The sequence below is a fragment of the Hyperolius riggenbachi genome, chromosome 5 (assembly GCF_040937935.1).
Source record: "Hyperolius riggenbachi isolate aHypRig1 chromosome 5, aHypRig1.pri, whole genome shotgun sequence".
Lineage (NCBI taxonomy): Eukaryota > Metazoa > Chordata > Amphibia > Anura > Hyperoliidae > Hyperolius > Hyperolius riggenbachi.
Genome location: NC_090650.1, coordinates 25,124,588 through 25,256,111, shown reverse-complemented (window position 1 = coordinate 25,256,111; position 131,524 = coordinate 25,124,588). Strand labels below are relative to the sequence as shown.

At 46.3% G+C, this 131,524-nt stretch overlaps 3 protein-coding genes across 4 annotated transcripts in view; all 3 read left to right on the top strand.

Annotated features, from left to right (window-relative positions):
* The first annotated feature begins 11,178 nt into the window (after positions 1 to 11,178).
* On the top strand, positions 11,179 to 33,294 carry LOC137518024 (histone-lysine N-methyltransferase, H3 lysine-79 specific-like). Its single transcript, XM_068235196.1, has 4 exons — positions 11,179 to 11,313; positions 22,342 to 22,538; positions 23,924 to 24,348; positions 30,600 to 33,294. Exons 2-4 carry the CDS (start codon positions 22,355 to 22,357, stop codon positions 32,964 to 32,966), a joined length of 2,976 nt encoding a protein of 991 aa, XP_068091297.1. The 5' UTR covers positions 11,179 to 11,313; positions 22,342 to 22,354; the 3' UTR covers positions 32,967 to 33,294.
* An 11,459-nt stretch (positions 33,295 to 44,753) lies between these two features.
* LOC137518025 (serine-rich adhesin for platelets-like) lies at positions 44,754 to 77,516 on the top strand. The gene is made up of 5 exons (XM_068235198.1): positions 44,754 to 44,815; positions 58,491 to 58,687; positions 63,037 to 63,191; positions 75,147 to 75,246; positions 75,321 to 77,516. Exons 2-5 carry the CDS (start codon positions 58,504 to 58,506, stop codon positions 77,507 to 77,509), a joined length of 2,628 nt encoding a protein of 875 aa, XP_068091299.1. The 5' UTR covers positions 44,754 to 44,815; positions 58,491 to 58,503; the 3' UTR covers positions 77,510 to 77,516.
* A 14,453-nt stretch (positions 77,517 to 91,969) lies between these two features.
* LOC137518023 (unconventional myosin-Ig-like) overlaps positions 91,970 to 131,524 on the top strand; it is a 221,986-nt gene continuing 182,431 nt past the window's right edge. Inside the window, exons 1-6 of one of the 2 annotated variants that reach the window (XM_068235194.1) lie at positions 91,970 to 92,159; positions 118,644 to 118,852; positions 119,908 to 120,001; positions 120,322 to 120,487; positions 123,133 to 123,186; positions 124,534 to 124,623. In XM_068235194.1, the coding sequence (XP_068091295.1) occupies positions 92,065 to 92,159; positions 118,644 to 118,852; positions 119,908 to 120,001; positions 120,322 to 120,487; positions 123,133 to 123,186; positions 124,534 to 124,623 (708 nt within the window). In that variant the 5' untranslated portion in view covers positions 91,970 to 92,064. Of the gene's footprint in view, positions 92,160 to 106,899; positions 106,980 to 118,643; positions 118,853 to 119,907; positions 120,002 to 120,321; positions 120,488 to 123,132; positions 123,187 to 124,533; positions 124,624 to 131,524 lie in introns of those variants that run through there. The other variant, XM_068235195.1, reaches the window with a different exon arrangement.

Below are 131,524 nucleotides of genomic sequence, written 5' to 3'. Positions count from 1 at the left end.
CTCACTAACAGACACCCCCCCCCCATTCACTGCTGACCAAGGCTCCCAGCCCACTGCCTACCACACCACCAGGCATGCCGGAGGCCCCTAGCCAGAGACCCGTTAGGCTGGAGCCCAGCACACACCACTACCATGCCTGAGCCAGATGCCTTCAGCCAGGCCCCACCAGACCTGAGGCTTACTGCCCACTAGGCCTGAGCTCAGAGGAGCTCGCACTCTAATCCTACCATACTCCTAGCCTAAAGTCTTCCCATATTATGTATTTATATAGCACTGAAATCCTCTGCAGCACTTTACAGAGTACATAGTCATGTCTCTGACTGTCCTCAGAGGAGCTCACAATCTAATCTCTGCCATAGTCATATCTCCACCCAAGCCATGCCTGCATTCTGATGCGTGGTAACACCTATTTTTTTTGCACGCCACTGGACTGTCAGAATCAGGGCGCAAAAACTGTCTTTGTCCCCGGGCGCTGAAAACCCTAGCTACGCCTCTGTTGTGCCCCAATTATTTTTCTCTACTTAAATTCTTTCTGTTGTACCCCAAGTCTTTCTCTCTGATAGCTTCTATTGTACCATCTACTGTACCCCCATCACCTCTCTCCTTCTACTGCACCCCAATCACCTCTCTTCCTCTACTGTACCCCAATCACCTCTGCCCCTATACTGTACCCCAATCCCCTCCTTTCATCTATTCTACCCCAATCCCCTCTATTGTACCCCGACCTCCTTCGTCCCTCTACTCTACCCCAATTACCTCTGTTGTCCCCCAATCCCCTTAGGGCCCGTTTCCACTAGAGCAAATCTGCATGTGGTTTCTGCATGCAGATTCGCATACCCAATAATAGTCAATGCACCGGTTTCCATTTGTGAGAAAATCCATGCGGTGGATTGTACAAAAAAAATAAAACTTGCACAGCAGAGCCATCAGAATTGGCACACAGCAAGGCTAGTGTGTGATTCGCCTGTGATGTAATTAACAGGAAAATCGCATGTGTTTTCGCTATGCGTAAAATTAATGTAAAAAGCACACAGACACTAACATTCTTAAATTCGGATACTTACAAAAATACACGAAAATGCATGCGTTTTTGTGTTAGAATTTTCATACAAAAGCAAATGAATTTGCATCTGTATGCAAATTCGTTTATGCGTTTTCTGCAACAGAAACGTAGCCTTAGACAGCCCCTCTATGGTACCCTAGTTCCCTCTGCCCCTCTATTGTACTCCAGTCCCCTCAGCCAGCCCCTCTGTACCCTCATCCCGTTTGTCCCTTGCTCTAAATTTCATTTAGTTCCCCAGGTATTTTTTTCGCCCTGGACACTGGCTCTCCTGTGCAGCGGGCCCCACACCCTCCCTGATTCTGATGTTTTGTTTTCTCCTCTGGAGAAGCTGCTGAACCAGTTTGGTTTTCCCTCCAGTATTAAGGCGCACGTGTATGTAATCATGGCAACAGCCTAACCGCCACTGAAAGCGGTATGTGATACTCAGCAGAGAGGCGGGAGCACTTATCACATGGGAAGCAATCACTATTTGTACAAACAGACTTCCTGACATGTTAGAAAATCTCTACTCATGACTGCCAGACATTATTTCCTCTATGAAGAACGACTTGTGTCTGAGCTGCATCTGTCCGCTGCTACAACTGAGACCAAGAACAGGAAGTCAGAAACCTGATGGTTGTGGAGCATCCATGTATACACTGATACCTATACCTTTCTGCCCCCAAACTATGCAATCCCCCTATCTGATCCCTAAAAGGGCGCCGCAGTATTGCCTAACCTGACCCTCACTGATAACTAACCCTAACTGCCCCCAAGCGATGCTTAACCATAGCTGACCCCCCAGTTGATAACAATCCCTAACTGCCCCCAACCGATGCTTAACCCCAACCAATCCCTAAAAGGGCGTCATGGTATTGCCTAACCTGACCCCATTCTCACTTAAACCCTCCCTCTATTAATACCTAACCGTAACCAACCCTCCCCCAACTGATTTCTAACCCTACCCAACTCCCCCCCCCCTCCCCCCCCCCCAACCGATACCTAACCCTAACCGACCTCCTAACCAATCCCTAAAAGTGTGCAGCGGTATCGCCTAACCTGACACCATTCTTATTTGAACTCTATCAATACCTAACCCTAATCGTACTCCCGAAACAATGACTAACCCTAACCTCCCCTAACAGTAACCTAACCCTAACCGACCCCCCAACCATCCCCTAAAAGGGCGCATCCTTATCAACCTAACCTGACACCATTCTCATTAGAACCCTCTAGCAAAACCTAACCCCCCCCCCCCCCCCCAGCCCCAACCAATGCCTAACCCTAACTGCCGCCAACCGTTGTCTAACCCTGTCTGAACCCCCCCCAACCAATCCTAAAAGGGCGCAGTGGTATCGCCGAACCTGACACCATTCACATTTGAACCCTCCCTCTGTCAATACCTAACCCTTCCCAACCCCCTCAACCAATGCCTAACCCTAACTGCCCCCAACTGTTACTTAACCCTAACCGCTCCCTAAAAGGGTTCAGCTGTATCACCTAACCTGTCACCATTCACATTTGAACTCTCACTCTATCAATACCTGATCCTAACCGACCCCCCTTCCCCACCAATGCCTAACCCTAACCTATACCCCTAACCGATGTCTTACCCTAACTGACCCCTCCCCAACCAATACCTAACCCTAACCTATACCCCCACAGGATGCCTTACCCTAACTGACCCCTCCCCAACCAATACCTAACCATAACCTGTACCCCCAACCGATGCCTTACCCTAACTGACCCCCTCCAATCAATACCTAACCCTAACCTACACCCCCAACCGATACCTAACCTTAAAGGGATACTGTAGGGGGGTCGGGGGAAAATGAGTTGAACTTACCCGGGGCTTCTAATGGTCCCCCGCAGGCATCCTGTGCCCGCGCAGCCGCTTACTGATGCTTCGGCCTCGCCTCCGGTTCACTTCTGTAATTTCTGACTTTAAAGTCAGAAAACCCCTGTGCCTGCGTAGCCGTGTCCTCGTTTTCCCTGATGTCACCAGGAGCGTACTGCGCAGGCACAGACCATACTGGGCTTGTGCTATACACTCCTGGTGACATCAGCGGGAACGAGGACACGGCAACGCAGGCGCAGGGGTTTTCTGACTTTAAAGTCGGAAATTCCAGAAGTGAGCCAGAGGCGGGGCCGGAGTATCGGTGAGTGGCTGCGCCAACACAGGATGTCTGCGGGGGACCATTACAAGCCACGGGTAAGTTCAACTCATTTTCCCCCGACCCCCCTACAGTATTCCTTTAACACCCACCCTAATCCCCACCACTATCCGCCTTCATTGCAGACCACTATTTTATCGACCACTGATGAAGTTTGACCGCCGGCATAGGTGCCCATGTTAATTGCCACATTTAGTGGTTACTAGTAATTTGGGGCACCAGTGTTTGTAAGCGCAGTTTGTATAGCCAAGTGCTTGCTATTTTATCGGGCACCCAAATTTCCCATTATAGCTGCTAACCGCAGCAATTAACATGGGGGACCTATGGCGATGCCAAAACTTCTCAGGCGCTTCTGGGGACCTTCTTTTGTGGTGAATCCACCAGTCTGGATGAACCTGGCTCCCCAGCATTGCTGATCTATATACAGTGCAACACAGAACACCCCTGTACTGCCTGTCTGTATACACTATAAGAACTGAGACCCACTAGGCACGCTTTGGCAGCGCTTGGGGATCGCCAGACTGCTTTCCAAGTGAAGCCCAATGAGGGTTGGTTCCACTAGCAGTGTTCACAAAATGCTGCTCACATCAGAAGCTACAACAGTCAAATTGTGATGGATCCGGGAAACCGTGGCACTTCTGCAATTATGTAAATCAAGAGCCTTAGGGTGCATATATGCCAAATACGATGCAGTGTGGAATAATTCTGCATGTGAAAACCCAAGCCCCCTGCACTACCCATCTGTATACAGAATAACACCCAGATCCTGGCATTGCCATTCTGTATACAGTATAACACCCAGGTCCCTGGCACTGCCAGTCTGTATACAGAATAACACCCAGCTCCCTGGCACTGCCAGTCTGTATACAGAATAACACCCAGTTCCCTGGCACTGCCAGTCTGTATACAGAATAACACCCAGTTCCCTGGCACTGCCAGTCTGTATACAGAATAACACACAGCTCCCTGGCACTGCCAGTCTGTATACAGTATAACACCCAGCTCCCTGGCACTGCCAGTCTGTATACAGAATAACACCCAGCTCCCTGGCACTGCCAGTCTGTATACAGTATAACACCCAGCTCCCTGGCACTGCCAGTCTGTATACAGAATAACACACAGCTCCCTGGCACTGCCAGTCTGTATACAGAATAACACCCAGCTCCCTGGCACTGCCAGTCTGTATACAGAATAACACCTAGCTCCCTGGTACTGCCAGTCTGTATACAGAATAACACCCAGCTCCCTGGCACTGCCAGTCTGTATACAGAATAACACACAGCTCCCTGGCACTGCCAGTCTGTATACAGAATAACACACAGCTCCCTGGCACTGCTAGTCTGTATACAGAATAACACCCAGCTCCCTGGCACTGCCAGTCTATATACAGAATAACACCCAGCTCCCTGGTACTGCCAGTCTATATACAGAATAACACCCAGATCCCTGGTACTGCCAGTCTGTATACAGAATAACACCCAGGTCCCTGGCACTGCCAGTCTGTATACAGAATAACACCCAGATCCCTGGCACTGCCAGTCTGTATACAGTATAACACCCAGATCCCTGGCACTGCCAGTCTATATACAGAATAACACCCAGCTCCCTGGCGCTGCCAGTCTGTATACAGAATAACACCCAGCTCCCTGGTACTGCCAGTCTGTATACAGAATAACACCCAGCTCCCTGGCACTGCCAGTCTGTATACAGTATAACACCTAGCTCCCTGGCACTGCCAGTCTATATACAGAATATCGCCCAGATCCCTGGCACTGCCAGTCTGTATACAGAATAACACCTAGATCCCTGGCACTGCCAGCCTATATACAGAATAACACCCAGCTCCCTGGTACTGCCAGTCTGTATACAGAATAACACCCAGCTCCCTGGCACTGCCAGTCTGTATACAGTATAACACCTAGCTCCCTGGCACTGCCAGTCTATATACAGAATATCGCCCAGATCCCTGGCGCTGCCAGTCTATATACAGAATAACACACAGCTCCCTGGCACTGTCAGTCCGTATACAGAATAACACCCAGATACCTGGTACTGCCAGTCTGTATACAGAATAACACCCAGATACCTGGTACTGCCAGTCTGTATACAGAATAACACCCAGCTCCCTGGTACTGCCAGTCTGTATACAGAATAACACACAGCTCCCTGGCACTGCCAGTCTGTATACAGAATAACACCCAGCTCCCTGGCACTGCCAGTCTGTATACAGAATAACACCTAGCTCCCTGGTACTGCCAGTCTGTATACAGAATAACACCCAGCTCCCTGGCACTGCCAGTCTGTATACAGTATAACACCTAGCTCCCTGGCACTGCCAGTCTATATACCGAATAACACCCAGCTCCCTGGCACTGCCAGTCTGTATACAGTATAACACCTAGCTCCCTGGCACTGCCAGTCTATATACAGAATATCGCCCAGATCCCTGGCACTGCCAGTCTGTATACAGAATAACACCCAGATCCCTGGCACTGCCAGCCTATATACAGAATAACACACAGCTCCCTGGCACTGCCAGTCTGTATACAGAATAACACCCAGATCCCTGTCACTGCCAGTCTATATACAGAATAACACCCAGATCCCTGGCGCTGCCAGTCTGTACACAGAATAACACACAGCTCCCTGGCACTGCCAGTCTGTATACAGAATAACGCACAGCTCCCTGGCACTGCCAGTCTGTATACAGAATAACACCCAGATCCCTGGCACTGCCAGTCTGTATACAGAATAACACCCAGATCCCTGGCACTGCCAGTCTGAATACAGAATAACACCCAGCTCCCTGGCACTGCCAGTCTGTATACAGAATAACACCCAGCTCCCTGGCACTGTCAGTCTGTATACAGAATAACACCCAGCTCCCTGGCACTGCCAGTCTATATACAGAATAACACACAGCTCCCTGGCACTGCCAGTCTGTATACAGAATAACACACAGCTCCCTGGCACTGCCAGTCTATATACAGAATAACACACAGCTCCCTGGCACTGCCAGTCTGTATACAGTATAACACCCAGCTCCCTGGCACTGCCAGTCTGTATACAGAATAACACCCAGCTCCCTGACACTGCCAGTCTGTATACAGAATAACACCCAGATCCCTGGCACTGCCAGTCTGTATACAGAATAACACCCAGATCCCTGGCACTGCCAGTCTGTATACCGAATAACACCCAGATCCCTGGCACTGCCAGTCTGTATACCGAATAGCACCCAGCTCTATGGCATTGCCAGTCTGTATACAGAATAACACCCAGCTCCCTGGCACTGCCAGTCTGTATACAGAATAACACCCAGCTCCCTGGCACTGCCAGTCTGTATACAGTATAACACCCAGCTCCCTGGCACTGCCAGTCTGTATACAGAATAACACCCAGCTCCCTGGCACTGCCAGTCTGTATACAGTATAACACCCAGATCCCTGGCACTGCCAGTCTGTATACAGAATAACACCCAGCTCCGTGGCACTGCCAGTCTGTATACAGAATAACACACAGCTCCCTGGCGCTGCCAGTCTGTATACATTATAACACCCAGATCCCTGGCACTGCCAGTCTGTATACAGAATAACACCCAGCTCCCTGGTACTGCCAGTCTGTATACATTATAACACCCAGATCCCTGGCACTGCCAGTCTGTATAAAGAATAACACCCAGATCCCTGGCACTGCCAGTCTGTATACAGAATAACACCCAGCTCCCTGTCACTGCCAGTCTGTATACAGAATAACACCCAGATCCCTGGCACTGCCAGTCTGTATAAAGAATAAAACCCAGATCCCTGGCGCTGCCAGTACAATAGTATGTGAGCAGTTTATAGAAGTATATAACAAAGGTGGTATAGTGTATATACTGTATGAGGTGAGTATAGAAGTATACGGCACAGGGGGTAGAGGGCATAGTATATAGAAGTATATAGCACAGGAAGTGCAGTGTATAGAAGTATACAGCACAGGGGTAGAGGTCATATAGTATATAGAAATATATAGCACAGGGATCTGGGTGTTATACTGTATACAGACTGGCAGTGCCAGGGATCTGGGTGTTATACTGTATACAGACTGGCAGCACCAGGGATCTGGGTGTTATTCTGTATATAGACTGGCAGCACCAGGGATCTGGGTGTTATACTGTATACAGACTGGCAGTGCCAGGGAGCTGGGTGTTATTCTGTATACAGACTGGCAGTGCCAGGGATCTGGGTGTTATACTGTATACAGACTGGCAGTGCCAGGGAGCTGGGTGTTATTCTGTATACAGACTGGCAGTGCCAGGGATCTGGGTGTTATACTGTATACAGACTGGCAGTGCCAGGGATCTGGGTGTTATTCTTTATACAGACTGGCAGTGCCAGGGATCTGGGTGTTATTCTGTATACAGACTGGCAGTGCCAGGGAGCTGGGTGTTATTCTGTATACAGACTGGCAGTGCCAGGGAGCTGTGTGTTATTCTGTATACAGACTGGCAGTGCCAGGGAGCTGGGTGTTATTCTGTATATAGACTGGCAGTGCCAGGGAGCTGGGTGTTATTCTGTATACAGACTGGCAGTGCCATGGAGCTGGGTGTTATTCTGTATACAGACTGGCAGTGCCAGGGAGCTGGGTGTTATTCTGTATACAGACTGGCAGTGCCAGGGATCTGGGTGTTATTCTGTATACAGACTGGCAGTGCCAGGGATCTGGGTGTTATTCTGTATACAGACTGGCAGTGCCAGGGACCTGGGTGTTATTCTGTATACAGACTGGCAGTGCCAGGGATCTGGGTGTTATTCTGTATACAGACTGGCAGTGCCAGGGATCTGGGTGTTATTCTGTATATAGACTGGCAGTGCCAGGGATCTGGGTGTTATTCTGTATACAGACTGGCAGTGCCAGGGAGCTGCTCATATATTTACCTGTGCTGTATACTTCTCTACACTGTGCAGTGTAGAGAAGTATACAGCACAGGTAAATATATGAGCAGTGTATAGAAGTATACAGCATGGGGGGTTGAGGGCATAGTATATAGGAATATGTAGCACAGGGGGTACAGGGTATATGAGCAGCATATAGAAATATACAGCACGGGGGGGGGGGGGGGGGGAGGTCATAGTATATAGAAGTATATAGCACAGGGGGTGCAGTATATAGAAATATACAGCACAGGTACAGTGTATATGAGCAGTGTATAAAATATACAGCACAGGGGGTAGAGGGCATAGTATATAAAAGTGTACAGCACATGTGCAGTGTATATAAGCAGTGTATTAAAGTATACAGCACATGTACAGTGTATATGAGCAGTGTAGAGAAGTATACAGCACAGGTACAGTGTATATGAGCAGTGTAGAGAAGTATACAGCACAGGTACAGTGTATATGAGCAGTGTAGAGAAGTATACAGCATAGGTACAGTGTATATGAGCAGTGTATTAAAGTATACAGCACATGTACAGTGTATATGAGCAGTGTAGAGAAGTATACAGCATAGGTACAGTGTATATGAGCAGTGTAGAGAAGTATACAGCACAGGTACAGTGTATATGAGCAGTGTAGAGAAGTATACAGCACAGGTACAGTGTATATGAGCAGTGTATAGAAGTATACAGCACAGGTACAGTGTATATGAGCAGTGTAGAGAAGTATACAGCACAGGTACAGTGTATATGAGCAGTGTATAAAAGTATACAGCACAGGTACAGTGTATATGAGCAGTGTATTAAAGTATACAGCACATGTACAGTGTATATGAGCAGTGTATAAAAGTATACAGCACAGGTACAGTGTATATGAGCAGTGTAGAGAAGTATACAGCACAGGTACAGTGTATATGAGCAGTGTAGAGAAGTATACAGCATAGGTACAGTGTATATGAGCAGTGTATTAAAGTATACAGCACATGTACAGTGTATATGAGCAGTGTATAGAAGTATACAGCATAGGTACAGTGTATATGAGCAGTGTAGAGAAGTATACAGCACAGGTACAGTGTATATGAGCAGTGTATTAAAGTATACAGCACATGTACAGTGTATATGAGCAGTGTAGAGAAGTATACAGCATAGGTACAGTGTATATGAGCAGTGTAGAGAAGTATACAGCACAGGTACAGTGTATATGAGCAGTGTAGAGAAGTATACAGCACAGGTACAGTGTATATGAGCAGTGTATAGAAGTATACAGCACAGGTACAGTGTATATGAGCAGTGTAGAGAAGTATACAGCACAGGTACAGTGTATATGAGCAGTGTATAAAAGTATACAGCACAGGTACAGTGTATATGAGCAGTGTATTAAAGTATACAGCACATGTACAGTGTATATGAGCAGTGTATAAAAGTATACAGCACAGGTACAGTGTATATGAGCAGTGTAGAGAAGTATACAGCACAGGTACAGTGTATATGAGCAGTGTAGAGAAGTATACAGCATAGGTACAGTGTATATGAGCAGTGTATTAAAGTATACAGCACATGTACAGTGTATATGAGCAGTGTATAGAAGTATACAGCATAGGTACAGTGTATATGAGCAGTGTAGAGAAGTATACAGCACAGGTACAGTGTATATGAGCAGTGTAGAGAAGTATACAGCACAGGTACAGTGTATATGAGCAGTGTAGAGAAGTATACAGCACAGGTACAGTGTATATGAGCAGTGTATTAAAGTATACAGCACATGTACAGTGTATATGAGCAGTGTATAAAAGTATACAGCACAGGTACAGTGTATATGAGCAGTGTAGAGAAGTATACAGCACAGGTACAGTGTATACGAGCAGTGTAGAGAAGTATACAGCACAGGTACAGTGTATATGAGCAGTGTATAAAAGTATACAGCACAGGGGGTAGAGGGCATAGTCTACAAAAGTATACAGCACATGTACAGTGTATATGAGCAGTGTAGAGAAGTATACAGCATAGGTACAGTGTATATGAGCAGTGTAGAGAAGTATACAGCACAGGTACAGTGTATACGAGCAGTGTAGAGAAGTATACAGCACAGGTACAGTGTATATGAGCAGTGTATAGAAGTATACAGCATAGGTACAGTGTATATGAGCAGTGTAGAGAAGTATACAGCACAGGTACAGTGTATATGAGCAGTGTAGAGAAGTATACAGCACAGGTACAGGGAAGGATACAGCACGGGGGGGGGGGGGGGGGTAGAGGGCATAGTATATAAAATTATACAGCACAGGGGTTACAGTGTATAGAAGTATAAAGCACAGGGGGTAGAGGGCGTAGTCTATACAAGTATACAGCATAGGTACAGTGTATATGAGCAGTGTAGAGCAGTATACAGCACAGGTACAGTGTATATGAGCAGTGTAGAGAAGTATACAGCATAGGTACAGTGTATATGAGCAGTGTAGAGAAGTATACAGCATAGGTACAGTGTATATGAGTAGTGTAGAGAAGTATACAGCATAGGTACAGTGTATATGAGCAGTGTAGAGCAGTATACAGCACAGGTACAGTGTATATGAGCAGTGTAGAGAAGTATACAGCACAGGTACCGTGTATATGAGCAGTGTAGAGAAGTATACAGCACAGGTACAGTGTATATGAGCAGTGTAGAGAAGTATACAGCACAGGTACAGTGTATATGAGCAGTGTAGAGAAGTATACAGCACAGGTACCGTGTATATGAGCAGTGTAGAGAAGTATACAGCACAGGTACCGTGTATATGAGCAGTGTAGAGAAGTATACAGCACAGGTACAGTGTATATGAGCAGTGTAGAGAAGTATACAGCACAGGGGTTACAGTGTATATGAGTAGTGTAGAGAAGTATACAGCACAGAGGGTACAGGGTATATGTGCAGTGTATAGAAGTATACAGGACAGGGGGTAGAGGGCATAGTATATAAAATTATACAGCACAGGGGTTACAGTGTTGCATAGAAGTATATGGGAGGAGCAGCAGTTGGCCGTTTGAATAGAGGAGTGTCTGCTCTTTTTCTTTCTGACTTTCACTTTCACTTTAGAAGAATCGAAGCTGTTTTTGGTCTCCTGCTCGGAATCTGGCCGACCACCGCCTGTCACCCCCCGGACCCCGACGGGCAGGCCAAGGAGGGGATCCAGGCGACCCTGGTGAGAGGGGGGACCCGGGTGTGCAGGGGAGGGGGGACCCGTGGGTGCAGGGTTGGGGGAAGGGTGGACCCGGGGGTGCAGGGTTGGGGGGGGGGGGGGGCAGTTTCAGCTCAGCCAGTGCCTCCGGGACTGTAGATACTGTAATAACAGGAAACACACAAAGCATGCAGAAAGGACGATGTAGTTATTACATCTCCTGTTGGTTGGTAAAAGTTTGTAACCCTCACCTGGGTGAGACAATACTTTTCTTATGTTAAAAAAACAGTAATGTCAGAGTCACCTGATATGCTGCATGCTTGTTCGGGGTCTATGGGTGAAAGTATTAGAGGCAGAGGATTAGCAGGATAGCCAGGCAACTGCTATTGTTTTAAAAAGAAATAAATATGGCAGCCTTCATATCTCTCTTAGGCCCAGTGCACACCGAGCGGTTTTAGGAGCGATCCGCCAACTGCATCCGCCAGTGAAAACGCTTGGGTAATGTATTTCAATGGGATGGTGCACACCAGCGGTTTGAGGTTTTTAGCAAACCACAAACGTGCCTCCTTGCTGCACGTTTGCGGTTTGCAGAAGCGTTTCTGCCTCAATGTAAAGTATAGGAAAAGCTCAAACCGCTCTGGAAAACGCTACATCAGAGCAGTTTTCCAGGCGTTTTGTTACAGAAGCTGTTCAGTAACAGCTTTACTGTAACAGTATTTGTAATCTGCTACACAAACGCTCCCAAAAACGCTAAGCATGTTTAGAAAACGTCTTTAAGGCCTAGTGCACACTGAGCGGTTTTTGGTGCGATCCGCCAGCCGCATCCGCCTGTAAAAACGCTTGGCTAATGTATTGCAATGGGATGGTGCACACCGGCGGTTTGAGGTTTTTGCCCAGCCGCAAACGTGCCTCCTTGCTGCACGTTTGCGGTTTTCTGAAGCGTTTCGTCCTCAATGTAAAGTATAGGAAAAACGCAAACGCTCTGAAAAACGCTACTTCAGAGCGGTTTGCCAGGCGTTTTTGTTACAGTAGCTGTTCAGTAACAGCTTTTACTGTAACAATATGTGTAATCTGCTACACAAAAACGCACGCAAAACCGCTAGGTATGCTTAGAAAACCTCTCTAAACATACCTAGAATCGCTCTGAAATCAGCTCCCAAAACCGCTAGCGTATTGCGGATCTGCTAGCGGTTTTGGTGTGCACTGGGCTTAAATATGCCTAGAATCGCTCTGAAATCAGCTCCAAAAACCGCTAGCGTTTTGACGATCTGCTAGCGGTTTTGGTGTGCACTGGGCCTGTGGCCTGCTGCACACCAGAGGAGTTTTTCTGAGCGATTTGAGTTTTTGAAACCTCCTGCTAATGTTATCCTATGTGTCTATGCACACTGGAGCAATGAGGTTTTGTAAAAAAAACCCATAGCATTAGGCCCAGTGCACACCAAAACCGCTAGCAGATCCGCAATACGCTAGCGGTTTTGGGAGCTGATTTCAGAGCGATTCTAGGTATGTTTAGAGAGGTTTTCTAAACATACCTAGCGGTTTTGCGTACGTTTTTGTGTAGCAGATTACACATATTGTTACAGTAAAAGCTGTTACTGAACAGCTACTGTAACAAAAATGCCTGGCAAACCGCTCTGAACTAGCGTTTTTCAGAGCGGTTTGCGTTTTTCCTATACTTTACATTGAGGACGAAACGCTTCCGAAAACCGCAAACGCGCAGCAGGAGGCGCGTTTGCGGCTTGGCAAAAACCGCAAACCGCCGGTGTGCACCATCCCATTGCAATACATTAGACAAGCATTTTTAGAGGCGGATGCGGCCGGCGGATCGCTCCAAAAACCGCTCGGTGTGCACTGGGCCTTACATTGGGAAGAGCTTTTGAAACCTCTAGCGTTTGGGGAGCTTTTCTGGTGTGTCTCAGCCCTATGTTCTGATATGACACAGGCGGGGGTTGGAAACTTTTGCCTCCTAATAGCAGTAGAATGGATCATCACTTGCTGAGGGCATTGCACTCCCCATTCTGGCCCAGTGCACACCAAAACCGCTATCAGATCTGCAATGCGCTAGCGGTTTTGGGAGCAGGTTTCAGAGCGATTGTAGGCATGTTTAGATTTCTATACATGCCTGGCATGTTCTGGAGCGTTTTTGTGTAGCAGATTTCATATATTGTTACAGTAAAGCTGTTACTGAACAGCTACTGTAACAAAAACGCCCGGAAAACCGCTCTGATCTAGCGTTTTTCAGAGCAGTTTGCGTTTCTCCTATACTTTACATTGAGGCAGAAACGCTTCTGCTAAAAGTGCTGCAGGAGCCACGTTTGCGGTTTGCTAAAAACCTCAAACCGCTGGTGTGCACCATCCCATTGAGATACATTAGCCAAGCGGTTTGACGGGCGGATGCATGACGCATCAAAAACCGCTCGGTGTGCACTGGGCCTCTGTGATGTTTCTCTACTGCTGCTCTTTCAGCCCTCTGTCCTTCCACATTCCAGCAGGTTTGTAGCAAAATACAGTAGAAGCAACAGGGAGGAGCACCCAGTCCAGCAATACAAGAGTCACATTCCTTATTTAAAGTGGACCTGAACTCAGGACTTCCTCTCTGCTGCAAAAAATAAGCAGCAGCAGCAGCATAACCTTTAACTCCCTCCTGACCGCCTAACGCCAGAAAGCATGAAGTCCTGGGGCGGGGTTTTTGCAGGCGTTCGCGCGTGCATCTCCGCTTAGTCATCAGTCTACTAGCGGCGATCGACGCTAGCAGACTGTTACACGGCGAAACCGCCATCTATTTACATTGCATAGCGCTGCGATCTACCACAGCGCTGTATTGGGGACACTGTCCCCTGGAGAGGCTCAGAGAACGAAGAAAATAAACAAACCTGGTGGAAAGCTCTGTTGGTGGGCAGAAAAGGGGGGGCATTCATTTGTGTGCTCAGTAGCGAGCTTTTAAAGATGCAGAGCACAAAATTGTAAAAAATAGCCTGGTCACTAGGGGGGTGTAAGCCTGTGGTCCTGCAGTGGGGCAGCACTGGAATGAGGGGACTGTGAGGCCTCTTTTCCAAGGGCAGTTGAACTGTGTGCTCAGCAAACAGTTACCAGGCAACAGTGAGCAGTTACCAGGCAGCAGGGAGCAGTTACCCGGCAGCAGCAAGCAGTTACCGGGCAGCAGCGAGCAGTTACCGGGCAGCAGCGAGCAGTTACCAGGCAGCAGCGAGCAGTTACCAGGCTGCAGTGAGCAGTTACCAGACAGCAGCGAGCAGTTACCAGGCAGCAGCGAGCAGTTGTGAGAGCTGGATAGTCTTTTCACTGCCTATCAACTGCTTGTGGAAAAGGGTCCTAATTCCGATTTGGCAGTTTCTTTTTCTATACACTGTGCATGAACTCCCCATACAGAACTGGGAATAGGTACAGTGCTAATCAGAAAGGGAAGGTTAATGATTTATATTAATCACCAACCTTCAGAATCTATTATCCCCCATGACAAATTCCAGCTCCGCCCAGGTGAATTCCACTTCCTGCAGGGAAAGAAACGTCTGCAACGTTGGAATCTGAGATCATCTCTGCTTGATTGTTTTGAACTCAGGGAATATGCACTGACAGTGGTTTAAAGAGGAACTGTTAAGGGGCTTACACACGCACTATTGTAACAAAGGATGAGTCCGTCAGACCCTCCCGCGGGGACGGTCGTTCTGCCGACAGTAGTATGTGAGTACAAGCTGACAGCGGACTGATAAGACTGTTTTTGACTGATCCATCTGTCTTATCAGTCTGCCGACAGCTTGTACTCACGTGCAGCTGTCGGCAGAACGACCGCCCCACGGGATGGTCTGCTGGACCCGTCGTTTGTTACAATAGTGCGTGTGTACGCACCTTAATAAAAATGACATAATGAATAAAATTGCTTATTTTTCACAATATTCATTTATAGATTATGTAGTCAGTGTTTGCCCACTGGGAAATCTTTCCTCTCCCTGATTTACGTTCTGAAAATGTACCACTGGTGGAGACATCTTTAGTGCTGCCAGGTGATCTGTACGGAATGTTCGTTACTGAGAGTTCTATGCACAGAGGGAGATACTGCTTGCTTGGCAGTTGTAAAAAGATGTTATCTATGATTAACTGTCAGGACCACGGTCATGACATCACACTGTGGGAGGGGTTTAACCACAATATCAGCCATACAGACCGCCAATGATCCGTTTGTGAAAAGGAAAAGATTTCTTATGGGAAAGGGGGACAGCTACTGATGATTGGGGTGAAGTTCAATTCTTGGTCAAAGTTCCTCTTTGAATACCTAATTCTGGCACAACTGAAATGCCTCTTCAGATGTAAACGTTATGCAATCAGGCGCATGCACATAAATACAAAAGCATAAATGAAAGGCTAATCACAGTGAAGGAACGTGTACATTACAACTTGCATGTCATTTCAGGTAGCCTTGCATGTGAATAGTGTTAGAGCCATTTGGTTTTATGCATGGAATACACTATACAAACTTTAAATAGACCGATAGCCAACCATTTTGTTGATTGGACATTGATCTGTGGTGTGTTCAGTGGTTGGGTGTTGGGTTGCATTGAATCCCTTCTGTCTCTCTACTGTGTCCCAAACTCATCCCTGTATCTACTAAATCCCAAAGCCCTCTGTCCCTCTACTTCTCCCTAATCCCCTTTGTTCCTCTATTGTACCCTAATACCCTCTGTCACTCAATTGCACCCCAGTCCATCTTGTGTTTCTGTTGTACCCCATCTCCTCTGTCCCTCTTCAATACACCATTACCCTCTATTGAACCCCAGTCCACCCTGTTCCTCTGTAGTACTCAAGTCACCTCTATTCCTCTACCGTACCCCAGTCTCCTCTGTCACTGTATTGTACCCCAATCTGTTACTTCCCTCTATTGTACCTCAGTCCCCTCTACCCCTCTATTTTACCCTTATCCTCTCTGTCTCTCTATTGTACTCCAATCCCCTCTATCTCTCAACTGTACCACCATCCCCTCTGACCCTCTACTGTACCCCAATCCCCTCTGTCTTTTTATTGTACCTTAATTCATTCTCTCTCTCTACTATTCCTCCATTTCCTCTGTCCTTCTACTGTCCTCCAATCCCCTCTGTCCCTCTACTTTACCCCAACCCCTCTGTCCCTCTACTGTACCCCATTCCCTCTGTCCCTCTACTGTAGCCCAATCCTTTCTGACCTTTCTACTGTACCCCAGTGATCCCCGCTGTCCCTCTACTGTACCCCAATCCTCTCTGTACCTCTACTGTACCCCAATCCTCTCTGTCCCTCTACTGTACCCCAATATCCTCTGTCCCTCTACTGTACCCCAATCCCCTCTGTCCCTCTACTCTACCCCAATTCCCTCTGTCTCTCTACTGTACCCCAATTCTCTCTGTCCCTCTACTGTACCCCAATCCCCTCTGTACCTCTACTGTACCCCAATCCTCTCTGTCCCTCTACTGTACCCCAATCCTCTCTGTCCCTCTACTGTAGCCCAAACCTTTGTGACCTTTCTACTGTATCGCTATTCCCTCTACTGTACCCCGATCCCCTCTGTCCCTCCCCCCTATTGTACCTCAATTCCCTCTGTGTCCTACTGCAGCAGTATTATGGAAGTTACTGGTGCCATGTTAAATTTATAATAATAGTAATGGTGGAGGTTCTGCCCAGTGGCGTAGAAATGGGAGCTGCAGAGGTCTCGACCGCACTAGGGCCCTTGGGCCAGAGGGGCCCTCCCTCAACCACAGTATTAGCTCTTTATTGATCCTGTGCTGGTGATAATCACTTCTATAGATGCTTTGAATAGCAGTAAATGTATAGAGTGCCTAGGGGTCCAATGTATAACTCACATGCCACCGGTTCTACCTGCATCAAACATTAGCAGCTTCAGGTATAGGATGGGTGGTAGGGGGCAGCTGAATTCTGAGAATAGAAAGTGAAAATAAATCGGATAAATCCAGCACTGCCTGTCTGCCGTCCTCCATGTCGTGGTGCAGTTTATATGTAATATTCAGTATTTAAGGCCACAGTGAGACCAATTGTTGATTACAAGACAGCCAAAAGGTTTTTAAACTGTACTTATAGTCAAGTGTGGTTAACATGTTTTCAAATATAATTCAAAAGGCGTTGCACGTGGAAATTTCCATGCACAACTCCTTTTGAATGATATATTTATATGATTGCTCTGAGTTGTGGAGGGGCTTGTGGATACCCCAGCATTGAAGTCGGCAGCAGGTGAAATACGTATTGCTCTCCAAGCGCCCTCCATTCTTTCTATAATCTTGTCAATGTTTTCAAATATAATATCTACAATACAATACAATAACATTTGTAAAGCACTTTTATCCCACAGGACATTGCATAGCAGTGTTCTCCCCAAAACATTTTTCTAGCCAGGTGGCATGAAAAAGTAGCCGGGTGGGGTGAGATGAGAGAATGTAGGGCCAGCACTTCTCTGCGCAACTCTGCATATAGCATAGGAGGAGGTGATCCAATGTCAGCCGGGTGGTCACCAAAGCTAGCCGGGTGGAGCACCCGGCTAAAAGAGCCTGGGGAGAACACTGCATAGATATGTCTCAGATCCATACAGGGCTGCAGGCTGGACTGTGTTACAGAGGAAATAAGTGTTCATAAATGCCAGACTAAACAGGTGGCTTTTCAGTTTGGACTTAAATACTTCCAGGGATGGAGATGCTCTGATTGGGTGTGGCAAGAAGTTCCAAAGTGTAGGGGCAGCATGACAGAAGGCTGTCTCCAAAGGTTTTGAGGTGCACTCTGGGGGTTGATTAAGTTATTGGATCCTTTAGATCTAAAATTGTGGGGGGTGTGATGCAGTTGCAACAAGTCCTTCAGGTGTCTAGGGCCCAGATTGTAGATTGTGCAATTATTTTAATGTCAATAACAATAAGCCAGTCTTAAACTAGTTAACAGCCTTGCAGCGACATTCTGTACTAATTGCAGGCGGTGCAGGTCTTGGTTTGTAAGGCCTGTATAGAGAACATTGCAGTAGTCCAGCCTTGATGTGATGAAGGCATAAACTAGGGTAGGAAGATCTGCTGGAGTTATGAGGTGTTTAATCCTTGCAATGTTCACAACAGCTGAGATCTGATTCCTGAAGCTTAATTTCCCATCAATCAGTACTCCCAGGCTGCGCACACAGTCTGAGTGGTTCAGGTCTGAGCTCCCTATCCTTAGTGGTGCTGCACACACAGTCTGAGTTGTTCAGGTCTCAGCTTCCTATCCTAAGTGGTGCTGCGCACACAGTTTGAGTTGTTCAGGTCTGAGCTCCCTATCCTCAGTGGTGCTGCGCACACAGTTTGAGTTGTTCAGGTCTCAGCTCCCTATCCTAAGTGGTGCTGCGCACACAGTTTGAGTTGTTCAGGTCTCAGCTCCCTATCCTAAGTGGTGCTGCGCACACAGTTTGAGTTGTTCAGGTCTGAGCTCCCTATCCTTAGTGGTGCTGAGCACACAGTCTGAGTTGTTCAGGTCTGAGCTCCTTATCCTTAGCGGTGTGGCTGAGACTGGAGCTGCTTTGCTGTCGAGCGCTGACCTTCGATAACAAGAACCTCAGTTTTTCTCAGCATTTAGTTTTAGCCAGTTATTATTCATCCGCTCCTGAAGCTCAGCTAAGCATGCGTTTATTTGTGGAGTAGGGTCTGTGACGCCAGGTTTGAATGATAAATATATCTGGGTGTCATCAGCATAGCAATGATATGACAGGCCATGTTTTTGTATGATTTCTCCAAGTGGCAGCATGTATATGGTGAAAAGTAAAGGGGATAATATCATGCTACAGCAAAAGTGGTGAAGAAATGGTTAGCTGACAACAACATTAACGTTTTGGAGTGGCCCATCCGGAGTCCTGACTTGAATCCAATTGAGAATCTGTGGAGGGAGCTAAAGATCAGGATGATGGCAAGAAGCTCGTTGCTAAAATTGAATGGGCAAAATTACCTGTGGAGACAAGCAAAAAAGCTGGTCTGCAATTATAGGAAGCGTTTGATTGCCGTAATAGCCAATAAAGGCTTTTCTATTGATTATAGAGAAGGATATGCATAACTTTGAACTGGACACTCTGCTCAAATGTAAATAGAAGCTGAGAAATGTCTTTTTTCCACAACAATGCCTCTTGTACATTGTTGTATTATCTTTTGGGAGATACCTATATCATTTCCCGTCATAAAAATATTTGCTGGTTGAATAAATGCACTATAAATGATTTTTTTACCTATTTTGCTGTCACTTAGAGTAGATAGTAAAAAGCTGATACATCTGTCAGATTTTGGACTAGTCTATCTCCTCTTGGGGGATTCTCAGCATCTCCTTTATTCTTAACAAAAGCACTCCCGAAAAATTTAGATACATAGATATCAGACTCAGCCAGCTTCCCTAGTCACTTTCGCTCTATTCTGGCAGTTGGACTGAGCAACTGCAGTTCAGTATATCCTATTGTAAATGAAGAAATAACTGAGCAACCCCTTGAGGAGACGGACTAGTCCAAAAACTGACAAATCTGTCTGATTTTCACTACCTACTGTAAGTGACAGCGACATTGGGAAAAGTAATTTACAGTTCATTTTACTCTGGGGAAAAAGCAAATTTATATGAGTGTATTTTGCATTTTTCGTCATAGCTGTCCATTAGGACAAATGCAGAGAAAAGTGGAGCAGCTGGGAAGAACCAATCAAGTTTCAGTAGTTGAATGAAAGGAATCTGACTGGTTGCTCTGGGCAGCTACCATATACACTCGAGTATAAGTCTAGAAATGTAGGTCTGACACGCTCAATAAAAGTATAGGGGTCGGCTTATACACGAGTCACAGGCAGTACTGAGCACACTGAGTAATGTGTGTACTAATAGTGACATTCCCATTTGCAGCAATGTACCCTGCGGTAAGTGACACTTTCTTGGTAAAGGAAATGCCAAGAAAACAGAGGTCTGATAGTCCTGTCCAAAACAAGTAACAAGGAAAGGGGCAGGGGAAGAAAACTGGGCTGCAGGAAGTGAGGTAAGTTATTGCTACAGTTGGGAGCCTGAAGGAGTTACTGGCTGCAAAGAGAGTCTGAAGCAACTAAAAATTGTTATTTTTACCTCATAGTTCGCTTCAGCAGTCTTAAGAGAACCCGAGGTGGGTTTGAAGAATATTATCTGCATACAGAGGCTGGATCTGCCTATACAGCCCAGCCTCTGTTGCTATCCCAAACCCCCCTAAGGTCCCCCTGCACTCTGCAATCCCTCATAAATCACAGCCACGCTGCTGACAAACAGCTTGTCAGAGCTGGCTGTGTTTATCTCTATAGTGTCAGTCTGCTGCTCTCCCCGCCTCCTGCAGAATTCCGGTCCCCGCCTGCATCCCTTCCCTCCCCGCTGATTGGAGGTAAGGGACGGGGGCAGGGACCGGAGCTATGCAGGAGGCGGGGGAGCAGCTGAGACTGACACTACAGATGTAAACACAGCCTCACAGCGTGGCTGTGATTTATGAGGGATTGCAGAGTGCAGGGGGACCTTAGTGGGGTTTGGGATAGCAACAGAGGCTGGGCTGTATAGGCAGATCCAGCCTCTGTATGCAGATGTCATTCTTTAAACACACCTCGGGTTCTCTTTAGGGCCTGTTTCCACTACATGCAGAATGGATGCAGAAAAACTGACTCCAACGAATGCCTATGGGAAAATCTGCATCAGAAAAATTGCGTTTTGTGGAAACAGGACCATAGAAATTCATTGGAGTCAGTTTTTCTCCATCCAATCTGCGTGTAGTGGAAACAGGCCCTTAGTAGAGGTAAACTGCCGCATCCCGACAGCAAAACGAGGGGTATAGACCCCCAAAATCCCCGGGGGAAAATCCAGGGAGTGCTTCCTGAAAGCGGTAGAGCTTTCTGCTGCAGCTCTGCCTCTACTGAAGTCAATCGCCGCGGATCTCCGCCTCTCCCCGCCCCTCTCGCTGTTCCTTCACAGAGAGAGGTGGAGATCTGCACGGCAGTTGACATCAGTAGAGGCAGAGCTACAGCACTAAGCTCTGCCTCCCCGGGCAGCAAAATCCACGGCCAAGAAAGTAGTGGATGTTTGCCCCGGGATTTAGGGGGTTTAAACACCTTGTTTTGCCACAGGGATGCGGCAGTTTACATCTACTGAGACTCCTGAAGCGAACTACCAGGTAAAAATAGCAATTTTTTGTCGCTTCAGAGTCTCTTTAAAGTGACCCAGAGATGGTTAAAATGTTTTTTACTTGCCCAGGGCTTCCTCCAGCCCCATCAGCACGGATGCGTCCCTTGCTGTCCTCCTCAGACGCACTCTGCTCCTGTAAGCGGCTGTGTGACGTCACTCAGTCAGACTGAGCCCAACTGAGCCGTCTACCAGGGTTGGATTGCGGCTGAACGGAGCATTCCAGCCGGACCGCGGGAGGCATGCGTGAGGACAGTGAGACACGCATCCATGCTTATGGGGCTGGAGGAAGCCCCGGGTAAGTAAAAAAAACTGGCTTTTTATTAATCTCTGGTTTTCTTTAAGGGGCAGAAGGGGTTAATGGCTGGAATAGTTTATGCAGTGCGGGGATTAACCCCTCCTGGTCCCGAAGTGCAGCCATTAACTTTGCTGCGTAGACTTATACTTGAGTCAATAAAAAATCCAGCTTTACCTCCCAGGCTGTATGATTATTGGATTTAAGGGATTTTTCAGCATGTTTCAGACCCTAAAATCAGGAAACTTCACTTACTCACCTCCCTGGAATACAGCGCTGCAATTTTTCCTCTGTTCTCCATGTGGCGCTGTAACCCTGTCGTGAGATAGCGATCTCAGCAGAGAAGGAGAATGGCTGCTGGTGCCTGGATCCCCTGGGAGGTGAGTAAAAACACCCACTGCGCACCATTGCTGTGCATTGCGCTCACGGAAGGTAGCCCGATGGTGGTTTCGGGTTACCGCCAGGGAGGTTAAAAGGGTGAAATATTGGGGTCGACTTATTTTTTACTCTCAAGCTTTTGATGAACTGTTCTTATAAAGACTTAAAATTTGATCTACCGTATTTTATGGTGATACATTTTCACAAGAGTTTCCTCTTTTTAGGAGCGGGGTCACCATGGCGGATAATCTTGTCCTACACGTTTCCAACATCCCCTCTGCTCTGTATGAAGAGGACTTGGTGAAAGATAAGCTTCTTATACACTTCCTACGGAGGAGTAATGGCGGTAATGGAGAAATCAGTATTTGGTACCCCACAGAAGAGGACGGAGTGGCCTTACTGACCTTTGACCAGCAGGAAGGTATGGCTGAGGCTCATCATAGAGTTTTACATCTATTGTTTTATAGGTGTGCTAAAACAGAAGCCCAGGCAAGGGAATAAGTTAGCCTAATACTTTCCTCTTAAGGTGGCCATACACTGGTCGATTTGCCATCAGATTCGACCAACAGACAGATCCCTATCTGATCGAATCTGATCAGAGAGGGATCGTATGGCCACCTTTACTGCAAACAGATTGTGAACTGATTTCAGCCTGAAACTGTTCACAATCTGTGGTGGTGGTGCTGCCGCCGCTCCCCCCCCCCTCCCCCGCATACATCACCTGCTCCGCCGGCACAACTCCCGCGTCTCCGCTCTTCTTCTCCGTCTCCGCTCTGGTCTCCAGCATGCTTCCCTTCTTCCTGTCTGGGGGAAATTTAAACAGTAGAGCGCCCTCTACTGTTTAAACTTCCTGCCGGGACAGGAAGAAGGGAAGCATGCCGGAGACCAGAGCAGAGACAGAGAAGAAGAGCGGAGACCCGGGAGTCGCGCCGGCGGAGGAGGTAATGTATGCGGCTCTTTTGCGTCGGTCGTCGGGCACTCGAACGCCACTAGCGATGCGCTCTTTACCCGCGGGTGATCGACGGTTATTTTCCGCACGGCGCGATCGGACGGAATGGATCAAAATTCGGCGTGTAGCGTGAACGATTGGCAGCAGATTCGATCCCAGTGATCGAATCTGCTGTCGAAACGGCGGCAAATCGGGCCAGTGTATGGACAGCTTTACCGGTAAGGTCCCTGCTGCTCCCAGTTCTCTTCTTCTCAGCAGGTATCTTTTTCCCCAGCCATGATAGTCCTGAAAGTCCTCCAGGCAAGTCCTCCAAGATGGACACTGGTTGTGATTGACAAAGCTGCTACCCTCTTTCCTTTCCCATGATGGTAGCGGGGTGGACAGACATCAGCAGAAAGAAACTCTGCAAATACTGCAGCACAGGGGGAGAAGAACCAATGGAGGAAAGAGGAGGAGAACCTAGAGACCAGCAGGGGGGGTCTCAATGAGGCGGGGAGCATCTTTTTTTTGCTCCCTAAATGTGAGAATCTATCACCAAGCATATACCTAAGTATACTGCTAAATAGGTTTAGAAAACAAAGTGGGCGAATAATTTTTTTGTGCAAGATGGGGATTTTGCAGCTAAAAAGAAGAAGGCAAATCATAATACCCTCAGGAGGGTCAGTGTCTATAAGCCGCGTACAGAAGCAAAGTGGACAGAGCACCTCTGTGTGCCGCTTCTGACCTGTGCCTTTTATGCTTTGCACTGTTGCTACATGATTGGCTGAAAAGATAATTTCATGAGTACGCAGGTGTACAGCTGAATGTATATTGCTTTTATGTATATAGTATAAAAGTTCTTATATTTATGATTACAGTGGCACTGAGGGTCCTGAGAAGGAGTCATGTGCTGGAGATAAAGCAACAGTCCTACCCCCTGGAGGTGAAACTGCTGGAGGTGAAACAGAAGGAGGCAGAGCGGCGTAAGGCAGAATGGCTGGAGGTGGAGCGGCAGAAGGCAGAACGGCTGGAGGCAAAACGACAGAAGGCAGAACGGCTGAAGGCGCAACGGCTGGAGGCGAAACGCCTGGAGGCCGAATGGCTGGAGGCGGAACAACAGAAGGCAAAACTGCTGGAGGCAGAACGGCTGAGGACGGAACGGATGGAGGCAGAACAAATGAAGGCAGAACGGCAGAGGGCAAAACAGCTGGAGGCAGAACAAATGAAGGCAAAGCAGCTGGAGGCAGAACGGTTGGAGGCGAAACAGCTGGAGATGAACCAGCTGAAGGTTGGGTTATCACAGGTAAGTGACGGAGCATCATATAGTCCCATTATCCATGCATAGTAACCTTATTGCCACTTGTGAATGATTCACCAGGTGATGTACTCTTAGGCCTGGGACCCAGTACGGTTGTTTTGCATAGTCGCAAAACGCCCGTGTTTTTCTTAATCGCATGTCATTCATTTCTTAATGACATTTTAATTTTTTTTTTTTTTACTTGTAAAATGTTTTGTTTGCCTAACTTTATTACTTCATTGAATGAAGTGTCATGCATGTGCATAAGCGGGCACACACGGGAGTGCGCACATGCGCCAATGGGTGGCAGTTTTTAATTTTGGACACAGTTCTACGCCCTGGAACGTACAGCAGCACTTTTAAGGATGTAGAATCTACCCTCAAAAACGGGAACTAGTAAAATGCGAAATTTAAAAAAAAGCACACAATTTAATCTGCTCATAGATTAACCTCCTGAGCATTACGGCGCTCAGGAGGTTTTGCTAGCCTGAGTCCCCCGTTATAAAACGATTTGTTTCTATAAATAAATAAGCGCAGCCTCCCCGGACAGCTTCAGTCTTCTCTATGGGGAGAATCGTACGCGACGTCATGCGCAGACCCTATCCTCCCCATAGAGAAGAGCGGCGCTATGCGGGGAGGCTGCGCGATCGCTGGAACCAGGCTGGGTAATGTATAAGCGAATGTATAAGCGGCGGGATTGGGGGATTCTGGGCAATCGTGGGTTGTGGCCACATGTACTAGCTAGCCTAGTGCTAGCTAACATCTTATTTATCCATAGAAACAAAAAGTTTGATAGCGGGGGACTCCTGAGGCTGGGAAAACCTCTGAAGCAGCACGCCCGACGCAGTGTCCGGCTTACCGCTCAGGAAGATCTGTCTGTGCAAGTGTGTTCCATCATTGCATAGGAATGTGGTAAGTGCGATTCTCGCACTGCATGCATTGAGCATTCAATACATCCCCACAGTGATGTGACAGCCACCATGTTGTGTTCTGTTTAAAGAGAACCTGAACTGAAAATAAAAAGTCAGAATAACCATATGCAGGTCATACTTACCTCCTGTGTAGTCTAATCATCAATCACTTTCTCCTCTCCTGCGTCCCATTTGTCCCCTGTGATCAATCTAATTCTCTGTCCTCCATTTTAAAAATGGCCATTACCCATAACAGCTTCCTGGTCAGCACACTGTTAAACTGTAATATCACCCACTTGAGCCATAGGAAAGTATGGACATTACCTTGCACATTCATTTGTAACTGACAGCTGTTGATATATAACTGACAGCAACTGGTATATTTCAGTTCTGACAAAATATTGTCAGAACTGGAAGCGATCACTGTAAGAAGAAAATGGTGAGCTTCTGAGAGGAACTGATGGCGAGGTGAGTATGTAATATTCATTTGCAGCTACATCATGTGTCTATTTTAAATACTTTTCCTCGCTTCAGGTTCCCTTTAAGTGTGAGTATTTTACCCATTGATTTAGTAAGCAGGTAGAATTAAAGGGGGAACAAAAAAAAAACACGAAAGAGACGTAAACGTGCAGAAAAAAATAATATATAAGTGCATAAAAATGTGTACATTTCACAGGTTATCCCTGCCTTAACCCCCTTGGCGGTATGAAAAATTCCGCCAGGGGGGAGCGCAGCAGTTTTTTTTTTAATTTTTTTTTTTTAATCATGTAGCGAGCCGAGGGCTCGCTACATGATAGCCGCTGCTCAGCGGCATCCCCCCGCCCGCTTCGATCGCCTTCGGCGATCACCGATCAGGAAATCCCGTTCAAAGAACGGGATTTCCTGGAGGGCTTCCCCCGTCGCCATGGCGACGGGGCGGGATGACGTCACCGACGTCAGCGACGTCGGGACGTCATTGGGAGACCCGATCCACCCCTCGGCACTGCCTGGCACTGATTGGCCAGGCAGCGCTCGGGGTCTGGGGGGGGGGCGCGCCGCACCGGATAGCTGCGATCGGGCGCGCGGCGGTGGCGATCGGGGTGCTGGCGCAGCTAGCAAAGTGCTAGCTGCATCCAGCAAAAAAAAAATTATGTAAATCGGCCCAGCAGGGCCTGAGCGGCACCCTCCGGCGGCTTACCCCGTGTCACACACGGGGTTACCGCCAAGGAGGTTAAAGTATCACTATCACGAAAAATTGTAAAATTTAAAATACATAAAAATGCATAAATACGAAGTATGTTTCTTCCAGAGTAAAATGTGCTATAATTTATTTTTCTCCTATGTTGACGTCACTTACAGTAGGCAGTAGAAATCTGACTGAACTGACAGGTTCTGGACTAGTCCAAATCCTCATGGGAGAGTCTGAGGGTGCTATTACACTGGGCTGGTGCAGTGCGGTATTTTACCGTATCCCACCACTGGGCAATGAAAGTCTATGGGGACTTTCCTAGTGACACGGTACAGCACAATGCGACGAAAGTGACTTTGTGTTGCATCCCCGACGCAAGGACAGATCTACATTACTGCGCGCTTGACCGGCAGTCCGTGTGTGCGGTGGAGGGGAAGTCATGCAAGTCTATGGTGACGCAGGGTTTCTTAAAAATGTATGCGGCAATGTTGCGGCACACATACACGGAAGCGTATTTTTACAATACACTTCTGTGCACTTCTGTATTTCCAAAACAGGATGTGAACGCAAGCGAGCATCACTTCCTGTCAGCCAGAAGGGGATTACTTTTTAGTAACCTGGTAATCACAGAAGGCCATTTTTGGGGGTGCAGTGTGGCCCCCGGTCTGAAACCGGCCTCAGTTTTCTTTATTTTCAAAAGCACTTAACGAACAGCAGTTGCTCAGTCCAGCTGCCAGAAAAGTGTGAAACAGGTAGGGAGACTAACCAGCTCCTTGGTATAGAGCCCTTCCAGGGAGTGCTTTTCTAAAGAATAAATGAAATACTGAGAATCCCCCATGAGGAGATGGACTTAAAAACCTGTTAGTTCTGTGACATTTTTACTTACTTGTATGTGTTTACATGTATTTTAAATTTTACATTTTTTTTTCACGATAGTGGTCCTTTAATGGAAACTTGGAGCAAGGTTTAAACAGATCCCCTCGTTACACTGCGGTGCCCCATGTAAATTTGGTGCCTTCGGTACTCTTCATCAGCCCTTGGAAGCATTCGTGTCCCCAAGTGTTTCCAAAGACGGGCGGCTCCGTATGTGCGAGCCTGCACTCGTGTGTACGCAGTATGAAGCCGCTCGTCTTCAGCAATATTTGTTGACAAGAGTAATTATGAAGCCTTGAAGAAGAGCCCCAAAGAGCTATTCAACCTATTGGTCAAACCGCTTCAACAGGGGGACATCGGTGGTCCAAGGTGGTGGAGAGAGGACGGGGGAGACTCTATGAGATCCAGAACCTTCCCTATACATACGTGAGTGTCTGGATAGTGTAATGCAGGGGTCCCCAAACGTTTTTGGTCGAGGGCCGGGTCAACATACTTCAGACTGCTGGGGGCCGGAGTATACATAAGTTGATGTAGAAGTCTTTGCGGGCCGGACAGTGAAGCATACCCAGCTGTCAATCTGCAGTTCAATTGGACAGCAGTGTCACCTGATGTGGAATTTGATTGGAAACCAGCAAATTACTGCTTACTGGCTTCCATGTGGATGGGTGATGCCAGCATTGCTATTCCATATGCGAACCACCAATATTGAAAGATGGAGATGACCTCATTTATAAGTAATACATTTTCTGTGTGGGGGGCCAGTAAAAAAGCCTCAGGGGGCCACATTCGGCCCGCGAGCCTTAGTTTGAGGACCAGTGGTGTAATGGTTAAGGGCTCTGCCTCTGACACAGGAGACCAGGGTTCGAATCTCGGCTCTGCCTGTTCAGTAAGCCAGCACCTATTCAGTAGGAGACCTTGGGCAAGTCTCCCTAACACTGCTACTGCCTATAGAGCGCATCCTAGTGGATGCAGTTCTGGCGCTTTGAGCGCGATAAGCCAGCACCTATTCAGTAGGAGACCCTGGGCAAGTCTCCCTAACACTGCTACTGCCTATAGAGCGCATCCTAGTGGATGCAGTTCTGGCGCTTTGAGCGCGATATAAATGTTCTGTGTTTGTTTGTAATTATCAGCTAAGGCTTCTGGTTGGAGTCACCTTTGTCGAGAATCTGGCATGTGGATGGCAATTGTGAGAGATGATGGTAGCAACGATGGTGAGAGTGAGAAAAATAACAGCCTAGAATCAAATGAAGGCCTGAGACTACATACCATGTTTATTTCATCATGTCACATGTTAGTTAGTTCGGGTATCCTTAAAGTGAGACAAACGGAAAAAAACCTGATATAATGAATTGTAGGTGTAGTACGGATAATTACATTAGTAACAAAGAGAAGAGCCTCATGTTTTGATTTTCAGTTATATAGCTTTTTTTTTATTACATTGCATCATTCTCTAATATTTTCAGTTTTCAAACTACACTCTGCATTTTAAACTATGAAACAGAGCAGAGCTAATAACCCTTTGAACTTCCCTGTAGTAAAATCTTATCTGAAGTTGTCTTTCACTGTTTCTTTGATGTACTGTAGAAGTGTTTCATAAAATAGCACTGCTCTAACTAGTCAGTCAGGCCTGCTGCACACCAAAAACCGCTAGCAGATCCGCAAAATGCTAGCAGATTTTGAAACGCTTTTTCTTATTTTTCTGCAGCGTTTCAGCTAGCATTTTGCGGTTTTGTGAAGCGTTTTTGGTGTAGTAGATTTCATGTATTGTTACAGTAAAGCTGTTACTGAACAGCTACTGTAACAAAAAACGCCTGCAAAACCGCTCTGAAGTGCCGTTTTTCAGAGCGGTTTGCGGTTTTCCTATACTTAACATTGAGGTAGAAACGCACCCGCAATCCAAAATCTGCAGCAGCCCGGGAGTATGCTTTTCTGCAAAACGCCTCCCGCTCTGGTGTGCACCAGCCCATTGAAATACATTACCCAAGCGGATCCGCACCCGCAAGCGGATCGCAAATCGCAGCGGAAACGCTCTGGTGTGCACTAGGCCTCAGAGAGCTCAGAGAAGCTCTTTTGCATAGATAACAACTGAAGTTTCTTTACTCTTCCTGTACTGGAAACAATATGAGACTCATATATTTGCTACTAATGTTCTATGTCTTAGCTGTACTACACATATAATTCATTATATCATACATTTACAGTATTTTCACTGTATTCACTGTTCTATTTAAAGCTACGTTAAATACTTCAAACTGTCTTTGTCCAAAAATGATTGTTCTGTATTGTCTTGGCTGGAAATCTCAAGCATAAATACCTGTTCCCCATCCTTACTGGCCTTCTCTTCCATGGTCCACCAGGATGTATCTCTCTCATCAATGTTTTGTTCCTGTGAGAACATCAAAGCAAGTTCCCGCACGAGGGTGCCACTCCCTCCTCCTCCCTCCTCTCCTCAAAGTGAATGCTGCGTAGCTGGTGGCCATGCAGTGTGTCTGTAGAGCCCTTGTTCCAAAACTGTCACCCAACACTATCTCCAACAATTATTTTAGGCAACAACTTCTAATGTGTACTTCATGCTGTAGTGCTAAACAGATAGTAGTCTTAAAGAGAACCCGAGGCAGGGTTCTTACAAGCAATCCCCATACAGAGGCTAGGTCTGCACATAGAGCCCAGCCTCTGTTGCTATGTAGCTTCCTCCAAAGCCCCCCCTGTGCACTGTCAGACCCCATTAATCACAGCCGCGCCGTGCGGCTGTGTTTATCTCACTAATGTCCGTCTCAGCTGCTCCCCCGCCTCCTGAATCGCTCCGGTCCCCGCCCGCGTCCCTTCCCTCCAATCAGCGGGGAGGGAAGGACGTGGGCGGGGACCGGAGCTATGCAGGAGGCGGGGGAGCGGAGACTGGCATTAAAGAGATAAACACAGCCCGCTGTGACATGCTGCATGTCGACAGCGCAGCTGTGTTTTATGGGGTCTCGCAGCGCGCAGGGGGGGGGGGCTTTGGAGGAAGCTACATAGCAACAGAGGCTGGGCTCTATGTGCAGACCTAGCCTCTGTATGGGGATTGCGTTGTAAGAACACGGCCTCGGGTTCTCTTTAAGGACAGACAGGAGGTGCAACTCTAAGGTAGGCTCTAAAGAATATTAGGCTCTGCAAAGTGTTTTTCTACTCTTTATTGTCTTTTGCCATACATGAATAGAGGTGAAGGATGAGTTGCCTTGGTAGAGAAGATGTTTTCTGTCTATTTGTCCATCTGTACATTTAGACATCTGGCTAAAGCAGTCTGTTAAGTACAATATTTTGTTTTGCAGTTTTCCATGCCCATCAGGACCAAGCTGAGCCTTCAACATTTCAGTGACACCTCAGAAGTCCAGAAAGTCATTGAGAGACACAACCTAAAATGCAAGAAGCGAAACTTAGAACTTTTAATTGAAGGGAATTTTCATGATCTGAGCCGATGCCGTGATGAACTTTATGAAAAACTGAGGACCTCCATGTCTTTTGCAGATGTGGACAACCACATGACCCTTGTGGACCAGCAAAACTCAGAACACAATCTGAAAAAAGAAGATCACAGACAAAAGGCACACCTAAAGGACAGGTCTTCATCGACCAGTAACCAAAATACATCAGTTAGGATGGCAGACCAATCATCTGAGTGTACGTCAGATGACAGTTACAGTTCAGATATTGGTAGGAAGGGAAGATCTGGCAGAAGGTCACCTAAGACTGGTAATGCAAGATCAGCTTCAGGAAGCAGAAACCTAGCATTTACCATCACAAAGCCAGCTGAAGGATTACCCATTCAATCAATACAACAGAGGGACACAGTGACTAAGTCAAGTTCCAGTCAAAGAAACCTGAAGGACATGCACGATGCAAACGCCTGTAAAAGAAAACCCAAAGAAACAATTGTAGATAACTTACCTTCCAGCCCAAAACACCCCAAGAACGTTTGTGCAGATTTAACTTCTGACCAGAGGGAATACAAGAAGTCAGCCACAAGTTCATCTAATCCTGCATCTTTTGCTGAGGCCAGTCCATCATCTTCAAGATCAACCGCAGATAATTCTTCAAGACCAACTCACTCCAGAAATAACCCTGGTCAGAAAATACTTGTTGAGGAACTTTTTGTGAACCCAGCAGTTCTTACCTACATAATTTCATTTAAAAAAGAAATTATTGATGCCATTCTTAGTCAAGCTAATGCACAAATGAATACAGAAAATTATGATCAGGTTAACAAGGTTATATTGACTGCAAAATCTGCAGATCTTCCAGAGGAATTTCACAAAGTTGTGCTTGAAATATCTGTCATATTTCAAGAGTACCAACATTGTCTCCGGACTGAAAGAATTAATCTGTCATATAATTTGGAACCAATCAAGAAAGAAGAAATCAGAATCTTACAGTTATATCTCCATTATCGGGAGATCTGGTCATTACCAGATAAGAACATTCTGCACCTTACTGGTCCTTTTAGAGATGTCCTTGATTTTATGGTGAAATGGAGAGCTGTAAAAGGTAACATAAGAAATTTGATACGGCTGGTTAGCCAAGAGAATGCTCCTAATCCTTGTCATCGCCAAGAAATAAGGATGGACAATTTACAATTCTCCACAAATTCTATTGTAAATGAGGACAAAACACTAGACATTGATTCACCATCGGAAAATAATAGAATACCAGCCTACAACTCAGGGCTGTCCAGTGATCCAGCAGTTACCAGGACAAATGATAGAGATGACTTTAATTCTAATTCGAGGAATGCCAAGGACACATTTACAGTCAATGCAAGTACAAATAAAAATACACCCAGAAACCAGGATGCAGTTGATAGAAACTCCATTCCAAAACATTCTAAGGACACCACTGCAGATTACTTTACTTCTAAGCCCCAAAAAGATGTGGACCTATTGACAAAGCAAACTTCCAGCTCATCATCTATGGGAGCCAGACAGTCATCCTCACAATCATACACTGCTAATTTATCTGCACCAGAACATTCAAGAAATAATCTGGACCACATTCCACTCTCTACAGCATTCTTTGTTGACCCTTTGGTTTTTTCCTACTTAACACTTTTTAAAAAACACGAGATTGATCAAATTCTTAGCCAGGCTTATGTTGAAATGCGAACAGAGCCTGGAGATGAGTTCACCAACATTGTGTTGACAGCAGAATCTCCAAATTATCCCGAGCGTTTTTACAAAGCTGCTCGTGAGATTTCACGCATCTTTTCTGTCTATGAGCGTTCACTTAAACATGAAAAGATCACACTGTCAAATACATCAGAGCGACAAAAAGAGCATATAATCGGAATGTTGCAGTCACATCTCTCTCGTCATCACATCTGGTCATCTGTGGAGGAAAACATTCTACATCTTATTGGTCCTTCCGTAAACATCCTTGAATTTAAGGAGAAGTGGAGAGCGAATAAAGAGGACATGTTGACATTCCTACGTTTTGTAACAGAAAGAGAATCTCGGGATCCTCATCTGGTGGAAGGGATAAACAGCTTGCATCTGTCCACTCCCAGAAATGACTTGACACATGATGGCCAAGGCCATATGGCAAGACCTGCGAGTTCCAGTCAAAAGCCTGGCACCGGGACAAGAGGTGCGAGTCCACGACCCAATGTCACTCGTAACAAGACATTGCCCAATCATTCAAAATAATCTTATTGAAGATTAATTTATTGATGCTGACTTAGGGTACCCATTGACGCTGCAATTTTTAGTGATCGATCACATTTTTTATCAGATTGTTCAGATCAAAAGAAAAGATCAATTCACAGCATTAAAGCATCCCAGCTATTCCCATTACCAAAAACTATTACGACTGCATGTATGAAAAAATCCATCATGCCAATCGACAAGATTGATTTGGGCTCATCCAGCTTTTCTGTTTTCATACCGCATGATCTGAATAATCTGGCCGAAAATATTATTGTTCACTGAAAAATGTTTTGTCAATTGGCACCTTTACTGTTAAAGGGAACCAGAGGGCCCAGAAAAAAGATTCTATACATACTTGGGGCTTCCTCCAGCCCCATACGCACGGATCGCTCCCACGCCGCCGTCCTCCGCTTCCTGGATCCGCCGGTACCGGGTCCCGTCACTTCCGGCGGACGCGGCCAATTGTCCACATCACAGGGGCTCCCTCCATACCCTTACGTGTGCGGCTGCGCAGTATGCAGCTGCACGGGTATGCCGGGAGCCCCTGTGATGCGGACAATTGTCCGCGTGCTGCCGCCGACTGGCCGAAACTACGGGACCCGGTACCGCCGGATACAAAAAGCGGAGGACGGCGGCGTGGGAGCGATCCGTGCGTATGGGGCTGGAGGAAGCCCCAGGTATGTATAGAATCCTTTTTTCTGGGCCCTCTGGTTCCCTTTAAAGTGAAGCCAAAATTAAACAACCAAAAAATAGATACTTACCTCAGTAGTGGGAAGCCCAATCTCTGGATAGTCTAGAGGCTTCCTGGACCCTCCTGCAGTCCACCGTTCCAGCTCTGCAAGCCACTCAGGCATAGCTTTTTTACTTTTTGGGCTTAATTTCTACTGGGCTTGCGTGGACCTTACTCATGCATGCCCAATAGGGATGTACACAGACGTGGCCAGACGTAGAAGATGGTGCCATGGAATAACCGTGGGCTCGAAGAGTATCTGGGAAGCCTCTGGACCATTCATAGACTACTGAGGTAAGTATCCAGCTATTAGCTTTCAGGCAGAAATCTATCAGCTTACAGCTGTTTCACTGATTAATGGAATTAAAGGGACACTGTAGGGGGTCGAGGGAGAATGAGTTGAAGTTACCCGGGGCTTCTAATGGTCGGTTACAGACATCCTTTGCCTGCGCAGCCACTCCCCATTGCTCTGGCCCGCCTCTGGTTCACTTTTGGAATTTCAGACTTTAAAGTCTGAAAACCACTGCGCCTGCATTGCCGTGTCCTCACTCCTGCTGATGTCACCAGGAGTGTATAGCACAAGCCCAGTATGGTCTGTGTCTGCGCAGTACGCTCCTGGTGACATCAGTGGGAGCGAGGACACGGCAACGCAGGTGCAGTGGTTTTCAGACTTTAAAGTTTGAAATTCCAGAAGTGAACCGGAGGCGGGGCCGGAGCATCGGTGAGTGGCTGCGCAGGCACAGGATGCCTGCGGGGGACCATTAGAAGCCCCGGGTAACTTTAACTCATTTTCCCCCCGACCCCCTACAGTATCCCTTTAACTGTTCACCTATATTATCCGGCCCACAAAAAATATCATCTCTGTGAGCTCCTTGAAGTAAACTTGAGACATTTCTTCTACCAGCTGCAGCCCCATGCAGGCCGCGTGCCCCATCACCTTCCTCCCAGGTTGTTGCATTCCTCCGCAGTCAATTGGCTACAGGGGCGTGCATGTGCAGTGAAGCACAGCTGGCCATGACTGGGAAATATACCGGGGGAGACAACGGAGGAACGGAGCTGCCCGGGAGGATGGTGATGGAGCCCACGGTCTGCATGGGGCTGGAGGCCCAGGTAAGTATAAAAGCTGGTAGATGAAATGTCTCGGGTACACTTTAAAGCATATCTGTGAGGAAAGAAAATTAAAAAAAAAAACAGATACTTACCTAAGTATCTCCAGAGGCTCTCCAGATCTCCACTGCTACTGGTTGGAATTCTCTTCATGTCCATGGCTGTGCTCAACCCCACGCACTAGAGCAGGCATACACATGTGCAAGTATAGTCTGCACATGCCCAGTAGCAGAGCGCCGCTTGTGCATGGAGGAGAAAGTCGTGCACCGGTGGCTTTGCTACTGGGTATGCTCTAATTGCATTCATGCGTCTCATACACGGAGGGGGTGGGGCCATAAGAACATACTCGACAAGCTCTAAATATGTTCAGAAGGTCCCAGCACTAGAATGGTGGGCACCAAGAGGTTCCGGGAAGCCTGTGGACTATCCAGAGACTGCCCTCTACTGAGGCATCCGTAGAATTTTTATTGCCACTTGAGGTACACTTTAAGAGAAAACTCTGGCTAATCCAGCTGGCTCCACAGAGCCCCATAACTCTAATTGTAATTTACACCTTATTAAACCACATGCAGCTTTAAAGTAAATTTTTCATTTGAAAGCTGCTGGTGCATTCTAAATCTCTGTCGGCATATCTTGTTTGGTTGCCTACTGCAGGGAGCAGTTATGGTTACCTCTACCGGATGGCTTCTTCTCTTCTTCCACCGGTGGCTCTGAACTTCCGAGAGGTCTTCTGGGTCCCGATCACATCCAATCACATGATATGACATGTGATCGGAATCCAGGAGACTGTCAGTGTTACAGCGCCACACGGTGGCGGAATAGAGGTGATGCAATAGAGGGAAGAGATTCTTCCATCACTTCTTTTCCACCACCAGTTGGCGCTGTAATGCTGAAACAGTCTCCTGGATCCCGATCATGTCTTATCATGTGATCAGAACCGAGAAGACATGTCGGGATTACATCACCGCCGCGGTGGAGGAAGAAGAAGCCGATTCAGCTGTCCGGACAGGTAAGTATGAAAACTCCCTGCCCCCCACTTTGCATACCCTGCCGAGCCTGCCAGGCTGGGGAAAGCACACTTCCCCAGCGGCAGGAAAAATTTATCCCTGCAGCCAAGGGTTAAAAGTGATGGCTTTCAAAGAAAAACTCGCCCAAAGCCTTTCAGTGCTGTGTGCAGAGGAGGCTCTCCAACAGCTGTAGTGATTGATTAATCAATCAGCTACTGCTTAATTTAAACTTACAATGTGGAAGATTACAGATAGGTTGTACCTATCATTATTTAGGGCTTGTTCACACTAGAAATCGCAAAACGCTAGTGATTACCGCTAGCGGTTTGCAGGCGTGATTTTTCAGTGAGAATCGCGGAAAAATAACTAGACAAATTAGCGATCGTGATTAGCGGTTCTATGCATGCTAATCACGATCGCTCCAGAATCGCTGGCAAACCACTGCAGGTAACGAGTTTGCGATTAGCGATTATTAGCGATTATTGTAAAACGCCCGCGATCGTGGCAGTGAGAACACTGCCATAAGCTAGAATAGGACTAGCGTTTTTAAAAAAACGCTAGCTAGCGGTTTGAGGTTAGCGGGAATTGCGCGATCTGATTGAGAAATCCGGTGCTAACCTACTTAGCAACCTGGTTAGCTCGTCTAAAGACTTTAGACGTGCTAAGTAGGTTAGCACCGTTTTGTGAATCAAGCCCATGGTGTGTTTGTGTTATAACTACACTTTGCTTTTGTTCACAATAACTGTATGTTAATGGAGGTAACAAACAGGGGGACCAATGGTAGCACAGGGTGGCAAAGGGGGGCCAAGTCTGGCATAAGGAGACCAATTGGTGGAAAAGGGGGATCCATTGGTGGCACAGGGGAACTACTGGTGGCCAAGGGGGACCAATCGGTGGTACAGGGGGGCATAATGGTGGCACAGGGGTACAAGTGGGGCATAGGATGCACAGAGGGGGCAACAGAGGGTGACACTGGAGGCACAGGGGACAGGTGGCACTGTGTTCCGACTTAAAGTGAACCTAAAGTCAGTAAAAAAAAATGAGATGAACTCACCTGGGGCTTCCCTCAGCCCCCTGCAGACGATCGGTGCCCTCGCAGCTCCGCTCCGATGTCCCAGGACCCGCCGGCGACCACTTCCGGTTTGGCCGTCATCGGCCGACAGGCATGGGAACGCGAGTGATTCTTCGCGTTCCCAGCCTGTATATCACCCCCTATGCTGCTATTGCGACCTCCTGGCCGCAATAGCAGCATAGGGGGCGATATACAGGCTGGGAACGCGAACAATCACTCGCGTTCCCATGCCTGTCGGCCGGTGACGGCCAAACCGGAAGTGCTTGCCGGCGGGTGCAGAAGTATCGGAGCGGAGCTACGAGGGCACCGATCGTCTGCAGGGGGCTGAGGGAAGCCCCAGGTGAGTTCATCTCGTTTTTTTTTACTGACTTTAGGTTCACTTTAAAGTGTACCTGAGATGAAGCTCGGGTACAAAATGGGAAACTTACTTAAAGGGGAACTGAAGAGAGAGGTATATGGAGGCTGTCATGTTTATTTCCTTTTAGACAATACCAGTTGCCTGGCAGCCCTGCTGATCCTCTGCCTCTAATACTATTAGCCATAGCCCCTAAACAAGCATGCAGCAGATCAGGTGTTTCAGTGGTTCAGACTTATAAGTCTGATTTGACAAGATTAGCTGCATGCTTGTTTCTGGTTTTAATCAGATACTACTTCAGAGAAATAGACCAGCAGGGCTGCCAGGCAACTGGTATTGATTAAAAGGAAATAAACATGACAGCCTCCATATAATTCTCTCTTCAGTTCCCCTTTAAAGATAGGTAAGCTTTAGGATCCTATTGAGGCTTCCCTCCCTGCTCATGCCCAGCAATAGGGGAACAGTGAGAGAGAGGAGAGGTCTTTGATCACCACTGGAGCAGATGAATCAGGTGAGCCTTGATGCCGCGGCTTTCATCTACTCAGGCAAGGAGGAGGAGGACAGTGGGGGACAGAAGGGGAGAGAAAGGGACAGGAAGACACATGAGGTACAAGGAGGACACAAAAATTGGGGGAGAACATCTGCAATCTACAAGACGCTCCTGGAACATGGACGCACCAGGTTTAGTATTTTTTTCCCCTGTTTTTTGCCCTCTAAACCTAGGTGCGTCTTCTGTTCCAGAGCATCTTATAGTCTGAAAAATAGGGTTGTATATATAGGTTAATAATGAAGGAATTACTGAATCCCCACAAGTTACCTGGAAAAGGCCGATGACTCCTGTCTTTGGGGAAGAGGCTGACAGACGGACGAGCAAAGTGCTTTCTACATCTGTAGGATTACCACTAGCTGGACCTGCAGTGAGTCACAGGGAATGCTGGGAGATTCCATTGCTCACGCTTTTATAAACGTTCACCATTGTGCAATTTAATCATATTTGTTATTAATAATCACTAATGTTATGAAATCTTATTCTGATGTAAATATATCTTTTTCTGAGCTGTGTAGTTTTTACTGTTTTCTATTAAACAGCACCTGATTGTATGATAACGTTTTTTCGCAACGTTATTTCAAGTCTAAACGTTTTGAGTAAAGTAGCAAAAAGACACTCAATTTCTGTCACCCTGCGCAATCGTTAAAGGACAACTGAAGTGAGAGGTACAGTATATAGAGGCTGCCATATTTATTTCCTTTTAAACAATTCCAGTTGCCTGGCTGTCCTGCTGATCTATTTGGCTGCAGTAGTGTCTGAATAACACCAGAAACAAGCATGCAGCTAATCTTGTCAGATCTGACAATAATGTCAGAAACAGCTCATCTGCTGCATGCTTGCTCAGGGTCTACGGCTGAAAGTATTAGAAGCAGAGGATCAGCAGGACAGCCAGGCAACTGGTATTGCTTAAAAGGAAATAAGTATGGCAGCCTCCTTGTACCTCCCACTTCAGTTGCCCTTTGGGTGATGCCCCTTTTAGACTTAAATCAGTTGCTCTCAGTTATAACTGAAAGGAAACAGATTTTCAAAGTAATGCCCATGCTTTCCTATGGCACAGTTCCCACTTAAAGAACCACTATGGCGAAAAAAGTAGGCAATTAAAATCTGATAGAACCGACAGGTTTTGGGTCAGTCCATCTCCTCATGGGGGATTCTCAGGGTTTTCTTTGTTTTCAACAGCATTTCCTGAACAGCAGCTGAACTGCCAAAATAGTAAGATACCAGCCAGCCACCCTACTCACTTGCACACTATTTTGTCTGTTAGACTTAGCAACTGCTGTTCAGGAAATGCTTTTGAAAACCCTGAGAATCCCTCATGAGGAAATGGACTCGCCCAAAAACCTGTCAGATTTTAACTGCCTACTTTTTTCACGATAGCGGTCCTTTAACGCGTTTTACCTGAAATATTTTTCACAATGCACTGCTATGGAAAAAACGCGTACTAACGCATACCAACGCATTAAGTGTAAAAGGGTCCGTAGGGTGATACATTTCAGAGTGAGTGCTGTACAGACACACCCGTTCTGTTTTATTCAAAGTGTAGGGGGAAAAAAAAGCAAGAGGCATCCTGCAGCAGTAAGAACAATATAAAACAATAGTGCTTGTTTGTAATTCAGTGATACGCCGTCATGGAGGTGGCCATACTTCAGGTGATGATGGGCAGATTGGACCAAGAGACAAATCTCTCTCTGATCGAATCCGATTCCCGATCAATGTCATGCTGAAATTGAGCAATCAGCCTTGTGTTGCCAGCCTGACGCTGCCCCCCCCCCCCATGTCAAATGTACCCTCTCCCCCCCCCCCCGACCCCCCCCCCGACCCCCCCCCCCCCCCCCCCCCCCCGGGTGGCCATGCACTATACTTGCTCCGCCCACGGGGGGTGCGTGTATGCAGATTGTGTTGGGGCCCGGAGCAAGTGGCCGACACAAGTAAAGTGCATCGGGCACCAGGGAGACAGCGCCGGAGGTTTCGTCGTAATATCACAGTTACCGCCACGCACAAGATCGACCACTACGGCCCGACATCTTGCAGCATGTCCGATCGACATGGTCAGCCCGAAATTGGTCGCATCATCAATCAGGCATGCACTTGTCGGCACCGATTTTCATCCGTTTCGATAATAATTATCGAATTGGACGGTTGATCGACCGCCAATTTGCTAGATACTGTATATGGATACCTTAACCTCCTAAGCGGTATGCCTGACACTGTGTTGGACATGCCGCTCTAGAGGATTTAATAGCCTCAGGAATCCCCCGCTGTAAAACTAGTAGTTGAAATGCGATCAATCCATATTAGCTAGCACTAGGCTAGCTAGAATAGGCCCCCCCCCCCCCCCCGATTGCCCAGAATCCCCCCGATCAGCCCACTTATACATTACCCAGCCTGGCTCCAGCGATTACGCAGCCTCCCCGCCCACAGTTCCGGTCTTCTCTATGGGGAGGATCAGGTTTGCGCATGACGTCATGTGTGACATAACCATAGAGAGACCGGAGCTGTCCGGGAGGCTGCGGCGATCGCTGGATCCTGGCTGAGTAATGTATAAGCGGGCTGATCGGGGGGATTCTGGGCAATTGGGGGGGGGGTGCACCTATTCTAGCTAGCCTAGTGCTAGCTAATATATATTGATCGCATTTAATCTAATCGTTTTATAACTGGGGACTATGAGGCTACAAACCTGAGCGGCGTAACGCTCAGGAGGTTAAAGGAGTACTGTACCACCCGTAGAAACACGCGGCTCTCACCTCTCATCATTACTACAGACCGGAGCATCCGTGCAGGAAGACGTCTGCAAGCTGTTTCTGTTTATTGACCTGAGGAAGCGAGCTGCGTCCCGTGAAACGCGTTGTCTACAGCTTAACTCTTTAATTTTAATAAAGGCTCCTTTTTCCACCTATGTGAGTCTTCCGATGAGGTAAGATACCTCTTTTTATTTATTTTTTATCATTCCAATATTGGCTCATTGACAAGTTCTAAGGGGGCCTCCACCATTTTGCTTCTGTACCCGTACACCTGCGCACTCGCGTCCTTGCTCCTGCTGATATCACCAGTAGTGTATTGTGCAGGCCCAGTATGGTCTGCACCTGCGCAGTATGCTCCTGGGGACGTCAGCGGGAGTGAGGACACCGCCGTGCAGGCGCAGTGGTTTTCCAACTTTAACCATTTCTGCCGCCCACGTCCGAGCGGTTGCTCTGCTGCGGTGCCGTGCTTCGGCGCGCCCCCATGCCCCTGTGGTGTCCCCCGGTAGCCCTGGGATCAGTGAACGGGAACATGGTTCCCGATCACCGATCCGTGTCCCCAGCAGAAAAACCGAAGCGCTCTTACAAGAGGCTTCAGTCTTTCTGCACGTAAAATTTTCTGCGTCATCCTTGTGCTTCCGCTTAGCGAGAAGCACAAGGAGGGAAAAAAAATGCAAGGTAATAGTAAAACTACATCGACATTTTTTACATTGCAATTAACACATATAATAACATTAAAAATTAACTGTTTATTTCCCACACCACAATATTACCCAAATAGAATTTTTAATGGAAAAAAAAAAATTACAATTAAAAAAAAAAAAAAAAAGACATAAATAATTACCTAAGGGTCTGAACTTTTAAAATATGCATTTGAAGGGGTTATACTACAAACATTTTTTAAATTATAAGCTTGTAAATAGTGATGGACGCAAAATGGAAAAAGTGCACCTTTATTTCCAAATAAAATATTGGCGCCATACATTGTGATAGGGACAAAATTTAAATGGTGTCATAACCGAGACAAACGGGCAAATAAAATACATAGGTTTTATGGTAGCGTGGATTATTTTAAAGCTATAATGGCCAAAAACTGAGAAATAATGATTTTTTTTCCATTTTTTTCTTATTACTCCTGTTAAAATGCATTTATAAAAAAAACGAATTCTTAGGAAAATGTACCACCCAAAGAAAGCCTAATTAGTGGCAGAAAAAACAAGATATAGATCCATAAATTGTGATAAGTTATTAGCGAATGAATGGGAGGTGAAAATTGCTCTGATGCATAAGGTGAAAAATCCCCGCGGGCTGAAATGGTTAAAGTCACAAATTCCGGAAGTGAACCAGAGGCGGAACCGGAGCATCGGTGAGTGGCTGAGCGGGCACAGGACGTCTGCAGGGGACCATTAGAAACCCCGGGTAAGTTCAACTTCTTCCCCCTACCCCCCAAAATACTCCTTTAAGGGCCCAATTTGTGTCTGCCTTTCAGCATCCATAATACTGATGTGCTGCTGAAAAGCTGACACAAATGCATTAGTGGGCTCAGGCCCTCAATTACATTGTGTGACCCCTGTACTGATGCCAGTTGTATGCACGGGGCACACAAAACATCATCACTAGCTGCTCTCCAGCAATGAAAATCTAGTGTCTGTACGTAACTCCAGTAGCAGCTGATTTTCAGTTGGAAAATAAAATATGTGCAAGCTCGCCACCTGCTGGAAGCATAGCAGCATTTCTAAAATAAGTAATGGAAAAAAAATAAATAAATGGCTACAAATGAAATATTTAATCTATAAAAAAAACAAATAATAATATGCCGCTCATTTTTAACGGAAAATGACCCGCTTTACTGAAATAATTGTCCCCTTTCCCACTTACTGAGCTGCAGGCTCAGTCCGAGCTTCACTTGGACAACCCTATGTCCACTTGGATAGTGGAAATTGCACACCAGGGCCCCTATGCAATTAACTTTTTCTCCTGAGTTATTTCCTAGGAAATCATTTTCATCTTATCTTTAAAATAACCTTTCAGCATTTTACAATTGAAAAAGTACCCAAAAGTTGGTGAAAAAATCGTAGCAAAATTATTTTGAGTATTTTCTTGTTTTCTGGTTTTTAACCTCCCTGTCGGTAAGCCTGACACAGTGTTGGGCTAACCACCGCAGGGGATCGCATGGCCCCGGGAGGATTTTTGAAAATAAAAATTGTGCAATAGTCTTCAGCTAGCACTTGGCTAGCTTACCTGTGCCCCCCAAGTGCCTCCGCTCTCTCCCCCCAATCAGCTCCAGGCTTCGCTATGGGGAGGATCGGGACTGCGCATGACGTCATGTCCGATCGTCGACGACTGAAGCTAAACGGGAAGCTGCGGCTCTCTTTGGATCGCGGCTGGGTAAATATAATCGGGGGGGATCAGATAGGTGCCGGAGGACTTGGGGGCCACAGGTAGCTAACCTAGTGCTAGCTACAACTATTACAACAAGTTTTATTCTAAGAATCTCTCCCACGGACGCAGCCTCATAAACTGCGTACCGCCAGGGAGGTTAAAAGGCTTTTTATGAAGAGGTGGGAAAAGGAAAATATCACCTAGGGGAAGACTCAGGAAGAAAAGTGAAATAAAATCTTGCTCCTCCAATCACTCGTTCCCCGCCGCCCGCATCGGGCAATTATTTGTCTAACAAGACGAATAATGCACACTCCCGTCCGTGTCATCAGGATCTTACTGTGCAGTACAACGTTTTCTTGTACTGTGCCTGTGCAGTAAGCTTCCAATGTCTGGCGCGGGAGCGAGCATGCGCCCGGCCATGTCTGCGCAGCCGCAGTTGGATGAGATGCCGCGTTGGTCCGGGGCCGGCGGCGGGAAATGGTGGATCGGAGGAGGACAGTGTGGGACATTACTGCTACAGGGGGCCGGTAGAAGCCCCAGGTAAGTGTCTGTTTTTATTTTCAACACCCCCCCCCCCCAGAGAACCCCTTTAAGGTTAGATGTGGCGGGGGTGGCTAAGGCCAGGCTTGGAGGAGAGAAGGTTAAGGTTAGGTGTGGGTGGTTAAGGTTAGGTGTGGTGGGTGGTTAAGGTTAGGTGTGGGAGTTGGCGGGTCAAGGTTAGGCGTGAGGGGTTAAAGTTAAGCGTGGGGGGTTAAGGTTAGGCGTGGGAGGTTAAGGTTAGGTGTGAGGGTTGGGGGTTAAGGTTAGGCGTGGGAAGTGAGTGGTTAAGGATAGGTAAGGGGGTGGGTGGTTAAGGTTAGGCGTGGTGGTTGGGGTGTTAAGGTTAGGCGGATGGTTAAGGTTAGTTGTGGGGGTTAAGATTAGGCATTGGGGGTGGGTGGTTAAGGTTAGGCGTGGGGGGTTAAGGTTAGGCGTGGGGGTGGGTGGTTAAGGTTAGGTGTGGAGGTTTGCAGGGGTTAAGGTTAGGTGTGGGGGATAGGTGGTTAAGGTTAGGCGTGGGGGTGGGTGGTTAAGGTTAGGTGTGGAGGGGAGGATAGTTAAGGTTAGGCATCGGTAATGAAAACGTTCAGTATGAGAATAGGCTTAGGTTTAACTATAGTAAAATGTCTGTATTTAATACCAATATTTTACTATCGGAATTACCGAGCGCCTTTTTTGTTGTGCCGAAGGCCCACTGATCCAGCCCCTGATCAACAGCATCTCTACCAACAACCCCCGACACACTTTTCCCCCAGCCAATGTATAGTCTTAAAGGACAACTGTAACGAGAGGGATGTGGTGAAGGCTACCATATTTATTTCCTTTTAAGCAATACCAGTTGCCTGGCTGTCCTGCTGATCCTCTGCCACTAATACTTTCAGCCACAGACCCTGAACAAGCATGCTGCAGATCGGGTGTTTGTGACATTATTGTCAGATCTGACAAGATTAGCTGCATGTTTGTTTCTGGTGTTATTCAGACACGACTGCAGCCAAAGAGATCAGAAGTGCAGCCAGGCAACCAATATTGTTTAAAAGGAAATAAATATGGCAGCCTCCAGTTGTCCTTTGAAGTGAACTTTTGAAGCAAAATAAAAAAAATACCTTGGCAGATTCTCCTGGTACCCCCTGTTCCAACCCTGGGACCCTCTGACCATATAGGGCGTACAGAGGATACAGCACAGGCAGCACAAGGTATATAGAGGGCACAGCACAGGGGACCCTGGTAACAGCACCTTTTGTTTAAGCAACAGTTGCCGGTTTAAACAAGGAAGTGTCTTTCATTTACTGCTGACTTTCACTTCAGAAGAATTGTAGCTGTTTCTGTCACCCCCGGGACCCAGAGGAGGAGGGGATCCAGGGGACCCTGGTAAGAGGGCGACTCTAGGTGGGGGGAGGAGTTGCTGCATGATGAGTCTCTTTGTGATATAGGGAAGGAGGCTGGCACGGGATAGGACATTACATACCAACACTGATTAACGGTGAAAAATATGGTAGGGAGAAATCTGCTGTTGATACATTTTTACAGCATTACAGAGGCTTCCTTATATTGAGGTAAGCAACTTTTAGCATATTTCTCCTTACAAGTTCACTTTAAAGTGAGCCTGAACTGACTAAAATTATTTTAAATAAACATGACGTACCTGCAAATCAATATTACTTGCTTACCTCCAGGGGCGTAACTAGAAATCACTGGGCCCCCCTGCGAAACTTTGGATGGGGCCCCCTCTTTCCCATCCCCCCTTGCTGCACAGGTAAACTGAGAACCAATTATTCAGTTGACTAGTGCACACTTGAATGTGTTTACTTCATTCAGATAAAAACAGACAGCAGTGAAGTTGGGGGCTGGGCGCTGTACACAAGAGCCTGCTGCAAACTGGATAGTGACTGTCTACAACTATATGTCTGCAAAATTTTGCATGATTACTTATCAGTGGCTGAGCAAAAGTCATTAGAACAATTGTGCACAAAGCAGAAAGCTTTTTCTCTCTCCGTTCCCAGACTCCTCATGTATCACTACAGCACACAACACTTGGAGAGGGGTAGAGAGACTAGGGTAGAGCAGCACTGTAATCAGGACCCTGCTGAACACTGAATAGGGACTGTCTACAAATATTTGTCTGCAAAACTTTGTATGATTCCTTATCAGTGGCTGAGCACGTGCAGTCATTAGAACAATTGTACAGAAAGCAGAAAGCTTTTTCTCTCTGTGCCCTTAGATGTCAGTCTCTCAGGACAGGGAAAAGAAACTTTTCCCCCCACGGGGCCCCTGCAGCTTCTGGACCCCCTGCGGCTGCTTCCCTTGCAGGGTCTATTGTTACGCCCCTGCTTACCTCACCGTCAGCTCCTCTCAGAAGCTCACCATATTCTTCTAACAATGATTCCTTCCAGTTCTGACTAGATCTAGTAATTTTTGTCTCTCTGGAAGCTGAAAGCCTTATGCTACGTACACACATGCGACAACGATCGTTCGTTGTTAACGACGAACGATCTTTTAATTGACGGAAAAACGACCTAAGTAAAGTTAGTTGTAAAAATTGTGTAACGATCACATCGTTAGAACGAACGTTACACCACGTAAAAGCACTTAATGCGCCTGCGCATAAAATTGTAAAGTTCCATGGAGAAGAAGTGAAATGCGCATGTCCAGCCTGGTACGAACGATCGTTTCCAACGATGTACTACTTTTGCTAACGATCGTCGTTGGTTAAAATCCGCCGAGACAGAACTTTCTTTTGTAGCGATTTGGCTCGTTCGTCGTTAGACTTAATAGTCGGTGGTTCGTTTTTTGTAACAATCGTCGTTGGTAAAGATCGGGGAACAATCGTTACAAACGACTATAGTCGCATGTGTGTACGCACCTTTAGGGCGCTTTCACACCGGGGTGGTGCGCTATTTTTGCCGAACTCCACCGCCGGGCAATGAAAGTCTATGGAGACTTTCATACTTCCACGGTACGGCATGATGCGATGGAAGTGACTTATCGCTGCATCCCCGATGTTAGGACAAAACTACGTTAACATGCGTACTTGCGTCGTTCTGCGTCAGAACGGAAGTCATGTTACTCTATGGTGATGCAGGGATTTTTAAAATGTTGGCGTCACAACATTGCGGCACGCATGCGCAGAAGCCTATTTTAACACTACACATCCATGCACTTCCGCATACCCAAAGCAGAAAGTGCACGTCACTTCCTGATTGGCTGGTGGCCAGACAGGCAACACTGTGTACTAATAAGGTGTTCCCTGAAGGCCTGTTTCTGGCGATACGGTGCAGCGGGCACAATGCACCGCATCGCAACCACCAGTTTGCATTGATTGCATTGCATTGCGCTAAAAGGACAACTGATGTGCAAGGTAATGTCCATGGTTCCCTATGGCTCAAGTGATATTACTGGTTAACGGAGTGCTAACCCAGAAGCTGTTACAGGGTCATCATCATTTTTATAAAGGACTAGCTAATTGCCCGGCGTAGCCCGGGTATGTATTTGGCTGGTGTTGGCTCCGCCTATTTTTTCTAACCCTAACACACAATTACTCACTGACCAAGTTTGTGAGCTTTGCGGTCTTTGGTATCAATAATCTGCATTGAAATGAAACAAATCTGATTGAGTGTGTGTGGCTCCACTCCCTTTTCTGAATTTGAACCCCAGTCACCCAATAACCAACTGTACCAGGTTTGAGGCCTGTGCCATTAACAGTTCAAGAATGGTAGCAATTAAATATTCCCCTTGAAAAGCAACAGGTGAAGTTTGATTTACTTTTGTAGGCTCCACCCACTTTTCTGAATATTAATCCCAGTCACCCAGTGACCAACTGTGCAACGTTTAAAAACCCTGCCATTAACAGAATGGCTGCAGTGTACATTTTCCCAGTGAAATTTGTATTTGTCTCCACCCAGTGATGACCCGGCGTTGCCCGGGTATGTATTTGACTGGTGTTGGCTCCGCCCACTTTCTAACCCTAACACACAAACATTCAATGACCAAGTTTGTGAGCTTTGGAGTTCTTGGCATCAATCATTTGTATATTCCCATAGAAATTAAACATTGATAGGCTGCTTGTGGCTCCACCCCCCTCCAGCATTTGAACCCCAGTCACCCAATGACCAACTGTAGCAGGTTTGAGGCATCTGCTATTAACCACCCTGGCGTTCTGATTAAATCGCCAGGGTGGCTGCGGGAGGGTTTTTTTTAAATAAAAAAAAAACTATTTCATGCAGCCAACTGAAAGTTGGCTGCATGAAAGCCCACTAGAGGGCGCTCCGGAGGCGATCTTCCGATCGCCTCCGGCGCCCAGAATAAACAAGGAAGGCCGCAATGAGCGGCCTTCCTTGTTTTGCTTATATCGTCGCCATAGCGACGAGCGGAGTGACGTCATCGACGTCAGCCGACGTCCTGACGTCAGCCGCCTCCGATCCAGCCCTTAGCGCTGGCCGGAACTTTTTGTTCCGGCTACGCTGGGCTCAGGCGGCTGGGGGGACCCTCTTTCGCCGCTGCTCGCGGCGAATCGCCGCAGAGCGGCGGCGATCAGGCAGCACACGCGGCTGGCAAAGTGCCGGCTGCGTGTGCTGCTTTTTATTTCATTAAAATCGGCCCAGCAGGGCCTGAGCGGCAGCCGCTGGCGGTGTTGGACGAGCTGAGCTCGTCCAGACCGCTCAGCTGGTTAACAGTGTAAAAATGGCAGCAATTTAAATATTCCACTTGAAAATCAACAGGTGAATTTTGATTGGCTATTATAGGCTCCACCCACTTCCCTGAATATCTCAGTCACTCAGTGACCATCTGGGCAAAGATTGGGAACCCTGAAATAAATAGTGTAAGAAGGGCTGCAGTTTACACTTTCCCAGTGAAATGTGTTTTTGGCTCCGCCCACTTTTTGTAACCTTGACACAAAGTCACTACTCAATGCCCAAGTTTGTGAGTTTTGGGGTCCTTGGCATCAATAATTTGTATTTTCCCATGAAATGAAACAAATCTGATTAACTGTTTGTGGCTCTGTCCCCTTTTCTGAATTTGAACCTCAGTGACCCAATGACCAACTGTACCAGGTTTGAGGCTTGTGCCATTAACAGTGCAAGAATGGCAGCAATTTTAATATTCTCCTTGAAAAGCGACATGTGATTTTTGATTGGCATTTTTAGGCTCCACCCACTTTTCTGAATATTAATCCCAGTCACCCAGTAACCAGCTGTGCAAAGTTTGAGAACCCTGCCATTAACAGTGAAGAAGGGCTGCAGTTTACAATTTCCCAGAAAAATCTGTTTTTAACTCCACCCACTTTTTGTAACCTTGACACACAGTCACTACTCAATGACCAAGTTTGTGAGCTTTTGGGTTCCTGGCATCAAAATTGTGCTAATGGAAGCAGTTTATCCAGCAAAGAAATCTGGCTGTTTTTGGCTCCGCCCCTTTACTGCATTTGAACCCCAAACACTTAACGACCGACTGTAGCAGGTTTGAGGCCTCTGCTATTAACAGTGTGAGAATGGCTGCAGTTTCAATATTCCCCTTGAAAATCAATAGGTGAATTTTGATTGGCTCTTGTAGGCTCCACCTACTTTTCCGAATATTAATCCTAGTCACCCAGTGACCAACTGTGTGAAGTTTGAGAACCCTGCAATTAACAGTGTAAGAAAAGCTGCAGTTTACATTTCCCCATGTAAAAAGTTAGTTGTTTTGGCTCTGCCCACTATTTCTAATTTTGACATACAGTCACTTAATGACCAAGTTTATGAGCTTTGGGGTCTTTGGCATCAATAAGTTGCATTTTACCATTGAAATTAAACAAATCTGATTGGCTGTTTTTGGCCCGCTCCCTTCAGAATTTAAATTTCAGTCTCCCAGTGACTGACTGTAGCAGATGTTAGGCCTCTGCCATTAAGAGTGCATGAATGGCAGCAAAGTAAATATTCCCCTTGAAATTCAAAAGGTGAATTTTGATTGGCTGCTGTAGGCTCCACCCACTTTTCTGAATATAAGTCACAGTCACCCAGTGGCCAACTGTGTCATGTTTGAGAACCCTGGCGATAACAGAATGGCTGAAATCAATCTAACAAATCTGATTGGCTGTTTGTGGCTCCACCGCTTTAGTGAATTTGGATCCTAGTCACCCAATGACTGACTGTATCAGGTTTGAGGCCTCTGCCACTAACAGTGTAAGAATGGTAGCAATGTGAATATTCCCCTTGAAAATTAATAGGTACATTTTGATTGGCTGTTGTAGGCTCTACCCACATTTCTGAATATTCATCCCAGTCACCCAGTGGCCAATTGTGTAAAGTTTGGGAACCCTGCAATGTAAAAAATGAAGTTGTTGGCACCGCCCACTTTTTCTAACCTTGACATACAGTCACTCAATTATCAAGTTTATCAGCTTTGGGATCCTTGGTATCAATACTTTGTATATTCCCATTGAAAAATAAACAAATCTGGCTGTTTGTGGCTCCGCCCCCTTCCTGAATTTGGACCCTAGTCACCCAGTGACCAACTGTACCAGGTTTGAGGCATCTGCTTTTACCAGTATAAGAGAATGGTAGCAGATGAAATATTCCCTTTGAAAATCAAAAGGGGAATTTTTATTGGCTGTTGTAGGCTCCACCCACCTTCCAAAATCTTAATCTGTGACCCAATGACCAACTGTGCAAAGTTTGAGAACCCTGCCATTAACGGTGTAAGAATGGCTGCCGTTTATATTTTCCCAGTAAAAGTTGTTTTGGCTCCACCCACTTTTTGTAACCTTGACACACACAGTCACTCAATGACCAAGTTTGTGAGCTGTCAGGTTCTAGGCATCAAAAATGTGTGAATGGAAGCAGTTTATCCACCAAGGAAAACTGATTGGCTGTATGTGGCCCCGCCCCTTTAGTGAACTTTGACCCCAGTCACCCAATGACCGACTGTAGCAAGTTTGAAGCCTCTGCCATTAAAAGTGTAAGAATAGCAGCAGTTTAAATATTTCCCTTGAAAATCAATAGGTGAATTTTGATTGGCTGTTGTAGGCTCCACCCACTTTCTTGAATCTTAATCTCATTCACCCAGTGACCAACTGTGGCAAGTTTGAGAACCCTGCGATTAACAGTCTAAGAATGGCTGCAGTTTACATTTTTCCATTTAAAATGAACGGCTGAAATTTGATTGGCTGTTTTATGCTCCGCCCACTTTTCCTGGATTTGTAACCTCGGTCACCAAGTGACCAACTGTGCAAAGTGTGGGGACTGTGGCTTGATTACTGTGAGAATGACAGCCTTTTACATTTTTTCCATTGACTTGAATGGGTGGAATCTGATTTGCTGTTTGTAGCTCCGCCCAGGTGTGCAGGGGGGCCGCGAGACCCCCAGAACATATCATCCCAGGTAGTAAGGTATCTGCGTACCAAGTTTCATTCAAATCGGTCAAGCCGTTTTCGCGTGATCGCCACACACACACACACCACACACACCACACACTACACACGCACACACACACACCACACACACACACACACACACACACACACACACACACACACACACACACACACACACGCCATACACACACTATACACACACACCACACACACCCACATACACACCACACACCACACACACACACACACACACACCACACACACATACACACACCACACACACATACACACACACACACACGCCATACACACACTATACACACACACCACACACACACACACACACACACACACACACACACACACACACACACACACACACACACACACACACACACACACACACACACACACACACACACACACACACACACACACACACACACACACACACACACACACGATTTTATATATATATAGATGGCAGAAAATTCCATTGATCACAGTGGACAAACAGGATACAGGAGAGGAGAAAGAGAATAATACGTGGGAGGTACGTTTGGCAGGGAATGCAGGTTATAGAGGACACAGCACAGGGGGTACAGGGCATTTATTATTATTTAGGCCTCTTTCACAGTGGGACGTTGCGTTGAAAGATTATAACTTTGGACGTTATAGTACATTCTTTAGCCCTAGAGTAAAATGAGCCATAAATTACTTTTCTCCTATGTTGCTGTCACTTACAGTAGGTAGTAGAAATCTGATAGAAGTGACAGGTTTTGGACTAGTCCATCTCTTCATGGGGATTCTCAGCAAGGCTTTTATTCTTTATAAAGATATTCTCTAAAAAGGATTTAAACAATGATGCTGCACAGCTTCCCTGCTCGCTACACAGTTTTTGGCAGTTGGTCAGATCTACTGCAATTCACTAAGTGCTTTTGAAAATAAATAAATCCCTGAGAATCCCCTATGAAGAAATGGACTAGTCCAAAATCTGTCACTTCTGTTAGATTTCTACTACCTACTGTAAGTGACAGCAACATAGGAGAAAAGTAATTTATGGCTCATTTTACTCTGGAAAAAAACTTACTTCTTATTTGTGTATGTTTGCACATATTTTACATTTTACAATTTTTCACCATACCATAGTGCTCCTTTAAGCATGTTTTGCTTATTGTAGCAGTTGTCAATAAAGATTTGTTTTCATATGTAAATGTATTTTTTTCCAAGTTCGGGGTAAAAAACGCTTCTATGCGCTAAAAAAGCGCACCCATTCACTTTCATCGATGTGCGCTTTTCAGCTCAATGCGCAGAAATGCATACAACACTACGTTTTTGTAACGCTGCTCAGCGCAGCACATAGATGTGAGCAAGGCACATTTAATTACATGGAAAAATCAATACCTTGCATGTCCTCCTCTGCATGGGCACAGTACAGCGAGTCGCCGACATTGCGGTGGGTTGGAGGTTCGTATTGGCAGGTGATCACAAGTCAGGAACTCCCGGCATTTGGACTATAAGACGCAGTGACTTTTTTTCACCACTTTTCTGGGGGAGTCCAAAAATACAATATACCATCATCTGTATCATTATGTACCCCAAGTTTATTTTTCCTATTTTGTATGGCGCAATCAGGGGAGGACTGGCCAGGGGGGAAAGAGGGAGATTTCCCCCCAGGCTGCCTCTCATTTAATGATTTAGGGCTGGTGCAGTGCCTGTTGCATTCAGGTTTTTGTATAAGGCAATGTGAAACATTAGGCTGGCTGAGAAAAATAAAGGTGCAATTACATAATCCGAATAATAATAATAATCCGAACATTTGTATAGCGCTTTTCTCCTGTCGGACTCAAAGCGCTCAAGAGCTGCAGCCACTGGGACGCGCTCAAGAGGCCACCCTGCAGTGTTAGGGAGTCTTGCCTTGAACTCCTTACTGAATAGGTACTGACCCTAGCCAGGATTCGAACCCTGGTCTCCCATGTCAAAGGCAGAGCCCTTAACCAGTACACTATCCAGCCACGGAGCAATTAGAGGATGGGTAAGCTGGTAAATGTACACAACAAGATGCAGAGCAGAGGCTTGCCTGCAGGGTCCATAGAAAAAAAAACCTCTGTCTGCTTTCACACCATTATAGCTCCCAAATGTCCCTCTTCTGAAGGGACAGTACCTCTATGGACATAAGTGTGTGTGTGTGGGGGGGGGGGGGGGAGTCTTGGGGAATTAAGGTGGCCATACATCTGTTGTCTCTGCGATCAACCAACCGTTTTGATAATTACTATCGGATTGGGTGAAAATCGGTGCCGCCACAAGCATGCCCAATTGACGATTTGACTGATTTTGGGTGGAAATTGGTTGAATCTGAGATGCTGGGAAATCTCAGGCCGATGTGTTTGATTTGGTGTGCAGCGGTAACGACGTGTGATAATCATGAACAACGGACACAATGGAAACCCCTTGCTGTCATCCCTCCAAATGTATTATGTGACCCCTGGTGCCTGTGCAGTTATACTTTACCTGTCACACTGCCCTGGAAGTGTCCTTGCTGTATTTCCACATGTGCGCCCCACGTGACTACCAGCATGTAGCACGTGGGGTACGTATCTGAGGTCATTTGGGCGGGTGCTGCCATGGAAACAGGCCTCTAGTTTGTGTTTTCCCCCCAGGCTGAAAGGTCCCAGTCCTCCCCTGGGCGCAATAGAATATATTGGTGTTTTAAAATCAATAATATTAACTACTTTCCCACCACCAGATAAAGTATCTATGCCCCTGTGTTTACACAAATATAAACAAATACAAACACTTGGTTCTGTTTCTATTTTTAGAACACGCTAACTCTGTATCTCCATCTTGTGGCCAAAAAGTAAAACCACTTCCAAATACCCTATTATACACCTTCCCATAGAAAAACGAAATACATTTTCATTGTTTTTAAAAACCCTTGGAGGTCAAGTGGTTAATAATTATTGGTCAGCGCCTCATTTAAATTATTTTAAGCATACTTAAGTGTAAGTAAACTAACAGTTTATGTATGTATAATATATTTCAAGATTCTGTGTGCGTGTATAATGTGCTTCTGTGTTATATTTTGTCACATGAGTCTGAGGTAGTGATAGTGCGTGTGCATTGTGTTGGTATCAACAGATTAACTAAACTGCAGCATAGTAAAACAACCACAAGATGTCACTGTCTGTAAAATGTGACGATGATCTCTATGGCATTGTTAATTCCTGTCTTCGCTCTGTGTTCCTCTCTGTTCTAAGTAGTACGCTGTATTTCCTGATGGTTGTGAATGGTTTATATCTGCATGTTTTTCTTCAGTAAAGAGTCCTAACTCCCACATGAAGCTCGTAAGTAGACTAGTTTGTTTAATGCCCGATTCATGCTCAGTCTTTTTTTATCCCCTGACAATGGTGCAACGCCGAAGCTGTAGGAAAGAGAGATTGGGCATTCTCTGACTGGAACTTATGACTATATGCGTACTGTGGTTACGCTTAAAGAGAACCAGAGATGAAGCACCCTCTTGTATTTTACCTTATAAATCAGTGGGAACATGACAGTAAACACCTAATCTGCTCTTTGTTTCATTGTTCTCTGTTTAATCTGACTGTTATCACCTCTGATAAGAATCCCCGACTGAGCATTCAGTCTGGCTTTGCTACGGAAAGATTATAGCTGAGTCTGTCTTCTCTGGTGTATTTTCAAGCCCAAGCCTGCCCCCTTGTGGCTCTGCTATAATGACTCAGCTATAATTATTCCCTGCAAAGCCAGACTGAATGCTCAGTCCGGGATTCTTATCAAAGCTGATAACAGACACTTTTAGCAGTGAGGATGAAACAGAGAGCAGGGTAGGTGTTTTCTCTAATGTTCCTACTGATATATATATGGTAAAATACATGAGGGTGAATCGTCTCTGGTTCACTTTAAGGCTATTTTAAACTGTTTGGTCCAGGACCGGTTCTAGACTTTTTGCTACCTGAGGCAAACTTGTGAGGATGCGCCCCCCCTATCCCTGATTTGGAATGTTCGCACAGCACCTGACAATTTGCACGGCATGTTATACAGTAGCTGCGCTGCGATATTAGTTATGTAATGCTATTATGCCATGTAATATTTCTGCTTCATTTAATATTTTCAGTCAGCAAGGAAGCATTTGCAACAACCTGAGACATGACATGCTGCAGCTCAACACAGTAACACACTGGCTGGCTGGCTGTGAAAAGCAAACTGCACACCCTGAGGCAGTCGGCAGTCCTCCATTCAGGACAGCAGTGCCACATCTTCCCTTCTGCTGTTTCAAGTAAATTGAAACACTGCTGCTCTCCTGCCTCCCCCCTCCTCACTCACTGTCAGACTCCTCACACAGCACAACAAGCTGCTTTTCCCCAAGGATGACCTTTTCACCTCGCTCTCCTCCTACTCTGACTGCATGCTGTGTGTTTAAACACAGTACAAACATGCCGCCCCTGTAATCTCTGCACCTGATGCCAGTATTTCACCTTGCTTCATGAGAGAACCAGCCCTGGCTGGGTCCTTGTCATAGCGGCCCACAATGTAAGTGTTCTGTAAAGCCCCATTTCTAGGGGCGGGAGGACCGGGGGACCGCCCGGGTGCTGTGAGGGAGGGGGCACAGTAAAGGAGGGGGGAGCAATGGCAGCACATGGGCATCGGCCGCGAGGGCCCCGACTCCTCCCTCTCTCTCCTCTGCTCCCCCCCCCCTCCATTGAATAGATCTCCTGCAGTGGCGGGTGTTAGAAAAAACTCACCTTCCGGGCTCCAGGAGATGTTCACGTGCCACCGTGCTGCTCTCTCTCTGTACATTGCCGCTCACATGAAGTAGGAAGTAGTAGTTACACTACTTCCTGTGAGCGGCGATGTACAGAGAGAGAGCAGCACGTGGAGCCCGGAAAGTGAGTTATTTCTAACACCCTGCTGCAGCAGGAGATCTATTCAATGGAGGGGGGCACAGAGGGGGACCCGAGGAGAGGGAGGGAGGAGTCGGGCTACTCTCCTTGTGGCCAGAGCCGGGACAAGGTCCTCCAGCACCCAAGGCTGAGACACCAAAGTGCGCCCTTCCACCCCAGCCATCACACACTGATTGCTATTAGACTAAGAGGTTCCACAGGGCCCACAACCTCCCCAACACCTTAATATCTAGTTATCTGGCTTGCAGTCACTGCTATGTATCCCCTTTTCTTATTTCTTTCTGCTTCATACACAATTGGGAATGACAGCTGAATGAATTCTGCGCCCCCTCCTACACTGCGCCCTGAGGCTGGAGCCTCTCCAGCCTATGCCTTGGCCCGGCCCTGCTTGTGGCTTAGTCCCATATTGCAACAACCTTTGGGGGAGGGGTCTCCTGCACACTTATGGCTGGCTGGCTAACTTATACTGGGAGCACCTATGGCCGGCTTACCTTAACTGGGGGCACCTATGGCGGCCTAACCTATGCTGGGGAACCAAATCTTATAATAATGTCAGGGTTGGGTTGGTTGGATGAAATTGGTTGAACTCTGTGCAATCAAGTCTTGAAGCAACGTAGAAACGGCAGCTACAATCAAGATGACAAGATTTTACAAATATTAGAAGAAAACTTCTAAAATCAGAAGAAGTGGCAGATCAAACAGTTATCGTGAAGATAACAGATAACTACCACAAACTTCTAGCAACATATTTGCATTTTGGAAGAATTTTCTGCTCCTCATTACATGTAAATAGGCTGATTTTTAACCCTCCTGGCGGTTTATTAATATTTGCCAGGGGGCAGCAAAGTGTTTTTTTTTTTAATTTTTTTTTTTTTTTTTGCTCAGCGGCATCCCCCCAGCCCCTCCGATCAAAGAACGGGATCTCCTGGAGGGCTTCCCCCGTCGCCATGGCAATGGGTGGGATGACATCACCGACGTTGTGACGTCAAAGGGGACTCCGATCCACCCCTCAGCGCTGCCTGGCACTGATTGGCCAGGCAGCGCCCCCGGGGGCGGCTGCGGCGCGACGGATAGCGGCGGATCGGCGGGTAGCGACGGCGATCGGATTGCACACACAGCTAGCAAAATTATGCAAATCGGCCCAGCGGGGCCTGAGCGGTGCCTTCCGGCGGCATAGCCCGAGTTTGGGCTTACCGCCAGGAAGGTTAAGAGAAATGCAGATAAAACTGGAGCAAAAAGTGGAGCAGCTGGGAAGAACCAATCAAGTTTCAGTTGTTAACCACTTCACCTTGCGCGTTGTTTTCACCTTATGGACGAGAGGAATTTTCACATTTCAGCTCTTTTCCCATTCATTCCCCAATACCTTTATCACTAGTTATCACAACAAAATTATCTATACCTTGTTTTTTTCGCCACCAATTAGGCTTTCTTTGGGTGGTATATTATACTAAGTAATATTTTATTTTAAATGCAATTTTATGGAACTAATAAGCATTTAATGATAATAAGGAAAAAAAATGAAAAAAAAATAATTATTTCTCAGTTTTCACCCATTATAGTTTTAAAATAAAACATTCTACTGTGGATAAAAGCCACCCATTTTATTTGCACCTTTGTCCCGGATATTGCAATATTTAAATTATATCCCTAGTAAAATGTATGGTGACAATACTTTATTTGGAAATAAAGGTGCATTTTTTCAGTTTTACATCCATCACTATTTACAAGCCCATAATTGAAAAGTAATATACCCTCTTGACATACAAAATAAAACATTTTCAGTCCCTAATGTATGTAGGTGTAATTTTACTATTTGGCCACAAAATTATTTTCTATAAGTGTACTAGAAGTATGCAAATAGGAAGTAATGCGTTACTTCAGAAGTGACGCAGTCATCTCATTGATGCCGGCGATCACGGGGGCGTAGAAGGGAGATGAATGAAGGGCTACATTCCCATTCATTAATCTACCGATCAGCAGCAGGAGCGAGCGGGAGGGAGTGCGGCGGCACGATCGCTCCTACATCTGTGTATGATCACTGTTTTTGAACAAAAACAGTTATTATTCTCGCTGTACAAGAACGGATCGGCTGAGGGGACTTTTGTCCCCTGCCACCAATCCCCCCTGTCTTCGGGACCATCGCAATCACAGGCTTCCTCCCGTACGATTGCACGTACAGCCCCACAAAGTGCATGGACGTGAATGTCGCGTCCCTGTTGGCTGTAGCAGCACCAGCCGAGGGCGTGAGACTCATGTTCATGCAGCTGAAATGGTTAATGAAAGAGTTCTGACTGGCTGTTCTGGGCAACTGCTTTGGTTTTAGGTTTATTGCACTAATCCTGATTTATCATCTGTTTGTACATCTTATAAGGACTTGGGAAAACACAGACCCAGGAGCACCAATACTGGATTCCAAAAAATAAAGTGTACCACGGTCCCACCCCAGTACCAAGGGGTCACAATAATGGATATCTTCAATGACCGGCACCACAAGGAGAGTATTATAGCTCAATCACTTTATTCTGTCATCCAATCGCAACGACAGACTGCTGTTTCGGCCATAACATGGCCTTTGTCAAGTTGCAGACAACATACAACTTGACAAAGGCCATGTTATGGCCGAAACAGCAGTCTGTCGTTGCGATTGGATGACAGAATAAAGTGATTGAGCTATAATACTCTCCTTGTGGTGTCGGTCATTGAAGATACCTCTTATAAGGACTTAAAATTTTAGCAGTTTTATGGTGATACATTTTCACAAGAGCTTCCTCTTTTTTAGGAGCGGGGTCACCATGGCGGATAACCTTGTCCTACACGTTTCCAACATCCCCTCTGCTCTGTACGAGGACGACTTGGTGAAAGATAAGCTGCTTATGCACTTCCTGCGGAGGAGTAATGGCGGGAACGGAGAAATCAGTATTCAGTACCCCACAGAAGAGGACGGAGTGGCCTTACTGACCTTTGACCGGGAGGAAGGTATGGCAGAGACTCATCATAGGCTGTGGATTTTATACCTCTCATTTTATAGCTGTACCATAACAGAACCCCAAAAAAGAGGAAGTAACAAAACCAGTGTTCTCCCCAGGCTCTTTTAGCCGGGTGCTCCACCCGGCTAGTTTTGGTGAGCACCCGGCTGTAATTGGCTCACCTCCTCCTATGCTGTAAGCAGAGTTGCTCACAGAAGCACCGGCCTTGCATTCTCTTGTCTTGCCCCACCCGGCTACCTTTTCATGCCACCCGGCTGGAAAAATTTCTGGGGAGAACACTGAGAACCCCAGAAAAGAGGAAGTAAAAAGAAAGTAACCATTTCACATTCGCCTCCTAGGTAAGGCTTCTGCTGCTCCTCATCCTCCCCTATTGCTCAGCAGGTGTTTTGTTCTTCCACATCAATGATAGTCCTGAAGATCTGCCTGCGATACAAAGTAGATACAGTACTAGTTGTGATTGACAAAGCCACTACCACTTACCTTTTTCCATGAGAGTAGCGAGGTATACAGACATCAGAGGAAGGAAAGTAGTGATGAGCAGAAATTACGCCTATGCGTAATTACGTATCGTTCACAATTATGCATCATAATCGTAATGCGAAATTTCGTGGAAAATCGTGATTTCATATATAATTGTAATATAGCGTAATTTTTTTGCGTATTTTTTCGTCTAAATTTTTATCAGTTAATAGCAAAGCAATTACGACTATATGTAATTAGGCTTTGTAGATTCAATTGTTTTTCGTGTAGTCATTAGAAATTTTGCATAATTTTCACGTAATTTTGTCCTGACTTTAGCAGTGAATAGAAAAGACCCCATACATGTTATTGCTACCAAAATTATTATCTACATATGTTAAAGGGGAACTTCAGCCTAAACAAACATACTGTCATTAACAGTATGTTAATACTTAACCCCCCCCCCCCTGGGTTGCCCCCCTGATGAAAAGAATCGTAACGCAGCAATGTTTCTTCAGCGTTCCCCAGGAAATAATCGTAATGTGGCCAGCGTTCCCCAGGAAATAATCATATGTGGTCAACGTTCCCCAGGAAATAATCTTAATGTGGCCATTGTTCCCCAGAAAATAATCGTATGTGGCCAGCGTTCCCCAGGAAATAATCGTAATGTTGCCAGCGTTCCCCAGGAAATAATCGTAATGTGGCCAGCGTTCCCCAGGAAATAATCGTATGTGGCCAGCGTTCCCCAGGAAATAATCGTAATGTGGCCAGCGTTCCCCAGGAAATAATCGTAATGTGGCCAGCTTTCCCCAGGAAATAATCGTATGTGGCCAGCGTTCCCCAGGAAATAATCATAATGTGGCCAGCGTTCCCCAGGAAATAATCGTAATGTTGCCAGCGTTCCCCAGAAAATAATCGTATGTGGCCAGCGTTCCCCAGGAAATAATCGTAATGGTGCCAACGTTCCCCACGAAATAATCGTAATGTGGCCAGCGTTCCCCAGGAAATATTCGTAATGTGGCCAGCGTTCCCCAGGAAATAATCGTAATGTTGCCAGCGTTCCCCAGAAAATAATCGTAATGTGGCCAGCTTTCCCCAGGAAATAATCGTATGTGGCCAGCGTTCCCCAGGAAATAATCGTAATGTGGCCAGCGTTCCCCAGGAAATAATCGTAATGTGGCCAGCTTTCCCCAGGAAATAATCGTATGTGGCCAGCGTTCCCCAGGAAATAATCATAATGTGGCCAGCGTTCCCCAGGAAATAATCGTAATGTTGCCAGCGTTCCCCAGAAAATAATCGTATGTGGCCAGCGTTCCCCAGGAAATAATCGTAATGGTGCCAACGTTCCCCACGAAATAATCGTAATGTGGCCAGCGTTCCCCAGGAAATAATCGTAATGTGGCAGCGTTCCCCAGGAAATAATCGTAATGTGGCCAGCGTTCCCCAGGAAATAATCGTAATGTTGCCAGCGTTCCCCAGAAAATAATCGTATGTGGCCAGCGTTCCCCAGGAAATAATCGTAATGGTGCCAACGTTCCCCACGAAATAATCGTAATGTGGCCAGCGTTCCCCAGGAAATAATCGTAATGTGGCAGCGTTCCCCAGAAAATAATCGTATGTGGCCAGCGTTCCCCAGGAAATAATCGTAATGGTGCCAACGTTCCCCACGAAATAATCGTAATGTGGCCAGCGTTCCCCAGGAAATAATCGTAATGTTGCCAGCGTTCCCAAGGAAATAATCTTAATGTTGCCAGCGTTCCCCAGGAAATAATCGTATGTGGCCAGCGTTCCCCAGGAAATAATCTTAATGTGGCCAGCGTTCCCCAGAAAATAATCGTATGTGGCCAGCGTTCCCCAGGAAATAATCGTAATGTTGCCAGCGTTCCCCAGGAAATAATCTTAATGTGGTAGCGTTCCCCAGAAAATAATCGTATGTGGCCAGCGTTCCCCAGGAAATAATCGTAATGTTGCCAGCGTTCCCCACGAAATAATCGTAATGTGGCCAGCGTTCCCCACGAAATAATCGTAATGTTGCCAGCGTTCCCCACGAAATAATCGTAATGTGGCCAGCGTTCCCCAGGAAATAATCGTAATGTGGCCAGCGTTCCCCAGGAAATAATCTTAATGTGGCAGCGTTCCCCAGAAAATAATCGTATGTGGCCAGCGTTCCCCAGGAAATAATCGTAATGTGGCCAGCGTTCCCCAGAAAATTATCCTAATGCGGGCAGTGTTTCACTAAACCTGTAAAAAGAAAAGTATTTACTCACCTGCAGAAGACTCCTCTCCCCGACCGACGATCTATCTGCAGCGGCGGCGACCACGTGTGACAGGCGGGGAGCGGAGGTAGGGGCGGCGCCGACGTGTCAAACTAGCGTGCGACGATCGCACGCTCTGTACAGAGAGGGGGCAGGTAGAGGGGGCGGACCAGTAGGCGGCGGCATCGCACATAATACCTAACGTGCGTGGTGCTCGCTCTGAGGAGGAGAGGAAGGGGGTGGACCAGTAGGCGGCGCCGGGCACAGGCTGAGCTGCCTGTCACAGCCGGCGCCGACCTGGCTGAAAGAGAAAAAAAAAAAAAACACGCACAGAGCGGCGAGAGAGCGCCCACTACCACCAACGGCGCCATAGGCAAAAATCTATAGTTGCCTAATGACACAGACGCCCCTGTACTGACATATCCAACTGTGATACGTTTGTGACAGGACTGTCTTAATGTATGGATATCCTTTCCTTTAATGTATGGGATTACTGTTCACGTATATATGTTAAATGTGTATTATCTTCTGTCTGGTACTGGATGGGTTAATTTAGTTCATCACAGCAACTGGAGAAGTTGCTGTAATTGTTGCTGTATTTTCTGTCCTTGTGCAGAAGAACAAGAACAATGAATTGCTGTGCAATAAGTTACATTTCTTACATTTGCTCACATTCCTTGTCCACAAAGCAACATGTTCTTCTTGCCCTTGGGTAGAGGACAAACATGTTCTGTTCACGTGCTGGATTGGCAACATATGGTTTTTCTGCGCTTGCGCGGAGTAAGATCATGTTGTGATCACGCGCTGAAGCAGCAGCAGCAGCATGTGTTCTTTCTGCACTTGCGCGGAATAGAGAGATGTTCTGATTAGCTGCTTATGCGCTTGCGCGGCTATGACGATTTTGTCTGTTAAAGGCACTTGACTTTGGGATCTTTCCAGATGATCAGCAGACATGCTGTTCGTGTATGTTCCAGTTGTTTCCCCTTCGAGGTCGCTGAGGTCCCCCGATTCTCCCAGGGTGATGCTACAACAGCTTGGTAACGTGTTGATGCATTCTTCTAATTACTCAAAGTAACTATGATTTTGCAGGCTTAGATAATATTGTAACAGGATTGTAGGGCTAAATAAAATATTCCTTTGAGTTGAATATACATGTTTTACAGCAATTTTGTATATTCCCATCTTTGAATGGTGAGCAAAGTTAGATGGTTTAAAAACCCTATTTGCTTAGGCAAAACACCAGCTGTCCCTCTTTGGGAACCCTGTCCCTCTGTCTCCTTCATTTGTCCCTCTTTCAGGACTTTGTCCCTCTTTCTATGTAAATATATGTATTTCTGTACTGAAAAATGTGTTTGACTCTAAACTTTATTCCCATGCTTTAAATTGATATATTTCTTATTTTCAAATGTTAACATGAAGGAATATGACCCAGGATAGGAAGGACTAGAGTGGTTTGAGTTATAAAACAACATATTTTTCTTATGAAATCTTTATGGTATGCGTGACTAGGGGTGTGCTGAGGCGTGATTAGGGGTGTGGCTTAAGTGTCCCTCTTTCTCATCTCCAAAAGTTGGGAGTTATGTACTGGGATTATGGTTAAAACGTCTCGTATTTATGATTACAGTGGCACAGAGGGTCCTGAGCAGGAGTCACGTGCTGGAAATAAATCAGCACTTCTACCCGCTGGAGGTGGAACTGCCAGAGGTGAAACGGCTGGAGGCAAAACGGTTGGAGGTGGAACGGCTGGAAATGAAGCCGCTGGAGCTTAAATCATTAGAGGTAAGTGACAGAGCATCACAGGGATCCATTATCTGTGCATAGTAACCTTTTAATTGCAATTTTGTGGATGATTCACATCCCCAAACATTTACTGTATATACTCACCTATAAGCCGATGTAACGACTTTTCTCTAAGAAAACAAGAAAAAGTCATTGACTCACATATAAGCCCCCTCCCCAGAAGCCAGATCTGCCCCCAGTACAAGTCATTCCCTCTCCTCATAGCCAGATGTGCAGTAAGGATGATACAGCTGTGTCTCAAGGGGCTGATCGCGGCTGAACGGTGGACCGCGGGAGGACGGCGAGGGACTCGCACATGTTTTTGCTGCAGGAGGAAGCAGCGGGTAAGTATCGGTTCTTCTTATATTTACAGCTCTGGTACACTTTAGGCAGGAAATCAGTGGGAAGGACGAGGTTCTGTACAACTGTAGGGAGTTTAGGACACTCCTAAATGAATGCTCCAGACAGTACATGCTCAATTATTGATGGCCAAAACACTTGATCATGATCATTTCAGGTGACAGTTAATGAGCCATCACTGTACAGTCATGCTACTTAGCAGTGGCGTTACTAGAAATCACTGAGCCCCCCAGCGAAACTTTGGATGGGGCCACCATTTGTGCAGAGAATAGAAAGCTTTTTCTCTCCATGCCCCAACTCTTTAAAGAGAATCTGTATTGTTAAAATCACACAAAAGTAAACATACCAGTGCGTTAGGGGACATCTCCTATTACCTTCTGTCACAATTTCGCCGCTCCCCGCCGCATTAAAAGTGGTTAAAAACAGTTTTTAAAAGTTTGTTTATAAACAAACAAAATGGACACCAAAACCGGAAGTAGGTTGATGTACAGTATGTCCACACATAGAAAATACATCCATACACAAGCAGGCTGTATACACCCTTCCTTTTGAATCTCAAGAGATCATTTGTGTGTTTCTTTCCCCCTGCAGTTCTCATGCACTGAAGTTTCAGGCTGCTCTTTTCTTCCTGCAAACAGCTTTGCCCTTGTCTGTAATTCTTCAGTATGTGAAAGCCCAGCCAGCTCAGAGGACGATTTATCCAGCTTGTAAAAGATAAGAGAGAAGCTGCTCTAATCTAAATAATACACAGGCAGTGTGCATAGAGGGGCCTGGAAGGGGGAGTTCATAGCAGAACCACAACACTGAAGAACTTGGCAGCCTTCCAGACACAGGCCGAAAGTCTGACAGGGGAAAGATACATTGATTTATTACAGAGACAGTGATAGTATAAAGTGCTGCAGTAAGCCAGAACACATTAGAATAGCTTTTTGAACTTGTAAGATGATAAAAAACAGGATGCAATTTTTGTTACGGAGTCTCTTTAAGCATCACAACAGTACACTGAATAGGGACTGTCTACAAATCTTTGCATGATTCTACAAATCTTTGTACTGGTTTATCAGTGGCTGAGCAGGACAAGATAAAGAAACTTCTCCCCCCATGGGGCCCCCTGTGGCTTCTGGGCCCCCCTGCACCTGCATCCCTTGCAGGGTCTATTGTTACGCCCCTGCTGCTTAGCTCTCTCTTAAGCAGTATGTCTGTTTGGTGGAAAAGAAAGACTATAGAATTTGTAGGAGGCATATGTTGCATGGGCTATAACAAAATAACAATGATAGATGGGCAAGTAATATCCAGTTTGGAGGGATAAGTAGCTACATGATCAACATCATCGTGGGACACCTGTTTTCAGGCCCGGATAGGCACAGATGTCTTGGCGCCTTAGACTTTGCCCTCTAGGAATTTACAAACCCCCGCTGAACCGCAGCTGCAAGTGTGCTGGCTGTCCTAGCTGTAACTTCTACCTTACTTCCCTTGCCTGTCATAGGTAGCTACAGATGCCCCATAGTATAGGGTAGCCAGACGTACCCTCAACATTAAGTAGCTAGAGTTCCCCCCCTCCCCCAAGTATTAAGTAGCTAAAGGAACCTCAATATTAAGTAGCTAAAGGTGTCCCCAAGTATTAGGTAGCTAGAGGTGCCTCTGACTGAAGGGAGATCTTGTCAGTTGAATGCCGAGAGCAGATTGCGTAATCCTTTATTTACTATCTCATCAGGACTCTACTTAGGGAAGGAGGGAGAGAGGCACTCGAGAGAGTGAGCTGCCTTTCTATCATCAGGCGCCTGTAGGCACGTGCCTACAGTGCCTTTTGGTAAGTCCGGACCTGCCTGTATTCACGATAGATTTTCACCCGAGGTAATTACAAATAATAACCTCAGACAATGTGTATTTAGCTCAATTTAAGCCAGCCTTTGCAGGCATCATGCAGGTAGATGACTTTGAGCAACAGAAATCACTACTTAGGTCTTTTGTTAAACTTTAAGGAAGTCTGAAAAGGAAAAAGTGTTAATATTTGCTTACCTTGCTGATCTTTAACCACTTCAGCCCACAGGGTTGCTTATTTTTGGCATCTGAGCAACCTTCACCTCCCATTCATTTGTCAATAACTTTATCACTACTCATCACAATGAATTGATCTATATTTTGTTTTTTCCGCCACCAATTATGCTTTCTTTGGGTGATACATTTTGCTAAGAATTAATTTATTCTAAATCCATTTTAACAGGAATATTAAGAAAGATATGGAAACAAAAATTATGATTTCCCAGTTTTTGGCCCTTATAGTTTGAAATTAATACATGCTACCATAATTAAAACCCATGTATTTTATTTACCCATTTGTCCCGCTTATTACACCATTTAAATGATGTCCCTATCACAATGTATGGTGCCGATATTTTATTTGAAAATAAAGGTGCATTTTTTTCAATTTGCGTCCATCACTATTTACAAGTTCATCATTTAAAAAATTATATTAACCACTCAACGACCGCCCACTGCACATGGGCGGCCGGAAAGTGGATCCCGCAAGGACCGCCGCATGTACAAGAGGCGGCGGTCCTTGTACGGGCATGGGCGGAGCGATCGCGTCATTCGTGACGCGATCCTCCGCTGGGGACTGGCTCCGCCCCCCTCGCACTGTAACCCGCCGGCCGTTCGGAAGCGCCGGCAGGTTACTAGCACCCGGATCGCCGCATACAAAGTGTATAATACACTTTGTAATGTATACAAAGTGTATTATACAGGCTGCCTCCTGCCCTGGTGGTCCCAGTGTCCGAGGGACCACCAGGGCAAGCTGCAGCCACCCTAGTCTGCACCCAAGCACACTGATTTCCCCCCCTGCCCCCTGATCGCCCACAGCACCCCTCAGACCACCCCCCAGACCCCTGTTTGCACCCAATCACCCCCCTAATCACCCATCAATCACTCCCTGTCACTATCTGTAAACGCTATTTTTTTATTAGGTCTCTAACTGCACCCTGGGGACTCCTGATCTCCCCCCCCCACCACTCAGATTCTCCCCAGACCCCCCCCCCCTGTGTACTGTATGCATCTATCCCCCCTGATCACCTGTCAATCACCTGTCAATCACCCATCAATCATCCCCTGTCACTGCCACCCATCAATCAGCCCCTAACCTGCCCCTTGCGGGCAATCTGATCACCCACCCACACCAATAGATCGCCCGCAGATCCGACGTCAGATTACCTCCCAAGTGCAGTGTTTACATCTGTTCTCTACCCTAAACACCCACTAATTACCCATCAATCACCCATCAATCACCCCCTATCACCACCTGTCACTGTTACCCATCAGATCAGACCCTAATCTGCCCCTTGCGGGCACCCAATCACCCGCCTACACGCTCAGATTACTTATCAATTCACCAGTGCAATATTTACATCTGTTCTTCCCTGTAATAACCCACTGATCACCTGTCAATCACCCATCAATCACCCCCTGTCACTGCCACCCATCAATCACCCCCTGTCACTGCCACCCATCAATCAGCCCCTAACCTGCCCCTTGCGGGCAATCTGATCACCCACCCACACCAATAGATTGCCCGCAGATCCGACGTCAGATCACCTCCCAAGTGCAGTGTTTACATCTGTTCTCTACCCTAAACACCCACTAATTACCCATCAATCACCCATCAATCACCACCTGTCACTGTTACCCATCAGATCAGACCCTAATCTGCCCCTTGCAGGCACCCAATCACCAGCCTACATGCTCAGATTGCCCTCAGACCCCCCCTTATCAATTCGCCAGTGCAATATTTACATCTGTTCTTCCCTGTAATAACCCACTGATCACCTGTCAATCACCTGTCAATCACCTGTCAATCATCCGTCAATCACCCCCTGTCACTGCCACCCATCAATCACTCCCTGTCACTGCCACCCATCAATCAGCCCCTAACCTGCCCCTTGCGGGCAATCTGATCACCACCCACACCAATAGATCGCCCGCAGCTCCGACGTCAGATCACCTCCCAAGTGCATTGATTACATCTGTTCTCTACCCTAAACACCCACTAATTACCCATCAATCACCCCCTGTCACTGCTACCCATCAGATTAGACCCCTATCTGCCCCTAGGGCACTCAATCACCTGCCCACACCCTCAGAACGCCCTCAGACCCCAGCCCTGATCACCTCGCCAGTGCATTGCTTGCATCTATTCCCCCTCTAATCACACCTTGAGACACCCATCAATCACCTCCTGTCACCCCCTAGCACACCTACCCATCAGATCAGGCCCTAATTTGCCCCGTGTGGGCTCCTGATCACTCGGTCAAACCCTAAGATCCCCCTCAGACCCCCTTCCGATCACTTCCCCAGTGCATTGATTGCATCTATTTTCCCCTCTAACCACCCCTTGAGACACCCATCAATCACCTCCTGTCACCCCCCTACCACTCCTATCCATCAGATCAGGCCCAATACAACCTGTCATCTAAAAGGCCACCCTGCTTATGACCGGTTCCACAAAATTCTCCCCCTCATAGACCACCTGTCATCAAAATTTGCAGATGCTTATACCCCTGAACAGTCATTTTGAGACATTTGGGTTCCAGACTACTCACGGTTTTGGGCCCGTAAAATGCCAGGGCGGTATAGGAACCCCACAAGTGACCCCATTTTAGAAAAAAGACACCCAAGGTATTCTGTTAGGTGTATGACGAGTTCATAGAAGATTTTATTGTTTGTCAAAAGTTAGCGGAAATTGATTTTTATTGTTTTTTTTTCACAAAGTGTCATTTTTCACTAACTTGTGACAAAAAATAAAATCTTCTATGAACTCGCCATACACCTAACGGAATACCTTGGGGTGTCTTCTTTCTAAAATGGGGTCATTAGTGGGGTTCCTATACTGCCCTGACATTTTAGGGGCCCTAAACCGTGAGGAGTAGTCTTAAAACAAAAATGACCTGTGAAATCCTAAAGGTACTCATTGGACTTTGGGCCCCTTAGCACAGTTAGGGTGCAAAAAAGTGCCACACATGTGGTATCGCCGTACTCAGGAGAAGTAGTATAATGTGTTTTGGGGCGTATTTTTACACATACCCATGCTGAGTGGGTATGTGTAAATGGACAATTGTGTGTAAAAAAAATCAAACAATTGTCATTTACAGAGATATTTCTCCCACCCAGCATGGGTATGTGTAAAAATACACCACAAAACACATTATACTACTTCTCCTGAGTATGGCGGTACCACATGTGTGGCACTTTTTTACACCCTAAGTGCGCTAAGGGGCCCAAAGTCCAATGAGTACCTTTAGGATTTCACAGGCAATTTTGCGACATTTGGTTTCAAGACTACTCCTCCCGGTTTAGGGCCCCTAAAATGCCAAGGCAGTATAGAAACCCCACAAATGACCCCATTCTAGAAAGAAGACACCCAAAGGTATTCCGTTAGGAGTATGGTGAGTTCATAGAAGATTTTATTTTTTGTCACAAGTTAGCGGAAAATGACACTTTGTGAAAAAAAAACAATACAAATCAATTTCCGCTAACTTGTGACAAAAAAATAAAATCTTCTATGAACTCACTATACTCCTAACAGAATACCTTGGGGTTTCTTCTTTCTAAAATGGGGTCATTAGTGGGGTTCCTATACTGCCCTGGCATTTTAGGGGCCCTAAACCTTGAGGAGTAGTCTTGAAACAAAAATGACCTGTGAAATCCTAAAGGTACTCATTGGACTTTGGGCCCCTTAGCGCAGTTAGGGTGCAAAAAAGTGCCACACATGTGGTATCGCCGTACTCAGGAGAAGTAGTATACCGTATTTTCCGCCGTATAAGACGCACTTTTTCTCCCCCCAAAATAGGGAGAAAAAGTCCCTGCGTCTTATACGGCAAAGGCAGGGAATCCCCAACTTGCGAACGCCCGCCGATATGAACCGCCGACCCGACGCCATTGGGGATTCCCTGCCTGTGTGTGCGCTCGCTGTGCCTGGCTCCCCTGCGTGCTTAAGGTGTCCCCCTCTAATTTCCTCCTGCCCCCTCCATGTGCGCATCTCCCCGGTGCCCGCCCCCACCTCCCCCCCTCCCGCGCGCGTGTCTCCGATATCCTCCGATGTAAAGCCTTCCTCTCTCCGGGTCTGCAGCTGCAGCGGCTTACCTCCTATATGCCGCCGGGAAGACTGCAGACACCCGGCTACTCCATGTGTTCCCTCTACTGCGCGGCTTGTACTGATTGCGTCATCAGTACAAGCCGCGCAGTAGAGGGAACACATGGAGTAGCCGGGTGTCTGCAGTCTTCCCGGCGGCATATAGGAGGTAAGCCGCTGCAGCTGCAGACCCGGAGGGAGGAAGGCTTTACATCGGAGGATATCGGAGACACGCGCGTGGGGGTGGGGCGGGCACCGGGGAGATGCACACATGGATGGAGGGGGCAGGAGGAAATTAGAGGGGGACACCACGCAGGGGAGCCAGGCACATGCCACAAGGGGCAAACGAGACTGATGAGAGGGACACAGGAGGACATATGGGGAGGACACATGGGGAGGACACAGACTGACACAGGAGGACACATGGGGAGAGGGACACAGGAGGACACATGGGGAGAGGGACACAGGAGGACACATGGAGAGGACACAGACTGACACAGGACGACACATGGGGAGAGGGACACAGACTGACACAGGAGGACACATGGGGAGAAGGACATAGACTGACACAGGAGGATACAAGGGGAGACTGACACAGGAGGACACATGGGGAGAGGTGCACAGGAGGACACATGGGGAGACTGACCCAGGAGGACACATGGGGAGACTGACCCAGGAGGACACATGGGGAGAAGGGGCAGTCAGGACACGTGGGAGACAGGTAGACAAGGTGCACATGGGGAGAAGGGACACACAGGACACATATGGGAGACAGGACACATGGGGAGACGGACACAGGAGGACATATGGGGAGAAGAGGCAGTCAGGACACATGGGGGAAACAGGACACAGAGGGAGACAGGCAGACAGGGTACACATGGGGGAGACAGGCAGACAGGTACTCATGGGGAAAAGGGGCACACTGGACACATAGAAAAACACATGGGGCATACAGCAGGACAGATGGGGCACACAGGAAGAGACATGAGGTACACAGGAGCACACAACATGTACAAGACGCTCCTGGAATATGGACGCACCAGGTTTAGTATTTTTTTCCTGGTTTTTGCCCTCTAAATTTGGGTGCGTCTTATATTCCGGAGCGTCTTATACGGCGCGAAATACGGTAATGTGTTTTGGGGTGTATTTTTACACATACCCATGCTGAGTGGGAGAAATATCTCTGTAAATGGACAATTGTGTGTAAAAAAAATAAATCAAAAATTGTCATTTACAGAGATATTTCTCCCACCCAGCATGGGTATGTGTAAAAATACACCCCAAAACACATTATACTACTTCTCCTGAGTTTGGCAATACCACATGTGTGGCACTTTTTTGCAGCCTAACTGCGCTAAGGGGCCCAAAGTCCAATGAGCACCTTTAGGCTTTACAGGGGTGCTTACAATTAGGCACCCCCCAAAATGCAAGGACATAACACACCCCACAAATTACCCCATTTTGGAAAGTAGACACTTCAAGGTATTCAGAGAGGAGCATAGTGAGTCCGTGGCAGATTTCATTTTTTTTTTTGCCGCAAGTTAGCAGAAATGGAACCTTTTTTTTTTTTTTTTTTTTTTTGGTCACAAAGTGTCATTTTCCGCTAACTTGTGACAAAAAATAAAATCTTCTATGAACTCACCATGCCTCTCAGTGAATACTTTGGGATGTCTTCTTTCCAAAATGGGGTCATTTGGGGGGTATTTATACTATCCTGGAATTCTAGCCCCTCATGAAACATGACAGGGGGTCAGAAAAGTCAGAGATGTTTGAAAATGGGAAAATTCACTTTTTGCACCATAGTTTGTAAACGCTATAACTTTTACCCAAACCAATAAATATAGGCTGAATGGGTTGTTTTTATTAAAAACATGTTTGTCCACATTTTTCGTGCTGCATGTATACAGAAATTTTACTTTATTTGAAAAATGTCAGCACAGAAAGTTAAAAAAATCATTTTTTTGCCAAAATTCATGTCTTTTTTGATGAATATAATAAAAAGTAAAAATCGCAGCAGCAATCAAATAGCACCAAAAGAAAGCTTTATTAGTGACAAGAAAAGGAGCCAAAATTCATTTAGGTGGTAGGTTGTATGAGCGCAATAAACCGTGAAAGCTGCAGTGGTCTGAATGGAAAAAAAGGGTCTGGTCTGGGTAATTTTTGGTGTGGGAGGTAAACACATTTTTTACATTTAAAATTAGCTATTTATTTGTTTAAAAAATGGATGTGGGTGTAGTTTTACTATTTAGCCACAAGATGGCTACAGTGAAAAAGTCCTGGAAGCTTGATCGTACGCTTCCAGGAAGAAGAATGAGGACAGGAAACTTTTTGTAACCAAGAAAAACCACAGCCTCTGATTAGAGGTTGTCGGCTTTTCTGCGGGGGGCTTTGATCAGTGAATGGGATCTATAATCCCTTTCATTGATCACTGAACTAACGGCCAGCAGAGTGCGCGCAGCCTATCTGGACGAGAATGTTCGTCCAGATAGGCTTAAGTGGTTAAGCTGCATACTTGCCGCCCGAGGGGTCCTGTGATGTTCCCTTGACGATGGTCGTCAAGCCATGCTTCTTCTTGCTGGCGGGTATTCATGACATCATGTGACACTACACGTCGGGAACGATCGAGACTTCAAGCGATCGTGGTAATTTGTGCGGGGGTCTTTGGGGAATCTTAGCGATCTGATTCGCCGTGACAGTTGTTTTTGCGGTGCAACGCTAAGCAATGCTAGCGTGGTTGTGTGACTGTACCCACATCGCGATATCGCGGAAACAACCGATCAGTGCTCAAAAAATTGTCCGTCGTTGGTATCATGACATGGGTTTAGGCTTTTCAGACAAATTGGTAAATTAACCCTTTAGCAGCAAATTTATTTAGAACTTCAACAAAGGACCGGCATCACACAAAGGTATTATAAGTTCTGATACTTTATTAAGTCATAAAATGACTGACAACGACAGCCCGCTGTTTCAGCCACTGTTGGCCTTTCTCAAGTTGCCATACAAGTCAAATGCAACACCTGAATGTACACACAAGCATTATATACAAAAACCGCCCCCAAGGAGAAGGAAGCGGAGAAGGTGGTGGTCCCAAGGGAAAGCCTCCCCGCAATATCATGAACTTGAGACCAAGGAAGAGGACCTAAAGGGTTCATTGCTAGTGGTAAATATCTCTTCATATGTGTTATCAGAAGTCCTTTAGCCCCACCCATCTGCCAATTTTTTTTGAATTGGAACATGACTTATACAGATTCTTTTGTTCCGTTAAATTGAAACATTTCTTCATTAATTTGCCCCCTAATGTAACCTGTAGGGACACTGGATCAATTGTTGATGACTGTTTTTTCCTCAGAGACTCTGGTTTACAAAATAAGAGCCAATTTTTACTGTCTAGCCATGGGCTCATAGCTGCTTATATAGCTAGAGTTACTGAGGATGTGAACAAAATTGAGCAGGACTTTAAGAGAGGTCAATTTCCTGTTGCATATAACCAGTCCAGAATAGAAAGTGATGCCCTTAAATCTCTGCAGAGCAATACTGGGATAGTCGTTTGCCCTGCAGATAAAGGAGGCGCTGTTGTTGTTATTGATAGATGTGATTACGAACAAGAAATTATGCGACAGTTAACTGATTCTGCTGTATATATAGTGTTGGGGTGTGATCCTTTACCCACTATACAAAGGGAAATTTTGAAAATAGTACAGGATGCATTACTGAACAATGTGATTAATGAAGAACTTTTTTAAGTTCCTACAACAGGACAACCCCACCATGCCACATATCTACATTTTGCCCAAAATACATAAGACGCTTATTTGTCCTCCTGGGTGACCGATTGTGGCAGGGGTGGGGTCTGTCTTTGTCCCTCTGGCTCGGTTTTTAGATAAAATTTTGCAACCTATCGTCCTATCCCTAGATTCCTATTTGAGGGACACAGAAATGTTCCTCACTAGGCTCAGAGGTCTTCCACCATTGGAGGACGATGTCCTTTTGGTCACCCTTGATGTGGAAAGCCTCTACACCTCCATCCCGCATGATGGGGGTGTAGAGACTGTCGATTGGTATGCCATGATGCAGACAGACGGTTCGTTGCAGCAGCGCAGGTCCCTGATTAGATTATTGGAGGTCGTACTGAAATGTAATTATTTTGAGTATGGGGGTACTTTCTATGGACAACACAGGGGCACAGCAATGGGCTCTAACATGGCTCCCTCCTATGCAAATTTATATATGGGTTTGTTTGAGGAGATTTTTGTGTACCTCAACCCCATATTCCGCCAGCGCTCTCTGTGTTGGTGGAGATTTATTGATGACATATTTTGCATATCGAGGGGGCCACGTGGAAGCCTGGATGAATTCCTCCAACAAATACATCAGCAGTGCCCCTAAATTCGTCTAACAGCACACGTTGACTCTGGCACACACCTTCAACCTGAGCCTGAGTAGGTGCTCCCCTAACCACATTTGTAGAAATGTATTTAGCTATAGGCTTGCAAGTGCTCCAGACCAATTTATTTTAGCACTTTTTTATTTCTTTATTTGCTACATTTCCCTGCTAATTATTAGTACTGCTGTAATGCGTATTTATGACCACTTGTCACTAGGGGGCAGTGTGATACAATAACAGCAGACTTCTGCTTTAAGTGTCTATTTTTTCTGCTAGTAGAGAGAGATCAAAGCATTCCAAGAATTTACAGAACAACAAGTTTTGCCGACTGAAGTCAAAAGCAGGGCACGTATTTCAAACTCAAACAAGATAACTATATTGAAGCTGCTAATGAGTTAAAGATAGTTGTCCAAAAGGACATGCAGAGGAGGCTCTAAAGGATATTAAGCTCTAAAAAAAATTGTTCTCTTTGTTCCCTGTTGCTATAGAGATAAACAAAAGTTTGCTTTCTTAAAACAGAAAGAATTTGCGATAATTCAGGTTGGAGTGAGCTCGAGATGTCTCCCAGTGCATCACTGCTGAATATATGCAAATTAACCATTGTACCCTTAGTAGCTAAACACACCTCCAGAACAGCTGGAATGCAATGATGTGTCAGCTTGTTAATTTGTACAGAGCCATAATAATTCAACATGCATAGAGACTGTTTCGGATTGGTTGCTCCTCATCAGTGCATGGCATGGATTAATTTGGCTCTATGAAGAAGGGCTTGTAACACCGAGAGGTACAGACTAACCAGCAAGCTCATGGTGACCTAGAACTCATTGGACCTGAATTATCGCAAATTCTTTCTGTTTTAAGAAAGCAAACTTTTGTTTTTCTTAACATCTTAGTAAGGGGGCTTTTAGGACCATTGTAGTCCCTTACACACTTCAATGAGTTCTGGGTCACCATGAGCTTGCTGGTCAGTCTGTGCCATAGAGATAAAGGATGAGTTATTGTTTATCACTTTACAAATGCCTTGATAGGATGTCCATCTGTGCATTGAGACATGTGGCTGAAGCAGTCTGTACAATCTTCTCTTTTGCAGTTCACCATGCCCGCCAGGACCAATCTGAGCCTTCAAAATGACAGTGACACTGCAGAGGTCAAGAAAGTCCAGGAAGAAGACTCAGAACTTCCCATTCAAGGTACTTTTAAGAATCTGATTTCATGTTATGAAGAACTTTATGAGAAACTTAAAATCTTTAACTCTTTTCTTCAGATGCCGACAGCTACATGACCCTTATGGACCAGGAAAACTCTGAGGAACACAATCTCAAAAAATATGTCTCCAGAAAAGAAGATCACAGACAAAAGGCACACCAAAATGACAGGTCTTCATCTACCATTAACCAAAATACATCAGCTAGGATGGCAGACCAATCATCTGAGTGTGCGTCGGATGGTGGTAGGAATGGAAGACCTGGCAAAAGGTCACCTTTGACCAGTAATGCAAGACCAGCTTCAGGAAGCAGGAACCTAGCATTTACCATCACAAAGCCAGCTGAAGGCTTAAGTGCCCAGTCGATACAACAGGAGGACACAGTGACTAAGACAAGTCCCAGTCAAAGAAAGCTCAAGGACACGCAAGCAGTTGACTTAAACGCCTGTAAAAGAAATCCAAAATATACAACTGAAGATGACTTACCTTCCAGCTCAAAACACCCCAAGAACATTTGTTCAGACATAACTTCTGAAACTTCTGACCAGAGGAAATACAAGGAGCCAGTCACAAGTTCATCTAATCCTGCATCTTTTACAGAGACCAGTCAATCATCCTCAAGATCAACCACTGATAATTGTTCAAGACCAATTCACTCCAGAAATAACCCTGGCCAAAACATACTTGTTACGGAACTCTTTGTGGACTCAACAGTTCTTACCTACATAAGGTCATTTAAAAAAAGAATTATAGATAATATTCTTAGTCGAGCTCATGCACAAATGAATTTAGAGATCTGTGATGGAGTTAACAAGGTTGTGTTAACCACAAAATCTGCAGATCTTCAAGAGCAATTTAATGAAGGTGCTAAAGAGATTTCAGACATCTTCCTAGAGTACCAGCATTGCCTCCAGGCTCAAAACATCTATCTGTCAGATGTTTCAGAACCACACAAACAACAATTAAACAAAAGGTTGCAGTTATATCTTAATCGTCATGAGATCTGGACAACAGCAATTAAGAATTATCTGTACCTTATAGGTCCTTCTAAAGCTGTCACTGAATTCATGGCCAAATGGAAAGCAATGGAAGGTAACATTACAAACTTTCTACTGCTAGTTAGAGAAGAGGATGCTCCATATTCCACTCATCACCAAGGGGTAGGGATGGACAATTTAAAATTCTCTACAAATTGTATTGTAAATGAGGACAAAACAATGGATAGCGATTCACCATCAGCAAATAATAAAAGACCAGACTACAACTCAGGGCTGTCCAGTGACCCAGCTGTTACCAGGGGAAATGCTAGCGGTGACTTTATTTCTAAGTCAGGGAATGTCAAGGACACACTTAGAGTCAACACAAGTACGGGTAAAAGTACACCCAGAAACCAGGCTGCAGTTTATAGAAACTCCAGTCCAGAACATCCCAAGGACACCACTGCAGATGACTTCACTTCTAAGCCCCACACCTCTGTGGACTTATCAATGAAGCAAACTTCTAGCTCATCATCTATGGGGGCCAGTCGGTCATCCTCACAATCATACACACCTAATTTATCTGCACCAAAACACTCGATAAATAATCTGGACCAGATTCCTCTCTCTACGGAATTCCTTGTAGACTCTTCTGTTCTTTACTACGTAACCTCTTTCAGAAAACACGAGATTGATAAAATTCTTAACCAGGGTTATGTTGAAATGCGAACAGAGCCCGGAGATGAGTTCACCAACATTGTCTTGGTAGCAGAATCTTCAAATTATCCGGAGCGTTTTTACAAAACGGCTCGCGAAATTTCATGCATCTTTTCTGAGCATGAGCATTTACTTAGACATGAAAAGATCACACTGTCACATACATCAGAGCGGCAAAAAGAATATATAATAAGAATGTTGCAGTCATATCTTTCTCGTCATCACATCTGGTCATCAGTGGGTGAAAACATTGTACATCTTATTGGTCCTTCCGGAAACATCCTTGAATTTAAAGAGAAGTGGAGAGCGAATAGGGAGGACATGCTGACATTCCTACGTTTTGTAACAGAAAGAGAATCTCGGGATCCTCATCTGGTGGAAGGGATAACCAGTTTGCATCTGTCCACTCCCAGAAATGACTTGACACATGATGGCCAAGGCCATATGGCAAGACCTGCGAGTTCCAGTCTAAAGCCTGGCACCGGGACAAGCGGTGTGAATCCACAACCCAATGCCACTTGTAACAAGACATTGCCCAGTAAACAATCTTATTGAAAATTCATTTATTGATGCTGACTTAGGGAACCCATTAACGCTAAAAATTTTAGTGATCGATCACATTTTTAATCAGATTGTTAAAATCAAAAGAAAATATCGTATTTAATTAATTTATTGCATTAAAACAGGGGTCCCCAAACATTTTGGGTCGAGGGCCGGGTCAACATACTTCAGACTGCTGGGGGGCCGGAGTATACATAAAATGATGTAGAAGTCTTTGTGGGCCAGACAGTGAAGCATACCCAGGTGACAACCTGCAGTCCCAATTGGACAGCAGTGTCACCTGATGTGGAATTTGATTGGAAACCACCAAATTACTGCCTTTTGGCCTCCATTTGGATTGGTGGTGCCTGCACTGCTAATCTATATGCGTTCCAATAATATTTATTGATGTAGCTGACCGCGTCTTTAAGTAATACATTTTGTGTGTGGGGGCCGGTAAAAAAGCCTCAGGGAGCCACATTCGGCCCACGGGCCTTAGTTTGAGGACCACTGCATTAAAAGATCCCAGCTATTCCCAATACCAAAAACTATTGCGATTGTATGCATGAAAAACTCCATCATGCCCATTGACAAGATCGATTGGGCCCACCAGCTTCTATGTTTTCATAGCGGATGATCTCAATAATCTAACCGAAAGTATTGTTCTCTGAAAATGTTTCTGTTATTTGGCACCTTTACTGTTAACTACTTAAAGACTGCTCCACACCAATTGGCGTGGATGCGGCGGCAGCCCCAGAACCGCCTAACGCCAATTGGCGTGCAGTCCTGGGGGCGTTTTGCAGGAGATCACGCGCACGCAGCTCCACTTAAAAGACAGAGCTCCATTCCGTCATCATTCTCTCATCGGCGATCCCCGCTAGGAGACTGTTAGAAGGTGAAACCACCATCTAGTTACACTGTGCAGTGCTGCGATCTACGACAGCGATGTACTGGGGACAGCCGTGTCACTCGGCTGTCTCCTGGAGAGGCTCAAAGAGGACACCCGAAGCGAAAATAAACAAATTAAATAAACAATTCTATCTATCTTCCTTCTCCTAAAAATTACTTTTTAAGATATTCCATAGTTTTATTTTATGTTTAAATCTCCTTTTTAAGTTTTTTAACTGTTTTTGCTCAATGACACATTCATTAAAGTATGCCAGAGCTAAAAATCTATGAACTTTTGACCATTTTTATCTCTTTCCTGCTCTCAGAAGCCATTTTCTGCTAGGAAAGTGTTTTATAGTTGGAATTTCTTATCACACTGTGAGGGTCACACTGTAGTCACTTCCTGTCTGAGTCAGGACTGAGTCAGCCACTTACATACCTGATGTTTAACTCTTTCAGGCAGAGAAAGAAAAAAAGGAACACAGCATAGTTATTTGTGTGCTAGGCACTGTACATACCCATTTCTATCTCATTATGTCACATGCCACTTCGGGTATCCTTTAAAAGAAACCAGAGACATTTCATCTACCAGCTTTTAAACTTATCTGGGCCTCCAACCCCATGCTGATCGTGTGCGCCATCCCCGTCTTCCTGGGATGTTCTGTTCCTCCACCATCTCCTCAGTATATTTTGTGGTCAGTCGGCTATGGGAGTGCACATGGCTGGGCCACGCATGCGCAGTGAAGTGTGATTTGCTGTGATTGGGAAATATACTGGGGGAGATGACGGGGGAACGGAGCTGCCCGGAAGAATGGCGATGGATCTCATGGCCCAGGTAAATATAAAAGCTGGTAGATGAAATGTCTCAGGTCCACTTTAATGCATAGAACTTTAATGCAAACAAAACTTAAAAAAAACAGATACTTACCTAAGTATCTCCAGAGGCTTCCTAGATCTTCCTCGAGCCAACTGCTGCTGATCGGAATCCTCTTCCCACGTACGCATGTGCAAGTATGAACTGCACACGCCCAGTAGCAGAAAGCCACTCGTGCATGGAGGAGAAAGCCGCGCACAGGTGACTTTGCTACTGGGTATGCTTCAACTGTACTCGTGCATGTGCAATACCGCCGCTCTCGTACACGGAGAGGGTGTGGCCATGAGAACGTATTCAACAAGGACTGAATGTGTTCGGAGGCTCCAAGTATTGGGCGCTGGATTTTTGAGGGATCTTTTGTTGTTATTCTGTTTCTCACAGCTACAGTAAACCTGCCATCACAATTAGGTAGCAGGAAAAAAGGGCGCCGTCTGAGGGTGGGCAAAAAGGGCGTCCCCATAGACTTTAATGCAATTATTGTTAATACGGCGAAAAAAGCAGAAAAAAGGGTGCTGTGATAAATATCGTTAACAACATTAGAACATAATAGTTTTTGAAGTATGTTATTGTTTTAGAAGCTTGCAACGTTATAGTTTTTGTCATATTATTTCGTTTATATTTACAAATTTTACGTTATCACAGATATTATCATTACTATTTGTAAAAGGATGTTTCTGCAGAGGGAGTGGTCAGGGTTAGGCACCACCAGGGGGAGTGGTTACGGTTAGGCACCACCTGGGTGGTGGTTAGTTTTAGGCAACACCAGGGGGGGGTGGTTAGGGTTAGGCACCACCAGGGGGGGGGGGGGTGTTGGTTAGAGTTAGGCACCACCAGGGGATGGTTCTGTGTGAGGACAGTGTTGGGTTAAGCTGTATTGTTGAATTACGTAACAATATTTAACGTTAATATCTTTTCGTTATTTCTAGTCTGGTTTTACAACGGTATTTATCATTAACAATGCTTGACAACGATGTTTATTGCCATCAGATTTCGTTAAGAACAAACGCCACTTCGTTATCAACTCGGCCCCTTTTTTCGCAGCGCCTTTTTTCATGCACGCATTATAGATTGGCAAAGGAGCAACATCAGTAGGGGATCCCTTACCATAAGTTCCACAAATTAGACAGACAGAAGGTGTTTTTTTTTCTCTTTTTCTTTTCTTTTCTTTCCTTTTGCACAATTACCTTTTAGCCTCCACTTGAAGAGCTTTACCTGAAATTGAGGAAGTCTGAGATGACTACATCAGCTACGCAACGCATAAACAGAATATAAACCAGAGGTGGCAGGAAACTGGCTGAAAGAAAAAAAATAAGAGATTTGGCAATCGAGATGTGTGCACGGGTGGAGGAGGAAATGGGCTGATCCGTAACGGTCCCTTCGGTGCGCTCTGTACGGTGTGACAACCCATCAGCATCCGACTCAGGCTAGGAGGAGCAGCCAAAGCAGAAACGCTAGCATTGCAGAAAACATAGCATTTTTGCTGCTAATGGAAGTCAATGGGCCGTGGGCCGCATATGCGTTTTCTATGCGTTTTCAAACAGGGGTTTTAAAAAGGCTGGTTTTGTTGCATAATTTCCAAAAACACATAAAAAACGCACAGAATGAAAGTCAATGGTAACGCAATGGTTTGCATTGTTCATGCGTTTTCCATGCGTTTTTAGATGCGCTTTTTTATTAAAAAAATGTTTTCTGATGTGTTTCCGCTTCCTGTTGTCTACCTAGTGATTTGCATAAAACGCATGGAAAACGCATACAAAACGCATATGTGTTTTGTATATGCGATCCGCAAATGCATAAAAACACCCCTCTAAATGCTAGAAAAACGTATATGCGGGAAAAAACTCTAACGCAAACACACCAAAAACGCAATAAAAACGCACACACAAAAAAAAATGTACATGACAGAAAACTCGCCCTTTCAAGCAGTTATGTGTGTAGCCAGCCTCATTTACCTGCATGACACTCACAGGAAATCAGAGCTGTCAGGCTGGCAACACACTAGGCCAGGGGTCCCCAAACGTTTTGGGTCGAGGGCCAGGTCAACATACTTCAGACTGCTGGGGGCCGGAGTATACATAAGATGATGTAGAAGTCTTTGCGGGCCAATGAAGCATACCCAGCTGACAATCTGCAGTCCCAATTGGACAGCAGTGTCACCTGATGTGGAATTCGACAGCGAATGACTGCTTCCTGCCTTCCATGTGGACGGGTGGCGCCAGCACTGCTGTTCTATATGCGGCCGGACCACCAATATTTAAAGATGCAGCTGACCGCATCTATAAGTAAGTAATACATTTTCTGTGTGGGGGGCCGGCAAAAAAGCCTCAGGGGGCCACATTCGGCCCACGGGCCTTAGTTTGAGGACCACTGCACTAGGTGGTGCGTGAAAGGTTGCGTTTTGCTGCATATGTGTTTGTGCATTTTTTGTCATAATGAAGTGCTTTTTGACTGCATTTCGCATTTCGCACATATAAATCACAAGTGCGGTTTTGTATGTGTTTCAAATATGTGTTTTATGCAAATTTTTGGAATGTGGCCAGTTTAAAAACACATTTTCCATGTCCTCTCTTGCTCATCACTAGGAAGACAACAGGAAGTGGAAATACATCACTTGATTTTTATACAAAAAAACACATTAAAACACTTTACCTCTGCGTCACCATCGACATACATTATGTGTGTTTTTTTCATGCGGCCCATTGACTTACACTATGCAAGTTAACGCTAGCGTTTCAGCCTAGTGTGTTGCTATCCTCGGTGTTCAATATCTTGATTTGTATGCGTTCCTGCAGATGTTTATGTGCTGATTATTATGTGCCGGGGCTGCAAGCCTACTTATTTCCAGGGAACACTGAGGTGACAGAATTAAAATGAGATTCAATTTATTTATTTTTTAAATAAAGTCTGGCTCCTGGATCAACTCTGCGCAGAACAAAAAGTATAACAGAGATTTATTCTAAGACTTGTGAATTCATATTTTTCACGCACAATTCTATATATTGTAAATAATGTTCTGTATTTTAAAAATATACTATACATTATAGAAATTTGATTCCAACTGTTCTTACTCCTGAAGACTTATTCATTTTTCTCCTAATTTTTCTCAAAGGTGAAATTTTACACTTTATCAATGAATTGCAAGCAAGAAAATACTCAGAATTTTGACAGTACTTTTTTTCACCTACTTTATGGTACTTTTCAATTGCAAAGTGCTGAAAAGTTATTCTGAAGAGAAGATAGAAAATTACCTCCTAGGGAAAAACTCAGGAGAAAATGGGAATTAAATAACGTCCACTGGCCCACATGCAATTCACTTTTTCACCTGAGTTATCTCCTAGGAGATAATTGTCATATTCTCTTTAAAACAACTTTTAAGCATTTTAAAGAGAATCTGTATTGTTAAAATCGCACAAAAGTAAACATACCAGTGCGTTAGGGGACATCTCCTGCAACTATACATGACCTAATAGAGCTCTCTGATTTGACCTTTTTGACAGAGACCTGGCTTGGGAAGCATGCAGGCCCAACTCTTGAAGCAACCGTGCCGGCCAATTGTTCAATCTTGCACTGTGAGAGACAAGTCGGCAAGGGTGGGGGGGTTGCCATATGCTTCAGATCCTCTTTGAACATAAGGCCCCTGCCCATAGGCCCCACTGAAACCTTTGAATGTCTTGCAGCTCAACTGTCAGCAGAAGTAAACATCAACATATTGCTCATATACCGCCCCCCAAAAAATGGTCCAGCCTTTCTTAAGGAAATATCTGAACTCTTATCCTGCCTAACAGTGGAACACCCTAGATGGATCATCCTGGGAGACTTCAATGCATGGGTGGATGATCACGACTCCCAGCTAGGAAGTGAACTACTTCTCATAATGAGTGAACTGGGTCTCTCTCAGGCTGTCAACCTCCCCACTCACACGAAAGGGCACACCCTGGATCTTATATTTCATTCCGGACTTTTAATATCACACATGGATATAAACCCAGTGGTATGGTCAGACCACCACACCATCCACTTCTCTCTGACAACACCAGCGATAAAACACAGAGGGAAAGAACTCATAAGATACCGTTCACTGAAAGATGTCTCACCCCAGCACGTTCAGAATATCCTCAACTTCGACGCATTAACCAATCATTGCGCAGACCCAGACTCCATGGTCCTGATTTACAACCATGCAGTGTCATCTGCCTATGATGCCCTCGCTCCAGTTCGCATCAAACGGTCTACACCACTTCACCATGCACGGTGGTTTGACAGCTCACTAAAGGACCTAAAGAAAGAAGTGCGCAGACTAGAAAGGAAGTGGCGAAAATCTCAGAATTCAAAAGATAAACACACCCTTGTCTCTCACCTGGAAAGCTACCAAAATGCGATCACCAAGAAAAAATCCTCCTACCTATCACAGGAGATCGCAAAGGCCGCCAACAGACCAGCCCAACTATTCCGCACAGTTGATAGACTATGTAATCCATCCTGTCTAAAACCTACTATAACTCCCTCAAAGGAGCTATGCGAGAAATTTGCTTGCTACTTTGCTGACAAAGTATCTTCTATTCGGTCTCTCATTCAGTCCACAGCACCCAAGACTCATGCAACTAATGGAAATAGCTGCAAAAACAGCCTAACACCCTGGACTGACTTCAAAAGTATTAGTGAGGAAGAGATCTCAGACATCCTCTGTCGTCTCCGCCAGACAACCTGCGACCTGGACCCTGGACCAACTAAACATATGCTGAAATGTCCTGACCTGCTTGGTCCAGCATTTCACAAAATAGTAAATTGCTCTCTGCAAGCAGGGAGGTTTCCTACCTCTCTAAAAGAAGGAATCATCAAGCCCCTTCTTAAAAAACCTTCCACGGATCCAGATGCTATGAGCAGCTACAGACCTGTCTCCAACCTCCCCTTCTTAGGTAAAGTTATTGAAAAGGCTGTCTATCTGCAACTTGAAACCAGGCTGTCAGTAAACAACATCCTGGACCCTCTACAATCTGGCTTTAAGAAACACCACAGCTGTGAAACAGCCCTCATCCAAGTCTGCAACGATCTGCTCATGGCAAGGGACAGAGGGGAATGCTCCATCCTAATCCTGTTGGATCTCTCAGCTGCTTTTGATACAGTTGACCATGAAATCCTGCTTAACAGACTGCAGGAGTACTGTGGCATCAGTGGATCAGTCCTCCAGTGGTTCAGATCATTCCTGACTGACAGAACACAGAGAGTATGCCTAGGACCTATAATGTCCAAACCTGCACCTCTACAATTCGGAGTGCCACAAGGATCAATCCTATCCCCTCTGCTGTTTGCAATCTACATGTTGCCACTCGGTACACTTATCCAACGACATGGCCTGACGTACCACTGCTACGCCGATGACACACAGCTATACCTGTCCTTCAAACCTGGTGGAACAGACCCTACTCCAAAAATAAACTCTTGCTTAGCTGAGCTTCAGGCATGGATGAATGATAACTGGTTGAAACTGAATGCTGACAAAACTGAGGTCCTGTTTGTCCAAAGCCAGTGCCCGCCATCAAAACAGCTCTATCCTAAAGCAACACCAATCAGGATTGGGAATTCAGACATAAACAGCTCCAACCTTGTGCGCAGCCTTGGCGTACACTACTAATCGATGGGGAATTGAGTTTCAGAAACCAAATTTCATCTGTAGTTAAATCTTCCTTCTTTCATCTGAAGAACATTGCAAAGATTAAACATCTGATTCCCCCAGAGGATCTTCAAACCCTAGTCCACGCCTTCATCACATCACGGCTGGACTACTGCAATGCCCTTTATGCTGGCCTCCCCAAAAAGGACCTGCGTCGCCTGCAATTAGTGCAGAATGCTGCTGCCAGATTGCTAACAAACCAGCCTCGCCACTGTCACATTACACCGATCCTTCGCTCACTGCACTGGCTACCAGTAGAATGGAGAATACTCTTCAAGACTGGACTGCTGACATTCAAATCCCTGCACAATCTGGGCCCTGGATACATGAAGGACTTGCTGAAGCTGCACCACACCTCTCACAACCTCAGATCAGCAAGTTCTATAAACTTGGTCACTCCCAGAGTGCACCTCAAAAAATCTGGAGACAGAGCCTTCTGTCATGCTGCCCCTACTCTTTGGAACTCCCTACCACACCCAGTAAAGACTGCACCATCCTTGGAGCTATTCAAATCCAGACTGAAAAGCCACCTGTTTAGCCTGGCATTTCCAGATTTATAAAATTCTTCCTCTGTACCACGATGGTCGGAGCCATGCTTATGCGCTTTGAGTCCCACGGGAGAAAAGCGCTTTACAAATGTTATTTGTTGTTGTTGTTGTTGTTATCTCCTATTACCCTCTGTCACAATTTCGCCGTTCCTCGCCGCATTAAAAGTGGTTAAAAACAGTTTTAAAAAGTTTGTTTATAAACAAACAAAATGGCCACCAAAACAGGAAGTAGGTTGATGTACAGTATGTCCACACATAGAAAATACATTCATACACAAGCAGGCTGTATACACCCTTCCTTTTGAATCTCAAGAGATCATTTGTGTGTTTCTTTCACCCTGCAGCTATCTTCCACTGAAGTGTCAGGCTGTTTCTTCCTGCAGAGTGCAGACAGCTCTGCCTGTATGTAATTCCTCAGTATGTGAAAGCCCAGCCAGCTCAGAGGAGGATTTATCCAGCTTGTAAAAGATAAGAGAGAAGAGAGAAGCTGCCCTAATCTAAATAATACACAGGCAGTGTGCAGAGAGGGACCTGGAGGGGGGAGATGCATCACAGAACCACAACACTGAAGAACTTGGCAGTCTTACAGACACAGGCTGACAAGTCTGACAAGAGAGAGATAAGTTGATTTATTAGAGAGATGGTGATAGTATAAAGTGCTGCAGTAAGCCAGAACACATTAGAATAGCTTTTGGAACTTGTAGGATGATAAAAAACAGGATGCAATTTTTGTTACGGAGTCTCTTTAAGTTGGTAGAAAAAATATCACCTAGGAGAAAACGCAAGATGCTGCCCCCCAAGTGTATATGAGTGTGTGCTCCCCTATGCCCATGTGCAGTGTTTGAAGGCCCACTTGTTGTGGGGCCGTTACGAATCTTGGCCTATGATGTCGATGGGGGGCAATGCTGCAGTATCCGTTCTCCTGCAATCAGATAACAATATTGGATCGAAAGGTTGATTTGCCCACAAAATCGAGTAATGTATGAGTACCCTTCCTAATAAAGTGCTTTCTGATTTTACTTTGGAAGAAATGAAAGAGGCAATGGCTGGTTGTGAAGTAATCTCAGTAAGGAAAGGATTTACTGTTCAGTATTTGCTTTCACTCAATGGTTTCCCTTTCATTTTTCTTCTCTCACAAGAACTTGCATTTGTGGAATTGCCATACAAACCTTTCTCTGCTCTGCTGCTGAGCACTGGGAGGCGGGGCTTAAAAATGACAGGCGCGTGAGAATGCTCCTTGTTCTGCTGTATAAGTCGCAGCTATTACGATTAGTAGCGTGTATGGTTGCATCGAAGGCTCATTAGGTAGAGTGACCAGATTTTTGTGGGTCCAACCTGGGACGGCGTGGGGGGGGGGGGGGGGGGGGGTAGGGCGAAAAGTGGGGAGGACTGAGGAGCGCGCAGCGACTAGCGCCGCGGTGAAAAATGGGCGTGGCCATGACATTGTATGGGCGGAGCTAACGTAATGATGTAACAGTGAGGCATAAGAAAGCAGTGCTTACGCCATAATGTGGACAAACGAGACTTTGCATCATGGGTGTGCAGAAACTGTGTGATGCTAATAGTATACCGTAACTACAAAGCAGCAAACATAGCCATCTATGACCATTAAATAATAAATACAGTAACAGTTACCCCGGACACCAGAAAATAAACGCAATAGGCAACATGTCAGCACAAAATAACCGCAATGTGGGCAACATGTCAGTACAAAATAAATGCAATGCGGGCAACATGTCAGTACAAAATAAACGCAATAGGCAACATGTCAGTACAAAATAAACGCAATACGGGCAAACATGTCAGTACAAAATAAATGCAATGCGGCCAACATGTCAGTACAAAATCTACGCAATGCGGCCAACATGTCATTACAAAATAAACGCAATGCGGGCAAACATTTCACCAGAAAATTAACGCAATGCGGGCAAACATTTCACCAGAAAATTAACGCAATGCGGGCAAACATTTCACCAGAAAATTAACGCAATGCGGGCAAACATTTCACCAGAAAATAAACGCAATGCGGGCAAACATTTCATCAGAAAATTCACGCAATGCAAGCAAACATTTCACCAGAAAAGAAACGCAATGCGGGCAAACATTTCACCTGGAAAAGAAACAATGCGGGCAAACATTTCACCAGAAAAGAAACGCAATGCGGGCAAACATTTCACCAGAAAAGAAACGCAATGCGGGCAAACATTTCACCTGGAAAAGAAACGCAATGCGGCCAAACATTTCACCTGGAAAAAAAACGCAATGCGGGCAAACATTTCACCAGAAAAGAAACGCAATGCGGGCAAACATTTCACCTGGAAAAAAAAACGCAATGCGGGCAAACATTTCACCTGGAAAAAAAGACACAATGCGGGCAAACATTTCACCTGGAAAAGAAAGCATTTACTCACCTGGCAGAAGTCTCCGGCCTCTAACGCGTTGCTCCCAGGACAATCTTGCTGCTGATCTTCTCTCCCGTGCTGACAGGGCTACGGCAAGATGGCGCCCGAAGCCCTGTACTGGAGACACAAATAGTCTCCAGTACAGGGCTCCGGCAGCCATCTTGCTGTAGCCCTGCTCGCCTGCCGGTGTCGGAACACCGGAAGACAGTTAGGCCCCGTTCACACGTGCGTTTTGCCATGCAAACGGACCGGATCCTGATCGGATCAGGAACTGATCCGGATCCGGTCCGTTTGCATCAGGCTGCCATCTGGATCCGTGGGCAAAAAATAGCGAAATTTAAATAAAAAAATGTTGGGGTCAGCAGAAGGTGCACCTGGTGAACCTATAGAATCAGGTTCCTCCGCTGTAGGCCTCACCTCCACCTCCGACATTCTGCCAAACAGCTCCAGCATGTCTGTCACTGCTGCTCCACTCCAGACATGCTTGGCCCATGTGTCCCCATCCGAAATGGCCGCTTGGATACGCATAGGAAGTGGGGTAGAACGTCAGGTGTTTGTAGGCAGTGTGTTCTGTGCCTTCCGTTTCCCATTGGTTTCTGTGTTCCGGATGGTGCTGTCAGGCTCAGGTCCGGCTCCGGTCCGGGTGCGTGGGCCGGAGATCGGGACCCAAAAATAGCGCATGTTGGAAAAGTGTCCGGATCCGATCCGGCTCCGTACTGTACGGAACGGACACGTGTAAACGTCCGCAAAGCCTTTACATTGCTATGCGGAACGTACGTTCCGTTTGTACAGTATACGGTCCGGATCCGGCCCGGCGAATCCGGACAGGGAACGCTAATGTGAACCAGGCCTAAGGCTGGAGAGGGGCTGCGGGCAATGAACTGGCACTGCGTCTATAGACGCCGCTGCCAGTTCATGAGTATAGAGTGGCCAGAGTCCCGAGGCCGGGACGTCCCGCTGCTGAAAGCGGGACGTTTCTCGGGACCTCATGCTGCCAGGGACAGCGGACCCCAAATCCGGGACGCGTCCCGGGCAATCCGGGACGTCTGGTCACTCTACATTAGGCTACAAAAACAAAATAAAACTGACACAACAGATCTGAGTGTGCACTTCCCATACAGCCAGATATTCTGGAAGTACAGTATAATCTCGTTACAGTAAACTCTTAGGGACCGGGAAAAGTGGTTTACTATATCAAAAGTTTATTATATTAGAAATTGTCCTAGAAATGGCCTAGCATGCCCTGGAACATTCTCTGCTGCAAAGGAGCAACTCTGTCCTTCCACTGGAGGTACAGTACAAGCACCTAACCCTGTAGTCCACTAAATGACCAAGTATTCCTCAGGTCCGCATAGCCAGGCTGGACATATTGCCGGTACAGTAACCAGGGCTCCTTAAAAACTGCTGCCGTCACTGAATGGAAGCAGCCACTCGCTTCCTGTGATTGGCTCTGATACCTCTGCAGGCGGGGCTTGCAGCACGCTTGGGCTTGACATTGATATATGGTGCATGCGCTGCCCACTTTTTACTATATCCAGAGTGCGCTCCATGTAGGGGACAAAACATGTAATAACAGAAGTTTTATAATATCCAGGTTTACTATACCATACATTGCTCCCATAGACCTATAATGGAGATTGGAAAAAAACACATATATCCAGGCACATCACCTCTAGTTAGGACATTTAAATTAGTTTTTAAGGAAAAGGAGGTGCTAAAGAGGGTGTGGCCAGAAAAATAGCAAAAAAAACCAACCAAAAAACAATTAACCCTTCGCACACTCGCATGCAAATGTTCAAACAAATGCATTCACAGATTCACTCATCCAGGCACCACTGTTATCCCTACAGCTAAGTTAAAACCCAGGGTCTTAGTTCACAGAAGAATGCATTCTTATGCTTAGTCACCTATACTGCGCAGAAGTACCCAGGTAAACATAGGTGTCCTAACTCTGGCCCTGTAACATGCATAGTGCAGACATGAAAACACATTCATTGCATCAAACCTATCAATGGATTAGGAGCACACATCCTGACGTCCTCTCCTGGGACAGACAGTGCATCTTACCAATCGCACAAGGGAGCTAACGTTATGTGTCCATGCGCACCATGCACATACACCAGCATAAGCTGTGTGCATGCTGACAAACACATACAGGGGAAGGAGGGAGTGCACTGAATTAAAACCCTGGCCACAGGGGTCAGTAACAAGAAAAAACACATATATCCAGGCACATCACCTCTAGTTTAAGGAAAGGGAGGTGCTAAATGGGGTGTGGCCATGGATAACAGTGGTGCCTGGATGAGAGAATCTGTGAATGCATTTGTTTGAACATTTGCATGCGAGTGTGCAAGGGGTTAATTGTTTTTTGTTTTTGTTTTTTTTGTTATAATGGTGATTGGTCGGGACCTAGAAATATATATTTAAAGGAGTCATCAGGGGAAATATGCTAAAATAAGTGGTAGTTACCAGGGGCTTCCTCCAGCTCCAAGCTCCCAGGACGTCCCTCGCTGCAGCTCTCCCCGCAGCCGTTCGCCACAGGTCCGTCCCGGTCCCCAGCGATGACGTCAGAGCGACCTCCGGGTCGCTTTGTACTGCGCCTGCGCGAGCGCCGCTGTCAATCACCGCCACGTGGGCCAGATAGTACTGCGGCGCAGAGCTGCGGCGAGGGACGTCCTGGGAGCTTGGAGCTGGAGGAAGCCCCTGGTAAGTAACACTTATTTTAGCATATTTCCCCTGATGACTCCTTTTAAAGAGACACTGAAGTGAAAAAAAAAAGATGAAATAATGAATTGGTTGTGTAATACGGATAATTACTAGAACATTAGTAGCAAAGAAAATATTCTCATATTTTTATTTTCAGTTATATAGCGTTTTCTTTTTTTTTTTTTTTTTATAACATTGCATCATTCTCTAATATTTGCAGTTTAGACACTACTCAACATTCTAAATGGGTTCAAAAGTTCACTAGCCTGCTCTGGAAAATCTTCCCTGCAGAGAGAAAAAAGATACATTTGTCTTTTAAGGCTGCTTACACACAGGGACGTTACAGGCGCACGTTAGTGCAGTCTGTAACGCTCCCCCAACGTACAGCAATGTAACACAAGTGGGCTGTTCACACAGCCCACGTTGCGTTACATGTAACGCTGCACGTTCTTCCCAGAAGTGCAGCATGCTACGGCGTTACAGCGGCTTAAGCTGCGTTAGACTGTTTGCACATGCTCAGTCATGTTGGGGAGGAGCGGAGAGCGGCCAGGCACATGGCTAATTAATATTCACTGCACGTTGTGACGTGCAGTGTTTACTTCCTGGAGTGGCCGCTCTGTGCGGCGATTGGCCGGCGGGACCACGTGATGCCACATGCGTCCAAGAGTACGCATCACGGCATCACGGACGCCAGAGTGAGCTGCACAACGCAGCTCACTCTGACGTCCACATCGAAGAGCACCAGGCCTTGCGTTAGGTGCACGTTATGCGACCATAACGTAGCACCTAACACAACGTCTTGTTGTGCAAGTAGCCTTAAGCTTATTATCTCAAGTGTCTGGCAGAGTTCTCTGCGACTTTGAAAGTCGTGGAGCTCAATGGCTAATTTGCATAGATGACAACTGGGGTTTCTTAGCTCTTCCTTAACTGGAAACAATATTAGACTTGTGTCTCTGCTGCTAATGGGTTTTTTTTCTTAGCTGTACTACACATACAAATCATTAGATTATATTTTTTTTTTCACTTCAGTGTCTCTTTAAGGAGTACTTGTGATAATGTTTACTATGCCAGGGGATACTTGGTGAGTACAGGGTTTTAAAAGGGGTACATACCAATAAAATGTTGAGAAACACTGGCCTAGGCCATACGTCAGTCAGTGGGTCCATGGCATGACGTAGGCCCGGCCAGCATTGGAGTGGACCTTTCTTCCTGTGCCTGCAGTGTGTGGTCAGTTGTGGTCAGTGTTATCTGTGTACAGCAATGTGCAGGCTCTGCTGTCACCTCTCTTGTCAGTTTCCCTTGAAGGTTTTTCTGTGACAAGCACGTTCCCCGCCTAAAACCACATCAGGAAGTCAGTGAGCTGATGTCAGACTCTCTTGTAGCGTCTGTATGTGATCATTCAACACTGGCGGCTCCCCCTCTGCTGCCCCGTCTAGCCCCCCTCCTCGCACCCCTAACACTGGGTATACAGCCGGACCAGCATGGCGGAACAGGAGAGCCTAGAGTTCGGGAAAGCCGATTTTGTCCTTTTGGATAATGTGACCATGGAGGAGTTTATGGCCAATCTAAAGCTCAGGTAGGTCAGACGGGGAATTCTCATAGTCTAGGCGGGACTTTTCAGAAGCTGTAGAGCTCTGTGCTCTGAACATGTCATGTGGTGTTTAACTTTTCATTTATGATCTTCTTTATTGGGTTTCAAATACAAAATAAGGTCTCTTGTTTCTGATATGCGGCAAAGAGAAGACAGCTCCCTAGAGAACAATAGAGCGTGGTTTTCATCCACCATGTCTGGGTATTTATCTTTTGTAATAAGATAATGTAAGGAATAACATTCTGAAATTTACCACAGGTGGCAGGCGATCTCTGCAGAATGTTTGTATGCTGGGAGTTCAGAAGCCAGTACAAAATATAGCTGATCAATATTAATTTATAAATTATTTGGTCAGTGTTTGCCCATTGTAATATTTTTCCAATCCCTGATTTACATTCTGATATTTATCCCAGGTGGTGACATCTTTACTGCTGTCAGGTGCATCACTGCGGAATGTTTGTTTACTGAGAGTTCTGAAGCCAGTGAAAATAATGCCTGGTCTCCCAGAATGCTTTTGGAGGAGAATTGTGCATAGCTAAATGGCCTAGGCTAAACATCCTTAGGAGGGTGGGGGCTACATATCAATATACAGCAATATATAGATATAATAAGTGTTTCTGATTCTGAAACCAGGAGAATGACCATAAAAGTGAATATCCTGAATAATTGATTGCATTCCACTATTTGTCACTACAGGGCCTCTTAAAATGAACCTGTCTCCAAAACGTGTTAAAGTGGATCCGAGATAAACTTTTACTCATTGCATAGTTGTGTTCCTTTCATATAGTTTATTGGGCATTCCTCAAGCCAAATACTTTTTTTGTTTTGTTTTAATACTCTAATTTCCTATAAACTAAACAAGCCTAGCCCACAGCTTTTTCAGAGTGCCTTGGCACTGTAGCAAGGGCTTATGGGAGCTCAGTCTGGGCAGGAGGAGGAGGAGGTTGCTAGCCACAGATTTCAGAGACAGAGGGGAGGAGGGAGGATGAGGGGACTGAATTTGTCACAGGCTGAGGGCTGGAGATGCAGATCAGCTTGCCTGTGTGTAATGTGACAAACAAAACATGGCTGCTGTCATTGTCTCATAGGAATAAATAATCATAAACTGTTGAAGTTGTTTGCAGCTAGATTTGCTGTGTAAACTATCTAAACTTTAGATAAGATATATAGACAAGTTACTTGTTATAGTTAGTTTTTCATCTCCGATCCGCTTTAAGCAAAGTAAACCTGTAAAAACATTTGACGTGTTTCAATCTTATAACTGCTCAGTATATCTGTCTTCGATGTAATTTCTCCAATGTTGTTGCTCAGAAGATGCCTATGGAGGCATATGCCCTGAATAGCGGTAAAACTGCATGTAGGTACTTCATGTCAGTTTTAACATTACTTAAAGAGGAACTCCAGTGAAAATAATGTAATAAAAAGTGCTTCATTTTTACAATAATTACGTATAAATGAATTAGTCAGTGTTTGCCCATTGTAAAATCTTTCCTCTCCCTGATTTACATTCTGACATTTATCCCATGGTGACATTTTTACTGCTGGCAGGTGATGTCAGTGGAACGAGCTGCTGCTTGCTTTTTTGGCAGTTGGAAACAGCTGTAACCAGCTGTATTTTTCCCACAATGCAACAAGGCTCCCACAGTGTGATGTCAGAACCATGGTCCTGACATCACAGTGTGGGAGGGGTTTCAAAACAATATCAGCCATACAGCGCCCCCTGATGATCCGTTTGTGAAAAGGAAAATAATTCTCATGGGAAAGGGGGTATCAGCTACTGATTGGGATGAAGTTCAATTCTTGGTTACAGCTTCTCTTTAAAGGGAACCTAAACCGAAGGGGGAAAAAAAAGAGTTTCACTTACCTGGGGCTTCTACCAGCCCCCTGCAGCCGCCCTGTGCCCACGCCATCACTCAACAATCCTCCGGTCCCCCGCCATGGCTAGGTTTTGTTTTGCCCCGGCTGGCCAGCTGATGGCCACTGCGCCTGTGTGGCCCTGGCTGCTCGGGTCCTTGTTCATGCCCCTGTCACCAGGCACATCCTGCAAGGCGTAGTAGGAGATTTTCTCCTACTGCGCCTGCGCAGGATGCTCCCGGTGGCAGGAGCTTGAATGAGGAAACAACACACAAATGTAGAGGCCATCGACTGGCCAGTCGGGGCAAAACGAAACTTAACCGCGGCGAGGGACCGGAGGATTGGTGAGTGACGGCGTGCGGCTACAGGGGGCTGGTAGAAGCCCCAGGTAAGTGAAACTCTTTTTTTTCCCACCCTTCGGTTTAGGTTCCCTTTAATGCTAGTTAAGTAAGATGTGTTGCGCAATTAGCGCAATCTATGCTACTTCTGTAAAGCCTGTGTTGCTAGGGTGACGGGCATTATGCTACTTGCACAAATAATGCTAAAACTATTATCTTAGTAATGTAAATGTTACCCTAGCAATATGCGCTTTACCCAAGTAACGTGGATTGGCAGGCCCGGATTTACCTCATAGGAGCCTATAGGCACAGATGTCCTGGCACCTTAGATTTCACCCTCTATGAACCTACAAACCCTCACCAAACTGCACTACAAGTGTACTGCCTGTCACTTCTCCCCTTACTGCTCTTGCCTGTCATAGGTAACAGGTCTCAGGGCTCGTTTCCACTATCGCGAATCTGCATGCGTCCAACGCATGCAGATTCGCACATGTAATGCAAGTGGATGGGCCTGTTTCCACTGTAGCGTTGTTGAGGTGCGTTTTTTTCAGCGGTAAAAAAACGCACAAAAGAGCCAACGAATTCGCCTGCGAGTGGAATGCATGCGAATCGCCGCTAATGTATTTAATAGGAAATTCGCATGCGGCTATGGTATGCGAATTTTCATGCGAATTCGCATGCGAATTCGCATAGGTACCAATGTAATTCAAACAGGCAGTGACATGGTTAATTTCGCATATACCCTCACCTATGCGAATTCGCATGCGAATTCGCGGCAAAAAACGTGCAAAAATTCGCATCAGCATGCTAATTCATGGAATTTCAACAGCGGTGGAATCCAGGCGATTCTGCACCGCAATAGTGGAAACGAGCCCTCAAGGTGCGTACACACATGCGACTATAGTCGTTTGAAACTATCGTTCCCCGATCGTTTCAAATGACGATCGTTTAAAAAAAGCAGCCAACGACCATTAAAGAGAACCTGTACTGAGTAAAATTATTTAAAATAAACACATGAGGTAACTTCAAATGAACATTACATAGTCACCTTGCCATCAGTTCCTCTCAGAAGCTCACCATTTTCTTCTTACAGTGATCCCTTCCAGTTCTGACAACATTAGTGCTTCACACTACCCAAATCTTAAAACCGTAAAAAGTCTCCGGGTCACAGTAATGTCATCAGAGTCCCACACAGTTTTCTTGACGATAGTTCCTTCATGATACCTTCATAAAACATTAAAGTCATATACCCTCACCAGATCATATGGCCGACCAAGTTAGATGAGCAGATGCGTTTGTGGCCTTGCCATAATATCCTCGCGCTTTTCATCAGCATATCTTCAGTACTCATATGTAGACATGGGAGAAAAAATGCACAGCAATAGTGTGATACTGTATGGTAAATACACACTCCACACCACCAGTGCTCCAGGATACTTATTTAGCACCCAGTGTGCTTTCACACAATATATAATCAGGGCCGGTTCTAAACTTTTTGCCGCCTGAGGCAAACTTATGAGAGGCCGCCCTCCCCATGGCCATGGGAGGGGGCCGCCGAGCTGGAGGGGGTAGGGGGCAGGAAGGGGGTATTGGGCACAGTGGTGAGGAGGGGGGGTTAGACCCCCCTCCCTCACCTGGGTCCCCCGATCTGCGCTCCCCTCCAGCTACCCCCCTCCCTGTCACTGTGCCCAATACCCCCGTTTTATTTCTTAAAATATAAAACCTAGTGCACTTACAGTCTTCCAGCATATATGCGCATAAAACAATTTCCACGTGTCTGCTTGGCGTCTCCTCCGCTCCTTAGACGCTAGCGCTTTAGTGATTAGCGGAAATCGCCCGCTAATCGCTCAGGTGTGAATGGGCCCTCAAAGCTGCAGTGTGCTGAATTGTAAAAAACGGCCTGGTCACACAGGGGGTGTAAGCCTGCGGTCCTCAAATGGTTAAGCCACCAGCAAGCAAGAAAAATGCTCATAACTATTTTGATAGTTCTTTTTCACCTACGTTTTGGTACTTTTTCATGGCAGATTGCAAAAAAACAGAAAAAGAAACATTATCTCCTAGGAGAAACTTTAATAAGGGCCAATTTGTCTTCCCACAAGAGCAGGGTCGTCCACCAAGTAACCTAGGCAGGTGCTTCAGGCTTCGTAGGTGTCAAAGGGCCCACCAGCCACCTTCTCTGACCTCTCTTCATGTCACCTTACCAAAAGGACCACAAGGGGGCCACAAACCTACTACCTTGCCTAGAGCCCCATTGCATCTTAACCACTTTATCCACCACTACAGTATATCTACGTCCTCTGTGACTTCATCTAAGTCGCGAGTCAGTAGATATAAGTCTTGTAGCAGAAGCAGTGCTGTGCAGGACTGGGCTTGCTCCTGTGCACATATCTGGCACTATCTGATGCAGCACTAATTGGTGAACGGGAATATATGTTTCCTGAGCTAATGAGATTGATTTTTACCATTTAAAGAGAACCAGAGATGAAGCACCCTCTTGTATTTTACCTTATAAATCAGTGGGAACATGACAGTAAACACCTAATCTGCTCTTTGTTTCATTGTTCTCTGTTTAATCTGACTGTTATCACCTCTGATAAGAATCCCCGACTGAGCACTCAGTCTAGCTTTGCTACGGAAAGATTATAGCTGAGCCTGTCTTCTCTGGTGTCTTTTCAAGCCCAAGCCTGCCCCCTTGTGGCTCTGCTATAATGACTCAGCTATAATTATTCCCTGCAAAGCCAGACTGAATGCTCAGTCCGGGATTCTTATCACAGCTGATAACAGACACTTTTAGCAGTGAGGATGAAACGGAGAGCAGGGTAGGTGTTTTCTCTAATGTTCTTACTGATATATATGGTAAAATACATGAGGGTGCTTCGTTTCTGGTTCACTTTAAAATGGTAAGAATAGCCAAACAAAATTTGTGTTTTTTATCTACAGTAGCACTTTTTATTTTTAAACTGGAATTGGTAAATCTGAAAAATAATGTTTTTTCTATTTTTTTTCCTGGTTTTCCCCATTAAAATTCATAGAAAACAAAATTATTTGAGGGAAAAAATGGCATACAATGAAAGCCTACTTTGTCTTGAAGAAAACAATATATATTTCATTTCTGTGTCATAAGTAGGGATAAAGTTATTTCTTATTAAATACGGACATAGCTAAACTGTCAAAACTGCTCTGGTCCATAAGGGGGAAACAAGGCCTGGATGCAAAGTGGTTAATCAAATTCTCATCATTCTCACGGTATATAACTCACCTCATCATTAGAGATTTGCCATTTCCAGGGACAATCACAATTCCGAGAGCTTCATCACTAGGGCCAGATGCACAAACTAGCAGTAATATTGCTGTGTGGGCACAGCACATGGCAATATTACCAGTACTACTTGAAGAGTACTGCCACTCACACACATTACTCAAGAACTGTGGGTCGCACTATGGGGTTGATTCACTAAACAGCGCTATTTCATAATGCGCGTACGGCGTAACGCTTTATGCGCTATCAGCAGGTACGGTAGAGCGGTAGAGTTCATTAGATTGGGTCGGTAGTGAAATAATAAAGAGCGTTGATGTTTTTTTTGTGCGTAATAGTTTGCGCCGTTAATGAATTACACGCATACAAAATTATGTGTTATTAATTTATATAGTGCGTAGTTTTAATAGTGCATGCTTTGAAAACATTGCAAAGTTAGCATTCATTACCTAACATGCACTCATCCAGCCAAACCTCAAACGGTTCCAACACTGAAGGAAAATTTAAACAAAAATATATATTAAAAAAAATTAACATTTGTCCAGGACTATTCATACTTTTTAAATGTCATAAATACGAATTTATGTGATGAAGCACATTCAAGCATCTGTAAGGGGCCAACATCATGTAAATATATGTTCCGTATGGTGGGAACCTAGGGTGCAGGAGGAGAGAGGTAACTTGTGGACTGGCAGTGCAGGTGTCCCTGCAGAGTTTTGGGGCCCTGGACCAATTGTGTCCTTTACCTCTATGGCAGCTCCAGCACACACTGTGTCCCAGCTTTAGGGCTGGAACCCACAGGAGCGCTTTTGGCAGCGTTTTGGCAGCGCTGCGATACGCTAGCACTTTGCCAAAACGCTGGGCTAATGTTAATGGATGGGGCAACTTCCACAGGACCGTTTGCGTTTCCCAGAAACGTAAACGCAGGACCTGCAGCATTTTGGGAGCGTTAGCGCTTCAATGTAAAGTATTGAAAAGCTAGCGGAAACGCTCAGCAAAACCTAAACTGAGCGGTTTTGCTAGCGTTTTGCGGTTCAGCACACTGTAACAAAATGAAAAATAATTCACAGGACCAATCAGGATAAAAACGTGAAACGCAAAACGCTACGCAACCGCTGAGAAAACAAATACAATGTTGCAAAACGTGACCGAAAACGCGCATGAATCCGCTTGCAAACCGCTGAGACAAAACGCTAGCGGTAGCGTTTCGCATTTGCTGATTTCAGTGGGTTCCAGGCCTAACAGTGTCCCCAGCAGTGTGCTGCAGCTTCACAGTGTCTTGCATTAAACATTTATGTCAGCAATAACATTTGATTAACTATACCATCAAAGTTCACAGTATGCATTCATATCAGACACATTACACAGCACACAACAGAAGTCACGCTACACAGTATGCACATGTTACATTGCCTACAGTGATATACTATTAATAAAAGTTATGGTTGCTTGGCATTGTACATATGACCAACACAATTTAATCTTTTGCCGACCGCGTCACGCTGAGGGGTGTGGCCGCGGCGGCAGCCCCAGGACCGCCTATCGCCAATTGGCGTAAAGTCCTGGGGCTCTGTTTTGCAGGAGATCGTGCGCAGGCTGCGCGCGCATCTCCTGCTTGGGGGCGGAGCTCCGCCCCGCCTTCAGTCTCCGAGCGGCTATTGCCGTTCGGGAGACTGTTAAGGCTCATTCTCATACACACATCAGACTATAGTCTTTGGAAACTGAAAGATCACAGACCAATCTTACCACCCTTCATGTAGTATGAGAGCCATACTCTACACAGTCTATTCTATGGAGCTGAACTCCCCATCAGACAGAAATCTTTGCAAGATGCTGCACACACAGATGCTGCACACATGCAACAGATCAGTATCTGCAAAAGATCAGTTCCTGCCAAAAATCCATTCCTGCAAATTGCAATGATAGTCTATGAGATCTAAAGATCAGACAATACTGACAATCATCCGCAGATCTGAAAATCCATCCTGGTGGATCTCATCTGCAGATGAATGTCAGCAGCAGCGCTGCACTGGGGACAGCCGTGTGACACGGCTGTCCCCCTGGGGGACAAGAGAGCGATCGGCTGTCATAGGCAGGAGCCTATGACAGCCGATCGCCATAATTAACTGGCTGTAGGGAGGGAAGGGATTTAAAGAAACAGGGATTTAAAAAAAACAAACAACAATAACATTTATAAAATGAAAATAAACATGGGGGGAGCGATCAGACCCCACCAACAGAGAGCTCTGTTGGTGGGAAGAAAAGGGGGGGGGGGAATCACTGATGTGCTGTGTTGTGCGGCCCTGCAGCTTGGCCTTAAAGCTGCAGTGGCCAATTTTACTGAAAATGGCCTGGTCACTAGGGGGGTTTAGCCCTGCAGTCCTCAAGGGGTTAATTACTACTTCCAAAAAATGAAAAAATACACGTAGCCCAAAAACAGCTGAAAAATGTAAAGGACACATACAAACAAATAACACTTACTTGCCCAGTCTCAAACTATTCTGAAGCAGCTGCTGATGCACAAAGCTTATATAGGCCAAAAACAGATGACAAATGTTAAGGAGTACCACCTGATCAAAATGTTTGCATCATTCATCATTACGCACGTAAACTTCTACGCGTTCAAAGTAATGCGCGCTATATAGTTCCAGCGCGTATATTGCTCTATGCAGTTGTAAAGTGTATTCCCAGAGCGCGCTGTACATGTGGAATGAGCGCTGTCTACCCCACCGCACGCTGTACAGTTTGTAATGCGCGCTGTGTAGTTTTAACGCATACTGCAGGGCCGGATTTACCTTAAGGCACTGTAGGCACGTGCCTACAGGCACCTGATGATGGAAAGGCGGCTCACTCCCCTTCCCTAGTGCCTCCCTCCTGCCCTATGCAGAGTCCCGAGCAGAGTGTAAATGAGCGGTTACTCCCTCAGCTCTCGGCATTCCTCTGACAAGACCTCCCTTCAGTCAGGGGCACCTCTAGCTACCTAATACTGAGGGTACTTCTGGCTACATAATGCTAAGGGGCACCTGTAGCTACCTATGACAGGCAAGGGAAGTAAGGGAGAGGTGACAGCTGGGCCAGCCAGCATACTAGGGGTGCGGTTCGGTGATGGTTTGTAGGTTCATGGAGGGTGAAGTCTAAGGTGCCAGGACATCTGTGCCTATAGGCTCCTGTGATGTAAATCCGGGTCTGGCCTACTGTGTAGTTTTAACGCGTGTAAAACTTAAAGCACACAATGACGCGCATAATTCATGTAGCGCCCAAGCGCTATTCAATAACGCTGTTTAGTGAATCAACCCCTATTTGTGTTAGCAGCCTAATTCACTGCTGCCAGTTATATTGCTGCGCACTTTGCTTTCTCCACATGGCAATATTATCGCTAGTTAGTTCATCAGGCCCTACAAGAGATCCCTGTGACTATGTGTAAGATAAAACGCAAGTGAATATTCTACATATAACATAACATAGACTGTCAGATTGGCATTGTGTGATGATATCCCTGCTCTCCTCAGAAGAGATGGGTGATGGGAGGGGGAGCGGCCGCCTCGCGTCTCTGGAGATTAATGTCACCCGTTGTCAGCTGTGACACGTCTATATACAGACATAAAAGGCCAATCAATATTTAGCTGTTGGGAGATATGGATTCTGACAGCCTCTTCTATTATAAAGCAGCTTTTCCCAGCGCAGTCACCGGAGTACAGCGTGTGGAAATAACTCAGCAAAATCAAACCAGCATTTCATTTCTCTTCAGTGAATAATGGCACAGAGGGTTGGAGAACATGCTGTGCGGGTTTTCTGTCTAATAAAAGAATCAAAAAATTAAATAGCCAATAATATAGGCTGCCACGCCCTCATATATAGGATACTGTGCATATGCCGGCCCACCAGGCCCTACGTATAGGGAGCGGAATATTCGCTGTCACCTCCTGTGGTGTATATATAGAGCACTGTACACACATCGCCACACCAGCTTATATTATATAGGATGTTGTACTTGTGTCGCCATGCCCCGTAGTGTATACAGGACATAGGCTGTCACATCCTCCTATATAGGAAGCTGTACATATGCTGCTGTCACCTCCTGTAGTGTATATAGAGCGCTGTACACACATTGACATGCCGTCATATATATAGTGGAGCAAATAATTATTTGACCCCTCACTGATTTTGTAAGTTTGTCCAATGACAAAGAAATGAAAAGTCTCAGAACAGTATCATTTCAATGGTAGGTTTATTTTAACAGTGGCAGATAGCACATCAAAAGGAAAATCGAAAAAATAACCTTAAATAAAAGATAGCAACTGATTTGCATTTCATTGAGTGAAATAAGTTTTTGAACCCCTACCAACCATTAAGAGTTCTGGCTCCCACAGAGTGGTTAAACACTTCTACTCAATTAGTCACCCTCATTAAGGACACCTGTCTTAACTAGTCACCTGTATAAAAGACACCTGTCCACAGAATCAATCAATCAAGCAGACTCCAAACTCTCCAACATGGGAAAGACCAAAGAGCTGTCCAAGGATGTCAGAGACAAAATTGTAGACCTGCACAAGGCTGGAATGGGCTACAAAACCATTAGCAAGAAGCTGGGAGAGAAGGTGACAACTGTTGGTGTGATTGTTCGAAAATGGAAGGAGCACAAAATAACCATCAATCTACCTCGATCTGGGGCTCCACGCAAGAACTTACCTCGTGGGGTGTCAATGGTTCTGAGAAAGGTGAAAAAGCATCCAAGAACTACACGGGAGGAGTTAGTGAATGACCTCAAATTAGCAGGGACCACAGTCACCAAGAAAACCATTGGAAACACATTACACCGCAATGGATTAAAATCCTGCAGGGCTCGCAAGGTCCCCCTGCTCAAGAAGGCACATGTGCAGGCCCGTCTGAAGTTTGCCAATGAACACCTGAATGATTCTGTGAGTGACTGGGAGAAGGTGCTGTGGTCTGATGAGACCAAAATAGAGCTCTTTGGCATTAACTCAACTCGCTGTGTTTGGAGGAAGAAAAATGCTGCCTATGACCCCCAAAACACCGTCCCTACCGTCAAGCATGGGGGTGGAAACATTTTGCTTTGGGGGTGTTTTTCTGCTAATGGCACAGGACAACTTAATCGCATTAACGGGAAAATGGACGGAGCCATGTATCGTGAAATCCTGAACGACAACCTCCTTCCCTCTGCCAGGAAACTGAAAATGGGTCGTGGATGGGTGTTCCAGCACGACAATGACCCAAAACATACAGCAAAGGCAACAAAGGAGTGGCTCAAGAAGAAGCACATTAAGGTCATGGAGTGGCCTAGTCAGTCTCCGGACCTTAATCCAATAGAAAACCTATGGAGGGAGCTCAAGCTCAGAGTTGCACAGAGATAGCCTCGAAACCTTAGGGATTTAGAGATGATCTGCAAAGAGGAGTGGACCAACATTCCTCCTAAAATGTGTGCAAACTTGGTCATCAATTACAAGAAACGTTTGACCTCTGTGCTTGCAAACAAGGGTTTTTCCACTAAGTATTAAGTCTTTTATTGTTAGAGGGTTCAAAAACTTATTTCACTCAATGAAATGCAAATCAGTTGCTATCTTTTATTTAAGGTTATTTTTTCGATTTTCCTTTTGATGTGCTGTCTGCCACTGTTAAAATAAACCTACCATTGAAATGATACTGTTCTGAGACTTTTCATTTCTTTGTCATTGGACAAACTTACAAAATCAGTGAGGGGTCAAATAATTATTTCCTCCACTGTAGGATGCTGTGCATATGCCGGCCCACCAGGCCCTGTATATAGGAAGTGGAATATTCGCTGTCACCTCCTGTGGTGTATATATAGAGCACTGTACACACACCGCCACACCAGCTTATATAGGATGTTGTACTTGTGTCGCCATGCCCCGTACTGTATACAAGACATAGGCTGTCACATCCTCCCATATAGGAAGCTGTACATATGCTGCTGTCACCTCCTGTAGTGTATATAGAGCGCTGTACACACATCGACATGCCGTCATATATATGACTAGTAAAAAGGCCTGGCCATTAAAAAACGGGCTCTAGGTCTGTGTTTCTGGGCGCGCGCGCTCCCACCACCCGCCGCGTGCGCCCGCCCCTTACCCGATGCCGCGCTGCCGCCGCCCACTCACCCGCCGCGCATTCGCCAACTCGCTCACCCGACGCACACCCGGCCGCCCGCTCACACGCCGCCCCACTCGGCTCCCTGGCCCCATCCCCGGCCTCCTGTCTCTGGGTCCGTGCTGTAACTAGCCCTGTTGTGTATATAGATCGCTGTACACACACCGCCATGCAGTCATATATAGGATGCTGTACACACCACACTATTTCATGAAATTTCCTGTTTGCATACCATTTTTATTCAGAGTTTAGGGATTTAGTGCATAGTTTATTATCTGTTTTGAATACAAGGGGCTTGATTTACAAAGCGGTGCTAACTGTTAGCACGCCTGTGAAAACCCCCTTAGCACGTCTAAACTAGCTTTTCGCGCAAAACTTTATGCGTGTAAAACTTTACACGCGCACTGCACAGAGCGCAGGGCGCTCCGCGCGAAGTGCCCATTAAAGCCTATGGGACTTAGCGCACGCGCATAAAACTTTGTGCGCAAAACTTTGCGCACGATCTGATTGAGAAATCCGGTGCTTACCTACTTAGCACCCTGGTTAGCACGTCTAAAGACTTTAGACATGCTAAGTAGGTTAGCACCGCTTTGTGAATCAAGCCCAAGGTGTGTATTTTCCTCTAGGGGTCTCTGCACACCTCTGTTGGTAGTCATTTAAAACAGTAGGATTAGCCATACTATGCCAGGTAAAAAAACACATCTATAAGTAGATAAATACTTGATCTACTTGCATAACACATGTACTGTACAGTCCACATTTTGATTTCAGTGAATTTTATATAGTAAAAGAAGAGAATTTTATTCCTGGTGTCTATTGCCCACAGTTTAATGCTGGGGATACACGGTACGTTTCTGTACCGTGTATCGACCAGCTGATCCGGCCAGCTGATGATAATATTCAGCTGGCTCGATCATCCCATTCGACCTGCGCCCGGCAGCGCGATAAGGCAGCGCCGGGACGAGCGGCAATCGATCTGCGCGCACTTGCGGACGAGCGGGGATGCGCCGGCATCGAGCCTCTGGCTCGATCAGGCGCAATAAACGAGACGTGTATGCTCGGCATGAGGCTAAATCCTGATGTCATTTCTGCCCTTAACTTTTGTTTTGCTTTTCTCCTCCAATTGCTGAGTCACCTCAGCCTTGCTTGTAAACACAAGTGAGCAGAAGATCATGTTTCAGATAGGCAGCTAGACAGGGAAATAAATGGCAGTGGAGGAATATGTTATAGATAAATAGAACCCCCAGCATGCAACTGTTTGGCACTGACTATTAAAGGGCCAGTGTAAAGTATGTGATAACTCCAAATCATAACAGCAGAAAAAGTTTTGAAAGTTTTGAATGCATCTTTATAACTTAATACACTCAGACCAGTTGCTGTTAAAATTTGATTTTTATGACAATCCCGCTTTAAGATGCGGCCTGGTTTAGCAGCGCTGCCAATTCTTCCCTGTTGTCTAGATACATGTAGATTGCCGTACATGGAAAAAGGAAATAACTGAGAAAATTATGAGAAATTCAAGATGGAATTTGCAGTTTGGAGAGTTTTAGGATGATGTTCCAGAATGTGATGACATGGCTATATTTGAATAAATGTTGATATTTTTTTCGTTCAAGAATAATGCCTCGTTTCCACTAGATGCAAATTTGTGTGGCTTAGCCGCATACGAATTCACATAGCAATGTATTTCAGTGGGCTGGTTTCCACTGTATCCAGAAATCGCATGCAGAAAAAAATCTGGACAGCAGTGCTACAAATTTTCGGATGCTGCATGGCTTATTCATGCGCGTTTTACCTGCGTTATTTGCACGTTTTCACATCCATTTTTTGCTTATGTTAATAGAGACAAAACAAAAAAACATCCCTAAAATAAATCATGAATTACGCGTGCGAATTTGCATGCAAAAAACAGACACAAGTGCGTGCAAATTTGCATCCAGAAAATAGCATGTGAATTTGCATGCTTGTAGTGGAAATGGGCCCTAAATATAGATTGTTGTTTATGAAAAAAAAGACACCCCCTGTAAATAAACCCAAACTAGGGGCGTGACTACAGGGGAGCAGTCCCTGTGACTCCAGGGGGGCCAGAGCTGTAAGGGGGCCTCAATTACTACTTCACTCCTTCCTTCTGATATCGGGTCCGTTCTTTAAATCTGGTGTTTTGTGGCTACAGTGGCGTACCTACCAGAAGGCTGCAGATGCTCACAGCACCGGTTGCAGTCATGGCTATGGGGTGCCACTGTGGTGCTCAGTCACTGTGTTCTTCCACCTGGGACCTTTTCTCATAGTTTGGGCAACATTCGGGCAAATAGCAGCAGGCAGTGCAGTAGTGTTGTCCGGATCATGAACGATTCGGATCTTTGATCCGAATCTATTTTATGAGTCGATCATCCGAATCATCAAAATGAGTGATTCGGATCGCAAAAGGGGCGGGGCCAGGAGCGACATGCCCCCTCTCAGCGGGAAAGCGGGGTCCTGGAAGCAGAGCAGAGATGGATCGCTCTGTTGGAGGGGACTCAGCCTTGCAGGGACAGGTAGAGAGGACATGGGTGCCACTGCCAGATATGTGTAGAGAACACATACTGGCTGCAATGTGCTGCTGATTATAGGCTGGCTGTTCCGTAGTGCTGCACAGTGATCACATTGGAAGCTTTTGGCTCAGCACAGCTCAGTAACTTTGCAGACAGTGTGATTGAAAGGCAATATAATCCTCCTGCACTCGGCACTAAACAGCTGCACTTATCTTCTGGGAATGCTTTCTTTCACTGTGCGACCTTTTCTTTCAAAGTGTACAGATGAACATATAGGTGAAATATATGTAAAGCATATGACTTCAGCATGTGGGTATTACGTGCAAACATTTCTGCTCTCTGCTCGTCCCTCCTCCCATCTCTGTCCACTCCCTGCCCTCTGTCCATCTTCTCCCCTTCTCTGTGTGTCCACCCCCTCCCCTTCTCCTGTCCACAGACCTGTCCTGCTGTTCATTTCACCCCCGAATGCTTCTGGTAGTAAAATGATCCGAGATTCGGATCAAAGATCCGGATCTCTTCAATGATCCGATTCGAATCATCCGGATCATTGAAAAGATCAGAACTTCCCATCTCTACAGTGCAGGGGACTGTACTACTTCCTGCACTAGATGTAGCACCCCTCCCCTTCCTGTCCCATGAGACTTGTGTCTCCTCGCTCACTACACACAGCCTGCAGTAAGTGAATGTGCAGAGCAGCAGGGTGAGTAGAGAGAATGATTGCTGTGCTGCGACACTTGGTGCCCCAACCCATCAACCCTTCCATCAAAAAATAGGTTTTTTTTAAGGGGGAGGGGGATGTCTGTAAATAATCAGCACCGGGTGTCAAAATCCCTAGATACGCCACTGTGTGGCTGGCTGGCTGCACTTGTTATGGATGTGAAGATTATGATGGTCACACTTGTTTTATGACCCTTGTGAGATGGACCCCAAATCCTATGAGGGTCACCGTCACAAGGGGTACTCAAGAGAAAGGGTGTCAAAATTTGGGGACTCCATCATCGTTTTGCTGGATGGCCCCCATGTCATGATGATAGTTACGTTGCTGCCCTTGAAGGCATCTTTTGGAAAAAAACATTAATGTAAGACTTTGGCTGCATTTCCACTTGTGCGGTGGGAATCGTTGTGGGAAAAATTTGCATGCGAATTCGCATGGATGATGATGTATGCAAATTTAACCATGCCAGTGCTGGTGTGATTTTCCAATGTTTCTATGTGAATTCGCATGAAAATTCGCATACCCAAACCGCATGTGAATTTCCTATTAAATACATTGTATGTGATTCGCATAGCGGTATGCGGTATGCGATTTCTGATGGCTCTGCAATGCAAATTTTTTCTGCACAGAAAAACGCAATGGAATCCTGACAAGTGGAAACAGTCCCATTCACTTGTATTGCTATGCGAATTCGCATGCGAATTCGCGATAGTGGAAATGGGCCCTTTGTCTTATTTTTGGGAAAACACGGTATATAAACACTCTGCATACAGCACACTATCTACCGTGTATATAAGCAGTACTTTGTATACAGCAGCTCACTTATATAACCAGCCACAGATTCAGCAGTGTCATATGAACGTTGTCATTGCTTAGAAAGCCATTTCCTGTCACTGCGGAGGATGTCATTGCTATAGCAGCAGTTTCATTTTATCACTTCCTGAAGGATGGTGCTAGGAGCTTTCTGATTGGTCCTTTCTAGATGTCTGGCTCAGAGTCCGCTTTACATAGATCACACGTGCGTTATTCTAACATCTAGCAGATCACGCAACCTGCGTGTAAAATGATCTCCACTGAAAGTAGAAAGCTCATTATTAAACACAGGATGTTAACAATATGTCTGCTTTAAAGCACCACTATCGTGAAAAATTGTAAAATTTAAAATACATGTAAACACATACAAATAAGAATTATGTTTCTTCTAGATTAAAATGAGTAATACATTACTTTTCTCCTATGTCGCTGTCACTTACAGTAGTCCATCACTTCCTGGGGGATTCTCAGCACAGCCTTTATTCTTTAATAGCGACCTAAGCCCGTTTAAACACAGGCTCTAGGCTTGCCACCGCCGGCCGGCAGGCAGGCCTCCTTAGCCCATCCTGCGTCTTGTCCCAACAGCTGTGTCAGTGCAGGACATGCGCAGTAGCGCAAAAGCACTGACACCGGGACACTTGCCTATTATTAGGTAGGGTAAAGACACTAGTTGACCTAAGCCTGTTTAAAAACGGGCTCTTGGTCTCTCTCACCGTCAGTGCCATACCTCCCAACTTTTGGAGATGAGAAAGAGGGACACTTAAGCCACACCCATGCCACGCCCCTGATCACGCCCCTGTCACACCCCTAGTCACGCATTTTGATAAAAATTTCATGAGAAAAATATGATGTTTTATAATTTAAATTACACTGGTCGTTTCTTTCCTGGTTAATTTTCCTTCATTTTAACATTTTAAAATGAGTCATATATCAATTTAAAGGATGGAAATAAAGGTGAGAGTCAATCAAACACACTTTTTAGTAGAAAAATATATATATTTACATAGAAAGAGGGACAAAGTCCTGAAAGAGGGACAAATGAGGAGGAAAGAGGGACAGAGGGACAGGGCTCCCAAAGAGGGACTGTCCCTCCGAAAAAGGGACAGTTGGGAGCTATGGTCAGTGCGCATGCACACGCACCCGCCTGCCGCGCGCACCCGTCTGACGTGCACGCGCACATGTCCACCCGCCCAGCACCCTGACCCCGTCTTCCACCTGTCCCAACGCCTAGGCTACACATGCACAGTAGCCAAAAAACAAGGACACAGGGACAGGAAGATGACGCAGGGACAGCTGTATAGAAGGGTGGAGTAGAGCCAATTGTGAGCAGAGACATAACAGAGAGGGTAATAGTATATTATAATGGTAAATACTGAATAACACCAGGAAACAGGAAGTCACAACACCAGCTGTTGCCGTCAGTGTCAGACGCAGGAAGTGGTGGCAGCTGTGCCTGTACAGAGGTCTGCAGATAAATGTGACACATCTCCTCTCCTGGGTGGTGTCCAGTCACTGGTGGCACTGCAGGTCCCTGCATTAGTCAATCACCGGTGACTCACAGACAACTTTCTCCAAACTTCCTTCTGATGTCCGACACTACCTTATCACAATGCAGACCCAACTGCTTACTCAGTGATGTACATGTAGTGATGTTAAAAAGAAACTGTGGATCTGAGATAAACTTTTACTCATTACATAATTGTGTTCCTTTCATATAGTTTATAGGGCATTCCTCAAGCCAAATACTTTTTGTTTTGTTTTGTTTTAATACTCTAATTCCCTATAAACTAAACAAGCCTCGCCCACAGCTTCTCCACAGTGCCTTGGCACTTTCAGACTCATGTAGCAAGGGCTTATGGGAGCTCAGTCTGGGCAGGAGGAGGAGGTGTTAGTAGCCAGAGATTTCAGAGGCAGAGGGGAGGAGGAGAGGGAAGTGAAGTTTTCACAGGCTGAGGGGTGGAGATGCAGAGCAGCTTGCCTGTGTGTAATGTGACAAAAAGAACATGGCTGCTATCATTGTATCACAGGAAGAAATAATTATGAACTGTTGCTAAATATGCTGTGTAAACTATCTAAACTTTAGATAAGATATATAGACAAGTTACTTGTTATAGTCAGTTTTTAATCTCGGATCCGCTTTAAGGGCCAGTTCACACTGGACGCTTTGGTAGCGTTTTGCTGATCTCCGGTGATCAGCAAAACGCTGTTTTTCACTGTACAGGAAAGTGATTTTAGAGTGACTGTGTTTTGTGATTCTTTAACACTGAAATGCAATTGCTCCAAAAATGCTGCATGTACGAACTTTTCAGCAAATTGCTAATCACTGGCGATCTCTACAGTGTGAACACTACCACCTACTAACATTAGAAGCAGCACTTTGCTGAAGAAGAGAGTGGGATGTCCACTTATAAACAATGCCAGTTGCCTGGCTGTCACGCTTAGTGATGATCGTAATCAACAAATTACGATTTTACATTTTCACAATTAAGCCAATGCGTAATTACGACTTGCAAATTCAATTGATTCCGTGTAGTCATTTGTATTTTGCATAAAATTTCGCGTAATTTCTTGCCGACTTTAGCAGTGAATAGCAAAGTTCACATACTGTACATGCTATTTAAACCAAAATTGCTACATATATTAGGGAGAATTGTGGGTACAAGTCAAAAAAAAGAATTTTGCAAAAAGACCTTGTCGTTTTTGAGAAGCTCGATTTTAAAAATGCAAGTAAAAAATGGTTTTTAAACTTAGAAAAATGACGTTTATAAACCTTTTTTGTTTGCATTTTTAAAATCGAGTTTCTCACAAACTACAAGGTCTTTTTGAAAAAATATTTTTCTGACTGATACCCACTATTCTGCTTAACATATGTTGAAATGTTGGTAGCAATAGCAGGCATGGGGGCTGTGCTATTAACCTTTAACGGCGGCTCAAAATTACACAAAATTTTGTAATACTACTATTACATACAAAATTATTTACGATTTTCTCTGAAATTTTGCATTACGATTACGATGCGTAATTGGGAATTTCAATGCGAAATTTCGCACATGCGAAGTTTCGGCCTACCACTGGTCACGCTGCGCTTTTGGCTTTAGTTGTGTTTGAGTCCCACCTGCAACAAGCATGCAGCTAGTAGAGATGTCGACGAACGGTTCGGGAATCATTTGCCAGCGAACCCCTCACCCTGTACTACTTCTGGGTCGCTATGACCCGGAGTAGTACGGCTGCACTGGGCCAGCGGTGCGCGGCCTTAATCGCGCGCCTCTTGCCGGGCACTTTCTGCGCATGTACGTGAAGTCATGAGTGACATCACGCTCATGCACAGAGAGTGCCCGGCAACAGGCGCACGAACAAAGACGGGCACCGCCGGCCCAGCGCAGCCGTACTACTCTGGGTCATAGCGGCCCGGAAGTAGTAGTGGCCCATAGAGATTCGCTGGCGAACGGTTTACCAGCATCTCTAGCAGCCAGTGGAGTCACAACACAGTCACAGCATCTGACATGCATGCCAGTGGCTTAAAGGGACACTTAAGTCAAACAAAAAAAATGAGTTTTACTCACCTAGGGCTTCCAATAGCCCCCTGCAGCTGTCCGGTGCCCTTGCCGTCTCCCTCCGATCCTCCTGGCCCCGCCGGCAGCCACTTCCTGTTTCGGTGACAGGAGCTGACAGGCTGGGGACGCGAGTGATTCTTCGCGTTCCTGGCCACAATAGCGCCATCTATGCTGCTATAGCATATATCATATACCACATAGCAGCATAGAGGGTGCTAATGTGTCTGGGAACGCGAAAAATCACTCGCGTCCCCAGCCTGTCAGCTCCTGTCACCGAAACAGGAAGTGGCTGCCGGCGGGGCCAGGGGGATCGGAGGGAGACGGTGAGGGCACCAGACAGCTGCAGGGGGCTATTGGAAGCCCTAGGTAAGTAAAACTCATTTTTTTTTGTTTGACTTAAGTGTCCCTTTAAAGAGATGTTGCGAACATGTAATTTTCCGTTGGCGAACGCGAACTACTGCAAATGTTCGCGAACAGGCGAATCTAGCGAACTGCCATAGACGTCAATGGGCAGGTGAATTTTAAAACCTACAAACACTGCTTCTGGCCACAAAATTGATGAAAACGTTGTTTCAAGGGGTCTCACACCTGGACTGTGGCATGCCAGAGGGGGATCCCTGACAAAAGTCCCACCAAAAATTACGAAGTTGACGCAAAGTTGGGTTTTAATCCCTAAAAGGCAGAAATCACATTTTGCACAGCTCTGGGTGTCAGTGGGCTGTGGAGTGTCTCACACAGAGAAATGCAATAGTACTATCAGAATACAGTGACATAATAATGCACTTGAGTGGTTCTGTGCCTGCAACTTTAGGAGGCAACAGCTGTTATGTGCACACAGCTCTGGGTGTCAGTGGGCTGTGGAGTGTCACAAACCAAAAAAACAAACAAACAAACACAGGAGACCGATGTGCTAGCCCTCAAAAGGGCTGTTTGGGGTGCTTTCACAGCAAGTGAGGAACAAGAACACAGGCCTAGCTAATGCTTTCCCTACCTATCTGCAGCAAGTCTGACCCTGCTCTCACTAACAACATATTTTTCCTATGAAATCATTATGTTGTGCGTGACTAGGGGTGTGACGGGGGCGTGATCAGGGGTGTGACAGGGGCGTGGCTTACGTGTCCCTCTTTCTCATCTCAAAGATTTAAGGTGGCCATACACTGGTCGATTTGCCATCAGATTCGACCAACAGACAGATCCCTATCTGATCGAATCTGATCAGAGAGACAGGGCCGTGCAGAGGGTCCTTAAGTGGGGGGTGCTCAAATTTAAAAAAGGGGCCTGGCAATGGCTTCCCCCGCATGCCCCTCCCCCCTTCCTCGTTTCTGGCTGGGGGGTATTGATTGTCATGCTGCTGAATGCAGATGATGGGTGCCATGTGGGTTCTGGCTGTATGGGTGTGTATCAACCATCATGTAGGTGTTGATTTCAGGTACTCAGTCCCTTTTGAGTTCTGGGTGCAAGTACTGGATGTCATATGTGAGTGCTTGGTGTGGGTGTTGGGCACCAAGTGGAGGCTTAGTGCAACTGGAACTACTGCAGATGAAACATGTGGGTGTTGGGTGTAGGTACTCCGTATCACATAGGTGCAAATACTTGGTGCCATGCCTGCACTGGGTGCTAGCTCTGGGTGGGTGTTGTGCGTCACGTGGGTTCTGAGTGCAGGTACTTCGGGTGCTAGTACTGGTTATGTGAGTGGGTGCCATGTGGAGGCTGTGTGCAGGTGTGAGTAGTGAGGGACATGTCAGAGCTGGGTGCAAGTACTGTGCCATGTAGGTGTGAGTACTGGGTGCCAGCTATAGGGTGAAGGGGTGCAGGTATTGGGTGTCATGTGGCTGTTTGATGCAAGTACTAAGTGCCATATTGAGGCCGGATGTGAGTATTGGGTGCAGGGTGCTTGGTGCAAGTACTGGGTGCTTGCTATAGTGGGGGTTACTGGTTGAGTGTAATGTGGGTGCTGAATATTGGTGGGATTTCTGTGGGTGCAGGGGGTGGGATATCACTGTGGGTACTGCTATGAATGGCATAGTTGCTGCTAGGGGAGGTCGAGGTCAGTGTGGTTGATGGGGGAAGGGTAGGTCACTGTGGGTGCTGGGGGGAGAAGTAACTGTGGGTGCTGTGGAAAGTAGAGGTCAATATAGGTGCTGGAGGAAAGGGAGGTCACTGTGGGTCCTTTGGGGGAGATCACTGTGGGTCTCGGGAGGTAGAGGTCATTGTGGGTGCAGGGGGTGAGAGGTCACTATGGGTGCTGCTATGAATGGCATAGTTACTGCTAAGGGAGGTAGAGGTCAGTGTGGGTGCTGGGGGAATGGTAGGCCACTGTGGGTGCTGTGGAATGAAGAGATCAGTATGGGTGCTGGAGGAAAGGTAGGCCACTGTGGGTGCTGGGAGAAGTCAGTGTAGTTACTGGAGGAGGGAGTGGATGCTGGGTGTTGGGAGAAGCCACTGTGGGTGCTGGCAATAGGAGAGGTCACTGTAGGTGCTGCTTTTGGGATGGGAGGTCCCTGTGGGTGCTGCTGGGGACAGGAGGGTAGCCACTGGGGAAGGGAAAAATCACTGTGGGTGCTGGGGGAGGGAGAGGTCAGCGTGAGTGCTGGGGTAGGCAGGATCACTGCTAGAGCTGGGGAGGGAGAGGTCACTGTGGGTGCTAGGTGGAGGGAGAGGTCACTGTGGGTGCTGGGGGAGGGAGAGGTCACTATGGTTCCTAGGTGGAGGGAGAGATCACTGTGGGTGCTAGGTGAAGGGAGAGGTCACTGTGGGTGCTGGGGGAGGGAGAGGTCACTGTGGGTGCTGGGGGAGGGAGAGGTCACTGTGGGTGCTAGGGGAGGGAGAGGTCACTGTGGGTGCTGGGGAGGGAGAGGTCACTATGGGTCCCAGGTGGAAGGAGAGGTCACTGTGGGTGCTAGGTGGAGGGAGAGGTCACTGTGGGTGCTAGATGGAGGGAGAGGTCACTGAGGGTGCTGGGTAAGAGAGAGGTCACTGTGGGTGCTAGGTGGAGGGAGAGGTCACTGTGGGGGCTAGGTGGAGGGAGAGGTCACTGTGGGTGCTGGGGGAAGGAGAGGTCACTGTGGGTGCTGGGGAGGGAGAGGTCACTATGGGTCCCAGGCAGGCACGTGCACAGGGGGGTGCTCTGGGTGCCCAGGCACCCCCCTTTTTAAAATCTTCTAAAAAGGCCCCACTCGCGATGCAAAATAAGCCCCGCCCCCGACCTCGATACGCCCCGCCCACCCGCGGCAAGCTCCGCCCCCGCCTGGGACACTTTCAAGTGAAAAGGCCCAGACAGGAATCCTAGTGTGGCAAACTGACCTCTCCCTCCACCTAGGACCCATACTGACCTCTACCTCCCCCTGCACCCATAGTGACCTCTCCCTCCACGTAGTACCCAGTGACCACTCCCTCCCCTAGCACTCACAGTGACCTCTCCCTCCACCTAGGACCCATACTGACCTCTCCCTACCCAGTACCCACAGTGACATCTCCCTTCACCTAGCACCCACAGTGACCTCTCCCTCCACCTAGCACCCACAGTGACCTCTCCCTCCACCTGGGACCCATAGTGACCTCTCCCTCCCCAGCACCCACAGTGACCTCTCCTTCCCCCAGCACCCACAGTGACCTCTCCCTCCACCTAGCCCCCACAGTGACCTCTCCCTCCACCTAGCACCCACAGTGACCTCTCTCTTACCCAGCACCCTCAGTGACCTCTCCCTCCATCTAGCACCCACAGTGACCTCTCCCTCCACCTAGCACCCACAGTGACCTCTCCTTCCACCTGGGACCCATAGTGACCTCTCCCTCCCCAGCACCCACAGTGACCTCTCCCTCCCCTAGCACCCACAGTGACCTCTCCCTCCCCCAGCACCCACAGTGACCTCTCCCTCCCCCAGCACCCACAGTGACCTCTCCCTTCACCTAGCACCCACAGTGATCTCTCCCTCCACCTAGGAACCATAGTGACCTCTCCCTCCCCCAGCACCCACAGTGACCTCTCCCTCCACCTAGCACCCACAGTGACCTCTCCCTCCCCAGCTCTAGCAGTGATCCTGCCTACCGCAGCACTCACGCTGACCTCTCCCTCCCCCAGCACCCACAGTGATTTTTCCCTTCCCCAGTGGCTACCCTCCTGTCCCCAGCAGCACCCACAGGGACCTCCCATCCCAAAAGCAGCACCTACAGTGACCTCTCCTATTGCCAGCACCCACAGTGGCTTCTCCCAACACCCAGCATCCACTCCCTCCTCCAGTAACTACACTGACTTCTCCCAGCACCCACAGTGGCCTACCTTTCCTCCAGCACCCATACTGATCTCTTCATTCCACAGCACCCACAGTGGCCTACCATTCCCCCAGCACCCACACTGACCTCTACCTCCCTTAGCAGTAACTATGCCATTCATAGCAGCACCCATAGTGACCTCTCACCCCCTGCACCCACAATGACCTCTACCTCCCGAGACCCACAGTGATCTCCCCCAAAGGACCCACAGTGACCTCCCTTTCCTCCAGCACCTATATTGACCTCTACTTTCCACAGCACCCACAGTTACTTCTCCCCCCAGCACCCACAGTGACCTACCCTTCCCCCATCAACCACACTGACCTCGACCTCCCCTAGCAGCAACTATGCCATTCATAGCAGTACCCACAGTGATATCCCACCCCCTGCACCCACAGAAATCCCACCAATATTCAGCACCCACATTACACTCAACCAGTAACCCCCACTATAGCAAGCACCCAGTACTTGCACCAAGCACCCTGCACCCAATACTCACATCCGGCCTCAATATGGCACTTAGTACTTGCATCAAACAGCCACATGACACCCAATACCTGCACCCCTTCACCCTATAGCTGGCACCCAGTACTCACACCTACACGGCACAGTACTTGCTCCCAGCTCTGACATGTCACTCACTACTCACACCTGCACACAGCCTCCACATGGCACCCACTCACATAACCAGTACTAGCACCCGAAGTACCTGCACTCAGAACCCACGTGACGCACAACACCCACCCAGAGCTAGCACCCAGTGCAGGCATGGCACCAAGTATTTGCACCTATGTGATACCCAGTACCTGCACCCAACACCCACATGTTTCATCTGCAGTAGTTCCAGTTGCACTAAGCCTCCACTTGGTGCCCAACACCCACACCAAGCACTCACATATGACATCCAGTACTTGCACCCAGAACTCAAAAGGGACTGAGTACCTGAAATCAACACCTACATGATGGTTGATACACACCCATACAGCCAGAACCCACATGGCACCCATCATCTGCATTCAGCAGCATGACAATCAATACCCCCCAGCCAGAAACGAGGAAGGGGGAGGGGCATGCGGGGGAAGCCATTGCCAGGCCCCTTTTTTAAATTTGAGCACCCCCCACTTAAGGACCCTCTGCACGGCCCTGGTCCCAGGTGGAGGGAGAGGTCACTGTGGGTGCTAGGTGGAGGGAGAGGTCACTGTGGGTGCTAGGTGAAGGGAGATGTCACTGTGGGTACTGGGTAGGGAGAGGTCAGTATGGGTCCTAGGTGGAGGGAGAGGTCACTGTGAGTGCTAGGGGAGGGAGTGGTCACTGGGTACTACGTGGAGGGAGAGGTCACTATGGGTGCAGGGGGAGGTAGAGGTCAGTATGGGTCCTAGGTGGAGGGAGAGGTCAGTTTGCCACACTAGGATTCCTGTCTGGGCCTTTTCACTTGAAAGTGTCCCAGGCGGGGGCGGAGCTTGCCGTGGGTGGGCGGGGCGTATCGAGGTCGGGGGCGGGGCTTATTTTGCATCGCGAGTGGGGCCTTTTTAGAAGATTTTAAAAAGGGGGGTGCCTGGGCACCCAGAGCACCCCCCTGTGCACGTGCCTGTAGAGAGGGATCGTATGGCTTCCTTTACTGCAAACAGATTGTGAACCGATTTCAGCCTGTGAATTGTGAACCGATTGCCGCCGCTCCCCCCCGCCGCATACATTACCTGCTCCGCCGGCGCGACTGCCCCCGCTCGTCTCCGCTCTTCTCCGCTCTGGTCTCCGGCTCCAGCATGCTTCACTTCTTCCTGCCCGGCAGGAAGTTTAAACAGTAGAGCGCCCTCTACTGTTTAAACTTCCTGCCGGGCAGGAATAAGTGAAGGCATGCCGAAGACCAGAGCGGAGAAGAGCGGAGACGAGCGGGGGCAGTCGCGCCGGCGGAGCAGGTAATGTATGCGGCTCTATTGCATCGGTCGTCGGGCACTCGAACGCCGCTAGCGATGCGCTCTTTACCCGCCGGCGATCGACGGTAATTTTCCGCATGGCGTGATCGACAGGATCGGACGAAATGAATCGAAATTCGGCGTGTAGCGCGAACGATTGGCAGCAGATTCGATCCCAGTGATCAAATCTGCTGTCGAAACGGCGGTAAATCGGGCCAGTGTATGGCCAGCTTTAGGAGGTATGGTACAAATGAGGTTTAGATAGCCATTTATGCCCCTTCCCCCTATAAATAGCCATATGTGTCCCCCTCCCCCCCTCCCCCCCCCCATTTAGATAGCCAAATGTGCCCTCTGTCACCTTTCAGATAGCCAGCTGTGCGCCCCCCCTTAAAATAGACAAATGTGCACCCTTTAGATAGCCAGATGTGCCTGCTTTTTCTGCTGTTTTTAAAGCTTCTGTACTCCTCTGCAGACGTAGGGAGATAAACCAGGGTTCTTCAGGAAGCCAGCAAGCCACCTCTCACGCATGTGGGTGTGCGGCGCCGGCGACCATGCTGATCACCCTCACAGTGATCCATCCGGGGATATATGTTCCCCCTTGCCCCCCATAGCTATGCCTCTGACTCATAGGCCTCGATTCACTAAAGGGTGCTAACCTAGTAGCACGCCTAAAAGCTTTGGACGTGCAAACTACGGTGCTAAGTTGTTTGCACGTCTAAAGCTGTTACTGATCGCGCGTTAAGTTTAGTGGTGCGCGTGAAACGTCGCACTGTCCGCGTGTTAAATAGCTTATCAGGCTATTTAGCACGCGGACGTTGCAACGTTTCGCACGCACCGGTGCGACGTTTCTAAACTTTGCGTGTGCAAACTTTTGCGTGCGTATTAGGGGCACTTTGCACGCACTAAGGGGCTTTTTACTGGTGTGCTAACACTTAGCACCCTTTAGTGAATTAAGCCCAAGTGTCAACTGGCATTGTTTATTAGAGAATGAAGATGGCAGCCTCCATACTCCTCCTCTGGAGGATTAAAGTGACTTCTCTTCCTCGCCTATCTTTAGTAAACCGCCTGATTTGTGTCGCCGTTTTCTCTCCACGCAGGTTTGAACGTGGCAGAATCTACACGTATATCGGGGAGGTGGTGGTGTCGGTAAACCCCTATAAATCCATGGATCTGTATGGGAAGGAGATGATCGAGTTTTACCAAGGGAGAGAGCTGTACGAGAGACCGCCGCACCTGTACGCCATCGCCGACGCAGCGTACAAAGCCATGAAACGCCGAGCCAAGGACACCTGCATCGTCATATCAGGTAGCCTGTCATTGGGAATCAGTGCTAAAATATCCCTGAAGCCCCATCAGCCACCTGCACAGGATCAGGGTATCCATCAGATGTATTCCCTACCGGAAAAGGATTAAACCGGACCTGAATGCAGAACTTCCTCTCTGCTCTAAAAGAGAAGCAACAGCATAATAACCTTTAAATAAAAACATTTCATTGTTACAGCTGATACAAATCCTGCAATAAATCTGTAGTGCATCTACTTCCTGCTTTCATGGAAGCAGACATAGGGTTAACATCCTGTGTTTACAAATTAGCTGCCCTTCCGTGACTGCCAGCTGACACAGCTGAGAGATCAAATTACAACTTGTGATTAGTCACATATGGAGGGAATTAGTCAGGCTAAACTCTCTAAATACATACAGGGTGCATTTCTCTATGTTTTCCTTCTGTCCTGTGCAAGAGTTCAGGCCCACTTTAAAAGTGGGTCTCACCGGGGTAATGCTTGAGTATGAATTGAGATGATGGGATGTACCTTGAAAAATAAACAGAAACAACAGGTAGTTCAGCATGTACTGAAAATGGAGCAAATAGACGTAAACCCAACTCTCAGCAGTTGTGACTATGATATAATATTATCCAACTGAAGACAGTAGTTCCATGAATGAATTAATCATGTAGAAAATACCTGGCTAGGAGCCCAGAAACCAGCCACTTTCTGCTCCACAGACTGTCTGTGTTATAGACTGCAGTATCCCCAGAGAGATTCAGGCTGTGCCTTCTCCCTCTCAGTCTGAACAGCAGGATGAAGCAATCTGAGCAGAAGCCACACCCACAGAGCCGGAATCAAAGCCCTTTCCCTTTTGGTTATGTGATTACAATTTTAAGTTGAGATGTTTAACTGCGGGAACCTAATTTTACACAAAAATTGCCTTTGAGAACTCCGATTACTAAGCTGTTTGATCGTATTTTTAGATATGTGCCTGAGGATGGGCTCTCAAATGTAGGCCCTGATTTACTGTTCTCCTGAGAATGTAATTCTACCTCCACGGAAGCTGATGTGATGTGTGTTCTGCCTCCTACAGGTGAGAGTGGTGCTGGGAAGACAGAGGCCAGTAAATACATCATGCAGTACATTGCCGCCATCACCAACCCCACCCAGAGGGAGGAGGTAGAGAGGTAAGTTCCATATGCGACCGATGCATAGACACGGGAGCCCTGCCAAACGCTATTAGATAAAGCCATCTAAAGTTTTACAGGGGGGCCCAGTGATTTCTATTTACGCCCCTGCACACAATGCTCAATGCATTGCGCAAGTGTATGTGTGGGGCACAGAAAGTTTGTTGGCCTTTTGGGGCAATAAAAATGAGGTCAAGTTTTACCTAGGAACATCTAGCCAGAAATGCCCACCTATACAGACAGGACCATCATCATCATTCAGTCTGGCCAATAAATGGCCCGTTCTGGTGTGTCCTTCACAATGCCGCCATCTTCTCCAGGGTGAAGAATGTTCTCCTGAAGTCAAATTGCGTTCTGGAGGCGTTTGGAAATGCCAAGACCAACCGTAATGACAACTCCAGCAGATTCGGCAAATACATGGACATTAACTTTGACTTCAAGGGCGACCCAACAGGTGGTCACATCAACAACTATTTGCTGGAAAAGGTGAGAAAAGGTATACATAGGAATAACATAGCTGGGGTTTCAAACTTTCATAAGTGTCTTCTGGGCACCAAGTCATTAGTGTGCAGGATATCACGGCTACATTTAGACCGTGTTTTACCTAACCTAATCCTAAATCCCTCACACGCCCTCATGTGAAGCTCGTCTCCTCTCTTTTCCCTCACACTAACATTCCCAGGGCCGAAATTGTACATTTTACTGCCCGAGGCCCCGTCACCAGTCCCCTCCCCCCGTGCTGTGCTCTACCATCCTGTGTGCTTCTCCATCCTGTGCTCCACTGTTCGCCCTGTGGAAGCAGTGTAGCCACCGACTGGGTCTGTAACCACTGTGGTTTACACATTTGGCTGTTTAATTGCCTGAGTGTGCCTGCCAGCTGCCCGCCCCTTGCTTCCTGCTGCACTAGGCCATGGCCTTTGCGACCTTGCCTCAAATCTGTTCATGAACATTCCCTAAATCTTCCTTGTTCTAACCTTGCCCGTCTCCTATACCGAACAACCACCTTACCCCTTGCCTCTGCCTAACATTAATCTTCCCTTCTCTGCTTTATTCTGCCCTCTCTCAACCTAACCTTCTCTTCTCTCTGTCTAACCCAGGGGTGTCAAACTCAAGCACAAAGTGGGCTGAAATTGTACACTGGGACCTAGTCGCGGGCCAACCTCAATGTCTACTGGCCACCTTCCCCCCGTATAAAGTTCCCAGGTGTCTAATGGTCCCCTCCAAAACCCTATACAGTTTCCTGGTGTTTAGTGTTACTTCTTCCCCTATACAGTTCCTTGGTGTCTAGAGGCCCCCATCCTCACATATACAGTTCCATGGTGTCTATTGCCCTCTCTGTCTCCCCTATACAGTTCCCTGGTGTTTAGTGATTTTCCCCTCCCTCCCCATATGCCTTTGGGGTGGTGGTCTGAAAAATTCCCTGCTCTCCAACACCAACTCTTTCCTCTCTGCTTAAAGGACCACTATTGAGAAAAAATGTTATATATATATATATATATGTATATATATATATATATATATATATATATATATATTTAGCCCCATCATATATATACCTCATATCATATATATCCCCCATATAAACTCCATCACCGGTGAGAGATCACCATGGCCAGTCGGAGGGAAAGCTTTGGCACGTGACCAATCATTTGGGGGTGCTGGCACCAGACTGGCCAATTACAGCCGCCCACTGCTCCTTTTTCTAACTGGTGCTGATGGTCTTACAGGTGCCACCACGGCACTGTCAACAATGGCCAATCACTGCACTCGATCAGCAGCAGTGACCTATCAGATGTCTTCTGACCCTTGCTTGATATAGGCTTTTGCAATTTATTTAGAGCGCAATATATTGGCTATTTTTTTTTGCCCTTTTGATATTTTCACACTATGCTGGATCCCGTGTGTGTGTGTGTGTAGTGTGTGTGTGTGTGTAGTGTGTGTGTGTGTGTAGTGTGTGTATTGTGTGTGTAGTGTGTGTGTGTGTGTGTGTGTGTGTGTGTGTGTGTGTGTGTGTGTGTGTGTGTGTGTGTGTTTGGGGGGGGATTAGCACAGAAAGTTTGTTGGCCTATTGGGGTGGGGAAATAAAAATGCCTGTGAGATCATCAGTACCAGGTAGAAAAAGGAGCAGTGGGCGGCTGTGATTGGCCGGTCTGGTGCCAGCACCCCGGCCTGATTGGTCACATGCCAAAGCTTTCCTATGGTGATCGCTCCCCAGTGATGGGTTTTTACCGTAGCAAGCCCTATTTAAGGGCGGCAAGTGCCACTGGTCGAATGAGGACAGGGATTAGGGGCTGCCTAGATGAGGAGGGTAGTATGTGTGCCAGGAAGGCGGGAGGGAAAGCAGAGAGGAGGCAGGCGCCAGATGGTCCAAACTGTTCATCCAAACGCCACCGCCTAGATCCGCCTGAATCATTCAGGTGACTTCATGGTAGGCTTGGGCATAGCAATCACCCGGGCGACCCCTGCCATCGCAGTGGGGTCCAGAGGCTTTGGGGGCCACTCCCTCCCCCTAACTGCAAGTGCAGCCAATTAGCAAAGAAACCTCCTCAGTCACTCTCCAAAACCATGTGCAGGAGTGTGTGTAATGTTTTCCTGCTTCCAGAGGCTGCTTTACAGCAGAACACTCTCTGCTGCTATTCGCCGGCTCCCAATCCTGTGGGGTTCGGGGACCAAAGGGGCCCCATGCTATGATTTTTGCAGGGGGGGGGGGCTATTAAGTATAGGTATGCCCCTGATGGTAGGTCTGCCATTTGTATAATGCCAACCTCTTTCCTTCTCCTCTGCCTAAACCAAACATCTCCCGCCTTACGGTAACTTCCCACCTCTCCTCTGTGTTGTCCTAACCTCAACCTTCTCCTCTGACTTACACACTAACCTCCCCCTTTCCTTTGCCTACACCTAACTTTTCCACTTTTTTCTCCCTAAACCTAAACTTGCCCCCTCGCCTCTGCCTAACTATAACCTCCCACCTCTTCCCTTCCTAACATTACTCTTCACCACTGTCCCCTATCACTTTGCACAATGTTATATGGTGATAGAATTTGGAAGCCGCCCATCACACCACACTAGAAAGTGATTCTGGTATTGACTGGAGAAAACAAAATAGGAGCTAAATCTCTTTTTCCTTCCAGTCTCGAGTCCTCAAGCAGCAGCCGGGAGAGAGAAACTTCCATTCATTCTACCAGGTGAGCAACTATATGAGCCTTACTAACTGGTCACTCCAATATAAATGATGATGTATTAACCAGTGAGAAGGCCACAGTACAATTAGATATAGTGATTTAAGTTACTCTCAGTTTTAGCTGGTGTTGCTAAGTTAGTCTTTACTTAACCAATTTTTGAAATCTTTTATCACCAGTTGGGTTACAGTAGATGGACAGGGAGACTTGAAGCTAATAGAATGACAGAAGGTTTTGGGGTACAATACAGGGACAGAGGAAATGGAGATACAGTGGAAGGCCAGAAGGGACTGGGGTACTAGAGAGCTATAGACAGGATTGGGGTTCAGTATGACAGAGACAAATGAGGGTACAAGGGAACTGAATTCAATAGGACAGAGGAGATTGGGGTACAATAGAGGGAATTTAATTGAGTTCAGTAGGACAGAGGGGATTAGGGTATAATAGAGGGAATTGAGTTCAGTAGGACAGAGCAGATTGGGGTACAATAGAGGGAATGGAGTTCAGTAGGACAGAGGGGATTGGGGTACAATAGAGAGAATTGGGATCAGTAGGACAGAGGGGATTGGGGTACAATAGAGAGAATTGGGATCAGTAGGACAGAGGGGATTGGGGTACAATAGAGAGAATTGGGATCAGTAGGACAGAGGGGATTGGGGTACAATAGAGAGAATTGGGATCAGTAGGACAGAGGGGATTGGGGTACAATAGAGAACATTGGGTTCAGTAGGACAGAGGGGATTGGGGTACAATAGAGAACATTGGGTTCAGTAAAACAGAGGGGTTTGGGGTACAATGGAGGGACAAAAAGACTGGGCTGTAATAGAGGAAACTTGTACATTAGGATACAATGAAAGTGAAGAGGGAGTGGGGCAAGGAGGGAATTGTAGCACAGTAGAGAGGGCTGGAGATCAGCAGTTGCTTGAAGCCTAGTGGGTGTCAAAGGACCCACCTGCCACCTTCTTTGACTCTCTCCACTTCAGCTTACCGAAAGGACCACAAGGTGGGCCCAAATCTACTACCTTGCTTAGGGCCTCATTACATCTTAATTCATCTCTGCTGGAGATGAAAGGAAGTAAGGTACAGGGGTACTTTGGAAGTAGAGAGGGGATTGTGGAATAATAATGGAGATTGGAGTTCAGTAGGACAGAGGTGATTGGGGTAGAATAGAGGGATAAAAAAGAGCTACGCTATGATAGAGGCACAGAATGGATTGGGTGTACAACAGAGGGACAGAAGGTCTATGCATACCATAGTGGAGAGAGTGAATTGGGGTACATTAGACAGTTGGCAACTCCAGTTCTGACTTCCTTTTATAAATGTTGCTATTATAATTATTATTTTATCTTCCAGCTGCTACTGGGGGCTCCAGAGGCCTTACTGAGCTCCTGCCACCTACAAAGAGACCCTGCATTCTACGTCTTCACCAGAGAGGGCGCCAGTGTAAGTGTTGGTTAGTGCTGCCTAGCCTATGCGGAATATGAAAACTCATTAATCCATTCATTTTTTTGTGACTTTTGGTGACATTTAGGAATCTAAAAGCAGTAATCATTTAATGTTTTGGGTTCTGAAATTAATACGCACAAGAGCTAGTCACCAAGCTAGTTTAGTCCTGCAAGGTGTCCCCACCAAGCCAGCCCTCTCATGCTGTTCCATACACAGAACTAGCAGAGATGTCATAAGGCATATCTAATCGGGAGTCTTTATTGGGCTGTAAACATTTTACAAAGGAAGGAGCACATTATTCTCAGGGAGCGATCAATTTTTACATGAACAACATTTTATAAAAAATGGGCCACGTCCCTCTAGCACCTGCCCTAGTTTAGCTTAAAGAGAACCTGAACTGAAAATTAAAAGTCAAAATAAACATAAACACGTCATAGAAAAGGAAGCTGAGAAAAGTTTCTCTCAGTGGATATAAAACAAACTTTTATTCAAAACAAGGCAAAGTAGGTACAGAAGTCGAACACTCACATAAGGAGGGTCCTATGCCTCTATAGGACCCTCTCCTAGAAACCTCGCTTCCCACCCTTGTGATACTCTGAGCCAAAAAACACGATCAGTGGTGTCAGTGGTGCCCGGCCCGCTCTCGTCCCAACTTTTCTCCGCTTCCTTTTCTTGAGTGCATTCAGCTGCACTATAAGAACGCAGAGTTAAAGAGAACCTTCGGACTAAAAATCGACTCAGCAGCACTGAAAAGGCTTCGTGTTTCTTTAACAGTTTCACAGCATCAGAACTTTGTTTCTCTTATACAAGCCTTATTTTTAGCTGCACGGAAGAAAACTGCCCGGGCATTTTTCCCCTGATGCTGTGCAAAGCATGATGGGATTTCTGATTTTGTTGTTCTCGTTCTGCTGTTTTAGTGCAATTTTTTTTTTTTTTTTTATATTTTGAATTTGACATTTGAAGCCTAGCGTGTGCAGTTGGGAGGGGTTATCAGGACACAGGACAGTTGGAACTGTGTCTCCTGCTCCTTGTCACCTCCTTTCAACCAAAAAGATGGCTGCACCCATGACAAAGATGGCTGCCCCCATGACAAAGATGGCTGCCCCCATGACAAAGATGGCAGCCCCCATGAATCACAAACATTTGTCTGTTCTTTTAAAACAGGGTGGGTAAGAGATTATATTACCTATTTATTCTAATTAACATAACTAATGTAACTTGATGACAGCATGTTTGTTTAGGCTGAAGTTCCCCTTTAATACTGAGGGTACCTCTGGCTACCTAATACTAAGGGGCACCTCTAGCTAATAAATACTGAGGGTACCTCTGGCTACCTAATGCTAAGGGCCACCTGTAGCTGCCTATGACAGGCAAGGGAAGTAAGGGAGAAGTGACAGCTGGGACAGCCAGCACACTTGCAGTGAAGTCTAGGGTGCCAGGACATCTGTGCCTATAGGCTTCTGTGTGGTAAATCCAGGCCTGCTCACCTCACCACCAGTTCCTCTCAGAAGCTCACCATTTCCTTCTTACAACGATTCCTTCCAGCTCTGACAACATTTTGTCAGAACTGAAATATACCAGTTGCTGTCAGTTATTTATCAGTTGCTGTCAGTTACAACTGAATATGCAAGGTAATGTCCATGTTTCCCTATGGCTCAACTGGGCGATATTACAGTTTGACAGTGTGCCGACCAAAAAGCTGTTATGGAGTAATGGCCATTTTAAAAATGGAGGACAGAGAATTCCATTGATCACAATGGAAAAATAGGGTGCAGGAGAGGGGAAAGAGATTAATGAGTAGACTACACAGGAGGTAAGTATGACATGTTTATAACAAGATAGTGAGAGGCGCTCCATGCAAGATAAAGGAGAGCAAATAACTTTGTGCTGCTTTAACAACCAGCTCCGCTGCTGTGGTAAGGGTAGATCCTATTCACCTTTGCAAGATAACACAGCGCCAAGACTTATGTTGTTATGAGCTTGCATATGCTTCCATCCACCTCCAGAGATTTGCACCTTAAGTATCTAGAGGTGCCCCTGACTAAAGAGTGATGTCGCCAGTGGAATGTCGAGAGCTGGGTGAGTAACCTCTCATTTACAGTCTCATCAGGACTCTGCACAGGGAAGTAGGGAGTGATGTGCTCAGGGAGGCAAGTGAGCCGCCTTTCCTTCATCAGACGCCTATAGGCACGTGCCTACAGTGCCTTATGCTAAATCCGGCCCTGGAGGTAAGGTATGTAATATTCACTTGCAGCTACATCAAGTATTTATTTTAAATAATTTTACTCAGTTCAGGTTGCCTTTAAACCTGCTAAACTTCAGATATACTTGCACGAGCTCACTGGCTCCAGCCTGCTGATCACCTGACATCTAACTGCTAAACAGTAACCAGCACAACTGCCATCTACGTGTTTACTATTTACCTGCATCAGTGTTTTACTTCAGCTTACATCTGGAAATATGCCTGAAGAAGGGGGGCTAGATCACAGAAAGCTTGCATCATTTAATTTTATCAGTTAGCCATTAAAAGGTATTACTTTTACAAGACTTTGAGTTTTCTACCTAAATAATTTGTTTGGCTAACACAGTACAGGAACTTTTTTGTTACTCCCCCATCCCAAAAACATACAGATACAGTAAGTTAGGCCTCTTTTCCATGGACAGTTGAACTGTGTGCTCAGCAAGCAGTTACCAGGCAGCAGTGAGAAGATATCTGGCAGCAACAAGCAGTTACCAGACGGCGGTGAGAAGTTGTGAGAGCTTGAGAGGCATTTCACTGCCAATCAACTGTCCGTGTAAAAGAGGCCTTAATTGGCTTCCCCCTAAATTGGCCCTAGACTACGATACACACCACACGATACATACATAGACATATTACCATAGCTCCCATCTGTCAATCTTTTGGAGGGACAGTCCCTCTTTGGGAGCCCTGTCACTCTGTCCCTCTTTCCTCCTCATTTCTCCCTCTTTCAGGACTTTGTCCCTCTTTCTATGTAAATATATAGATTTCTCTACTAAAAAAATGTGGTTGATTAACTCTAAACTTTATTCCCATCCAAAGGATACGTCCAGGCAGATTAAAAAAATCAAAATACACTTACCTGGGGCTTCCTCCAGCCCGTGGCAGCCGTCTTGTGCCCTCGCTGCAGCTCCGGTGGCTCCCGGTGTCCTCCGCTGCAGAAGCGGTCTAGCCGATGTCATCGGGATTGTACTGCGCAGTACAATCCTGATGACGTCAGCCAGGCCACGTGACCTGCGCCGTGGAGCGCACAAGATGCCAACCCAGAAGCCGAGCTGGCGTGGTCGGCTTCTGCAGAGGAGGTTACCAGGCGGAGGACACCGGGAGCCACCAGAGCTGCGGTGAGGGCACAGGATGGCTGCCAGGGGTTGGAGGAAGCCCCAGGTAAGTGGATTTTTTCATTTTTAAATCTGTCTGGATGTATCCTTTAAATTGATATATTACTAATTTTAAAATGTTAATATGAAGGAAAATGAACCTGGATAGAAAGGACCAGTGTGGTTTGAATTATAAAGCGGCATATTTTTCTCATGAAATCTTTATGGTATGCGTGACTAGGGGTGTGACGGTGGTGTGATCAGGGGTGTGGCAGGCCGTGGCTTAAAGGGATACTGTAGGGGGGTCGGGGGAAAATGAGCTGAACTTACCCGGGGCTTCTAATGGTCCCCCGCAGACATCCTGTGTTGGCGCAGCCACTCAGCGATGCTCCGGCCCCGCCTCCAGTTCACTTCTGGAATTTCTGACTTTAAAGTCAGAAAACCACTGCGCCTGCACACCCGTGTCCTCGCTCCCGCTGATGTCACCAGGAGTGTACTGCGCAGACACAGACCATACTGGGCCTGTGCAGTACGCTCCTGGTGACATCAGCAGGAGCGAGGACACGGCAACGCAGGCGCAGTGGTTTTCTGACTTTAAAGTCTGAAATTCCAGAAGTGAAGCGGAGGCGGGGCCGGAGCATTGGGGAGTGGCTGCGCCAACACAGGATGTCTGCGGGGTACCGTTAGAAGCCCCGGGTAAGTTCAACTCATTTTCCCCTGACCCCCCCTACAGTGTCCCTTTAAGTGTCCCTATTACTCATCGCAAAAATTTGGGAGGTATGATATTACTATGGTAGGGATTAGATTGTGAGCCCCTCTGAGGGACAGTTAAGTGACAAAACAATATACTCTGTACAGCACTGTGGAATATTTCAGGACTTTATAAATACTAAATAATAATAATCCTTACTATTTATTGCACAATACTGTGTATTGTTTTTGCACTAATAATCCTATTCACAAGAATAATAATAATGACAATAATAATAATAATAACAACAATCATGCAGTATAATACATACAATATAATCGCTGTTGCATTTATGCTGTTATGCCTGTAATTTCTGCATCTAGCCACCAGGTGGCGCTCTGAGCTCACCTCCCTCGCTGCAGACAGCTGCAGGGTCACATCATTTCACATTTTGTCACATCATTATTCTCCCTGATGATAATGTGCTTATTACAGGAATAATAAATGTGAAATGCGGAATTTCTCTTTGGGTGTAAACAAAGGCATCCGGCCAGACATGAGGAGGGGAATAATAATCAGGGCTGTGCCTCATTGCTGGTGCCTCACTATTGCCAGGGGCGGTGCAGAGGTGATATGGCTGTGTGGGTACCAGTGACAGAACATAGATCCTTCTCCACCTCACACCCCAACATCATCGCTTATCATGTTATTCCCATTCCGAGTGTCTCTGGAAGGGAAGGCGTTATGGCCTCTGTACATGTGGGCTTTTTTGTGACCTGTTACGTGTACGGATGTGTGCAGGCCTGACATGTGACCAAGACACATAGGCCTCATTTCACTAATGGTGGCCACTAATGATCCAATCTTTTTCATCCATTCTTACCAATTCTATGTAATATAAGGTAACTGCCTTAATTACCCATTCAATATATTCACTCAATTTACGCTTATACTACATAGATTTGGTAAAATTGGATGAAACAAATTGGATCATTAGTGGCCACCTTAAGAATTACCACATTCGACTTGCCAAATGCCAATTCACTAAATCTATTAGGCTGGGTTCAAATATGACATAGCGTGAAAAAGGTGCGTTTGCGTTTTTGAATCTCGTTTTTTTTTATTGCGTTTTGCATTTGTGAATTGCAGGTGCGATTTTACAGCGTTTGTTTGCGTTTTTGGTGTGTTTGCGGTCCGCCAATTGAAAACGCTGTTGCGTTTTGTATGCGTATTGCATGCGTTTTGTATGCGTTTTGTATGCGTTTTGAATGCATTTTTTTCCTGCCCTTTAATCCTAAATAATCAGGACGTAAAGAAGAAGTAAAAATACATCATCAACATTTAAAAACCAATAAAACGCATAAAAAAAGCATTTAAAACGCTATGCGTCACCATTGATATTCATTATGTGCGCAGCCAGCCTGAATAATATGCAACACTACCAGCGTCGGCGAAACGCATATTGTAAATCTCAAGTGCAACATAGCATCTTCAGCGTCTTATAGACTAACGTCTTATAGACGCCAGCGTTTCTGCTATCTGTGCACCCAGCCTTACCACACTGAAAATTAGAATTACCGACCAGTGAGGTAAATTAACGACTTGTGCGGTAATTGCCTCAAGAAATTGCGATTCACAAAGATTAACGCATTCGGTAAATCGGACAACAGTGTTCGGTATTTTTCTCTAGCTCTGACCGGCCGATAACTCACTGGGCTTGATTCACAAGAGAGTGCTAACTGTTAGCACAGCCGTTTTCGCGTTTGCGCGCGATAGCGACTTTTTGAGCGCAATTAAACATTTTTGCGCACAAACGCAAATTTTCGTTTTCGCGCGAACATTTGCATTTGCGCCCGAAAACGTTTAGTTGCGTCTGAAAAATCGTGATCGCGCGCAAACGCGAAAATTCACGCGAAAACGGCCGTGCTAACAGTTAGCACTCTTTTGTGAATCAAGCCCACTGTCTCTATGCGGTAACACTGACAGACAGCCAATAGGGAGAGCCACACAGCCCTGCTTCTCACCCTGATTTGATCCGACATGGTAGAAGGCAGGTCTCCACTCCCACAGAGCAAGGGAAGGAGACCTTTTAAAAGGCTTTTCTGCACAGTGTTGCCAACTCGTCAGTAAGGAAAGTAGCTATTGGCTGTCCTAGAAGTCGCTGGATGACGTCATCACGTAATTTGCATAACGGCTCCACCCCCGACCCCGCCTCCCACACATCATCCAGCGACCTGTCACCTGACGTCACCTGCAAGAGCGCCTGCGATGGGAGCAGGGAGGGGCTAGTGTGAGTGACGTCCCCTGACTGGAAGTGCGGTGATTGGTTGCCCCGTACTGGGCGGCTACCAGCGGCTTGATGGGAGGGGGACTCCTGCGAGAGGACGGGCGGCGGGCCTAATATGTGAGTGCTTTGGGATGGGGGAGGGAAGTCGCCAGATTTGTCGCTTTTTAGAAAAACTGTCGCTAGAGGGACTTGAAAAGCCGCTAAATATAGTGACGAAGTCGCTAAGTTGGCAACACTGTTTCTGCATCCCTGGCATACAGCAGAGCTCCCCCTGGTGGCTGCAGCACATCAGAAGGGATGTTGGGGATCCACTGGACATACTCACAGCTTCCTGCCTCCCCGGTGACCGGCTACACAGCTGGACACTTACCGAACAGGGCTTAGTGAATTGAAGCATGTTTGTTTGGTAAATTACCGAACTTCTGCCTCATGTGGAAGTGAATGAAAAGTGTTAAATACCTAAATGATTTTTACCAAACTGCCTTTTGTGAATTGAGGACATCGGGGGAAATCTACATCTAGTTATTATAGGCAGTTCTTCTATGAAGAAACGTTAATCACATGATTCCGGGAGGCAAGAGGCG

Excerpts from the sequence above, each read along its gene's own strand:
- LOC137518024 (XM_068235196.1), top strand. The coding sequence starts at position 22,355 with ATGGCGGATAATCTTGTCCTACACGTTTCCAACATCCCCTCTGCTCTG. Across the intron at positions 22,539-23,923 it reads GACCTTTGACCAGCAGGAAG|TGGCACTGAGGGTCCTGAGA; the intron begins GTATGGCTGAGG and ends TTATGATTACAG. Across the intron at positions 24,349-30,599 it reads TGAAGGTTGGGTTATCACAG|TTTTCCATGCCCATCAGGAC; the intron begins GTAAGTGACGGA and ends TTTGTTTTGCAG.
- LOC137518025 (XM_068235198.1), top strand. The coding sequence starts at position 58,504 with ATGGCGGATAACCTTGTCCTACACGTTTCCAACATCCCCTCTGCTCTG. Across the intron at positions 63,192-75,146 it reads TGGAGCTTAAATCATTAGAG|TTCACCATGCCCGCCAGGAC; the intron begins GTAAGTGACAGA and ends TCTCTTTTGCAG. Across the intron at positions 75,247-75,320 it reads CTCAGAACTTCCCATTCAAG|ATGCCGACAGCTACATGACC; the intron begins GTACTTTTAAGA and ends TCTTTTCTTCAG.